General features: G+C 45.2%; 3 protein-coding genes and 2 pseudogenes across 5 annotated transcripts; 2 read left to right on the forward strand and 3 right to left on the reverse strand.

Annotated features, from left to right (window-relative positions):
• Positions 1-12259: 12259 nt before the first annotated feature.
• LOC136639700 (aquaporin-2-like) lies at positions 12260-24873 on the reverse strand. Its single transcript, XM_066614127.1, has 4 exons — positions 24511-24873; positions 16809-16973; positions 15884-15964; positions 12260-12475 (listed from the first exon to the last, which is right to left on the reverse strand). The coding sequence occupies exons 1-4, from the start codon at positions 24871-24873 to the stop codon at positions 12260-12262; spliced, it is 825 nt and encodes a 274-aa protein (XP_066470224.1).
• A 19504-nt stretch (positions 24874-44377) lies between these two features.
• FAIM2 (Fas apoptotic inhibitory molecule 2) lies at positions 44378-95583 on the forward strand. Its single transcript, XM_066617227.1, has 12 exons — positions 44378-44392; positions 50902-51091; positions 66264-66355; positions 66989-67053; positions 70213-70266; positions 76472-76522; positions 78267-78306; positions 81145-81182; positions 85309-85396; positions 86064-86159; positions 90433-90486; positions 95434-95583. Exons 1-12 carry the CDS (start codon positions 44378-44380, stop codon positions 95581-95583), a joined length of 933 nt encoding a protein of 310 aa, XP_066473324.1.
• LOC136642656 (5S ribosomal RNA) lies at positions 74228-74347 on the reverse strand (annotated as a pseudogene).
• A 2576-nt stretch (positions 95584-98159) lies between the features above and the next one.
• Positions 98160-98276, reverse strand: LOC136642980 (5S ribosomal RNA; annotated as a pseudogene).
• Positions 98277-116462: 18186 nt separating this feature from the next.
• On the forward strand, positions 116463-131531 carry BCDIN3D (BCDIN3 domain containing RNA methyltransferase). Of its 3 annotated transcripts, none has more exons than XR_010793903.1 (3): positions 116463-116712; positions 118407-119379; positions 131119-131531. XR_010793903.1 is itself a non-coding variant. In XM_066617645.1 (2 exons), the coding sequence occupies exons 1-2, from the start codon at positions 116494-116496 to the stop codon at positions 118998-119000; spliced, it is 813 nt and encodes a 270-aa protein (XP_066473742.1). In that variant the 5' UTR covers positions 116463-116493; the 3' UTR covers positions 119001-120567. The 3 variants fall into 3 exon arrangements, 1 of the variants encoding a protein (XP_066473742.1); XR_010793902.1 differs by lacking the exon at positions 131119-131531 and adding an exon at positions 125193-125250; XM_066617645.1 differs by lacking the exon at positions 131119-131531 and having other exon boundaries at positions 118407-120567.
• Positions 131532-144179: the final 12648 nt, after the last annotated feature.

The following is a 144179-nucleotide window of genomic DNA, read 5'->3' on the forward strand; positions in this document are numbered from 1 at the left end:
AATGGCTGCACTTTGTTCCAAGGGAGAGAGAGCCAACTGATGTTGTCTAGTTCAGATGTTCCAGACCTTCAGATCAACATCAGAGGCCCTCATCTGTATACAGCCCTTCCTAGAAAAAATGAACCAGGCAATGGTCATTTTTGCCTTAGTAATATGTGGATTAGATTACTGTATTACTCAATTGGTTAAAACTGCAAGCAACCAGATTGTCAGATGTGATCTCTGTTCATACCTGATATGACAGGAAAACCCCCACAGCAGGACCTCAGATGTCCACCTGAGAGTACAGCCAAGTTTATTGGGGAGGTCTTTCAGACATCCTGTTCCCTGACAATTTAGGGTTTTAAAAGTTAGCATTGATTGTTTGAATTGGGTCAAATAGGAAATCAGTATAGATGGAACAATATCAGACTGATATACTGTACTCCATACTGCACACACCTTTAAAGCATTAAATGGTTGCAACCAGGATATTTACAATAGCGTTCAGGGGGGTAGAGCGCTAAATTTTGCAGGGCATCTGAACGCGTGTAAGCTGCCCCGCCTTCTCACCATCAGAGCCATTCTGGGCAGTGAGAGCAACACAGAGGTGGCTCCTCTGCATTGCTCTCATCACCCAGAATGGCTCTGACGGCAAGGGGGAGGGGCAGCTTAGGCACACTGCAAAATGTAGTGCTGTGCCCCCCCCCCCCGGAACGTATCATCTCTCCCCACATGAATCTACCCACCACCTTCGGTTGGGGCCCTGCTCGGTTCTTCCTTCTTTGGAAGTGATTGGTGGGAAGACAAGGCCTTTTTGGTTATGGCCCCCATTTTGCAGTATTCCCTCCCCTGAAGGCTTGGTTGACCCTATCAGTGGTATCTTTCTGCCACTTGTTGAGGGGTTTTTTTTTTTTTTAGTTTATGTACATTTTTGGATGAGCTCTTTCTCTCTCTCTTTTGTTGATATAATTTGCCTTTCTATTATGTATTATTTCTTTTTTTTAATATATGCTTTTGTAATGTGATTATATTTTGGTTTAACAGAATGTGAGCTATCTTGAAGGCCTCTTGGGAGGTGGAAAGGCTGGATAGAAATCTCCAGATAAGTAAATGTTGTCTGTGGCAAAGCTGGAGGGCCCGGGGACAAAGTCCTTCAGTGAGCCTCCCCTGCCCTCTTCCCAATGGCACGTTGGCTGCTACCACTGCCACCTGTATTGGGGGTTTGAGGTTGACCCAGTCATGGGGGGGGGCCCTGATGGAACTTTGGCCAATGTGTGACCTGGCTGACCCCCAACGTTACCCTTGGACTAAGGATTGAGACAGGTTGGTGTTCAGCATACCCACCCTCACAGATTTTTAACCCTTGATTCATAATTATGAGAAGAGATTTCCTCCACGTGATGTATGTATTATGTAAAAATAGAATTTGGGAGGGCAAAGAATTATAGTTCCATGCAATGGGCAGGTCCTTGTTCTCAAAAGACCCAGCTAATTTTACATAAATCCCCACTCTGTTTTTGAATAACTGTGTGTGTGTTATGCTTTTTTGTTTTTGTTTTAATTAATTCCAGTCAGTTAAGTCTGGAAACATCTTACCTGCCCAGTTCAGTTGGCATGGAGGGGATTGTGCTACAAGCTGGTTCTCCAAGCTGCCCTGGCTAGCTTCCAAAACTTGATTATAGCTTTTCTCCTCCCTTACAGAAAATCTCTCATTGGCTTCACTCAATCATCATGGTAGCACTTTGTTCTCCCTTCAGAAAACTGTAGAATTGGAAGGAATCAGAAGGGCATCAGATCTGACCTCTCGATCATCCAGTGCAACTGAGTTTTACCAAAAGGGAAGTGTTCAGGCAGAGTTGGAAACTGCTGTTCAGGTGAAATGTTTTGAGACTTTTTCAAGGGAAACAAAGGTAAATTTCCGGATAGCTACATTATATGTGGGCAGAGGGGAAGGGCTCCATTCTGTCCACCTAGCCCCAGCACATTGACCTATGTAGCCTCAACTGCATCACACATGGAGAATGGCTGAACCCCTTCCCAAAGGACATGCAAAAAAAGCTCATCAAATAGCTGCAGATGACTGAAACAACTGAGTCAAGATGCATGCTGTCAAACACAATACAATACAGAGCACTAAATAAACTCCCATATCCAGTGTTTAAGACCAACACCAATTACTTGAGGAGTAGTGAACAATCTTTTTTGATTGCGTCAATCTATTACATTTCCCCTTCCCCAAATATCTTGGTTTCATCCTTTTATCTATTCAAGACTGCCTCTCATATCTCTACTGTGAATTGATGATGATGATAGATATTTACATACTGTTTTTCAAGAGGAGTAATTCACTAAGCCTCCCCTTCCCTATTCTCTTCCTTTCCTTTAGAGCAGCCATTTTCAACCATTGTGCCGTGGCACACTGGTGTGCCATGAGTGGTCTTCAGGTTTGCCGTGGGAGTTTGGGGGAAGATCATTTATTAGTAGGGTCATTAGGGATGTGAGTCCCCACCAGCAGCATGATGTGCCTTGCCAGTTGTCAAAAAACTGATGGTGTGCCTTGACAATTTTAGTACCTTGTTAGTGTGCCTTGAGACGAGAAAGGTTGAAAATCACTGCTTTAGAGAGTCTCAAAAAGCTCTCTACATTGGGATTCTTTGTGCTGCGTGTACTAAATCCACTCTGCATAGGGGCATGTTGCACATGCTTTAGTAGTCCAGACTAACCAACACTCCCACTCTTTCTCCCAGATTCTACTCTCCATTTACTAAACTAAAGTCTGCACTTCTGTGCAGAAGAAAAGACCTGTGATTTTCAAGAGTGAACGTGTGCTTTATTTTTCAGCCTCAACAAGTTTCCCCAGCTGTAAAATGGGACTAATAGTATGTACCGTACAAAAGCTTGTTGCTTATTCTGCTTAAGAATTCTCCGGTGTGGACTGACTAAGCAGCTGATCTTTGAGCTTCTGTGTTCTTTAATTATAGAATGATATACAATGGCTTCTAGAATGTCTATATGATACATGTGCTCAATTCCTTAAAAATATATTGTATTTCTGTGTTTGGCTTGCCCTAGTTGATGGCTTCTGTCACCCACGTTCCGTCTCCGGTGCTATAGGCTGTAGACTGCATTTGTTTCTGCTTTTGGCTAGGACATTCAGAGCCTCAACTGTGGTGACTCCGCTTTCAGTCACATGGAGTTTCTTTCCCAGGTCATTCCCTGTCTATTTTGGCTGGTTCTCCAACTGCACAATGTCTGAAACATGCCCACCTACTGGGATTGGCATGTTGGGCATTCAAGTCCACCTGACCAGATCAGAGGGTAGGCAGCAATCCCCAAGTGGCTTGAATTACCTGATCAGATGGACCAGTGATAGTAGCAACCCTGGGTTTCTAAAGGCCAAGCTCAAGCATGCTTGGGTGTGTTCTGGCCTGGCTCTCTCGGAGAAAGCATCTGTGTGTGTCAATGGCTCACCTGCTCCCCTGGCGAAAAGTATCAGGTTGATACTGGAGAAAGTATAGTTGGCGCTTGAGATTTAGAACAGTGAGATTTAGAGCCAAATTCTATGCATGTCTACTCTGAAATAAGTCTCATTTAGTTCAATGGGACTTACTCTCAGGAAAGTTCATACAGGATTATAACCTTAGGCATGTTAGGAAATTATTTGGCTTTTAAGTTTACCTTTAACCACCTGCCTATGGTTTTGCTAAGATCTGCACACGGCCACTGCCAACACCCAAGCTCTCTTCCAAGCTTGCTAGTTTCATTCCTTCCTTCTTATATTACCCACTCACCCCTCCTATTTTTAAGAAACTCTTCTTTATGTTGTAACTCTTTATCTTCCTGTAGTTGGTTGAAGCCTTAGTCGGAACCTTGCCCCAGTCCACCTTGACACTGGGGTACGTGCTGCTGGTTAGGCTTGTGGGAATTTTCCACAAAGTTGGGAGTGAGACTTCTAAGGACTCTCTCTCTCTCTCTCTCTCTCTCTCTCTCTGACTTTGTCCTCATGGTGGCAGCAGAATTTACCAAGGTTAGCTCAACATAGGGGCAGATCAGGGGAAAGGAGGGAGACACTTCAGGGCTCTCCCCATCACCTCCCCCCCACCCCACTGAATCACCACAGAATATGAATGTTCACAAAAAACTGCAGCTTGTATCCTAAGAAAGTCAGGGTGGATTCCTACGTACCAATGAACTGTTGAGACTTAGGCTGAAATCCTTTTCAAACATACCAGGGAGTAAGCCCAACTGAATTAAAGCGGAGTTGTTTCTGAGTAGACATGCATAGGCTTGAGCTGTCAGTTTGTTTCATAAGAACATAAGAACAGCCCCACTGGATCAGGCCATAGGCCCGTCTAGTCCAGCTTCCTGTATCTCACAGCAGCCCACCAATTTTGTTGATTTCATTAGTACTTAATCATGACTAACTCAGGACACAACTGTAAGCAACTTCAGCTCAGCCCTGCACAGGAGTGATCCTGATTCAGTGGGGACATTATTCTCATTGCCTTTTCTTGCACTTGTAAAATTCTTGTATGAAGAGGAATTGTTTGTTTGTTTGTTTGTTTATACAGTTATTTATATACCGCCTTTCTTTGGTCGTCAGATTTCTCCTCAGACTTTAATCCAAGGCGGTTTACATAGGCAGGCTGTTCTAAACCCCTGTAGGGATTTTTGCAATTGAATAGTTCAAGTCTTTCATAGAACTCCTCGTTTCAGCTGGACTCCTTCCTGGTCTGGCCTCTCTCTGGCCCTTCGCCTCCCATGCTCCACTTGATGGCAGCTCCTCTCTGCCACCGAGGGTCAGCTCATCAGTATATCAGCGTGTCGTCAGTTCTCGGGTACTTCCGGTTGTTTCGAACTGGCAGCCTCAGATCTTCAGGCATACAAGGTGGCAGCTCTACCAACTGAGCCAGATATCCTGCAGAATACACATGCAGGTCAATCCAGCCAGCTGATCTCCATGCGTTCTCCTCCTCCATGGCAACAGGAGGAATGTGCAACTGCCTTGCGTTAACATACTCTTGTGTGAACTCTTCATAATCTCAGCATATTAACAGCATGGTAGGCATGCAAGGTGGCTTATGAAGTCACACAATAAAATGTACGATGTATAACAACAACAACAAGTAAAATCATTAAAAACAAAAAACAAAACCCAGTCATACACACACAGCAGAGCCATGGTGGGGTGGGTAACTATTAATTTCAGTTTACAGTTTTCAGCATTTTTCCACTTTCTGTCTTCAAGGAATGCTTTCTGCTGTGATTGGCCTGCTGAGGATTCTGGGGTACATGCAGTAGATTCTGGGATGTGATTAAGGGTGCATGCTCACTTTGAGTGGGAAGTGGGACAAGGTTTTGGGGTCTCACTTTCATTATGTTGACCTATGTCCTAGACATGGCTCTCCAAACCCCAGCCCATGGGCTGGCTCCAGGGTTTGGAAAAAGTCCTCCCCTCCATGAGTGGCGCTTACCGCTGCACCCCTGTGCCCAGATCAGCTTGAAAAAAATGCAGTGCAGCAGCAGAACAGTAAGCGCCCCTTGGGACAGGGAGGCCTTTTCCAGAACGCAGTGGTTTCCAGTTTGGAGACCGCCATCCTAGAACATGCCCACGCTCCCCTGCAACTCTAGATTGATATTTGGAGGCATGTTGCCTTTTAGGGAAGCTGGTCTGACACTTGATAAGCTTTGGAGTAAACCCAAATTCTTTGGAACACAATTTGAAAATCCAGTGTAAAATGATAGCAAGGTGTGCTCTCAAAGACTTGTAAGCAATTAACATATCAAAAATAATTCAGGGTCAGGGTATGGGTACTGTATGTCCAAATGGGGTCAAAACTTGACACAGCACATTCCTGAGGACGACTCGTGATGTTAGGTATGGCATTGCACAAAGTGTGAAGCTGGCTGCGAACCAAGTCTGGGCTTGCTCACTGGTATTTGAGTTTCTTATCTTTTTTATAAGGCTGAGATTTGGATGAGCACATGGCGTTCAGCGACTATTGAATGATCGCATGGGGATCGCTCTCTGTGTGGCATGCCCAGCTTTTGAGACAACAATCTCAGGAGGGTCCCCACTGTTTTTGTGACCAGGCACTGTGTGTGCGTAACAGACACAAAATCAATAGATTAACCTTATCCTGCCTGGCGCTGTACTGCTAGAGGATCTGTGTCTTTCATTTCTTTCTGCTCTAGTAGAAGCACAGAACCAATGGTTGAAATCCCAATCTCAGTTCAGCTGCTTAAATTCCACTGACTTCTGTAGCTGAACTGCTTGTGATAGATCAGTATCCACCCCTGGAACAAACTTCCATTCTGGGCATGGATAAACGGTTGTTTTAATTCCGTCGGGACATCTTCTTTCCTTGGACGCAAGATTCTCTTCCTGAACTCTCATGGGGTTAGAACAGCCCTGTTTCACGCAGTGTCAAAATAAAATGATACAACAATGATGCTAGGATGGCTTCTGCCAGGAGTCCTACTCAGAAGACCGAAGAAGACATGAGAAAGGATGCCAATTCATGGGCAACTACTGAGGCTGTGTATTGCTACCCAACCATATCGCAACTCACCTGTAGCCAATTCATTAGGATCCAGGGGAATGCCACAAGAGGATGTGGCACTTGCCCAATTGTGGGGGAAAAGACGTATGCATCCACTTGCCCGTTTGCCCATTTTTTGGCTGCCTCAGGCAGCTTGGGAAACTGGCCAGGCCTGCCTCTGCAGCTGCACCTTCCACAGAAGCTGGACATACAGGCATTTGCAGGCCAAAGGTGCTTCCCCCCACCCCGGTGTTGAAGAGTCACCTGCTGATCAAGCTGCAGTGAAGGAAAGGCACAGTGATAGGAGCCAACTGAAAATCTGTTCACTGCAGTTCCAACAGAATATATTTCCCCCTGCAGACTATCTGAGTTTCTGGAAAATCTGGTTTGGCCTGCGTCCCCTCTTGCTTCAGTCGAATGGTGCCCCTACTGGGTGAGAAATTCAGTGACCTGCTCTCTTGTTTCAGTTTGCATGCAAATGGGCCCTTTACCCATGGAACAGAATGAAATGACTTGCATGTGAGATGCCTCTGGCTTTCCTGCAGTGTTGCTTAGATGGTTGACTCTGTCGCTGCTTGTCCAGGCTCTAGAGCTCGCAAATGCCACCAACCTCATTTTGCTTTGTGGTGTAGGATGGCAATGGGTGGGGTGGGAAAGGCTCATAAGAAAAGGGGTTTAAGTATTACAGACATAATAGCCATGAAATCCTATTGATTTCTATGGCACTACCTTGCAAGTAAATATTTCCCTATGATCTAAAGCAGGGGTGCTCACACTTTTTTGGCTCGAGAGCTACTTTGAAACCCAGCAAGGCCCGGAGATCTACCAGAGTTTTTTTTACAATGTTCGCGCCATCATAACATATAACATTTATGTGTACAATGTATGTTGGTGCACCTTGAGCCCCACTGAGTATCACAGGACTTACTCCTGAGTAGACATGCCTAGGATTAGGCTGTGAGGCTGCAATCCTAGCCACACTTACCTGGGAGTAAGCCCCATTGAGTACAATGGGCCTTACTCTCGCCGTTTCCTCCCAGAGGCACCTGAAGGCACTCTGCGATCTACTCATTTTGCCTCGCGATCTACCGGTAGATCGCGATCCACCTATTGAGCACCCCTGATCTAAAGCAGTGATTTTCAGCCCCTTTCATCTCATGGCACACTGACAAGGCACTAAAATTGTTAAGAGACACCATAATTTTTGGACAATTGACAAGGCACATCGTACTGACGGTGGAGGGCTCACATCTCCCAGTGGCCCTACTAATTAGTGACCCTCCCCTAAACTGCCATGGCATGGCTGCGGACCATTCGTGGCATAGTGGTTGAAAGTCACATGATCCATCTTCAGAATAGATTTAAGGGCCAAATAACATAGAGCTGATGCAGCAGATCTGTGAAAAGTGTCTCCTGTGTGATGACGGTTCAACTCATGATCTCCTTGATACCTTTCAAATGGGCAGTGAAGACCCTTTTACTCCACCTGGCACTTAAGGTACAATTTATTGCTGGCTGTTTTGTTTTTAATCTGTCACTGCTATTGCATTACTGTAACTGATGTGGTGTGCGTTCTATTATTGTTGTACACTCCCCTTTTGGGGTTTGTTTGTTTTTACTGGAATGGCAGTATAGAAATAATTTAAATTAACAAAGGGCACAATCCTATGCAGGTCTACTCAGAAGTAAGTCCTATTGTGTTCAATGGGACTTACTCCCAGGAAAGTGAGGATAGGATTGCGGCCAATATCAAATTGTGTGTGTGTGTGTGTGTGTGTGTGTGTGTGTGTGTGTGTGTACAGTTTACTGTTGATGTGGCTGTACAGTGCAGTTACATTATCCCAACACTATGTTCTTCTGTAGATCCATTTCTGGATCTCACAACAATCTTTGCATGAAAGCATCATATGACATCTAGAGGGAGTGGCCATTGTTAACGGAAGCAGAACTACCCTCCTCCCTTTGCAATTGTACCAGAGAGAGAGATGCTGAGCTATACTACCATCCTGGCATCCCCATCCTAACCTCTGGTTTGACACTACAACAGTTCCCCAGCCATTAGTGTGTTGGCCAAGGTCACATAGCAAAAACTGGGGAAACAAGAATTTTATCGCTCCATCGTATGACTGCGCCAAGGTCACAAAGAGCTTCTGTTTGTGCTAGAGCTACAGTTTCACAACTGCCTGTAGGATTGTTGGCACTCCAGACCAGAAGCTGGCACTTGGGCTGCTTATATGCTGCCCATTAGGAGCGCTCACTGCATTGTGCTTTTAAATCCAAGGCTGGGCTGGGCTTTCAGTATAAATCCTTGGGGGAAAGAGGTGAAGCCTTTCTCACGCATGGCTCATTGTCACCACTCTGTTGAGTGACTCGTTCTAAGTTACCTGCTTCCCCTCGAAAGGGCTTGTTCCTGAGAACCAAAAGCAGGATCGACTCTGTTTCTTTTAGCTGCTTTTGAAACTGAGCATGTGTTAGAATCCATCAATCAGGTCTTTGTTCTTCACAGCACCTTAAGGTCTGCCTTTTCAACTGAGAAATTGCCCAAGGTGATGTACAGAATTATATGCAACACTGACAACATATAACACACAACACTTGAAGTCTGCAATCCTATACACACTTTCCCGGGTGTAAGCCTTATTGAACATAATGGGTATTAATACTGAGTAAACATGCCTAAGATTGCACTTCAGCTTTAAAACACTGAGAGGGTAGCAACAGCAAGTAAGCAATTACAGCCAGTTCTCTTTATGTGCAAATTTGCTTATCTCAAGGGGCAGAATTGCTACCTTCTCTCATTATCAGCGCCTCTTTTCTCATTATCTACTGTGCAGAGACCTTCCAGAAACTGCAGGGACCTTCAGAATAGTACCTGTGACCAGCGCATAAGCCTTTAAAATGGCATGCAGAAGCTTCCGCCAGTCTTTTTAAAGGGCTTTGTGCTGGTTGCAGGCACCACTTTGAAGGTCCTTGCAGCCTCTGGAAGATCTCTACAGTATTCCGAGAAATCTTCACATTTCCTGCTGCACTCTACGGGCTTCCTCAGGGTATCTGCTGAGTTCTTCTGATGGCCGGGAAGGTACCCCTTCATGCCCAAGGTAGCCCTTGTACCTAACCCCATTGTTCCCTTTAGGATCAATGGTTTGTTATCTGCAAATTCGCTATCCACTAGGGTTTTCAGGAACCAAACTCTAGTGGATAATGAGAAATAACTGTAGTTTTCTGGTGGGGTGCATTCCTTTTGCAACAACCCCACCTGGGGGTGGAAGATTGAAGAACTTAAAGGAAGTAATACGCACTTTCTCTCTGCAGCCTATCTATCCAATGATTGTCCTTGAAAATTCTTTTAAATGTGACTGTCATCTTCCTGATCCCTTTCTGATGAAAGCCCCAAGGTTTGCAGAAACGGAATGTCACAAGTAGTCAGCTGATAGCGTGGAACTGAAGAAACAGGCTGGGGTGGAGAACAGCTCCAGGGTTAGTGTAATCCAGGGCTCTTCTGAGAGCTACACCAAGCTCACTTGAAGTATGGCACTAGGTGTGAATTCCAGGTGTCTGGCTTCCTGTTTCAAGCGGGCCTTCCTTTGAGCATTCCATTGATGCATGTCAGCATCGCACCTGCTCAGGACACTGATTGCTGACGTGCTACTGTTGCACATGCATGTGTTATGATCTGGTTTAAATAAGACTCCAGGCTCATGGAATGCTTATCAAGCATCAGTAGTATAAATTCGATGTGATTTTTTTTTGTGCACATCAAGTATCACACTGAAGTTGAACAGGAAGAAAGACTGCAGAAGGTTGGCTATAATGAGAATGTGAATCTCACCAAGCAGCTAATAATGTTTGACTGTATTCCAATGTGATCCTGCTTGCCCTAAAAGCTTTTCTGCATTTATAATGCAAAAACTAAACTATTCCAGGTGTATCCACCTCTTTTCACGCACCCCATCTGTCCAACCCCGCCCCATTCTTCCCACTCATGACCCCCGTGTCAACTTACCAGTGCCAGGGCTCCCATGGAGGAAACTATTGCCTGATAAGAGCCACACACTGTTTGTGGCAACAGCCATGCTGCATTCTACAGCACATTGTATTTTGCGACTTGTATTTTGCTGTGCCACCGGAATGTGAGTTCCAGCAATGCAATAGGCCCATAGGATTGGGCCATTCATTTAGTACTTTATAAAGGCAGGTTTATCTGGCAGTTATTGAATCACCCAAAGGTGGTGGTTGGCAACCTTCAGTCTCAAAAGACTATGGTATAAGCCTACAGTACCTGGTATTCCCAGGCGGTCTCCCATCCAAATACTAACCAGGCCTGACCCTGCTTAGCTTCCGAGATCAGACGAGATTGGGCATGTGCAGGATAACAGTTGGGACTGAATCACCCAAACCTCTTCACCATTGTCTTATGGTGACCCTGCATGCGGCTAGTCTGTATATGTCCCAGCAGAGTTGAAGGCATTAGTATGACAAAACATTGGATAAAGTAAAAAATTGGGCAATCACAAGAAAAACACCTCAAACTATTAAAATAAAGAGCACCGTTGTTTAAAAGATGATGTATGAAAGACACAAGAGACTGACATTTATCAATGCATTTCAAGGTTAAAAAAAACCCACACAGACACGTACATGCATGACACCCTCTCATCATTTAGAAATGCATCAAAATCACAAGTTTTGCAAAACCAAGTGGCAGTAATAATGATAAAGAAAACAAAAGGAACACAAACTTTTCTTGACAATTTAGCCATTTGATAACTACACATAGATGGCTTTGAAAAGAGAATGCGAGGTAAACAATATAAGGAACCTGACGCATAATCTAGCTAGACCAACTTCTTCTTTTTCTTCTCTCTCTTTTTTTTGTCTTTGAAAAATGTGACATCCCATGTCCTCAGTGTATGCAAAAGAATGAAAAAAGCACAAAGGAAAAGTACAAGGTACAAAACAAAGCTTTATCTGAAAACACATCTTGAAAACACTGAGTATGGCTTTCAAAAGGAATCCTAATTCTAATTATGGTTTGGCCATCAACTTCCTTTGTGCATTTAAATATACAACCTCCTTTTAATGCATTTTACTAAGGGTTATAACTGTTAATATGAAACAGTTAAGTTCATGACAGCTGGAAACGCTTTTTCCGATGATGTAACGCGCCTCAGGATTGGGTCAAAAAATACTTAAGACTGAAACTCTAAGCACTTACTTGAGTGTCCCACTGAACTCAACTGGGCTTACTTTTGAGTAAATATGCTTAGGATTGTGCAGCAAGTCTGCAATATTAAAACACACATTCCAGCGTTTCTGACACCAATTTTGGACCTGCAAAGTTGTGTTCTTAGTTGCTCAAGGGACATGCTCTGTTCTTGTTCATAAATCTATTGTTATTACCCTATGCCTTTCACCTCATGATCAGAATGCTAGACTTCCTAATGGAAGTTAGGTCACTGTATAAAAACAGAGAAGAAAAAACCAGGCTTATCTAGAAATAGAGCTCAAAAAACTTTGGGACAATATTTCAGAGCTAAAGGCACATCTCTTACAGTTTGGTGTGAAGAGGTAGGCTCCGTGAATGTCCCGTGACAAACTTGTTCCCCCTAGGGAGAAGCTTAATGTGCACTGTATATTTGCAACTTGTACCAGAGCACGTTTGAACTCAGAAGTAGATGCTGGAGAACACAGCTACATGCGGCCTGCTCCTTTCAGAGGTGTTTGGATTTCATTTCCTAGACTTTCTCCATCACTCCTCGAGGCAGGGTCTGTGGGGAATGCAGCTCCATCGACTGCCTCCGGCGAACATCACGCTCCTCCCAGTCTTCCTCTGGCTCATAGCCTTTGAAGATGGCTAGCCTCTCTGAGAGGGTCTTTGCATGAGGGAAGAGAGCATAGTTGTAGAGCAGGGAAGCTATCACTGCTCCAGCCATCGGACCCAGCCAAAAAACCTGAGGGCGAAAATGAAGGTGAGCTGGGCTAAGCTAAAGCTATTGAAGTCCCAAAAACTCTTAGGTAAAAAATCTGATGACATATATATTTTTTTTCAGCTTCCAAATTCCAAATTCTTCCCCCCCCAATAGATTGCGCCTATTGCATTGGGAAGAGAAGCATTGGTACAATTGCAAGGTGACATCTGCCCAATGACCTGACGGGTTTTCCATTCAATATGGGATCTTCTGACCTGCAGCTCCTGGCTGCAGGTATTTCTCTCCTCCATCAGTTCTCATAGTTTTCCTTCTTCTCTCCTATACCTTCATCTAACTTTTTTTCATTTCCCTGGATCCATCTGGACCACATTCACTCCAAAGTGTAGCCCTTCTCCCCAATGCCAGAGTCTTCCTTGCACACACTTACCCTGGTGAGGAGGATGATAGACTGGCACCAGTCCTCAGACTTAGGGCATCGATTGGCATGAGGAAGCATGGGAAATGTAGATTATGACGCTCGTCCATTGACAGCAGAAAAATCTGGAGATTATATTTCTCATGCATCCTGGCATCAATGGATACTTTACACCTGAGCCCATCTCTGCCCAGAGGCTGACCCAACACCACCATCCCCAGTGTAGGTTTGAGAAAGGGCTTGACAGTGGGGGTGGGTGGGTCCCCAGGTCTTATTTTAATGGACCCAAAATTAGATGAGTTAATCGAGGGCTTGAGTCCAAAAAAGTCCTAATAAACACATTGGAGTACAGGTGTTTTTTAGGTCACACTGGTATTTTTTAGATCGCTGGTAAAAATTATTGTGACAGTGTGAAAATGATTATTATTATTAAGAACAGTAATCCAACCTTGGTTGAATGGCCCAGACCTTAAAAGCAACTAATGTATTTGTGGTGTACCTGACCCAGATTCCAAATCGGATTGTTGGTACTACAAATCTCACATGGGCTAAAGAAGGTGCAAAAGAGAGCAACTAAGATGATTGCTGGGCTGGGGCACCTTCCTTATGAGGAAAGGCTACGGCGTTTGGGCCTCTTCAGCCTAGAAAAGAGATACCTGAGGGGGGACATGATTGAGACATACAAAATTATGCATGGGAAGGATAAAGTGGATAGAGAGATGCTCTTTACACTCTCACATAACACCAGAACCAGGGGACATCCACTAAAATTGAGTGTTGGGAGAGTTAGGACAGACAAAAGAAAATATTTCTTTACTCAGCGTGTGGTTGGTCTGTGGAAATCCTTGCCACAGGATGTGGTGATGGCATCTGACCTAGATACCTTTAAAAGGGGACTGGACAAGTTTCTGGAGGAAAAATCCATTATGGGTTACAAGCCATGTTGTGTGTGTGCAACCTCCTCATTTTAGAAATGGGCTATGTCAGATGCAACGGAGGGCACCAGGATGCAGGTCTCTTGTTATCTGGTGTGCTCCCTGGGGCATTTAGTGGGCTGTTGTGAGATACAGGAAGCTGGACTAGATGGGCCTATGGCCTGATCCAGTGGGGCTGTTCTTATGTTCTTATGAAGCACATCTCAGATGCCTGCAATATGACTGCCCCAGTCCCTAAGTGAAATAGTGCGAAGAATCCATGAATGTCTGCCAAAGTTGCAAGGAGTGTTTGCTTCCTCCATTCTTTCACTTCATTGAACACAAATGTTAAGTCGTGTCCTCGCATACAGAAGCCAGATCCAGTGAAAAACCACCCTGAAACTGGCTCAGACCAGAATCCAAAGAATTCACACAGCCGATAACTAAAACCCGGGTGTGTTTTTTCCATCTATTGCCAAGTCACGAAGAGCAAATCACTTAAGCCCTTTCCTGTTGCAACACAGCCTGATCAAGCAGGCAATAGTTTGGCAGTAGTTTGGCAATACTTTGTTGCCAGGCACTACATCCAACTAGCTACTCTTCCAACTAGCTACTCTCGGTCCCATGTCATTGGATTATCTATTTAACATTGTGCTGCCAAAGGCATTCTATTTCTAGGAAAGTTGGCTGGGCCACTGTGTCTCACGGGGCCAGGCAGACCCAGTTTTCTGGGACCTCTCCCTGAGAAAGAACTCTCCATAAGGCCATTGTGCATTGTAGGAATGGTTTAAAACAAGTGGCAATGTGTGTTGCTGGTCCAAGTTTCAGCTGCATCTATAAAAGTTATCATTCTATGCAGAGGGATATATTTTATTTGCTTATACCAGTGATTTTCAACCTTTTTCATCTCATGGCACAATGAGAAGGCACTAAAATTGTCAAGGCACACCATCAGTTTTTCGACAATTGACAAGGAACACCCATTGACAGCAGGGGCTCACATCCCCCAGCGGCCTACTAAAAAATGACCCTCCCCCAAACTCCCATGGCACATCAGCAGACCGTCCGCGGCACACTAGTGTGCCACAGCACAGTGGTTGAAAATGGCTGGCTTATACTATATATTCTGCTGTGGAATTCAAGGCAGAATGGAAGGGATTTCTAGGGGTAGCCCTAACCAGCACTGATGCAGTGGGGCCAGAGTGGCTGTGCTGCATCCAATTCTGGTAGTGAGCAGTCTGGAGGTCTCCTCAAAATAAGGAGACATTTGTTCCCTTGCCTTCGGGAAAGCCCCAGCCTGCACAGTGGGTCTACTTGGACCTGAGCCAGCTACATCACCGGTTCAAGTTCAAGTGCAGCTGTGTTAAGATTTCAGGCCCAGGGAGGGAGATAGGAAGCAGTGTGCATGGCTGCCACTAATCCTGCCGCCTCCCAGGACCTGATCTACCTATCCCAACCCTCCCCCAGCCTTACACCCTCTTCTACCCTCTCCTCTTCCCCCAACCCTGCGCTGCTTGGAGCAGCTCTTACCCACTCCAGCATGCGTTCCTCCTTATACTGGCATTGGAGGGTCAGTGCAGGCCTTTCCACTGGTTCCACTAACTCCTATGCTGTCACAACGTGCTTTATGGCACATTTACAACTGCCTAGGCTGGTGCAGCAGTTGCTAGCAAAGATTAGGTTTGTGCCAGCAGTCTCCCATCCATGTACTGGCCAGACCCATATGTGCAGAAAAGGGACTGCATTATGTTTCCTCAGACCAAGTCCTCACATATACAGAAGCAGTGGATCTGTGGTGGACAAGCATTTAAATGCAAATATGCCATGCACTGATGCAAATTCATGATGTAAAACACAGCCTGCTATTAGGCTTATTGCAGTACGCAAGGCTCATTAATACGTTATAGGGCAATTATGTTCCTTTAGCATTGTTAACCAGGACACTCAGTGTAAAATCAGGACTGGCTATTGCTGTGTGAAGAGCCTCCAGCAATGTGAGGAGTTGGATAATGATCCTTGGTGCTACACATAAGAAGACCTCTCATCTATGAAACACCGTCCACCTGTTACAAGCTGTGTACAAACTGCTTGATGTCTTACCCAGTGGTTGTCAAAGTTGCCCATAATCACAGCAGGAGCAAAAGATCTAGCAGGGTTCATGGAGCAGCCCGTGTAGTAGATCTAGGAAAATGAGAAAGGTGTTGATTTATATGGACAAAACGCTGTATGCAAGTGGTTGACAACTTGCTGAGTTAAAGAGGGGAAAGGATCTCAACAACCACTTCAAGTCACGGAGACTCTTCTTGCAAAGAAGTGCAAGAAGTGCACAAAAGAGGATGGGCGTGAAAGAGCACCCTCTCCTCCCATTGCTCCACTGCTTCTGTGATCATCTCCCAAGCACTCTCATTTGAGTACTTGGCGAAAGAACCTGAGTCGCCTTTTCTCCCCAGTTGCTTCTTGTAAAGCGACCAAGTGGAGAGAATGCTGGGAATGGGGAGATTTTGCTTCCAGGTTCCTCCACAGTGGACAAAAAATAGCAGCTGAGAGGGATGAGGACAGTGAAGTGAGCAACGGTGGGGCGGGGGGTTGAGATACGTGCTGGTAGCAATAGCAATAGATCAACATAAACGTTATGCCCTAACAGAAGCAGCAAACAAGTACTGAGGTTTGAGCAACTGGTAAAGTGAAACTTTATTTTTTGTTACTCTCGTAAAGCTAAGAGGGTCCCAATGAATGAACCATTTTAAAAAGTGGATCCCAGTGCTAAAAAGTTTGGAAACCACTGCACTAAGTGGAGCCTATTCAAACATTTCAGGATATTTTCTGGACAAATTTCTGCGCCCCACCCCTCCAATAGCTATTTTTGACACAAAAATTGAAGCTGGCAAATATTCAGTGCAGTCCAAACATTAACTTTCCCAGCTATCTGCCAGCCATGGGAAGCCAGTATCCCACTTTCTCAAAAGTAAGACTTGTCTTTCACACACATGCAGTTGCTGCCAAGAGACATTGTTGAGATACACACCCCAAGCAGGTGACCCAGGGCAACAGAGAGACCAATGGACAAAGCTGGGGATCCCATGTTGTCAGTTCTGCAGTCATCAGTGGAGGCAAAAATGCACAGGACCAACTGGAAAGTGAGGAAGATCTCCATGGTAACCGCCTGCCCAGATGTTGTGTCATTATGCACCTTAAAGAAAGAACAAGAAAATCAAGTATCTTCTATGAAGTTCTTACCATGGGCTAACACTTCCAGAGGAGTAGCCATGTTAATCTATAGCAGAAACAATCAAGACTCTTGTGGTGCCTTAAAGACTCACACATTTATCGAGGCAGAAGTTGTCATGGACTAGATGGTGCCTCTGATGAAGTGGGTTTTGGTTCACCACAGCTTCTGCTTCAATAAATGTATGAGTCTTTAAGGTGCCACAGGATGCTAGGTTGTTCCTACCATGGCATGAAGCAACACTTGGAAGCATTAAAAATTTGAAATGTGTGCACATTGAACATTTTAACAGACCGTGTTAGGGTACATCTAAAGCTGTTCACTGAGAATTGTGAGTAGCTTCTGTTCAGTTCTATTATAAGCAACATTTTGAAACATCTGAACCATCTGGAGACTAGGTGGCTTTGAACTAGGGCTGTTTCACATGGGCGTTAATTCCCTGCCACAGTGATTTGTCAGTTATTTGACTTACACTGGAGGAAAAACCCGGAATGTACCCACAGATAGAATTGCTATTACTTGCCTCTTTTGTGACTACAATTGCATTTTGATTTACCTTGCCCTTACATAAGTTGTTGCAGGGTGGATAGATGATCTTGGCTTAGAAAGCCATTAGGAAGGCCACTGGCATTCTTGTAATGGCCAAGATTTTTTAACTGTGATGTACTCACGCTGGTAGATATAATTAAAAACTATGTCTGAATCCTGACATTTGAACACTTAATGCTCAGATACTTCTTTGACATGCTTGGCTCACAAGCAGACTTGATATTAACTTTGGGCTGCATAACACGACCCACCAAGCCAAAGGGTGCAATCCTAACCAACTTTGCGGCACTGATTTAGCAGCAATGCAACCTCAAGGTAAGATAACAAAGATGCCCTTTCCTTGAGGAGGCCCCCTTGACTGCCCCCCCACTACAGGATGCAGTACACACCACATTAGCATAGCTATGTCAGTGCTGGAAAGTCGGTTAGGATTAAGAACATAAGAACAGCCCCACTGGATCAGGCCACAGGCCCATCTAGTCCAGCTTCCTGTATCTCACAGCGGCCCACCAAAAAAATGAGCCCGTTTCCATTTGCCCTGCAAGGAATGGGTCTGTCCTCCCGAACTCATTGCACCCAAAGTCAAGTAACCAGCCATGTATTGTGACCTGCCAGGTATTGACATGCTCTCTGCATCTGCAGTTTTCAGCTGGCAGCAAAATCCTTAGGTTTGCTGGGCATGCTGGGCCACCCTATCTGGCTTCTTTGGCTATGTTAGGTCTCCAAGTTTTGTAAGTACAGTATAAGTTATTTCATGTGATCATTAGGAGAATAATGATGATCATAATCAAAGACTATTATTGCTATTCTGCGACTCTCAGAAGCACTATTGTAAACAACTACTCTAGACAACTATTCTAGTGGTATGGCGTTTGTCCTCTGCAGTACCCCTTCACATGGTCCACCCATTGGAAGTAGCACTGGAAGTAACTGGTGATGACATCATTGCTAGTTTGCTAGTTTCTTCTAGGTTTGGAGGCCAGATACAACGCAACAGAGACTCAGTAGGAGATTCAGAGTGGACAGGAGGGCTTATTTGAGTGCAGAAAAGCATGTTTTGGAGCCTCCTGCTACTGTTTGTTGTGTTGTGTTCCTGGTCTCCCTGCTGGGTGGCAAGTGTCCAGGGGTCCTGCAAGTACCACCAGACACCACCTCAAGTACCACCTGGTGGTACCCGTACCACTGGTTGAGAAACACTGTTCTAGACCAAAGTAGCTGAAAGTCTGCACCAACAACAGCTGAACTCTGTGTCCTGAATATGGCATGCAAAACTGTACTGGACATGGTACTGAATACGGTATGAAAATTGTTGTATGATTTGTTGTTCTGCTATTCCTGGGGAACTGTGCAAAGGAGACATGCAAAGCTCAGAAGCTTTCAAGTGTTGTCTACTGAAATTTCAGCCCACATTAATATTTGGCTTTCAAGATTCCACCTGGTGTTGTCCAAGCATCTCTCTGCAGCCTTAATGGCTAGACTGAGCTTTATGTAAAAAAGAAGAATGATCCTTCAGATTTTCAGGTTGCGGAATTCTGCTCTTGGTAGCCAGATTTGCGTTGCTGCTGTGTACTCTCAGCAGTAAGGAATACACACATTAAGGGCACAATCCTAACCAGGTCTGCGCAGAAGTAAGTCCTATTTTGTTCAAAGGAAAGTGTGGTTAGGATTGCAACCTTAATGTATGCAGAGTAATAGTGCCCTCAAGTATGGATTGCCTTCCCTGCCAGCTGTGAAGTCAGAAGCCTATTAGGCAAGTGAAGAGAGTAACACAAATTACTCAAATTACACAAATTACTAATCACAAATAGCTGAGTCCATTGTAGCATTGAATTGTGTTGAATTGTAGCATTATCACAATCATTGCTATAGTGGACTGCAGTATTGCGATCAGTATTGCCAGTGTCTTGATGGCAGCCCACTATCAGAAGAGTTTCCACCATTTTATGCCATCCAACCCTATTTAATTTGCATGGTTCCAGTTTTTCTCACTGGATGTAGATTTATCCACGGTCCCTATTTTGGCTAGAACAATCACCCCCTATTCACGCATCACAGCCTTCCCTTATTTGTTCCCTGGAGGATTCTTGATTCCACGCAGGGTAGTTTGACTCACAAAGGATGTCAAGGACAAAATGTGCTATTTGTTTTAGCAGAGCAGGCAGAATAAATGTTATGTACTCTTCTTTTAATGAGTTTTCAGTCACAGTAGCATCCTGATCTGAAATCCTGATTAATGTCAGTGAATTATATAAGCCTTTTCATTGCCAAAATGGGAGTCAAAGCATATCCACCATGACACCTGATGTATATATAGACCCCATGGTCATGGCTAAAACTTAACTGAACATAAGTATTTGTACTATTACATTTTTGTTCTGCTCTTTCCCCAAGGAGCTCAGGGTAGTATATAAAAATAGTATAATATTAGAATTGTAAAGAATCTTGGAGGTCATCTCGTCCATCCCCTGTCCAGTTCAGTCAACTGCAACAGCATTCTCTTTATTCCATTTTATCCTTGTCACAATCCTGTGGAGTTGAACTAACACGACTGGCCCAAAAGCACTCAGTGAGCTTCATAGCCAAAGAGGGTTCTGGGTCTCACACACCTAGGGTAACACACAAATGAGCACACAATATTAATATATAAGTGGAAAAAGGTACTTAGAATCATTGTAGTGGCCTGAAATTTTTACTGTGAATCCTAGAAGGATGAAGCTTGTTTCCTGATTTTATTTTTTCAGACTTTTAAGATCATTCCATTTTGAGCACCAGAAGTGCTCAACTATTTTTGATGTCTAACTATTTTTGATTAGTCTGCACCTCTACTGCTTTGAGCATTCAGTGTTCCTCCCTCCTCCTGAAGTCAGAAATCCAATTTTGGTATGTTTTGAAGGGTCAGGAACTAGACTTTGTTATTCACTTTGATTGGAACCTCTCAGCAACAGGTGAAACCTGTAATTAGCTGTGGACCAGAATGTTGCATTTCGCAACGATGGGACGTAGGGTTGTCAGAGACTATTGATTCCTATTCAGGCCTATATGTCTCATCTCCACTAGTTTGGTTTCTGCTGGTTATTACTCTGTCAGTTGTTCATGGGAGAGACTCAGTGAAGGACTAAGGGCACAATCCTAACCAGGTCTACTCAGAAGTGTTATTTTATTCAGTGGGGCTTACTCTCAGGAAAGTGTGGTTAGGATTGCAGCCTAAGTATAGAAAAAAAACCCATAAAATCTTCCTTGTGTGTGTGTATGTGTGACCTCAGCTAAGAGATTTATGCTACCAGAAAAAAATTCCAGGTTTCTCCAGTGGAGAATTTAAATAGGATTGGGCTGTTAGTTTTATTTAGTTTAAGAGGGTAAACTGTGTTCATGTGAATTAATTAGTACTCTTCTGCACACAAACACACATGAAACTCATTACATATTGTAGCGGTTTCCTTTAAAAAGTAAGAATATTTAAAAGAATGTTTAATCTCAAAATGGATCCAGTTGTCCTGTGAGTAGATAGCTGTGGGGATGCTTTGGAAGGGTAACAACACAATGCAATGCAACTCAACACAACATCTCCTCCAAAGGCAAAATAGGGACAGTGTTTTGCAGGGAGCAGAAAGCAGTGTCTGCCTATAGCAAATAGGGATTTATTTGCTCTGTTTGATATACCTGAGAGCAGGATTTTGCCATTTCTGAAAGTGGCAAAGGGAGTGGGTCCATTTTCCATTTATACTTAGCCCCATAGAAGCCATGTAGAAGGAGAGGCCACATGGTGGCCAGTCATGCTAACATTGTTTGGTCTTCCTGAAAGAGGATGCTGAAGGGCTGTCCTTTCCCCACATAACTTTGATCTCCAATGCCATAAACCAGTGGTTCTCACATATTTAGCTCCGGGACCCACTTTTTAGAATGAGAATCTGTCAATACCTACCGGAAGTGATGTCATGACCGGAAGTGACATCATCAAGCAGGAAAATTTTTAACAATCCTAGGCTGCAACCCTACCCATGCTTACCAGGAATAACTTCCATTTACTGTCATTGTTAAAAGAACATACATAGTAGCTTGTTCAAAGTACAGGTCTGTAACATGTCCCCAAATACAGTCACACACCATGGTAGCTTCAAGTCTAATATATTAAAAATAAAATATTGAAATGAATGGGTCCCACCTGAAATTGGCTTGCAACCCGCATAGTGGTTCCTGACCCACAGTTTGTGAAACACTGCCATACACAGTATGGGAGGGAACCAGGTTGCACGCAGTTTTTATCACCTCCCTCAGGTTCCAATGGGTTTGATTCAGAATAAGCTGAGTTATTCCATCCCCACCAGTGGGAAACAACTTGGATTTATTTGAGTCAATCCAAATTAGTTTATCCTGGTCACATCCTTGTTTGGGCATGCAGTGATCTCTAGTCCCTGCCTCATCTGCATGAGCTTCCAGTCCACTCTTTGTTTCTATTCATCCAACCCCCATCCAGTAGTGTTAGGTAAAGGGGAAGGGAAACAGGAAGGGATACTTCCCATGTCACCCCACCACCCATTGTCTGGCATACTGCTATACAGTGCACCAGGCACAAGGAGACTTAGGAAATGTAATTTTCCAAAGAGGTACTGCAGATATCTGTACCCCTTGGAAAAACTACATTCCTTGGGTCTGCTTGCACCTACAAAGCTGGCGCTGGAGGGGGAAGAGAACTCCCTCCCACTTGCTACTGTCACCACAGCAGTAAACTGACGTCCATTCAGTTGTGATTTTAAGCAAATTTGGAGAAGAATTATGGTAGCCTAATGCTCACCTCACACTTGAAACGAATATAATGAGCTCCCAAAATTCATATCTTTGAACCGGAAAATATATATGTCTTGGAGACACATCTAGTTTCCATGCCACTTTAAGGTAACAGAAAAGGACTCAAACTTATTGAACAGTATTGTACAAGCCCAGGGCTGTGTGATAGAGATCAGGCTGGGCCAGACCTCCTCATAGATTATTTTCAGGCTTGTAAACAGCATTATTTCCTGAAAATTAATTACTGTGGTTTATTGTTTCACCTAAGCTTCCTACTCTACAGGATCTGGGCAGTGGAAACTGGTGAAACTGATAAATGAGCAGCTACAACTGCCAAGGGAGCTGTTGTAATAGCCAGGCTCACCAGGAAACATCCTCTGAAACCTGTACGTGGGACCTAGGCAGCCTCATTTACGTGGCTAAATAGGCAGCAGTTGTAAAAACACAGATTTGTCATGCCAGCTTGGATACTTAGCTTGGATACTGGGATGGGCACCAGTTGACACCAGTCACAGGGAGTTGGGACATGGTGCGGTGACAAGTTCTGCGATCCCTAATTACTCCAACAATTACTCCAAAACAGGTTGCAGCACAATGAAACTCATAAAGGTCAAGGCAGAGTTTTCTTGTGCACAATGTCAATATAGTCAATTTTATTCTGCAAGCAGCCTTAATCATCTGAAAGGGGTAAAAAAGTCTAACAGCTAGGGTTCCTATCTTTTTTTTTCCTGGCACCACTTCTGTGTCTCTAACACAGTGGTTCTCACACATTCAGCACTGGGACCCACTTTTTAGAATGAGAATTGGTCAGGACCCACCGGAAGTGATGTCATGACCAGAAGTGACATCATCAAGCAGGAAAATTTTTAGCAATCCTAGGCTGCAATCCTACCCACACTTACCCAGGAGTAAGTCCCATTGACTATCATTGTTAAAAGAACATACATAGCAGCTTGTTCAAAGTACAAGTCTGTAACATTTCCCCAAATGCAGTCACATACCATGGTAGCATCAAGTCTAATATATTAAAAATAACATACTGAAATGAATGGGGACCCACCTGAAATTGGCTTGCGACCCACCTAGTGGGTCCCAACCCACAGTTTGAGAAACACTGCTCTAACAAATGCGTGGCAGACATAAATCCAATAGGTATAGCTTTTTCCCACCACAGAGAAGCAAGAAAGGAAAGCTACGCATGCTGAATTTCTGCTTGTTAACTGTACCAGTGGTCAGTAGGAAATGCCTGAGATCTTAGAAGGTTGCTGCTAATTAGAGTACAATAATACTGAGCCAGACAGACTCAGGTTTGACTCAATACATGTGTATTGATCTATATGTTCAATGAGCTGCTATGCAGTTTTGAACTTTGATCGAGAAAACTTGGAATCAAACCTCAGACCAGCCATGGGTAAGTCATTATCTGTCATCCTCAGTTCCTCATCTGTAAAATGAGAACAACTGTGCCCTTACATTTAAAACATGAGAATGGTTGTTAGATTCCCACATGCTGTATTCCCAGATTTGAACATCATCAAATTGTCTTTCCTGTCCAGGGCCTGATAATACTCTATAAATTTGCTGCTCTCTCCCAAGCTCCAATTAACCCATAAGCAGTAAATAACCAAATAGTTTGTGGTGACTAAAACAAGTGAGCTCAGCCACACGTTGCAAGGGGAAAAGCATTTTTTTCACCTGTTTTAAGATCCCAGAGCCCAATGCCTTCTAATGGCATGGCTTTATCCCAGATGGCACTCATTTTTCACATGTTCAGAGAATTAGGCCCTTCAATACCACAAGGAACCCTGAAGCACACCGCTCAGAACATGCGCTACGACATGAGGATGGTGAAACACCTTGGATCTGCCAAGCCCCACCCCTTCTTGCCATGGATGTGAATCCCAAAGTCCCTTATGGACTACCATATGAGGTACATATCCTTTAGCTCAGTATCACAGTTCTGAATTGTTTTCTCAGCATTTATGGAGGAGCATGTTAGTTAATTGCCAGAAACGTGGTATAGAAGTCAGCCTATGAACAGTGAGGCCCAGGTTCAAATCCTCCCACAACCGTGAAGCTCAGTGACCTGGAAGACTCTGGTACTGATGCACACACCCTGTAACAGCCCTTCAACCCTTCCCAGTTTGACTAGTGGTTGTGTTCTTACCCTGTTGCTGGCCAAGCTCCCCCGGATATGAGGTGGTGTGAGTTGATGCAGGAGGGCAGCCCCCGTCACAGCTCCCAGGAGCTGGGCCACTATATAGAAGATGGCTCTCAGTAAGGAGACGTGAGAGCCCACCAGGCATGCCACCGTCACGGCAGGGTTGATATGGGCCCCGCTGACGTGCCCCACAGCCTGAACCAAGGTGGCGATGGCCAGCCCAAATGCCAGTGAGATCTGGAGGACATTGGGTGGAAAAGCAGGCCAGCTGAGAGCGGAACCCAGTCCAAAGAAGATGAAGAGCAGCGTGGCCAAGAATTCAGCAAGGACGGCTCGGGTGAAGGCCACGGAGCGGAGTTCCCACATCATGGGTGCAGAGTGATCAGGAGAACGCCCAAGGCAGAGACTGGTAGCTTCGACTCTTCTGCTTAGGGATTGATACTGGAAGAATACTGGGGTACAGTGACTCTGTGTATATATATTATGTCTATCTGCAGAACAGCCAAAGATCATCAAGTGGAGGTGGGGTTTGGTAATGTAATGCTCTTCACTCCTGTTCCAGGTGAGGAGTTTTCAGGCCCAGCCTTCCCTTCTGATAACCAGAGAAGTTAACATTTGACAGCCTGATACATTTTTTTTTCTGTCAAGAGCCCAGCCCTTTCAGCCTCAGGCTGACTTGCAATGCCTCCTTCTATACAGTGCATTCGGTAGGTCTCTCCTCCTCTATCCTCTAGTGCAGGGGTGCCCAAACCCCAGCTCTGGGGCCACTTGCGGCCCTTGACGCCTTTCAATGCAGCCCTCAGGGAGCCCCCAGTCTCCAATGAGCCTCTGGCCCTCCGGAGATTTGTTGGAGCCCACACTGGCCCGCCGCAACTGCTCTCAGCGTGAGGGCGACTGCTTGACCTCTCACGTGAGCTGTGGGATAAGGGCTACCTCCACTGCTTGCTGTTCCACGTCTGTGATGCAGTAGTGGCAGCAAAAGAAAGGCCAGCCTTGCTTTGTGCAAGGCCTTTTATAGGCCTTGAGCTATTGCAAGACCTTCAATCATTCATATAAGTTCATCTTTAATGTATTCATTTATGTAAACTTATGCAAATTTATTCAAATTTTAAATGTAAATTAATTCTTTTTCCACCCGGCCCCCAACACCGAGTCAGAGAGACGATGTGGCCCTCCTGCCAAAAACTTTGGACACACCTGCTCTAGTGCAGTGTGTGTGTGTGTGTTTAACCTTTATTGGCATTATAAATATTACAGCAAACAACTGACAACAAAGTGGAACAATACAACCGTTATCCACTAGACTAGTTCAGGAAAACTAAAAAGAGAAAAAAGAAATAGGATCTAGAAAGAAAAGGAGCCAGAAGGGACAACCTTATCCTTTCAATAAAACAGGTGTTAAATGGAAAAAGGTGACTACAAAAATTTTAAAGAAGATTTTATAGAACTAAAGTCCGGCGTTTTTTGTAATGTATAGGCCAGGAAACTAGCCACTGAATACGTCAAGGGAGCAATAGAGTCTTCCAACAACTGGGGAAGGGGTGATACCTGAGGGGGAAAATTAGAAATCCAGGATTCTAGATAAATCCTACGATGAGAATCATGAGAGGGACAAAAAAGCAAAATGTGTAAAAGAGTATCCGGGGTCTCCCCACAGAATAAACATAATCGTTTCTCGCGAGGAACTCGCATGAAACGACCATAATGAACAGCTGAGGGAAATATGTTGAGTCTAGCGAGCATGAAGGCTCTCTTCAGTCTAGGATTAGTGAGGTGAAAAAAATAGTTTGAAGTGGCAACAACATGTTGCGGAAAAAGACCTAGGGAAAGGGGGGAACAGGTCAAATTAAGAGAATTTTTTAAAGTATTGAATTCAGCTAGAAAAAGGTGGTCTTTGATAATTTTATAAGCTTGAGATAAGTTGATAGTGCAGTGATTTTCAACCTTTTTTGTCTAACGGCACACTGACAAAGGTACTGAAATTGTCAAGGCACACCAGCAGTTTTTTGATTACTGACCAGGCACACCATGCTGTTGGGGGGGGGGGCTCGCATCCCCCAATGGCCCTACTAATAAATGACCCTCCCCCAAACTCCCAATGCACACACGTAGACGATGTATGGCATACCACAACACACTGGTGGAAAATGGCTGCTCTACTGGCTGTTTGCTGGTGTTCTTCTGCACCTTTTTAGATTGTGAACCCTTTTGGGTCAGGGAGCCATTAAGTTATTTGATTTCTTTTCTGTAAACCACTTTGTGAACTTTTTGTTGTTGTTGAAAAGCAGTATTAAATACTGATGATGATGACGACGACGATATCTGAGCCCTGACTTTCTTGCTATCCTTCCCCACTCAGAACAGACAGGAAGAGGAGAAATATTGAAGCACGATTTTTAGCAGTTATATAGCACTTTAGAGTGTTCCAGAGGCTTCACATAAATTGAGGAATCCTTATACTAGGCCTGTAAGGTAAATCTGTAATGTAAGGATTCCTCATATCATACGATGTGATATGGATTGGACAAGTTTTTGGCGGAAAAATCCATTACAGGGTACAAGCCATGATGTGTATGTGCAACCTCCTGATTTTAGAAATGGGCTATGTCAGAATGCCAGATGCAAGGGAGGGCACCAGAATGAGGTCTCTTGTTATCTAGTGTGCTCCCTGGGGCATTTGGTGGGCCACTGTGAGATACAGGAAGCTGGACTAGATGGGCCTATGGCCTGATCCAGTGGGGCTGTTCTTATGTTCTTATGTTCTTATGATGTACAGTATGTGATTCAGAAATCGTCCATTGTCAGCTCCCAGCCTATAACATTCACCAGCCCTCATAATATGTTTGAGAGCTGAGGTTGACAGCTAGGAGGTAGTTTGCATGGAAAGCATCAAGTACAGGTCAGGCTGGGTACTGGCCAAGGATTATGATGCAACCCTGATAGTTTGTCTAAAGTAATCTACCCATTTCGTATATAAAGCACTGAAGGGAGGTGTTGACTCAACACTTCCAATGGCCATCTTACTGCTGCACCACTGGTCCACATTTCTGTCTCACATCTTGCAGGATAGGGGCAGCATCTCTAGGTGGCAATACAAGCTGCACCACCTGACTTTGCACTGACTCCAAGGATCGGTCTGCCACTACCATACCTTGAAACATCAGCCACAGAGCTTGCTGTTCAACATGAGCAAAGTGTCTCAAAGGAAGTGTCTGCCAAATCATGTCGTCTCAAGCCATTTAACAACAACAACAACTAAACAACAACAGTAATCATCCTTTCCTCATACTTTTGTCTTCAGAATGTGACTTTCTGCTTGCTTTGGATTGCTCTACTTTCTTGTGGCTCGTCAGTTTGTCAGTTCCCATTTTTGGGACTGATTTCTGCCTCAGAACATGACCATGCTTCTCACTTCCAGTCAGCCTGACTGACCTTCAGGCCCTTCCAGATCTGGAATTCTGCCTTCTTAGGCTTCAACTCCTGACATCATGACAGAAATTAGTGCAAGAGTCTTTCTGATTCAAATGTCACCTCTTAGCTGCTATGATAGAGAAGCACTCAGCTGATAACACAAAAGTAGCTCTCTGTTGGAACAGAAACAACGCAATCCTAACCACACTTTCCTGAGAGTAAGTCCCATTGAACAAAGTAGGACTTACTTCTGTGTAGACCTGGTTAGGCTTGTGCCCTAAGGAGCATTGTTTTAAGCCAGTGTTTCTCAAGGTTTGTCCTCCGCCGTACCACTTTGCACGGTCTACCTATTTGAAGTACCACTGGAAGGAACTGGTGAGGACATTATTGCCAGTTACTTCTGATTTGGGAGGCCGGATGCAACATAGCAAACACCAGTAAGAGGCTCAGGGTGGACAGGAGGGCTTTTTTGAGTGCAAAAGAGCATGTTTTGGAGCTCTGCCCACCAAGCTGAGCCTACTACCGCTGCTTGTTGCATCACGTTCCTAGTCTGGCTGCTGGGAAACAGGGGTCCTGCAAGTACCACCAGACACCACCTCAAGTACCACTGGTGGTATCTGTACCACTGGTTGAGAAACACTGCTTTAAGCAAGCATTTTTTTTTTGCCTGAGAGGGTTTTTAATTAGGCTTATAGCATAATGCTATGCAGGACGGTGGTGGATTGTGCAATCTGCCACCATAGAGACCAGGGCACTGGCACTAAAGCCACACCACCATCATGCACTTCGGGGGCCGCTGTGCAAACGGCTTTCACACAAAGGTGTGACAGTGGCTTCCACGCACCCCACCAGAGCAGGTAGGTCACCAACATGGGTGGTGTGGGGAGTGGCACTGACATTCCTGAAGGGGGGGGCAAAATGCTACGTTTTCAGTTGCCTGAACGCCAATGTAAAGCTGCCCCTCCGCTTTGCTTTTGCAGCCACAATTGGCTCTGAATGCAGGGTATTTCTCAATGCAGGGCATGTCTCTTCCAGGACCTCAGTGGAAAGTGGGCTGGGCAGGGCCAGTTTGGGGGAAGGAGGGGGAGGATCTCAGCAGTGGTAAAATCTGAGATCTTACCCCCCCTTTCCCTGCCCCAAAGAGCCCCTGAATCCTCTCAGACAGATGCCAGCAAAATAGCTGGCATAGGTCCAAGGAGACCCATTGGAGGCCATGCAGCCTACAGGAAGGTAAGTAAAAGTTTTTCTTACCTCTCCAGGATTGTTTGGTCATCGTCCCCCCTCCCGTGGCATGCAGTCCTGCAGCAGCACTGTGCACTATAAGCTGGTGGACAGGACTTTATATCTACCCAGGCTGCCCCTTTAACACACTAATTTAACTTCCAGCTAAACTGAAATTGGGTTTAATTCCAAATTACAAGAGGATGTGTGGAGCCTCCAATGGAGGGGGCTATCTCAGGCATAATTCCACAAGTATGGCAGTCATACCACGCTAGCATGAGCACAAACTCATGAGGGGAAAGCAGCAGGTGTTGTGTTCCTGTCTCTGGTTCCCATCCATCATGTTCCAAAGCAAGCTGACAGAACGAGTGCATCCTCCGTCACATTTTCCAAAGATGTGGTTCACAAATGTCAACATGAAGCACTTTCCAGCTGCAATAAGCTTTTGCTTCACTTTCCCAACAAGAAAATAATTGCTCACCATGTAATGACAGAGAGTTAATTGAGTCAGCCAAAACAACATGCAAACCAGAAAGAAGCATACAGTCAATCGCCCATTTAGCAGTAGGGACTCCAGCATGGCACAGGGACCCACTTGGTGCCCCTCCCCCACCTAGGGCCAGCTATATGGAAATGATAGACTACATTGCTCCTGCTGCCACTAAATTAGTAAGCAAAGAACAAGGGGGAAGTGTGTTTGGAGAGCTTGGCAAGGCAGGATAATGTACTCAGATGCTTGGTATACTTGGATAATTTCTGAAGCGAGTGAGGGAGAGTTTGCCCATCTCTCAGAAGCAGGACTTTCCAAATATTCTGACTTCCCACACTCCTCCTGCCTCTCTGGCATATTGGACAGTCCTATGAATCAAGCATTCGTTTGACGGGAGCATATTATTGATGCATACATTCAGGCCCAGAACTAAATTGTGTTAAGATTGCAGAGGGTGATAAACACCACACAAAGAAGTTAAGCATGAGCTCACTTGGCAAATGATGAGTCAAGAAATTCACGGTGATTAATCTGGAGTAGATAATGCTGGCAAGTCGAAATCCTTGCATAGATTTCCTGTACATCTTATCACTTCTCCAACATCCATTGGCCTGCCAAATCTGTGATGTTAATAATTATCCAAGCTCATTTGGGACCACATGCAGAAACCTCCTGAATATACCTCACTGCTGATTGACAAGAGCTCGGAGCTTCATCTTTATTCCTCATCTCCTTCACTTGGTTTGTACACCAGCAGACCTTTATCAACCAACTTCTCCATTCAAGAGAAGGCTAGCAAATTTGCTTTCGGCTCTTTCCTGAGAATGTAATTCTCTCTCTCTCTGTGTGTGTGTGTGTGTGTGTGTGTGTGTGTGATTTGTCTCTGATCTTTGAAGTGCTTCAAAGCACCCTCCCATTTAGAATGAGGAGTCATTTCAAAGTACAGTACATCTCAGTATTCTCAACCTCTAGGAAACTGATCTAGGAATTTGTGTCTCATCCTTGTTTTGCCTGGGGTAGGAAATGCAAAACAAGATGACTTCATTTCATGCTATTTCAATCTCCTACATTACAGAGAGAGGTGAGGAGGAGAAGCCATGCTCCTATTTTTGGTATATAAGTGTTCAGCTGTACAGTATATAAGTTCATCCTCCTTGGAAAGCCAATTAAAATTTGATTGTTCAGATCTTACCTTACCAAATGAATGATTGTGGGAGCAGCAGCAAGCCCTGCACCAATGTGATTGTAAGCTCAACCCTCCATCAACCATGCACCAGCATTTTTTTTGCAGGAAAAACAACTGCAATGATATATGCATGTATGGCCAGGCTTTAGGAGCACATCAGCACAGGGGGTTTGCTTGCACGTTCTTGCTCTCCTCCCATATGGGCTTTAAACATGAGAAGGTAAGGTCTGAGCAGGGCTGGTACTATCTTGTACCATGGAGAGAATTATATGAATACTGTGTTTCCCCAGATTTCTGAGTGGGTACTTATTGTTGCAAAAAGTCTCAGTCTGCTCCATTTGTTAAGATGTCTGACAACCAACTTACCATGTATACCGCTTGATAAATCACTTGATCACTTGATAAATGGTGGTCTTTATAGACCCATTGATTCTGTCATGGTTCTTTTCCCAACCTCTTTCCAAAAGAGTTATGTTTATGATGTTGCATTTTTTCTAAAATCACATGATACATTGAGCAACTGACAACACTCACAGAGAACTCCTGCAAAGAAATGTGCAATGGAGCAAAACAGCTGAACTGTAAAAGAACTGAAAAATAAGACCCCACTGTGTGAACTGCATGGTTTTGTTTCAGGAAAATGGACAGAGGATACCTGTGGAAACATACAGAAAGGTGCAAGAGCAAGCGGGTTTGGTCAACACTGCAACCAGATTTGTGGAGTATGGGAAAATGTGCACATGCCGGATCTTGTCTGATCTTGGAAGCTAAGCAGGGTCAGGCCTGGTTAGTACTTGGATGGGAGACCGCCTGGGAATACAGGGTGCTGTAGGCTTATACCATAGTCTTTCGAGACTGAAGGTTGCCAACCTACCTACCTACCCTGCTCCCTACCTTGGCTGCAAAGAAAGGGGGCAGGGGTGGAAAGACATCTTTCCCTCAAAAACACTGAGGAGAGGGGGGGCCTTTAGTCCCTTTCCCCCTTCTCAACTATCCACTCACCCAAGACAATGCCAGAGAAACTTTCTCAGCTGGGTATATTGCTTGCCACTGTTTCACATAAAGTTGTGGTGAACCACCACTCCTGAACCACATAAAGTTTCAGGAGTCATCCAGATGGGCCTTCAGGGCTCATGGGACTTTGACCAGCTTGGTTCAAGCTGGCCAACCTCTGATGCAACTCCTGCCTTTTGCTGTGGGGCTTCTGTAGCCACACACAATATAACCACACTTCCTATTTTCAAGTGACCTCTGGTGTGTCAGGATCGAGAGAGGGGTTAGGAGTCTTCAAAGCTCCTCAGGAGTGTCATGGTCTGTCTCTCAACTTTATGGCCAATGCCAGGGCTGGCATCAGGGCCCCTGCTGATTCTCAAAACCACCTCTAGCTGTTGTGTGGTGATGACAGAGTGACTTTCTTGAAGCCCAGCAAGGTAGGGTGGGCATCATGGAGGCAGTTTGCTAAAGACCTCCCGACATCAGCCCTGTCCAATATGTGAACATCTGGTGGGTCCAGAAGTGAGCCATACCTGCAGTGCTGCAGCCTGAACATTGTGCACCAGTATTTTGTATTATTATTTGTTGCAAGCATATGAATAGTTCTGTCCCAGACCTTCTTTGGTGGAAACCTGGTGGAATGCGGAGAATCAGTGGGATACCGCAATCCCGGGCTATAAACTCTACAGGAGGGACAGGCAGGGGCGTGTTGGAGGTGGGGTGGCCCTTTATGTTAAGGAAGGGATAGAATCCAGCAAAGTAGAGATTGAAGGTGGGTCCGACTCCACCGTAGAATCTCTGTGGGTTAAATTACCAGGCTTGTGCAGCGATGTAATACTGGGGGTGTGCTATCGTCCTCCAGACCAGAAATCTGATGGGGACCTTGAAATGAGGAAACAGATCAGGGAGGTGACAAGGAAGGACAGGGTTGTAATCATGGGGGACTTCAATTATCCTCATATTGACTGGGTCAATTTGTGTTCTGGTCACGATAAGGAAACCGGATTTCTTGACGTGCTAAATGACTGTGGCTTAGATCAGCTAGTCAAGGAGCCCACCAGAGGACAGGTGACTCTGGATTTAATTTTGTGCGGTACGCAGGACCTGGTTAGAGATGTAAACGTTACTGAGCCATTGGGGAACAGTGATCATGCTGCGATCCGTTTTGACGTGCACGTTGGGGGAAGAATACCAGGCAAATCTCTAACAAAAACCCTTGACTTCCGACGGGCGGACTTCCCTCAAATGAGGAGGCTGGTTAGAAGGAGGTTGAAAGGGAGGGTAAAAAGAGTCCAGTCTCTCCAGAGTGCATGGAGGCTGCTTAAAACAACAGTAATAGAGGCCCAGCAGAGGTGTATACCGCAAAGAAAGAAGGGTTCCACTAAATCCAGGAGAGTGCCCGCATGGCTAACCAGCCAAGTTAGAGAGGCTGTGAAGGGCAAGGAAGCTTCCTTCCGTAAATGGAAGTCTTGCCCTAATGAAGAGAATAAAAAGGAACATAAACTGTGGCAAAAGAAATGTAAGAAGGTGATAGGGGAGGCCAAGCGAGACTATGAGGAACGCATGGCCAGCAACATTAAGGGGAATAATAAAAGCTTCTTCAAATATGTTAGAAGCAGGAAACCCGCCAGAGAAGCGGTTGGCCCTCTGGATGGTGAGGGAGGGAAAGGGGAGATAAAAGGAGACTTAGAGATGGCAGAGAAATTAAACGAGTTCTTTGCATCTGTCTTCACGGCAGAAGACCTCGGGCAGATACCGCTGCCCGAACGGCCCCTCCTAACCGAGGAGTTAAGTCAGATAGAGGTTAAAAGAGAAGATGTTTCAGACCTCATTGATAAATTAAAGATCAATAAGTCACCGGGCCCTGATGGCATACACCCAAGGGTTATTAAGGAATTGAAGAATGAAGTTGCAGATCTCTTGACTAAGGTATGCAACTTGTCCCTCAAAACAGCCACAGTACCAGAAGATTGGAGGATAGCAAATGTCACGCCTATTTTTAAAAAGGGAAAGAGGGGGGACCCGGGAAACTATAGGCCGGTCAGCCTAACATCCATACCGGGTAAGATGGTGGAATGCCTCATCAAAGATAGGATCTCAAAACACATAGATGAACAGGCCTTGCTGAGGGAGAGTCAGCATGGCTTCTGTAAGGGTAAGTCTTGCCTCACGAACCTTATAGAATTCTTTGAAAAGGTCAACAGGCATGTGGATGCGGGAGAACCCGTGGACATTATATATCTGGACTTTCAGAAGGCATTTGACACGGTCCCTCACCAAAGGCTACTGAAAAAACTCCACAGTCAGGGAATTAGAGGACAGGTCCTCTCGTGGATTGAGAACTGGTTGGAGGCCAGGAAGCAGAGAGTGGGTGTCAATGGGCAATTTTCACAATGGAGAGAGGTGAAAAGCGGTGTGCCCCAAGGATCTGTCCTGGGACCGGTGCTTTTCAACCTCTTCATAAATGACCTGGAGACAGGGTTGAGCAGTGAAGTGGCTAAGTTTGCAGACGACACCAAACTTTTCCGAGTGGTAAAGACCAGAAGTGATTGTGAGGAGCTCCAGAAGGATCTCTCCAGACTGGCAGAATGGGCAGCAAAATGGCAGATGCGCTTCAATGTCAGTAAGTGTAAAGTCATGCACATTGGGGCAAAAAATCAAAACTTTAGATATAGGCTGATGGGTTCTGAGCTGTCTGTGACAGATCAGGAGAGAGATCTTGGGGTGGTGGTGGACAGGTCGATGAAAGTGTCGACCCAATGTGCGGCGGCAGTGAAGAAGGCCAATTCTATGCTTGGGATCATTAGGAAGGGTATTGAGAACAAAACGGCTAATATTATAATGCCGTTGTACAAATCGATGGTAAGGCCACACCTGGAGTATTGTGTCCAGTTCTGGTCGCCGCATCTCAAAAAAGACATAGTGGAAATGGAAAAGGTGCAAAAGAGAGCGACTAAGCTGATTACGGGGCTGGGGCACCTTCCTTATGAGGAAAGGCTACGGCGTTTGGGCCTCTTCAGCCTAGAAAAGAGACGCTTGAGGGGGGACATGATTGAGACATACAAAATTATGCAGGGGATGGACAGAGTGGATAGGGAGATGCTCTTTACACTCTCACATAATACCAGAACCAGGGGACATCCACTAAAATTGAGTGTTGGGCGGGTTAGGACAGACAAAAGAAAATATTTCTTTACTCAGCGCGTGGTCAGTCTGTGGAACTCCTTGCCACAGGATGTGGTGCTGGCGTCTAGCCTAGACGCCTTTAAAAGGGGATTGGACGAGTTTCTGGAGGAAAAATCCATTATGGGGTACAAGCCATGATGTGTATGCGCAACCTCCTGATTTTAGGAATGGGTTAAGTCAGAATGCCAGATGTAGGGGAGAGCACCAGGATGAGGTCTCTTGTTATCTGGTGTGCTCCCTGGGGCATTTGGTGGGCCGCTGTGAGATACAGGAAGCTGGACTAGATGGGCCTATGGCCTGATCCAGTGGGGCTGTTCTTATGTTCTTATGTTCTTATGTTCTTTTCCCATTGAGGACTCAATGCCCTTAACTATGTCAGGTGAAGAATTACAGCCAGGCATTTCAACCATTTAATCAGTGGAATTCCAGACCCATGGGTTCCTGTAGCATGACGCCATTATCAGCACTCAGCCGCAATCAAACATTAATGGTGGTTTCTCTCGGACATTTAAGAGGCTACATGGAAGGTTTTTTGCTTCCTCTGACTCCAGCAAATAAAGAAAGTGGGCCAATAATGGGCTTTCGATAGCCATTTTGCAATACTGTGTCTTAGATCATGGTGATATCTTTGCCTCTCTGGCTCTGAGGAAAATATAAACACCTTCCCCTATCTGCATTCATGCAAAGAAACCATGTTTTGCTATTGCGAACATTTGTGCTCCATTTCCTTGCTTGCACTCAGTCAGTCAGGTGTGCGCACTCCTTGCCTAGTAGAAACTCCTGATGTTGGGTTTATCAGCAAGACAGGATGTCAGATCCATTCCCAAATGTGTGAGGGGAAAAAGTTCTCAGTAGTGCTGGGAGTGGTGCTCTGTTCTGCCAGTTATTGGAAAACACAGCCTAAAACACAAAACACACCTCCTGGCCCTGAAAGTTCAATGCAACAGGATAGGAGTTACATAAGCCATACAGCTTAAAAGAGGCTCAAGGGGGAAGACGACTTTATCACTTTCTTTTCTAGCAACGCAAGAAAACTAGGCCAGGCTGGTTTCCCCACGGTTGGTTCTCAGTCTTGGCTTTGCTCAGTAGTAGGTGCTGGAGAAGGAGGTGGGCTGCCGCTGACCCAAGACCTCCTGGTGTCTGAGGTTGCAGGTCAAATGCTGCCCCCCTTTGGTGGTGATATGTCAGCCTCTGTTCCTCCAACATTCTCTAGCCCATCACTCTCCTCTCCTCCATACTTCTGCTGTATTCCTCTCTTTCTTCTCCAATCCAGGGAGTAGGAGAATGAGGGTCAGTGGAGGTGAGCAGGTGGATGGAAGTGGGAACCCCTGCCAGTTGGCTGCCTGAGGTAACTAGTAGTCCTCATAGAGGGGCTGCCTCTGCAATCCTTTTCCCACTTGCTCTTAGCTGGCAGGATGAGGATCAGAGAGAGCCAATTGAAGAAACCCAGCACTGTTGGTGGCAGGCTGGAGGGAGTGACAGGCACCCACAGTTTGCCACTCCTCAGTGCAAACCCTGCATATGCCTGATCTTGTCTGATCTTGGAAGCTAAGCAGGGTCAGGCCTGGTTAGTACTTGGGTGGGAGACCGCCGGGGAATACCGGGTGCTGTAGGCTTATACCATAGTCTTTTGAGACTGAAGGTTGCCAACCAATGCAAACCTTTGATGGGGAGAGTGTAGCCATTTTCATAGCTGTGGTGGCTTTAAAAAAGCCAGCTGAAGTCAGGACAATGGCTGCAGGCTGCCAATAAATAGGAAAAATGATTCCCAGCATTTGCAGGACAGATTCTCATGCATGTCTTAAAGACAGGCTGGCATTTGCCCTTTTTTCTGTTTATTCGGCTTATCTTCTTCCTCACCTGACTTCATTCACTTATGTTCTCTTTCCCAAAGAGTAAGTGAGTACAATGTGTTCTGTCAAGGATGTGTTGCTCCAGATAGGCTTGCGGCATGCTGCAATGATGTGGCTTCCTGCCAAGGCGAGTGACTGCATCTTCTTGGAAAATAATAATTGTATTCTACGTATATCTATGTATGCACGAATGAATGAAATAAATATGAATGAAGATCCTCATGGTTCTTACTTCCTGTCGAACTGCACTACACCAGCCAGCTCCTGCTCTAAAAGCATTTATGTGCCTGCTTCTCCCCAGCCTCACTCAGTTCTAGGTTTCAGGAACTCCCATTGTGAATGCCAACATTCCTAGAAAGAACAACTTATCAGCCTTGGGATTATAGCAACTCACCGGGCTCTATAATGCAATCCAGGGAATATGCTTATTGCCACAAGTCTAACAAAGGCTTCTGAGTACTTTGTCCTTTTGGTTTCCTGGTAGGTAGGCAAAACACTGGATCTTAGGGCCCAATCCAACTTTCCAGTGCTGATGCAATGCACCCCTGAGGTAAGGGACCAAAACTCCCTTACCTTGAGGAGTCCTCCATGACTGCCTTTTCATTGCAGGATGCAGTCCTTTCATAAGGACTCAGAGTGACTCATAATGGCCTCTACATTTTTAAAAAAAATTTTTAAATTCATGTTCAAAATAAGGAAAACAGGCCGAGCTTTTATGATACCTTTTAATAAGATGAATTCATACATAATTTTTTAAAATATTTATTTCCTGCCTTTGTCAGAAGGCACCCAAAGTGGTTGTCAAGAAAAAAAATGTAAATAAAAGAGCCAGTTCCAAGCTGTCTTTCTTTTTGGCCTAATTCTCACAAGCAGGGCCAGCCCAAGACCACCTGATGCCTGGGATGGCATGCCAAATGCTGCACCCCTGACCAGATGGTGTGCCAGCCTCTGCTCATCCCACTCTCCAATGCTCTAGCTCAGCACTCCTCTCCCCTCCACATTTCTCTGTCTCTCTGTCACCCTCTTCCTTTTCCATGCCAAGGACTGGAACGAACTAAAGGAGCAATAGAGGCAAGAAGGACAGAGATAGGCTTCCCCCCTTCCACCAATCTGCTGCTTGAGGCAACTACTTCAGTAGGCCTCAAGGATGGGCCAGCTCTGCTCACAAAGCGGTAAATACACCTCTGCTCGGTACAAATGACAACTGGGGGCGAATCTGTATGTTCATCCATGCAAAAAGTTTCCCTACGCATTGTCCTCTTCCTATCTTATAGCCCCATGGAAAGTCAATGCATGGGTGGGGGGGGGGTGAATGGGTGAACAGATGCACGATGGCGCCCCACTGCCAAGTGCAAGGGAGCCAGCAATGGATGCAGCCAGTGGCTACCAGCATGTGCCAATGGCTCGCCGGGGACACACTGGAGGAGGTAAGACAATGGAAGGTTGTGGCCAGGAAGGAGGTTTCTGGGTGGGGAGGAGGGTGGCAGGGGTTGGGGTGGGCTGGAGGGAGTAGCTCTCAGCAGCAATGGCACACACCAGATCCTAGCTCTGATTTTTCAACCCAGTCCCCTTTCCTCTCTTTGGACTGACAGCAGCAAAATAACTGGCGTGAGTCTGAAACCCATAGGTAATGAGGCAGCTTGCTGGGAGATATGTAAAAAATACTAGACTTACCTCTAGCTGACCATTTGATCACCCCACCCCCACCACAGCATGCAGCACATGCTTTAGCAGTGGGGATAGATGGGCTATGATGGGCTAAGATGGGGATAGATGGGGATAGATGGGCTAAGATGGTGGGGATAGGATTGGGCTTTTAATCAGTTGCTGCTAGTAACCAAAGGAGAATACAATTTTTCCTTACACTTGCATTTTAAGACCGGCTCCTGACCACTTCATGAGGCAGGCATAATGTCCAGGTTCACATTGGCCAACCCCCGCTTCTGTAGAGGGATAGGAATGTATGACTTTAAAATTTTTTTTTTTTTTACTATTTACCAAGCTTATGGAGAAAGTTCCCCAGGAGAGGCAGGGCCAGATCAAACAACAACGTGGCACAAAGCAATTAAAATGACATTGAATAACAGCATCCTATTCATCATCACATCACAAGGGATGTCAAGAAGAAGAGCATTTCCTTAGCAAAACAAAAGCATTCAGAGGTAGAATATGTTGACACAAGAGTCTCTGTGCCACAGACTGTGGACTGTACTTGAGAGCATCGATTGTTCTGTTGGGCCTGTGACTATGGGGAAGGAGGAAACCAAACTGCACAGGTGGCAGATTTACAGAGGTGATAGGCTGCTTTCCTTTCTGTTGGCCTTAGGGGTGAACCAACTGCTTTGGGACTCAGCCATTGCCTTAACTGAGTCAGGCATGAATGCTATTTTGGTGAACTCTCATCAATTTGCAACAATGGGCTCAGGTGACGGATGAGAGGAAGCTATCCTAGGTTCACCTGCTGAAAAAGAACAAACATAAGTATTTGTATTTCAAGAAGGAAGAAGCAAAATGAAAATATTGTTGTTGTAGCCCCTGGAAGTTACTGGTTCATGCCCGCTCAGGTATCAATTGAGTTGTATCAATTTATGTAGCCATTGGCACTTGTTGAATACCTGCTGTTTTGCTTAATGTTGCAGAGTTCTGTCAGATTTCTCTTAATTAGGAGTAACCAAAACACCATCTAGTCCACCAGGTAGGACTGAGATGGTATGGCCTTTCAACTGGAAGTGAGGCCTTGCATGGCCTGCTTCAGGAAGCTCAAATGACACCATCCTAGAATAGGGAAGTGATGGTGGGTCAGGTATAGAGGTTGCTACCAAAGTCACCCCTACCACTCTCTGAAAGCCCTTGCTTTGTTTTGAAAATATTGGTCCCCAAATATTTGGTGTAATCCAGTGGTTCTCACATATTTAGCATCAGGACCCACTTTTTAGAATGAGAATCTGTCAGGACCCACCAGAAGTGATGTCATGACTGGAAGTGATATCACCAAGCAGGAAAATTTTTAACAATTCTAGGCTGCAATCCTACCCACACTCACCCAGGATTAAGTCCCATTTACTATTATTTTTTTCCATTAGAAATGCAGCATTTATTCATATATTAGGAAGGAGGTCTGGTCTAGAGGGGCAGGAGGTCTGGTCTAGTGGGTAGAGCCTCTGTTAGTCTGAAGATAACATCAGAAGGTCGCCAGTTTGAGGATACCGGCAGCTCCCTGAAAAACTGAGAATGGTGAGACCTTGAAGCAGCTGACAAGTTGAGCTGAGTGATTCCACCTGCTCTTGGTGTGAGCAAGAAGCGTCTTGGCTGCCCTCCATGTGAGAGATGGAGCTGCTTGTCGCCTGCGTGGGAGAACTGGAGGCCAGAAGTAAGACCAAACCAGGAAGATCCATTCTGAAATGTTGTTGGTACTTGAAGGAGAGAACCTCTATGATTGTAAAAATCCCCGTGAAGGATTTAGAAATGCCTGCCTATGTAAACCACCTTGAATAAAGTCAGAGGAGTAATCCAATGACCAGAAAGGCGATATATAAATACCTAGTTGTTGTTGTTATTATTAACATGATGGAGATTCAGTGAATTACTTGATTGACTGAAGCTCTGACAATGAATCCACTAAAAATTTCTTTCATTGAGTGGCAGCCCTAATAGCCAATGGCGTCACTTTTGCTGGGTGTCCTGACTAGTACAAGCAATGAAAAGCCAAACTGTGACAGGGTACAGGGCACAGAAGGAATTTATTCTGATTCCTACATTAAAAAACACACACACATTTCTGTGCTGAAATGCTGCAACCTCATGTTTTAGCTCTTTACATCAAGGATGCAATTTTGCTTGGAGGAACCAAACAAAGTCACAGACATTTCAGGGCTATCTTGCCTTTTCAATTTTCTGTTTTTGATTCTGGGGCTCATGTTAGAGACATCATGATTATTCAGCCTGTAGGTGATAAATAATCTCTAAAACACTGATTGGTAATAAGAAATGTGAAATCCATACAGGTGTCCTTGTCCCATGTTGGGCAGCAGGTGCAGGTATTATTCTGAACCTCCTCCCCACTGACTATCAGCATAGATGTAGGCCTGTTTACAAAGTTTTCATAATCTGAAAAAGGAGCTATGCTGTAAACCTTCCCAGGACTGCAGATTCCAAATCCAAAATGTGAATAAATAAATAAAACAAAAGTAAGGGAGCAGTCAAAATTATGTTGGTAGGGAGAGTTTTCCTGTCCCTTGAATGAGCTAATCACTGTGTTTCATTAAAGGTCCATTGTTTGAGCTTCCAGGCTATAATCGGAAACCTCCAGCTACTCTGAAATCTACACCTACTCTAATAGTCTCCTCTGCTTCAGAGGGCCACCTGAGAAAATGGTGCAGTCAGGCCAGACCCAGCCCACCTGTGAGGCCAGGTGACGCAACTGCTTCAAACAGTGGGCTGGTGGTAGTGTCCAACTGGCCAGGATTACCTAATCAGGCATAAGCTCCCTTGCGTTCAATAGGACTGACTTCCAGGTAGGTGTGCATAGGATTTTGTTTGTCAAGCAGACTTATGGCCCAATTCTACCTAACTCCCCCCTGCATTGATGCAGCTATGCCAATAGGGCACATGCTGCATCCTGCAGGGGATTTTCAGGTTCCAGAAGGCAAGGAAATATTTGTTCCCTAGTTCCTGGGGTAAGCCTCCACTGCGATCAAAGCCACCAAGGTGGCAAAACCACTGTCACCAGTACCCCCTCTTTCCTGGCCTCAATCTGCCCCCTTCTCAGTCTCCTCCCTGTTGCTCCCCCTCCCTATCCTGTTCCAACCACCCCTATCTCCCACCCCCCTGAGCTGACTGACAGACGCCAGGGCTTGGGCTTGAATTGGGCTCACAACATACTAGCTATCCTCTTTTGTTCCATCATAAAGTCTAAATTTTGTACAGCGCACTACACATTCATATTTTTGGCAGCTTCCATTAATTCATTTCTTTTCCCTCCCTCAGTGTTTCCAATCTGTTTATGTACATAGATAAAACATGCCGGCCAACAGAATGGGGTCATGTGGAAAATGAGCAAAATGCATGAAGGAAGATCTTGCTCAAATGACATTTGTCAGGTGACTTAAGGCCCAATTCTATCCAACTTTCCAGAGCCAATGCAGCCCTGAGGCAACAGAAAAAATGTTCCCATACCTTGAGGGGACTTCCACTACTGCTTCCCCACAGTAGGGTGCAGTACACTTTGTTAGCATAGCTGCATCAGTGCTGGAAAGTTGGACAGGATTGGGCCCTTCGACAAAAGATATTGCTCTGATATTGAGGGTGGTGATTTCAAGAAGCTGCTACAAATCCCAGATGTTATCACCATCAATATCTTTGTCCAAATTACCTGACAAATGTCAACTGAGCAAGATCTTCCATCAAGCAAGTGGCTCATTTTCAACATGACCCTAAATTAGGAGCTCTTCAGCCTGCATTAGCCTCATCTTTTGCCCAAGGAAAGGTTGACAACCATAAAAGTCTAAATAAACCAAAGGTTTTGAGAGCAGAGGCAAATTGGCCACTGTACATTATAAAGACAGGCCAGAGTTTCTCTCCTGTTAAAATACATTGAGACATAGGTTTCCACATTCATCAACACCTTGAGACATACAAAATTATGCAGGGGATGGACAGAGTCAATAGAGAGATGCTCTTTACACTCTCACAACACCAGAACCAGGGGACATCCACTAAAATGGAGTGTTGGGAGAGTTAGAACAGACAAAAGAAAATATTCGTTTACTCAATGTGTGGTTGGTCTGTGGAACTCCTTGCCACAGGGTGTGGTGATGGCATCTGGCCTGGACACCTTTAAAAGGGGATTGGACAAGTTTCTGGAGGAAAAATCCATTACAGGTTACAGGCCATGATGTGTATGTGCAACCTCCTGATTTTAGAAATGGGCTATGTCAGAATGACAGATGCAAGGGAGGGCACCAGGATGCAGGTCTCTTGTTATGCACTGGGGCATTTGGTGGGCCGCTGTGAGATACAGGAAGATGGACTAGATGGACCAACAGCCTGATCCAGTGGGGCTGTTCTTATGTTCTTATGTTCTAGTAGTCTGCAGGTCCAATCACGTCATGTTCCTGCCAACGTGTAGCAAAAACATGATCACCAAGGCCGCTAGACCCAGAGCAAGCCAAAGATTGCCAAAAATTGCAGAACAGAGGCTCCAGTGGTGTGGTGTCACCCGTTCCTGGGGTTGACACCCAGTGCAGCCAGCAACAACTGCACCCTCCTTGTGATGCTACTGGGGTACCTACTGCCTGCCTCTTTCTGCCTCTTCCCAATACCTGGGTTCAAAAAGGAAGAGAGGAAGGTCTCACCTATATTGTATAGGTTTGCTCAGAAGCCGCATTATATTCAATAGGGCTTACTCCCATTGAAAGTGTGTGTATACTGTATTAGGATTGCACTGACAGAGAAATCCAACATGTTGGAGTGTATAAACCAGAGGTCTCCAAACCCTGGTGCGGGGGCCAGATGCGGCCCGCAGCAAGCCTCTATCTAGGCTGTGGCCAGCCTCTGATCCCCTGAGGGCCTCTGGCCCAGTTGACCAAATACAGGCAGAGTTGTGCTTGTGGGGTGGGGGAATGGGGGTCCATCTAAGTGTGTACTTTATTTCTTGGGCTGTGTTCGTGCTTGGAGAAGTCCTGGACATTTGAGCCCATTCATTCATCTAAGTTCTATCTCTAACGTATTTAATTTTTTTTCCCGGCCCTCGACATTGTGCCAGATATCTGATGCGGCCCTTTGGCCAAAAAGTTTAGAGAACCCTGGTATAAACCATCGGAACTTAAATGCGGCCTTGCTGCAGTGACTATATGAAAAAAGAGAAGGCTATTGTGATCAACCTCAAAAGAGTCAAAGGGCCCATTGGTGGAGGGGAGTGTTGGATGAACCCTGTGGAAGCTGGTCTCAAAGCAAGATAAAGTTACCTCTTCCTCTGCTGCTGGGAAACCGTGTTAGGGCTGTGCGAAGAAGTCGTGGGCTGCTCACAGTCAGCCAGCAAAATGGTTAGGCTAAGAAGAGCATCCTTGCTGGTGCTTTCTCTCTCTCTCTCTCTCTCTCTTTCACTGCCTTTTCCCCCCCTCTGCAATCCCGCTCCTCAGCATTAAGCTGCATTCTGGCATTTGCTGGCTTTTTCCCTTGCCGTGTGACTCTGCATCACACTGTGAACAAGCCTATGTAAAAGCTGGCCCTGTCACCCCCCCCTCCCACTTTCCTTCACTGGATCTGCTTTCCTCAGCATCCCCCTGTCCAACAGCTTGGAAATGGTACAGTCCCACCTCCACCAGATGAGAGATGAGCTCTAGATGTTGCTAGAATGTCAGAGCATCAGTACGGGCTGCTGATGCTGAAGCAAAAATAAAGCCGGACAGTTGCTAAGAGACAAGCCAGGAGGAAGGGGGTGGGATAAAGGCTTCCTTGCTCACTCATTCCCCTCTCAGCCTTCCTGCGAAGTGCCATTCTCACAAGCGGAGGAGCATCATTCAACAGGAAAAGATGACCCAGGGCAAGGTAGGTTGGGACTAGGATGTGATGCAGTGGTTGCTGTCAAGGCGGTTTGTCGTGGCTAGGCAGAATGAAGCCAGCTGCATGGATCAATAACATCGGCGTGTCGAAACTGACATCATTTACCTGCTTGCTCCTGTATTTCTGAGCCTTGTTGCAAAGAGAGGTGTGGGTTTATTATATATGTCACTGGAGGGCTGATGATTTGATTGCTGTCAGTCACCCCCTCTTATCATTCCCACATGCTGCACCCTCTCCCTTCCAGCCATCCCACAGACATTCCCATATGCTCCCCCCAGTCATCAAAGGCGCTACCGTTAGGGATCTTGGATAATTTGAAACTGTTGTGGATTAAATTGTGGGAGATGTAATTATATCTCCTCTCTGTTCTCCAAATCTTAAGAAAGCAGTTGCCATGGTTCCTCAGTGTCCAATGAATGCCTTGGAGTTTTGAGTGTGTGTTTTGGTCTTTTAACTCTCTGTTGGCTTTAAGATGCTGTGCTTTAGATGATAACATGACTGATGAGATGACGGAAATTTGAGTGGCAAGAGCTTATATTTTCTGTCCCATAATTTGGACCTAGCCCGTGTGCAAAAGACGTTACGTAACCCAGGGATTGGTTTTCTTAAAATACTCATTTTTGCTCATGGAACGAAACGTGACCAGGTGATACTTTTGCTCTGGAATCAGCTTACACATCTCTATTTTACACATACCAGGAATGGTGCAAAACGCTGAATTTCTTGAACAACATAACAGCTGGACCTGATAGCTAGAAAGATGGTTTGTGATGATCCATTACCTCCCTCGCTCTCTCTCTCCCCATCCTCACCTTCCAGGTTCTCACTTCCTTTCAATGAAGTCATCTCAATCCTGATGGCACCACACTGACGCAATTCCAGGCTAAAGCCAGGCATAGCTCATTTGCTCTATTGTTTTTTGTTTTTTTTAAAGTTGTCGCTGATTGGCTCAGGTTGTTCAATTGTCAAGTGTTAAATTATTATAAGATAGAGAGCAATTGTGTGGTCGTTTTAGTTGGTGACAAATCAGCTCCAGCTAAATGAGAACTGCCAGGGGATTGTCTGTGTTGGTTAATGTAGCTGTTGATGGTTGAATAATCATAATTTAATCCAAGCCGGGTGTCAGGCTGCAACCCCATGAATGTTCCCTAGGGCACGGAGTGACCAGATGCCCTTTTTTTCAAAGACATGTCTTCTTTTTTAGCCTCATGTCCTGGAAAAGAACTTAATGTCCTCCTATTCCCTGTGAGTGGGCCCGGCCCCTGCAGATAGTGCATAGCCCTCTTGTAATTAACAAATATGTAATATAGTTTTAAAATTAATAATAAGTAATATAGCATTTAAATTAACCACATGAAATCAATATACGAGTGTTTTAACTTTTATTTTGTCACATCCTACATTTTCCTTGGATGTCCTACATTTTGAGGTGCCTTTGTTCTCTTTTGAGGTTATGACATCTGGTTACCTTGCTAGAACATAAATTCAATGGAAATCAATTAGGCTTTATTTGTTTAGGAATGAGGTGTCAAATGAGATGGGATCGTATTGTAAGGCTTTTTTTTTCCTACCATGGCTGAAAGACAGTGAAGAAAAGGATCTGTTTCCAGAGGGAGCCACATTTGGACAAACAAAACTCTTTTCTTAATGTAGTCTGGTGTATTGACCCTCTTGGCTAGTGTTTGTAGAAGGAGACATCTCAAAAAAGACATAGTGGAAATGGAAAAGATGCAAAAGAGAGCGACTAAGATGATTATGGGGCTGGGGCACCTTCCTTATGAGGGAAGGCTACGGCGTTTGGGCCTCTTCAGCCTAGAAAAGAGACGCCTGAGGGGGGACATGATTGAGACATACAAAATTATGCAGGGGATGGACAGAGTGGATAGGGAGATGCTCTTTACACTCTCATATAACACCAGAACCAGGGGACATCCACTAAAATTGAGTGTTGGGAGAGTTAGAACAGACAAGAGAAAATATTTCTTTACTCAGCTTGTGGTTGGTCTGTGGAACTCTTTGCCACAGGATGTGGTGATGGCGACTGGCCTGGATGCCTTTAAAAGGAGATTGGACAAGTTTCTGGAGGAAAAATCCATTACGGGGTACAAGCCATGATGTGTATGCGCAACCTCCTGATTTTAGAAATGGTTTATGTCCGAATGCCAGATGCAAGGGAGGGCACCAGGATGAGGGCTCTTGTTATCTGGTGTGCTCCCTGGGGCATTTGGTGGGCCGCTGTGAGATACAGGAAGCTGGACTAGATGGGCCTATGGCCTGATCCAGTGGGGCTGTTCTTATGTTCTTATGAATAGAAGGAAAGGCACTTGCAATATTATGGTCAAGGGCTGGCATAGTCAAGCAGCTGCTGGGGCCCACACTCAGAAAGGGGCCCACTATTGAGACAGAGGTGTCTGGATCCTCACCTTCTCCTTCGCACTATCACCTGCCTGCTTGCAAACTTGTAGTTGAACCCTCTGGCCTGCTCGATCCCTCTGGCCTGCTGTCTGTTGGTGATTCTTTGGTGGGTCACTGAGCAGATTGTGGCACTAGAGAAGAGAAGGTGGTGACAGCGATGGGTAGGACGACCTGGGAATACTGAGTGTGTCTTGCTCAAGCCCTTCCACCCAAAAACTGGAGCCAGGCTGATTGTGGCAACAGAAGGTTGCATTTTCTCCAACGGCTATTGATCGAGCCTGTTTGATCTGTTAGTTGGGGTAAACTTCCAGAAATGCTGGAAGCCAGCTAGTAGATAAGTCTAGGAAATGAAATATATTTTAAACGGCTATGCATTTACAAAACAACATAGCATATGTAAATAAACAAAAACCTTTTAAAATTAGGGGGGGAGAAGGGGGCAATTTTGCTTATGCTTAATTCCCCACCAGCCCCTCTCATCCTCCCTTACTTTAGGTCAGGGGTGTCCAAAGTTTTTGGCAGGAGGGCCACATCATCTCTCTGACACTGTGTCGGGGGCTGGGGAAAAAATAATTAATTTACATTTAAAATTTGAATAAATTTACATAAGTTTACATAAATGAATATATTAAAGATGAACTTTTATGAATGAATGAAGGTCTTGCAATAGCTCAAGACCTATAAAAGGCCTTGTACAAAGCAAGGTTGGCCTTTCCTTTGGTGCCACTACTGCATCACAGATGTGAAACAGCAAGCAGTGTAGGAAGCCCTCATTCCACAGCTCATGCAAGAGTCACCCTCACGCTGAAAGCAGTTGCGTCGGGCCAGTGAGGGCTCCAACAAATCTCTGGAGGGCCAGAGGCTCATTGGAGACTGGGGACTCCCTGAGGGCCGCATTGAGAGACCTCGAGGGCCGCATGTGGCCCCAGGGCCGGGGTTTGGGCACCCCTGCTTTAGGTAATAGCAGCACCAAGAGCCCAGGCTTGAGGTTTCATGTGCCTTCTTTCAGGCAGTATCAGCTAGTGGTGGTCCAATCAGACCGCTGCCTGAATTGGCATGCACTATGGCTCTCCATGTGGTATAGGTGATTTTCACCATGCTGGAGCAGACCCTCATTTTTGGAAGGGGGGAGCTGGGGACAGTCTATGATGACAGATTGCACAGTTAGCCTTTGCAAACTGGGAAAGAAGCATCCTTTAAATGGGTGGTTCTCTTCTACTTATCAGGGTGAGACGCCTGAGGGGGGACATGATTGAGACATACAAAATTATGCAGGGGATGGACAGAGTGGATAGGGAGATGCTCTTTACACTCTCACATAATACCAGAACCAGGGGACATCCACTAAAATTGAGTGTTGGGCAGGTTAGGACAGACAAGAGAAAATATTTCTTTACTCAGCATGTGGTTGGTCTGTGGAACTCCTTGCCACAGGATGTGGTGATGGCGTCTGGCCTGGACTTCTTTAAAAGGGGATTGGACAAGTTTCTGGAGGAAAAATCCATTATGGGGTACAAGCCATGATGTGTATGCGCAACCTCCTGATTTTAGAAATGGGTTATGTCAGAATGCCAGATGCAGGGGAGGGCACCAGGATGAGGTCTCTTGTTGTCTGATGTGCTCGCTGGGGCATTTGGTGGGCCGCTGTGAGATACAGGAAGCTGGACTAGATGGGCCTATGGCCTGATTCAGTGGGGCTGTTCTTATGTTCTTATGGTGAGAACAACTGTCCCTATTGCCCCAAGCATCCCTGCTGGTGTCTCCCTTGTGTCTTGTTCTCCTTCTGATTCCCTTTGGTTCAGGGAACCATCTTCTAATTTCTTTTATCGTGTGAACCATGTTGTGAATTTTTTGTTGTTGTTGAAAAGCACTGTATAAATACTCATTGTCATCACCACCACCTGATGAAAATCAACGGAGCAGCAATTTGAAAATTGCCAAGTGGAACAGGCTTAACACGACTGCACTCTAAGAGATCACCCATGTAGTGCTTGCAGCTATAAACAGGGCTGACAGATTGCCTTTAAAATAATTCCAATTGGCTTACCTGTGGCAGCTGAAAAGCCTTGTTTCAACATTTCCCCCAATCAGCACCCTCCAAACTAGTAAGATGATGTAGCTTGTTCCGGCTCACACTGCTGACCTGTTCAGGCTGTGCAGTCAGTAAGCCTGGCTCCACTCAGTGCAGCCAAGGTCTGGACACATATCCCTCTTTTCAGTTGGTGTATGGGAATATTTGTCAGGAAGATACTGCTTTGTGCACGACCACTTGCGATTGACAGTCTGTGGCTGAGCCGGGGGTTTAATGCCTCGTAGTTTCTTGATCCAAGCTCTACACTCTATCCCAGTGGTTCCCAAACTTTTTAGCACTGGGACCCACTTTTTAAATGACACTCTATTGGGACCCACCTAGCTTTACGAGACTAACAAAAATTTTTTTCACCTTACAAGCTGCCCAAGCCTCTGTTTTTATCTTTTTCACTATGGTGCAGGGACTGCCTTCTGGAGCACTTGTTACTCTGTGTTCATAGAATTGGGACCATTCTGGTGGCCTTGCATTCCCCTGCTTCTGTCCTTGGATAGAACCTGAGGTACAGTTGCCTACATGCAAGTAAACATGCACATGTGGCTTAGTTTTGCTTACCATACAGCTCAATACCTTGTCAACTTGGGGGGGGGATACTTCCTTCTGCAGAGTTTTGGGGGCCTGTATTCATTGGATTGGGACCATTCTGGTGGTCTTGCATTCCTCTCAGCCTGCCCTTCAAGGTGGCCTGAGGCGCAGTTGCCTACTTGCGAGTAAACATGCGTGTGTGGTTCAGTTTCACTTTCCATGGGGCTTAATACATTTTCCTTGAAAGCTATCAGCTTGTCTGTTTCAGAACCCACCAACCTTCAGTCTGGGACAGTGCTCTATCCCATGTGTGACAGTAGCATTCAGGTCTTGGCATGTTCAATGCACTATTGCACTGTCATATTTTATTGCACTCACCCAACCAACAAATTGTTTCAGGGCACAGCAACTATGGAGCCAGGCCCAAAACAAAATATTAATTTTGTACCCAGAAGATTGAAAAAAGAAGAGTTGCCACAGAATTTGACTTGCCTAAGATTATAAGAAGAGACCTGCTGGATCAGGCCAAGGGCCCAGCTAGTCTCACTTCTCTTATCATCAGATGTCTTTGGGAGCACACAAGACAACAAGATACCTGTATCCTGTTGCCACTCCCTTGCATTAGGCATTCAGAGATAGGCTACCTCTAAAATCCAGAGGTTGCATATAATCATCACAGCTTATAACTTGCGGTGGATGCTTCCTCCATCAATCTGTCCAATCCCCTTTTAAAGGCATCTAGGCCAGGGGACATCACAACATTCTGTAGCAAGGAGATTAACAGCTCAATCCTATTAAACCACCCCCACTAATGCAACCACACCATCAGAGTGCGTGCTGCATCCTGCAGGGGGTCAGTCTCAGAAGTTTTCTCCAGGTATGGGGAACACTTATTCCCAGTTTTCCCCTTGCCCCGGACCAAGCTTCCACTGCCTGAATCGGTCTACTCAGGTCTGTGCTATTGATTTTTGCTGGAGCACGTCATATCCTATCCCCCTTCCCAGGTCAGATATGCCAACATAGATCCAGTTGAACTTACACCAGCAAATTAGCAGGCACAGATCCAAGTAGATGCTGTGGCTGTAGCTTTCCCTAGGGCAAGGGGACATTTCTCCTTACCTCAAGGAGACATCCAGACTACTAAATTCCCCTGCAGGAACTAGCACAAGTAGTGCTGGCCCCACTGCATTGACGCAGGGGAATTTCAATAGGATTGGACTACCTGTGTACTTCAGGTCGTATTTGTATTTTCTTTTGAACGCTAGTAAATGTGTAGCCCTCTATAGAAGACATTGTGAGAAGATTCTCTATTTGTGTACCCCTTTTCTTCCAGGTTTAAAGGGGTCTACGGAAGGTTTCTTTCTTGTGGATCTTCAAAATCTTGGACCCCTCCCCATCCCACCCTGTGTAGAAGAGCATAAAGAAGATAGGTTTTTTTTAATGCCTTTTTCTCTTTGGTCTGCAGCTGTCTGTCAATAACAAGCCTTCAGACTCTGAAGGGCAACAGGGAAATGCAGAAAAGAAGGACAACACCACTGCCCCATCAGCTCCCCCAACCTATGAAGAGGCAACTTCAGGGGAAGGGATGAAGGCAGGGGCATTCCCTCCTCCTCAAAATGTTCCTCTCCACCCTACCTGGGCATATGTGGATCCTAGTGAGTGCTCCATTAATTCTTTGTTTCCTGAAATATAATAACTGCATGTACTGTATTCATTTATTTAAAATAATTTTAGGATACTTTGCTGTCCCATCAAAGGGACCATGAAGTTGGCTCGTGCAATATAATCATACTTAGCACATTTTAAAAGCAACCATGGTACAATAGACCAGCACTTCTCAAAGGATCCACTGCAGCGCATCAGCTGACCTGAGCTTTCCCGCTTCCTTCTTCCAGTTTCTCAGCTGCACAGTAAGCCTTGAGAGACCCTGAGAAGCCAGAAGAAGGAAGCCCCAGTACCGTGGAACAGCAGCTGCTTGCTCACATACCAGCAACAAGTCTGTGTACCACACTTTTGAGTAACAGTGCAATAGACTACAAAAATGTAAAATAAAGCAACAGAGAGCAGACAGCAGAACAACACTCATGAACTAAACACTTTGGGAAAAGGTGATCAAAACAGAAATGACTTCAACACCCATTTAAAGATGGGTGGTGATGGGACTAATTGGGCCTCTCAGAGAGGGACTTCCTCAAAAGCAGAGAGCTACTACTGAAAAGGCCTCCATCCCCAGCAACTGCACCCCCAGACAGTGGTGGGATGCAGAGCAAGGCCTCAGCTGAAGAGTCCAGAGTTCAGCCTGATGAAGCAGTATGGTGGGATTATAGGTGCCCTGAAGATCACGTTTTTTGTTTCAGGAGAAACATCTCTTTCCCCCTTGGTTCTGCTTCCATTGTGAGAAACCCAGCAGTCAAACTAGGGATAAACAGAAACAGCAGGTTTCAATATGCAGTTAATTTGGTAACTGAATTATGAGTTCCAGCTAATTGGGAAACCCACACAGAATACAAGTCAATTACAACTAAGGTGCTTACTCTTCATGTTTTGAAGAGGTACACATAACCTGTGTATGCACACACCAGACTGAATTTTTAGATAATTTGCACTGATGTTATATCTGTGGAAACTGCATCTTCTTGTTTTAAAGTAATGTGATGTTGACGAAGCCAATGTAGAAATACATTAGTTGAGTATCTGTATCTGTTTCCTTCTGGAGATATCACATTTTGCAATTCTCTTAACAACCAGTGTATAATTCATAATGTTTCCACAGTGGTAGAAGCAAAGGATCATCTAACCAGTCCTCAAAGCTATGAATTCCGAACAGTATTCTGGCATAGATATAACATTCCTACAGTGCAATCCTACCCCCCCCCCCGGAGGCAACACAAGTCCTGGCTCCCAGACATCACAAATGTGTCGTAAAGCACATTTGCGATGACTCAAGAGTAAGATAGGCCAGAGTGCCGATGTACACTGGCCTTGTGGAGCAGACCCAGTGACCTCAGAGCAGGTAGGGTTGTGCTGGTCCGGGTGGACCGGCACAGGAAGTGGGAGAGGGTGGAGGGAAGGAGGAACACAGGCAGGGAGGGGGCATTTCAGGGTGGGGGAGGTGACCAGGGGGTGGGGTGGGCCAGCCGTGGTGGCACAGGCCAGATACCAGCCCCTGTTCCCGGCCTGAGCGGAATTACTTGACCTTCCTGTTCCAGTCGGCCTGCCTGTTACATAGCAGGTTAGGCACCCCCCAATCTCCTAACTGTGGGTAGGAGGATAAGTTGTATCATATACTTGTACGCTCCTTTTCCCTCTCTGGTGGAGGAATTCCCCACTCCCTTTCCTCTTAGGGCATACTATGGTACAGCATGACATTGGCACCAATGTTAACATGAGTCAGTGCAGACATAATGTTGGACCATATTAAGCTCTGAAAAATGAAGGAAGGGTGAAATTGACATATCTGAATTCAGGAGTCAAGTGGAAGGGAGGAGCATGCCAGCCCATGGGCCAATTGCCTACCCACAATATAGCATTATGTCTGCACTGATGTTAAAATTAAACATGTTTCATGTTTATATTGGTGCAGATACAATACAGCCTGCTCTGAGAGGCAAGGGATAAGGCTTCACTTGTGTCAAACTAGGGATTCCAACAGCAGGACAGGCAGCCCAATCCAGCGCAACTCTCCTGGTGCTGATGCAACCACCAGTGTGGCATGTGCTGCATCCCATGGGGAGAGTTTTAAGCTGCAGAGGCCTCCTTGAGGAAAGAGGTATGCCTTTGCTGCCTGTCCCGTCCAAAAAATACGTCCAATGCCCGCTTTTTGGATAAACACCTCCTTTTCCAAGAACAGCAGCTGAGGTGTGCAAAGGAATGACTACAGAACTCTTTATCAGTTTGTGCAATGAACAGAATTTATTTATACAAACACACTCCCTGCAGTTCCTCTTGTGCAGAGGCTTTCCCTTCCCCAAAACACTTAACTTAGTGGGTAAAGGTCTGAAGCCTCCAGTCCAAATCCACAATCCATTCTCCCCAGTAGCAGTCTTCCCAGTCCAGTCTTCCCAGTAGCAGTCCACTGCAGCAGAGTCCCTCCTCTGTGTGTCCAGCAGAGTCTCAGCAGTCCCTTCCTCTGTCTCCTCCAGCAGAGTCCTGGCAGTCCCCTTCTCCCTGTGCATGTGTAGCTCCATCCATGTCCTGTAGGTCTGGTCCATGTCCTTTAGGTCTGGGTCCTTGCTCCTTCTGAAGCTGCCTTTTATCCTTGTATGTCCCTTTATCCAAAAAGGGGCTCGGCTGTGAGCTACCTCATTATTTCATGTCCATACAAAGTCCCATCAAGGTCAAATGAAGCTCAGGTGTCCATCCAGGTCGCCATTGGCCTTGATTGATTACAGCTGTGGAGCCGGCCCTTCCCTTCCCACAGCTGTCAACCAGCTGTCAAAACATGGGAATCGCTGTCAACACCACATCATCCACCTGATGACCTTCTGATCTTCCATTACACTGCCCCAGAGTCTACTCAGACCGGCCCCAGCAATTTTGCTTGGTGCAAGCCTGAGTGGACCTGGGTCAGTGGATTAAAACCAGGAAGCTGGATAGGATAGGTGACCCTGCTGCCTCCAATACCACCTCTTTCCTGGCCTTGACGCACACCACTCCTTGCCCTAGTCTCCTTCCGTTCCTCCTACCCCTTGTGTTCCTTCCGTTCCTACTCACCCCCGTGTCAACTTACCAGCAACAGGGCTTCACCAAAGGCCGCTTGGTGGCAACCCGCCTGCGCAGAATGGAGGGTGGCATTTTGTGACTGCCATAAAGCACTCTGCATCCTAGGAACATGCATTCCAGCAGTGCAGTGGCTCAGAAGGTTTGGGCTCTTAGACCCTTTACTCTCTGTACCATTGAGACAGCTCACAGCCAGTCCATCAAGGAAGAGTAGGTGATTTGGAGAGCAAATAGAGTTCCTGCTAGCCCTATATAAGAACAGCCCTGGGCTTGGTTCCCCACTTTGAGCTTCTTATCTATACAGGAAAAGGTGCCGCCTGGTCTGGTTTCTAACCACCAGCCTGTCTTGGACCACATCTTTGGCTTCGGATCCTTTGATCCCTGGTTGAGAGTTCCAGACCCTGTCCACCCACCCACCTTGGCCTATGGCCTTTTGAAACACCATCTGCCTGCTCTAAACCATGGCCACTGAGAAGTTTTGACCATGCCATTTACCTCAGATCTTGCTGGGCCCTGACATGAGGAAGTGGGGTCTATAAGAACATAAGAAGAGCCCCGCTGGATCAGGCAATAGGCCCATCTAATCCAGCTTCCTGTATCTCACAGTGGCCCATCAAATGCCTCAGGGAGCACACAAGACAAAAGAGATCTGCATCCTGGTGCCCTTGCTTGCATCTGGCATTCTGAGGTAGCCCACTTGTAAAGTCAGGAGGTTGCACATTACACATCATGGCTTGTAACCCATGATGGACTTTTCCTCCATAAGTTTGTCTAATCCCCTTTTAGGCCAGATGCCATAACCACATCCTGTGGCAAGGAGTTCCACAGACTAACACGCTGAGTAAAGAAATATTTTCTTTTGTCTATCCTAATTCTCCCAATACTCAATTTTATGACATGATAGAACTTTCCCAAGTAAGAATTATGGTCCAAGCCATTTCTGTATTGGAGCAGAGGCCCTGGAATGTACTTTGCTTTCTGAAAGTTCCAGGCCTGTGCCATCACAATGATGTGACCAAGGAGCTCCAGGCCTCTCCTTTCAGAAGGATTGCTCCCTTATCGCTCTTCACTTCCTCTTGCCAGATCCTTCAGAAGACAGATGCCTTCTTCTTCTGTAAACAGAAAGAAGATTCCCTCTCCAGAGAAATACAGTAAATGCAACTTATCAACACATAAATATTAGCTTACATTGGAGTGTAAAAAATGCAAAAAATGGACTCAAGATAAAGTAAGATTGAAAGGTAGTCCGTAGTAAATCAGTGAAGAAATAACTGGACGGTGTTATAGTGGCAAGTCCAGGTGCTTAACTATCCTCATTCTTAATGCACCGTGACTAAATAATGATGAGTTTACACAAGGCTGTATAGTCCTTGCTATGCCATACCAGAAGCCTAACTGCTGGCAAAATCCAGGGCTGTTTTGAAAATGTAGTGGTAATATAGACATGGCAAAGAGTTGTCTACCTCTAGAATGTCAATAATGAAAATAACAATAATGAACATGTGTTCTAATCAGTTCCTAAACAACCCCCCTTCTCCCCCCCCCTTTCCATGGTATCAAATATCAACATTAGTAGTCATTGATTTTCTGAACACGCTGCAGCCTGTACTTCAGGGGTTGGGCCCTCTCCTGCTGTCCTTGTGCAGGCGTGCAAGAATGGAGGGGGGGGGGTGTTCTGTCACTGATGTGGCAGTCATAGCCTGTTCAGAGATCCTGTCTGCCTATGAAAGCTACATTTCCTATAATGCTGAGAAGCCCATTAGTCTATCATTGCATCCAGTGAGTAGCCTGGGCTTCCATGGCTGGAAGGCAGACTTCCTTGCCACCCATCCTTCCCGTCCTGGATGATGATTCCTGCGGAGTGGCAGTGGCAGTGGCAGTGAATCCAGTTCAAAGTGAACTGAATCCAATTTAAAATTAATTTGGACTCCACATCATGATGGCATCATCAGGCCATGCCCATACCCGGAGACCAGACTCACAGTCCAATCCTATGCGGGTCTACTCAGAAGTAAGTCTCACTGTGTTCAATGGAGCCTACTCCCAGGAAAGTGTGCATAGGATTGCAGCCTCAATCTGTATCTGACCCAAATGAGTAGTGGTGGTGGTGTTTGTGAACTCACAAATCTGTTTTTGAAATCTGAATCGTTGCAGATGCTGGTATTTCTAACTCACACCACTGGATACTGCTGTTGAAGTGTGATTCTTCCACAGACGGTGGCCTCTACTGCCACAGAGGGCCAAGCTAGACAGGACTTGAGAGCTCCATGTCTTTTCCTTTCTCACAGAGCAGTCACAGGGCAGGGCCTAGGAGAGGGGGGTAAAGGGGGTAATTTGTATCCAGGCCCAGTGTCAGAAAGGGGGCCCAGGAGTCAAAGGAGGGGGCCCAGAAAGTTCCTGGGATCTGATATTTTCCTATCTCACCTGAATTTGCTGACTGCACATGATGCTGGCAGCACAACTGTGGGCATGCAGTGGCAACTGCTGCTGCAAGCCATACACACGGGGACCAGGAAAGCATCCGTGACCCTCTTTAACCTCCTCTTGCACCATGACCTGAGACGGCGTTTAGAGTAGCAAAAAGGCATGGGACTTGGTAGCTTCAAACGTGGAGCTCCCACATCCCATATAGCTCGGCCCAGGAATTGCTGTAATGTGGTTGTGCAAAATGTTACTTCGATATTTTGGATATTTAGATGTCAGTTTGGATGCTGCCTTTGGTGTCATTGATGATTGATAAATGAGTCTTCTTTCCTCTAGGCTTACACAGTTTGGGGCATTTAAAACTGCAGTTGTACTTTGAATAAGGTTTTTAATAAATTAGTGCAATCCAGGCAGTTTTATTTTGTCACATGAGTTAACACACACATATACATCTTAGAACCCAATCCTATGCATATGTCTACTCAGAAGTAAGTCCCTTGATAGTCAATGGGGCTTACTCCTAGGAAAGTATGTAGTCTTAGAAGCTTGAGCAAGGCTGCCTTGTGCTTTACCAACACACAAAGGAGTGCTTGGTCATTTTCAGAATTACTTCTTTTTATATAGCTTGATTACTTTTTACAAGGATCTCCCTCAGTACCCCTGTAACACCTGGAAAGCATTTTTTTCCATGTGTCTGTAGGGATTGAAATCCCTCTGAAGGGAATGAATGAAGGAATGAATATGAATGAATGAAGGTTTTTTTTTTTTTTTTTAAAGCAGGTTTCTTTCCTATTGCATTTCAACAACTGTCATGCTGTCTGTGCAGATCTAGCTTTGGAGAGGAATAGAACTCAAAGGGACTCTGTTGCTATTTATGCTGAGCTCTTTGCCTGGGTCTTATTTCGTGCTGGAGTTTGTCAATGGGCAGGAGCCAGTGCTGCTGGCCCTTGAATCCTTGCTCAGTTCACAGTTGCTCAAAATTACTTTTCTTCTTCTGCTGCCAAATGCACAACAAATGCAACTGTCAAGGGCACATGAGAGACTTTCAGTGGTGGAGAGAGGGGGTGGAGCTGTGCCCAACTGTGGAACATTCTTCCTCTGTAGGCCCTTCAAAGTGCACAGGAAACCATTTTTGAGAAGCCTTGTGGAATCTCATCTGAGATGGCAATTACTCTGAGGCAATAATTTCAATTCACACAGAGGCAGCCTAAAACATTTTGGTGCATGAGGCAGAAAATAAAAATCTCTCCCCTCCAACCCTAAAGTAAAAATATAACAATATGCTAAATCATTCACATTTTGGGTCCCTTTGGGGAGGTAGGCAGGATACAAATACAGTAAATGAATGAATGAATGAAATTCATTGGAATTCCAAAATCTATTGCTTGAGAAATCTGCCTTGCCCTGCCTCATGGTAGGCCTATAAAGTAGATAGTATTTTATAGATTGTTCTATTCATTTTTTTAGACGTTGTCAATGTTGCCTTGGGATGGGTTATGATCCCACTCTCTCCTTGTGTATTTTACCTGACAGATGCACGATGAGACTCCCCTAAACTAAGAAAAGAGACCAAGAGTCCTGGTTTCAAGCCTTTCTCAGTTTGCTCTGACCACTGAACCCCAGTTTAGGGCTGGATTAACCATTGCCCAAAGTATGCTCTTGTTTTGGGACAAACTGTTTAAATTGAAAGGATGCCCTTTACAGTTAGGGTTAATGGCAATACTAGATAGGGAAAGTGATGTTTCCTGTGAAATAGCAGCTCTTGGGCCTCAGTGACGTTGGTAGAGAATCCCTAGAGACCGCCTTCCAGATGGAAAGGCAGGGTTAAGAATTAATAATCCCCTGAGCTCCATATCTGCAACTCCCTTCAGACTCTTAAACCTTGATAATCTTTTGTTTCAGCCTGCCCTTCATGCTAGTTATGTATCTGGAAATAAAGGGAGGCTAAGCCTCCAATCCTACCCCCCACCATTATATGCAGCACATTATTATCAAGAGCGTGGGCTGCATCCTATGGTGGTGGTGGTGGTGGGGTGATCAGAGGGCCCAGGAGAGGCAAGTAAAAATATTTTTAACTTACCTCCCGGTAGGCTACCAAGCTGCCAATGGGCCTTCTTGTACCTACATCAGCTATTAGGTGGCCTAAGTCCAAGGGGCCTCAGAGGACAGATCTAGGTGAGGAGAGGGGGATAGGATCCTGGGGTGTGCAACTGTAGCCAAGAATCCACCCCTTCCTGCCCCTAATTCTCCCCTGCCCACCCTAATTCCCACTTCAATACTTTCCCAATCTGCCCACAACCTGCCTCCGCCACCACCTTACCTGCTTGGTGAGGTCTGGGTGGTCCTTTTGCAGGGTGGTCCCACAGCACGTGGCGGCAGCAGCACACCTTTTTCAACACTGCATATTTTCAGTCATATTTGGCAACACTACTAGAAGGCAGTAGGACACTTCTGGCTTGGCCTGGCCTAGAACTATATAAATACAAGGAACTTGGGCTTTTGCCTGTGCCTAGTCAATGTTCCGTGCCTTCTCCTTGCTGCATTTCAGGCTAAAGTTTCCAGATTTCTGGTTGTAGTCATTCCAAATGTGCTAGAGAGCAGGAAGTAGTGGTGGTGGTGCAAGATCAGATTTGGAAGAAAGCAAGTCTTGATGCTCCATCACCACCCTGATGCCCTGTGGCATATGGGACCTGCATAGGTGCCAAGAGATCAGAGTTTAATCCAGACAAGGAGCTGGTCCAGACAGTTCTTTAAAATTCTGAAACTGGCTCTGCGCAATAAAAGATGTTCACTCACAGTGCATGAAGGTCCTGGCCCCACCATGAGGTTTATCAGGACATGTGGGGGGTGGTGGTTCAAATGAACTTTCCAATTAAGGGAAATGGCTCAAATCCCCCCCCCACATACAAGGGGAGGGGCCAGAACACAAGCACACATATACTTGGTTGCGTGGGGTCAGGTTGCCACACAAACTATCGTCCATACCAGCTTAAGACAGAGGTGCTATTTGTAAGGTGGATTTCCATGCTAGATTTCTGTTTAAACAAAATCAAATTATACAATTATATACAGTACTAGGTCAATAATTAATTTATGAAACAGTGATATATAGTACTTAGTTTACTGATTTTTAAATGTTTTGTAAATTATCTGCCTTGCATTGGGTTCTTGCTGAAATCTGCATTGTTAAATATAATTTGGGAAGCCTGGAAATAAATTACTGGTATCAGTCATCCGATCCCCCTCACACTGAAACAAAATCCTGGTAATAATGTATGCCAGTTTCTATGTAGACCGCAGCATCAAGCTTTCTTCTTTGGTCGCTACTTTCGGAGGAGAGAATTGTCTGTGTCAGTGCAGGCTGTTAGCCAATGTACATGCTTGAATGTAATGTTTTCAGTTACTGCTTAAGGCTGCATGTCCTAACCACACTTTCCTGAGAGTAAGGCCCATTGAACAAAATAGGACTTACTTCTGAGTAGACCTGGTTAGGATTGTGCCCTAAGGCAAGGTATCATGTCAGAAGCAGATGAATGTATCTGAGACAAGCTGTTGTCTCTGGGGGAAATAGAGCTGTCATAATAAATGATGCCAAGATGCAGGTTAATCTAAGACAATTAAACTGAGCTTGGGATTCCTTCTGCAGAAGGGCTAAGGGAGAAATATTCCCTGGGTGATACATTCTGACTGCTCACAGGAACCTCCTTTATATTCATGAAAGCCTCTGACCATGGCTAACAGATAAGAGGGATTACCTCAGCTCTCTCATCATGATCTTTAAATATTCCAGCATGGCATGTTCAGCAAGAATATGGGCAGCCACATTCCATTTTACTTTATTACTAGCAAAGTGTATGTCCTTATGATTGACAGGGGTGGAGAGGGGACATGGGTATTGCAGGGCATCCTGGGAGTGGTACAATGTACCTCGGAGTCTTCTGCACACAAATTTGCATTGATCTCATGGTGTTGTGAGAGGGAGGGAGGGACAAGGATTCCACTTGTTAATTTCCTTACATAAGAACATAAGAACAGCCCCACTGGATCAGGCCATAGGCCCATCTAGTCCAGCTTCCTGTATCTCACAGCAGCCCACCAAATGCCCCAGGGAGCACACCAGATAACAGGAGACCTCATCCTGGTGCCCTCCCTTGCATCTGGCATTCTGACATAACCCATTTCTAAAATCAGGAGGTTGCGCATACACATCATGGCTTGTACCCCATAATGGATTTTTCCTCCAGAAACTTGTCCAATCCCCTTTTAAAGGCGTCTAGGCTAGACGCCAGCACCACATCCTGTAGCAAAGAGTTCCACAGACCAACCACACGCTGAGTAAAGAAATATTTTCTTTTGTCTGTCCTAACCCTCCCAACACTCAATTTTAGTGGATGTCCCCTGGTTCTGGTATTATGTGAGAGTGTAAAGAGCATCTCCCTATCCACTCTGTCCATCCCCTGCATAATTTTGTATGTCTCAATCATGTCCCCCCTCAGGCGTCTCTTTTCTAGGCTGAAGAGGCCCAAACACCGCAGCCTTTCCTCGTAAGGAAGGTGCCCCAGCCCTGTAATCATCTTAGTCACTCTCTTTTGCACCTTTTCCATTTCCACTATGTCTTTTTTGAGATGCGGCGACCAGAACTGGACACAATACTCCAGGTGTGGCCTTACCATAGATTTGTACAACGGCATTATAATACTAGCCGTTTTGTTCTCAATACCCTTCCTAATGATCCCAAGCATAGAATTGGCCTCCTTTTGCTAAGTAAACCACTTTATGACCTTCTTCTGTTGCTAAGCAATCTATAAATATGATGATAACAGCTATGTGCTTTTTAATTGAGAAACAAGACTGCGAAAGAGGGAAATGAGAGCAGTGTGTTCTTTTTTCTCATTAAAGGTGTGAAGGCTGTGAAAAGAGAACTTTTTAATTCTTTCGTATAATACAGAGAATTCTGGGACACACTGTAAAAGTGATTTTTGTAGCAGATCACAACCAATCAAATTCAATATTTCTTTGCAGAACACACAATTCATTTATGCAGTGGTGTCGCTAGGGGAGTCTGGGGGGTGCGGGCGCATTGGGGGGGTGACACGCACTAGGAGGGTGATGCACTAAACTCACAGTGGTTAGGAGTAATACCATCATGATATATACCATTGAATGTGGAATTTCCAGCTGAATGCAATGCAAAAATCCAGAGTGAAATATCTCATTTCTATCAAAAGTTATTGGCAAAAAACTGGAAAACAAAAATGCATGGAGCTCAATAGAAAGTGAAACCGTGCCATATCGCCCGTTTACTCATGAGTAGGTGAATGTGCCTTAGTCCTTCTGAAAGGGCAGGCTGAGAGGAATCCAACCAGGACCAGAATGGTCCTGATCCAATGAATGTAGCCCCCCCAAAAACACCCGAGAAGGAGGTCCCTCCTTCCAAGCTGGCGAATGTATTGAGCCCTATGGAAAGCAAAACTAAGCCACATGGTCGTGTTTACACGCAAGTAAGCAAGCATGCCTTTGCTACTGGGCAGGTCAGGCAAAAGGAAATGTGAGGCCACTAGAATGGTCCTGATTTGATGCAACTGGAGCTCAACAAATGCTCCAGAAGGCAGCACCCCCCCATAAAAAGAATGAAACAGGATTGACAGGTAAGGTGAAATTTTTTTTCTGTTTTAGGCTGCAATCCTATCCACACTTTCCTGGGAGTGAGCCCCACTGACTATAATGGGACTTGCTTCTGAGTAGATAGGCATAGGATTGGGCTCTCAGACGTGTGAAGCCAGGTGGGTTCTGATAGTGATATGCTTGAAATATAAGAACTTAAATTGAACTGGGTACTGGGTTGGGGTGAAAATCATACTGATTCTTTTGTGTGTGTGTGTGTGTGGGGGGGGGGTGCTATTGCAGGCAGGCTACAGAGAAAATTCACTTGGTGGAACAGGGCTGACTTTCCCTTATTTATTTATTTATTTTACTTTAATTTATTTATAATTATTTATTTCAATTTGCTTTATGATGGGTCCTAGACAGATTGTCATTCTAAAAAGTGGGTCCCAGTGCTAAAAGTTTGAGAACTGCTCCAATAAAGTGTTAGTAAGTTGACACCCTGGGGGGAGGTGACACCACTGGTGACCAAAATCACTAATATCACAGTTTGTAAAAATAATACCATCATGTTATTTATCAATCAATGTGTCATTTCATGCAGAATGTGATTAAACAAACTGCGTTGAAATATCTTTATTTTAACAAAAGGTACAGCCAAAAAACCAATGGGGGCGGGGCGATGGTAGATCACCACGCCCACCACCTGGAGTGTTGCCCTGCCCACTGCATGGGGGTGACACACTGGCCTCCCGCACCGGGTGACGCGAACCCTAGTGACGCCACTGCATTTATGGAATCTGCTGCCGTAAATGGTTGTATTCCTAGTCACGTCCCAGGAGATGGCTTTAGTGGGAGACTGGACAAATTCGTGGAGGAGAAGTCTATCAGAGGCTCTTGGCCATGATAACCCTCCATATTCAGAGACAGTACTAGTTACTGAGGCAGGTGGGTCTCGAGGGCTACTTCATGCCTAGGTTGTGGACTTTCTGTACTGGGACTAGGAGAGGGGGGTAAAGGGGATAATTTGTTCCCAGGTCCAGGGTCAGAAAGGGGGCCCAGGAGCCAAAGGAGGGGCCCCAGAAAGTTCCTGGGATCTGACATTTTCCTATCTTACCTGAACTAACTGCCAGCGCATAATGCTGGGGCACAACCATGTGCATGCAGTGTTAACTGCTGCTGCAAGCCATACACACCAGGCCCAGGGAAGCATCCATGACCCTCCTTAACACAATGTCAAATCTGGGAGGAAACTGGCCTGCTACAGTAACTCTTTGGCTTGTGGATCCCATAATCATGAAGGAGTGTATAGAAGCTCAGGGACCCAGCCGTGGGGTTACAGCTGCTGCAGAAGTTCATTTTGATCCATTCTAGAGTGAGCCTAAATACGATAATGCTAATATTCTGCAATCCATTTTCTATATTTCAAAAATTTTAGAGTGACTTAGGAGTGTGGTTTTCCATATTACTTTTATCTAGCTGCTAATGCCGCATGGTCGGGTAGACCTGGACTCTGCATCAAGTACCCTAGTAGACCTGAGCTCCAAAGACTATTGTGGCTGTCAGCACCCTCCCCAGCCCTATTTTGCTCCCCCCATTCTACCTGCCCCCATTGCCCCCCTTCCTCTTTGGGAAGGGGCCCAGAAATAACTTTGTACCCCCTGCTAAAATTCCTCTCGTAGGCCCTGTTCCTGTAAGCATCTAATGGACCACTGTGGGAAACAGGCTACTGGAGGCTCTGCACATGTGACAGTGTGCAGAAGCCCTGGTGGAGCAAGTAGAGGCAGTTTGTGTGTGATTCGAGGGAAGACCAGGGCAGGGACTAGGGTGGACAGGAGGGGAAGGATCTTGGTAGCAACAACACATACCAAGATGCTACCCCCCTTGTCCTGGCCCACCAAGCTCCCTGAGACTCCTCAGACTTATGCCAGCTAAATAGCTGGCATAGGTCTGAAAGGACCCATTGGCAACAAGGCAGCCTATGGTGCTGCAACCAGGCAGCCTATGGTGAGGTAACTAAAAAATATTTTACTTACCTCTTCAGGGCCATCTGGCCTCCCCTCTCCCATAAGATGCAGAATGTGTTTCAGCAGCACAGCTGTATCCCATAAACTGGTAGGGGATAGGTTTGGAGCCAAGAGACTTGCGAACAAAGCCCCAAAGAACATTGCAATACTGCCGTAAAGATTTCTGGGAGTGGCGGTGATGGTGGTTTGTGACATTTCACTTGGCTGGAATCCTGGGTCCAATTCTCTGGAAGTCCGCATCCTGAACACCACAGGACCTGTTTCTGTGTAAGTATGCCTAGAATGGTCTTATAAAGCTGTCAACCTGATGTTGGAACTGCAGTGACCTTGGCGTGCAGCCATCTCACACTTCTGTTTCAAACTGTCATGGAATAGCCCTTCTGGGGGCATCCGCATGATCCTGTTAGTATAGAATTTGCCTGGGCTCCACAGGCCTTTGATCCTCCCCCTAATTGCAGTTCTTTGGTTGCGTCTATTTCACCAGAACCGGACTGTGCAGTTTTCAAAATTATGCTGGGTTTGGCTTTGGAATTGTTTTTCATTACATCTTAGGCAGTGACCTCTGAAACGGTCACCTGTGACATCTGTTAAAACCTCTCATCAGAGAAATGGAAACTTTCCATGCGCTTCACTCTCAAAAGGAATCAAAGTTTTTTGTTTTTTTTTTGCCCTCTTTGTCCACTTGATGAAATTCTGTCTGTTCTCCAGTTACCAAGACCTCAGTCTTAAGAGCTTCATGCATTACCTGCTCCTCCATGTGGTCAGGGGACATTGTGTATCTGTTCACACTAATCAGAAGTTGTAAATCTGCTGATGGAGAAGCAGAAAAATGTGTCTGATGTGCTGAAAACATTTGGGAAATTAGAGATGGTGTGTTGGAAGGAAGATTTTATGCTGGATTAAAGGCAGGGATTGCATAAGGATTGTTAATATTTGTTTTTTTATTACTTACTTACTTGCTGAGAGCCCAATCCTGAGCTCTTTAGCGCCAGCAGTACGAGTGTACCACCAGTACTGGATGTCACAAATGTGCTGTAAGGCATGCCTGTGGCACCGAGAGAGGAGGGGCCACTGGTACTGAGTCGGTGCCAATCGGTGCTGAGCCTCAGAGCCTCTCGGAGAGCCAGCTGGCGCTTCAGCCAGTAGTAAGTAGTATTGAGATGGGGGAAGCAGGGCGTGGGTAGAACAGGACAGGGGAGGGTGGGGTGGGGGGAGGAACCAAGTTGGGGGGGGGTTGGGATCCCCCTGTGCTGGGCTGGAAGGCCTGACACATAGTCTCTCAACACTGAGCTCCTTAGGTGGCTGTAGGAAAACTCCTGTTCTCTCAGCCTCAGTGCCATCATCTATAAAATGGGGATAGGAAAACTGACCTACCAGGGTTTCCGGAGGGGTTACAAGAGAAGCTATTTGAAGTGGTTTGAACTCTTGCAAGTATTGCATAAATAATAATAATAATAATAATAATAATAATAATAATAATAATAATAATTATTATTATTATTATTATTATTATTGTTATTGTTGCTGTTGCTGTTGCTGTTGCTGTTAGTAGCAGCAGTAGTAGTAGTAGTAGTAGTAGTAGTAGTAGTGTTATTACTGAGTTGTAAGGTTTACTGTCATGAAATACAGTGTTCTACAGCAATCATCAGTTTTTGCATTTGTGTGATGTGGCTTTAGAATTACATAATTAACATTAGCCTATTTATGTGCTGTCTTGGGGCCAAATCCTATCCACTTTCCCAGTGCTGATGCAGCTGTGCCCTTGAGGCATACACTACATCCTGTGGTGGGGAGGCAGTCACAGAGGCCTCCTCAAGGTATGGGAACATGTGTTTCCTTACCTGAGGGTTGCATTGTGGCTGCACCGGTGCTGGAAAGTTGGATAAGATTGGGCCCTCAGAGCACAAGTCTATGCATGACTACTCAGATGTCAGTCCCATTGTGCTCATTGGGGCTTACCCCCAGGAAAGTGTGCATAGGATCACAGCCTTAAAGATATATACCCCACTTATCTGGGAAAAAACTTGATTTTTCTTGTTTCCCAACAATTCAGGTACCAGCCCTAACTATGGCAGCGGAGACACTGAGATGCTCACAACTTTCAGCTGGGATGACCAGAATGTACGCAGAGTCTTCATCAGGAAGGTAACGTCTGAAAATAGGGGTGGGGAAAGTTCTTCCTCTTTGCTGTATTTAACAATGTATCAGGCATGTCAAAATATAGTATGTCTCCATTGGAGAAACTGGGAATGATGTTTGGATTAAGCTGTTGAAGCCCAGCACTATTCCAGCACTACTCTATTTTTCTTAGGCTAAATCCCATCCCGGTCCCAAAAGGGGTAGGCAAACCAGTTGCAGTTTTGCTCTGGTTACAATCCTTACATTCAATGGGACCTACTTCTGAGTAAACATACACAGGCTCACACTGCATCCAGCAGTTGTGGTGGGCAACCCAAGGGTGAACAGCATGTGAGTAAAAAAATACTTACCATGGGGTGACCAACCACCCCAAACATGAATCCTGGCCAGGTGCACTGTACTCCCAGGGGGAGGGGGTGATTGCAAGTACAAAACTTCCATTCACACCCACACACATGTCGTATTGAGAGGCATGTTCCTCATGAAATGAATAACAGACGGATCACGTTGCATGCAGGGAGGGGTGATATGTGGGTGCTGCCGGAGCAGGCAAGAGTTGTGCCCCGCAAGGAGGACATTTGTCCAACACTGGTTTGGAGCCTTGGCATTCTGATTTGTATTCTGCTTTCCTGTTTCCAGGTTTATGCCATCATCCTGCTCCAGCTCCTTGTTACAATTGGCATTGTGGCTCTCTTCACCTTCTGGTCAGTCTCTGGAACAGTAACCAGTCTTGTATTCTGGGCTCTTAATGCTTTTTTCCTGATTTGGTTAACTTTGCTCCTAGTGACGTTGCTATTCCATCACTGTTCTATGCTTCCCCCCCCCCCCCGTCCATGCAAAATGCATATATGATACATGTTTACGTCCATGGGCACACGTTTAGTTGACCAGCTTCACTGTTTTCTCTATGTGTACAGCTGGGGTGTTAAAACGGAGGTGTTAAAATGATGGCAAACCATGCTAGGGAAGGTTGAAGACATGGGAAACGGTCTTTCGAAATGCCTTAGGCATTTTGTCCAAAGAGGAAAATGCAAACAGACCTCATATTTTGCTGTTGGTGAAATTCAGAGCAACTCTGCTTAACAGGCACATTTTTCTGAGTCACTACCAGGGTTTTCATATAGCTCCTTCCTGTATTAGATGCAGAAGAAAGTGTTTGAGACAAAAAGTGCCCTTAAAGGGACACCCTCAGCTAGCAGTATGGGAGCTGAACATGAGTCTTTTCCAGTGCAGCTGCACACCCCTTAGTTTGTATGGTTGTTTCCAGCACTTGTTGGCCTGAAGCAGGGAGGCTTGTTGCAAAGGAGCACCTGGATCAAATTGCATTTGGCATCAATAATGAATTGACACCACTTGAGACTTTTCAGGCCATTTAATCAACGGCCTCTGACGCCAACAGCCATTTCCCTGGAGTAGAATACAGAGAAGAAATCAATAGCATTAGGCTGATGATGAAGCACTCTCGGCCTGTTTTGAAGGCTTGAGAGACTGAATAGTGTTCCTCCTCGTTCCACCAGCAACCCTTGGTGTCTGGAAGCTTCTTTTCTATAGACACATGAAGCAATCATTTTCCACATATGAATTCTGATCTCTGAACCACTTTGCAGGTGATGCCTCCGAGGGTCATGTGGCACAGTGTCCTTCACAGCACTAAATGTTTGATTTCGTAATTTCATTGTTTCACACATGAGTTAAATTCAGAGTGGCTTCCAACAGAAACAGGCACCCAGGACTGGGTTAGTGTTGAGGTGAAGTGAGATGGGCTGCCTCAGTCCTATCCAATTTTCCAGCACTGATGCAGCCGCAGTGCAACCCCGAGGTAAGGGAACAAACATCCCCTTATCTTGAGGAGGCCTCAGTGACAGTCTCCCCTCTGCAGGATGCAGCGCATGCCCCACTGGCAGGGCTGCACCAGCACTGGAAAATTGGATAGGATTGGGCCCTCAGGCAGCAGAGGGAAACAAGTAGCACCCTAGCACTTCAGCCACTTCTACTTTCCCCTCACCTGGCCCCCTGGCTCTGCTCCTTTATTTCAAATCATGAAGTGACAAAGCAGGGTGGAACAAGGAAACCAGAAGAAGCATCTCCCCACTTCCGTTTCTCTTATGTTCCACTCCATTCTGCCACACTCTTTCAAAATAACACAACAGGGCTGGGAGGAAGAAGCATGTGAGTGGGGAAGGAGGGAGGGAGGTGGCAGCAGTGGACCAGGAAGGAGGTCCACACAGCCTCTGCTACTGTTGTTGTCACTGCTATCACTGTTGTCATCTTCTACTCCTCTGCCAGTGAAGAGGAGTAGAGAGAAGATGGTGTCAAAGGTCTTCTTAGCCTGTCCACTGCCATCGTTGCTCTTTTTTCCTTGGCAGAGAAAGAAGTGGTAGCTGGCCTGAGGCTGTGGCAGCTGCGAGCACCGTTGTCCCCTCTCCTCTGCTTCAGCAGAGGGGGCAAAGGATGCATAAAGGAGGATATGGGGATGCATGCCCTTCCATACAGGGTGGGGAGCACTGATGGTGGTGATGACTTCAACTGCTATTTCTTCTTGGGTCAGGCCTCCAAGCATCCAGCCCATATCCTTAATGTGTCCTCATTCAGTACCAATAACTATCCCTGTGGTTTTTAGATTGCATTATTATTCAGATTGCTTCTGGAGCTTCTCAGGACCTATCAGTGGCCCCTCAATGAGCAGAAAATGTATAACATGTAGGCCCAAGAAGGCTGGCCAGCAACCAGCACTCATCTTTAGTACATTCTAGAGCAGGGGTGTCCAAAGTTTTTGGCAGGAGGGCCACATCATCTCTCTGACACTGTGTCGGGGGCCGGGGGGAAAAAAGAATTAATTTACATTTAAAATTTGAATAAATTTACATAAATGAATATATTAAAGATAAACTTATATGAATGAATGAAGGTCTTACAATAGCTCAATGCCTATAAAAGGCCTTGCACAAAGTAAGGCTGGCCTTTCCTTTGCTGCCGCTGCTGCATCACAGATGTGAAAGAGCAAGCAGTGGAGGGAGCTCTCATCCCACAGCTCACAAGAGAAGTCAAACAGTCGCCCTCACACTGAGAGAAGTTGCGTTGGGCCAGTGCGGACTTCAACAAATCTCTGGAGGGCCAGAGGCTCATTGGAGACTGGGGACTCCCTGAGGGCCGCATTGAGAGGCCTTGAGGGCTGCAAGTGGCCCCCGGGCCGGGGTTTGGACACCCCTGTTCTAGAGTGCAATGCAGTGACCTCTGAAACATGCAGATTTCTAAAGCCTACAAGTCAACATCTTCTTGGGGCCTTCTCAGTGGCAGCTCCACAACTATGGGAAGCCTCCTTTCCTGAAAGCCTGGTTGGCCCCCATATTGCCCATTTTTGTGTGGCTAATTAAGGCTTTTTTGTTCTCTTAAGTTTGCTGAGTTGTGTCTCTCATCTGCTTTTTTTTATGCACTGTTCTGATCTTTTGTTGGTTTTGTCACTGTTTCAATTGTTTTAAGATTGTTTTCAGTTATCGTAAGCTGCCCCAGTGCCTCCTTTAGTGGGAACAAACAAGTGGTTTGGACATTTTAAAAAAAACAAAACATAAATGTGGAAAGAACTGTCCAAAGGTAGGCACTTTGAAGACACTGGCTCACACACTATCTTGTTGCTTGCCGGTAGACACAGTGGTGCTGGATGCAGGCAGCTGTGGTGAGCAACATAGAATAGAAAGGTATGACCGAAGTGGTGGTGGGAAGTAGAGAGACAATTGGCTTGGTGTGCCTTATGGGCCACCTATTGAGAAACCGGGTCAGTGGCTCAGCTAGGTTTCCTTCACGTTGTGTAACGTTTGCCCTCTCGGAATTACTGACCTATCGCTTTTCTTTCTCCTTTCCGGCAGTGAACCAGTCAAAGGATATATCCAGGCAAATCCAGCCTGGTACTGGGCTTCCTAGTAAGTATTGACTTTACATCAGGAATGATCCAGGATGTGATTTTCTTTTGTCAGTGTTATGGCTTCCAAAATCCTGCATGAAACGTTCGGCTTCAGTGCTATTTGTATTTACCCTGAAATATGCAGGCCCAGTGAAATAACTGGGTCTTCCTTCTGAAAAGGGTTCTCAGGATTTCATAATTGAAGATGGATCTGATGTATTTTTCTTATAAATCAATCAAGTTCTGGGAAATGAAGGCCAGTGGGGTGCTTAAATTCTGTTCAAGTCATACTGGGCTTTTTTATTATACAATCTCAGCAATACTGCTGGTTTTTGATATTTTCACATCTGAGAGTCAAAATAACATTTTTCTGTTCTGGAAAGGGGTGTTAGGATTGTGCTGATTGTTTGCCGGTAATGAAAAGAGTGCTTTGGGAAATATTTTCCTCATCCTTTCCCCTCAAGTACATGGCTGTTTACCTTAATCACTATCTTTTCACTGTACTGTCCCTGATATGCTACTGCTTCATTGCCTCTTAGGGGGAGGGATTTACTGGGAATAGTCACAGGGGAGGTCTCATCCAGTGGGGGGATCACATAGGAATGGCACCAGAACACAGTATAACCAATCAAATTTGACTGTGTGACATTGTCACAAAGCCAGCTGAGAGTGAGGGTGATGTCTTCTGGATCATCATAGCCCTTACTCAGAATAATTTCTCTCCTTTTGGAGCAAATCCTCAACAGGGAGAACTTTAGCCGCTGCTGAAAATTTTCATGAAATTCTTCCCTCTTTTTCAGCACTGTGGTTCGCAGTGGTTCTTTTGGTGATCCAAAGCAATGACATTAACAAGGCTGAGTGCATATCATAGTCACATGGAAGTGCTGAAAAAACTGGTTCCCCAGAATCTCAGGCTTTATTGTAAGAAACCTTACAAATGTCATGACATAGTGTTGTTCTGGAGTATTCTAGGAAAAAGAAAAATGGCAGCCCCCAGACAACAGGGATTGGGAGGAGCTCTGATGAGAATTACCTCCCTTTATTTATGAGAATTGTGCTCACCACAAAAAACCACCAAAATCGCCCCCACAATTCTGTACCCTGTGAATGGGACCACAGAATTAGCGTGGTCATTTGGTTAACTCTTAGAAAACAGAAACTTTTCAAATCATTTACTCTACGTAAAGGAATAAAATGCACAAATGCTGTTCCTTTATTAACCATGGGCCAGCATTTAACCAATATATTCAGCAACTCCCTCTCTGAGAGTTATCATTTCCACAGATTAAAAGAACTGGCTGCTAGCATTGCCCCTCTAGTATAGTTTGCCATGGGAAAAAATAATCCACTCCTGGCCATGGTGTGAAAACTTCATATACTAAATGTGTCAGTTTTCTGTTGAAGGAGCCAGCCAGGGTGGAAAAGGTGGCAATCCAAGCTAGAAATGAGCCTTTGTAATCTGTTTTGGCAATGAATGTCAACCCGTCATTCACCCTGAATGATTATGGGGAATGTGAAATTTTCTGCAGGCACTTCCCATAGTGTTCAAGTATTCGCTGATGTGGCTTATCCTGTCGTGTCAAAAATAACCCTGGCAGACAGTTGCAGAGACAACAGAAGCAGGCAGAATAGGAGCAGTGCCGAATGTTGAAATGGGGGGTGTGGCAGCAGTCTTCAAAACCTGCAGCTTATTTAGATTTACCCAAGTGGAATATTTTGAAGGGACTGAATTAACAGGATGTACATAAGACTTTGTTATTGCTGTCGTGTACCACAGCTGTTCTCTACACATGGATGAGTTTCATCCTGATGCACAAAAATGTTGCTGCATGACAAATGGGGCCAGTTTAGGCACACATGCTTGTCACACATTGGCTGTAGCATCTCAGGAATGAGTCACCTGTACAAAGGAGCACATCACAAATTAACAGCACCACCCATGTCGACTCGGAAGTACACCAGTTGTGTTCAATAGGCTTTCTGCCAAGTAAATGTATTTAGGATTGCAGCCAAAGGACCCAATCCTATCCAATTTTCCAGCCCCAGTGCAACCGCAATGCAGCCCCAAGGTAAGGGAACTAATGTTCCCATAATGATGCCTCTGTGACTGCCTCCCCACCACAGGATGCAGCACATGCCCCATTGACACAGCTACACCGACACTGGAAAACTGGATAGTATTGGGCCCAAAATCACTACAGATAGAATGTTCACACCATCCACCCAAATGCACCGGAATCAGCTCTAAGGCTGGCTCCAGATTTGGGGGGATGCCTAATAAGGTATATTCTGTTGGTTCTCTTTACCAAGTAATGCAAACTAGGAATGTTTTTACACTGCCTCGGAGGCCCAAACTAGATGTGATGTGGGTGCTCCTTGATGGGAACTCACAGCATCTCTTTCTTTTTTTCAGCAACAGGGAGGAGCGATTTGGAGTGCAGGGCGGATGGGGGGATTAATACTTTCCCCCATGCTGTGTCCTTGATGCAAATTCAGCCACCCCCTTTTGGAAACAGAAAAACAAGAAAGATACTGGGAGTTCCAATCACAGAGTCCCCGTGACATGTCTAGCTTGGCCCTGACCTTTTTGAGCACTCCATGCAAAATGAGATTGGCAATACTGTTGGGATGGTGGAAACTTGGAACCTTTTGTCCTCTGGTCAGTTCCATTGCCAGCTGTCAAAGCATAGAGTGATCAAGTGATGGTTATGCTTAAAAGAACGAACCCCCAGACTTCTACAATGCTGGAGAAAGATGTGAAAAACTGATATCAGCCAAGTGGAACTCAAGTGCCTTTAGTTGTTGTGGAAAAGTGAGCACTGATGAAGACTGGTTCTGTGTCTCTCTGCTCCTCCAGACTGCATGGTGTTTTGGCAGCTTTCCAAAAAGGTCAACCAAGAACCTCACTCTAGAGCACTGGTTCCCATACTGTGGACCACAGGTGGTCCGCAAAACCCTGAGAAGTGGTCTGTGAGTTCTCAGAAAAAAATAGCCTTCGATCACTTCCAGCATCTCACAGAGCAAGCACTCCCCCATAGATTACCAGAGAGGGTAGAGAACGGACTGCCTGCAACTTCAGCTGGCAGTGAAGTGTCTGTTCTCTGCCTTTTCTAATAGTCCATGGGGGAGTGCTCACTCAAGAGATGCTTTCCAGTGGACCACCAGAGAGGGCAGAGATTGCCCACAGTCGGCAATAAAAGTAGCAACCCACACATCATCTCTATAATGAAGAAATCCAATAAATCTCTAATAAATCTTCTCTTATTGTTACAAATTTAATTGTATTTTTTGTGTGCTGGGGAGGTTGCATGTGGTCCACGACCATTCTGGTTTTTACCTCAGTGGTCCACGGGGCCCTAAAGGTTGGGAACCACTGCTCTAGAGGCAGTCAAGAGCCGTGATTATGATATGGAATTAGTCACAGGACCTACAGGTGATATTTCCAGGGTTGTGACCCCCAGCCTGACAATGTACAGCAGCTTAACTGCTGCATACATAATTGGAACCTGACTTTCCACTGGCAGAAGGTGACAAGAGGGTGAGCAGTATATAGTTACAGCAGAAGAGATGGTGGAAAAAATACTTGTGGAAGTTTTCAGAAACTCCGAGGACTGTTGTCTCCTTGAATCAGATCTCTGGAGTCACTACGTCATTCTCCCCTTCATTTAACAATTGGTTTTGTGGAACATTCGCTGGACAACCCTATACTTTTTTGTACTTACTAGTTTTATGTGCTGTGAATCTTATGGCAGTGCCTGAGGGCTGGGTCCACCCTAGGTGGAACTGCACCTGACAAGGCCTCACCTTGTGCTTATCAGTGCTTGCTTGGATACCTGATCTTGCCCTCACTGTAATGGGTAGTGACTGAAACCGCTTCAGTTTGCTTCATTGAACGATCCTCAGGCCTTGAAAAACAGCCTGCTCATTCTGGTGCTAAAAAAAATGGTTGGCAACCTTCAGTCCCAAAAGACTATGGTATAAGCCTACAGCACCCGGTATTCCCAGGCGGTCTCCCATCCAAGTACTAAACAGGCCTGACCCTGCTTAGCTTCCAAGATCAGACAAGATTGGGCATGTGCAGGGTAACAGTTGCTGCTAATCTGTTGATATTTCAACTGGAATCAAAAGACCGCAGATTACCAACGGCTTTGCGTTCTGTCTTTCATTCACGTAGTGACACTACCTTTATTTACAGCACTCATACCCTACCCACCCTTCCTCCAAGGAGCTCGGGGTGGCACACATTATTCTTCCTTTCCTTCTCAGGGAAGACTTCCTCAGGGTGACTATCAAACTGAACCAGAGCAGGGATTCGGTGTTTTGACAGGCAGGGTGAGCAGCCTTGTTGGATCTACTCGGTTTCTGCCCAAAAGATCACAGTTGCTCTCTGCAGCTACTTCTGCAGTGAGAGGCTGGATTAATCTGTGGCTCAGATAAAGAGATGGAACAAGCATGGGTTTATTTTTAAAAGTTTACTGCCAGGTTCCTGTTAATGAACATTCCAAAATAAATCTGAACAGTTGGATCATCACATGCTAATTTGGACCACTCTGTCCTGGGCAACTTTGTCCCAGTTAAATGCGTATGTCCAAAACTATATTGGGACATTATATTGGGACACAGTTTTGGACATTAGCTTCCGATGTTTTTGCATCCCAGTATATAAGTCCCAATTTGTGTCCCAATATATGTACATTTATATTAGGGTGCAATCCTAACTCACTTTCCAGCACCGACATAAGGGCAATGTAGCTCCAAGGTAAGGGAATAAACATTCCCTTACTTTGAGGAGGCCTCCGTGAGTGCCACCCAACTACAGGATGCAGCACATGCCCCATTGGCACTGCTATGCCAGTGTTGGAAAGTTGGTTAGGATTTGGGCCTTAGATATACTTTGTAATTTTTAAAACACAGAAGTAGGGTCAGGGTTAGGGCTGGGATAAGAGGCTTAGGCTATATAAGATAGGGTTTCTTGCCCATAGTGGAATGCAAATGACTGCTCCCCCCAAAAAGATGTGAATATCCAGGGATACCAATAATTGGGGTGCATTTGATGAGGACACAATTGTCCAGGATGCAAATACCCTCATACTGTTATTACGAGTGCACACAAAACAAATGCTGTGTTCCAATGCAACAACAGCACACAGCAAGTGCTGGCAAAATGGTTTCACAGAAGGAAGGTCACACAGCCCCTCAGTGACGTGGCCTCCTAGGTCTTCTTGTTCATGCCTTGACAGGTAAGCCTCTATCACAGTAGTCTGCCTTACCACGGAAGCTCTCATGCTCTGAATACCCTCAACTGTCTTAACTGTCTCCTAATATCCTGGGACATGCTGCATCAATACCTCAAGCCTGATGACCATATTGTCCAAGGCTCACTCCTGACCGGCTGACGCCCTTGCCGTGCACATATCCCACAATGCAATTTCTTGAAAGTTGTGCTATGAGGTCAAAGCACTACTATGTGGCTGACAGCAAGGATGGAAATTGCTGTCCACGTGCAGCTTTGGGGCTGACAGGTAGAATTGCAGTTTCCTGAGTCAGAAGGGATGACAGATGAAATATCAAAACTTGGTCTAAGGCAGGTGGATCTGGTGGATTTTTCTACAAAGGTTTTGTTGACATCATAACTTCAGAATTCTTTTAGATTTTCTCCAGCTCAAACGTTTGGTGCCACCCCTTATTACAATGCTTGACACCAAAGTGCTGCTAGGTAATCATTTACTTATTCATATGGGCAAAATTAAAGGGATGCTGTTAGGAATAGCACTGAGATAGGGACGAAATCTGCTCCCTGAATCTGGCAACCCCAGCCACTTTAGGATCAAGCCCACTTCCATACTCGAATTATGGAAGAAAAGGTTGGAAGTGCATTTAATGAAATCCACAAGCCTTACTCCCGGTTTTAGTCAAATCTTCTTTCTGAAGCCGTCTATGGCTATGAGAGCTTTTGTGATAGCCATGAGGGCTGTCACAAAAGATACGAGTGCCTGGTGCCCCTTATAATTGAAGCACCAATCTGTGTAGCCCCACCCCCTTTTCTTCACGTAGCTCCATCCTGGGTTCTTATTCTTGGTCATTATTATGTTGTGATGGGAAGTTTAGAACTGGCTTTTAGAACTCTGTGAAGAGAGGACACAGTTTTCCTTGGCTGACATTCTCTCTCTCTCTCTCTCTCTCTCTCTCTCTCTCTCTCTCTCTCTCATTTTGTTTCCTCACAGTGCGGTTTTCTTTATTACCTACTTGATCTTGGCCTGCTGCTCTGGACCTAGGTAAGATACTACTATCAGAGCACTTGATGTACATGTGATCTCTGCTGCCCTACAGGTAGATACTTATCCATTCAGTTTGATGAGGAGATCTCTACTACCTTGAAAACTTGACTGCTCTCAAATCAAGTTAGTCCTCTAGCTAGTCTGCCATTCATAACCAATTCAGACGCCAGAAAAAATTCCTACCTAACTCTCATGATGAGCAACCAGCTAGTCTCAGACTGTGAATATCCATCATTGTAACCTTGATGCATGCTTAAATTCCATTAATATAAGGAGGCTTCATCATGCGAATAGTACCTTGGTTTGTGGTCATTGGTTTGTGGTGCTTCATGTTTGATGGCATCTGCACACAGGCATGATGCTAGTGAACATGAATACAATTAATAATTATATTCCACAAAGAGCCTGGTTGAAAGTACAGATATACTGTGCAGTATTTCAGTAGTTCTATTCCTAGGTAATATTAGAGTCAGATTGGCTTATTTCTGCTGGCCTTGGTGCCTTGAATAGCTGCTTGATCCACTGCAGATAGGGGGCAATGACATTCACCTCTCTGCTGTAACAGACTTCTTTTGCCAAATCCCGCATATCAAGCCACTCTTAAAGGTATATTGACAGACAGCTGGAAAGCGTGAGCAGTGGTGTCGCTAGTGGGGTGTGGGCTGCACCAGTTGACATGCACCGGAGGGGGGAGGTGACACCACTACTGGCCAAAAATTTTTAAATTTTTTTTTCTAATAATACCATCATGTTATACAGTATATCATTTGATGTGGAATTGCATGCAGAATGCAATGAAACAAACTGCGTTGAAATACCTCTATTCCAGGGATCTCCAAATCCCAACCCAGTGACCAGATGCGACCCACAGCCAGCCTCTGTCTGGCCTGCGGCCAACCTCTTCTCCCCTGAAAGCCTCTGGCCCATTTGACCAAACACGACCAGAGCTGTGCTCTGGTTGTATCTAGAGGATGTTCCGAGGGCCAGAGAGGTTGAATGAATGAGCTCATTCTTTCAATTATTCACTCATCTAAGTTCCATCTCTAACTTATTTATTTAAATTTTATATATAAATTTTTTTCCAGCTCTCAGCGCCGCACCAGATATTTGGTGTGGCCCCCTGGCCAAAACATTTGCTCTATTCTATCAAAAGTAATAGCCAAACAACCAGTGGGGTGGGGCGGTTCTATGTCAGCATGTCCACTGCCCACTGTATGGGAGGAGGTCCGTCATGGGGGTGACGTGCTGGCCTCCCGCACCGGGTGACGCAAACCTAGTGATGCCACTAAGTGGGAGTGACTATACCCTAATTCACGTTGGATCAATGAGAGAAGCATCTGCTGCAATAACCAGAGCATCTTGTGAGCCGTAGAAAGTCTTGTGACACCTGAAAGGCGACACACATTCATTGCAGCATACCTTTTGGGGACCACGGTTTGCTTGGTGAAAGTCCACCCCCCACAAACCCAAAAGGTTTGTGCTTCTGCTATAATAAATCTGTTAGTCTGTATGAATGTGCCGCTATACTCTGTTCTCACAGCAACAGACTATTGCAGCTGCCCCTCTGGAAGCCGTGAACTGTAGTTACCCAGCAGAATTAACATGCTGTTGCCCGACTGCGCTGAGTGCTGTGCTGCTCTTTAATTATGCTATTATGCAACTGTGTTATGCAATTTTCCTCCCACTGATTATGCTCTTTGGGCAACAATGCTTACTTGGCTGCCTTTCACTTAATTCACAGGAGGTACTTCCCATGGAACCTGATCCTCCTGAGCATCTTTGTGAGTAATACACCTGCCGCTCTGCTTCTGCCAACCAGGGGGAATTTTACAGTAATCATAGACTGACGTTCAGCAAGCCAGGGAATGCCATCCAGCTCTTCCCAGTGACTGAAAGGGAAAAAAAAAAAGCTGTACTTGGCCAAAAGGGTTTGCTGAGAGAATTGACTCTAGCATTTGGGATATAGGAGTGCACTGACTAAGGGGACCAGATGATCAGAAGGCGAAAACTGCTGTACTTTTAACAGTCCTTTAGAAGAGGGATGTTGGCAGCCACAACTTGTCATGCAAAGGAGAGAAAAACTGCACCTGTTAAAATTCCCTCTCCCACCCAACTGTTAAAAGAACAGGAGTCCTCTTGGTCTCCTTTGCATCTGGTTCTTCTCGGACACTTCAAAGGAAAGTAACATACTTTTAGTTCAAAATATGAGGGCCTGATCAACAAGCCTCTGGCACCGTGCATGACTACGGGATGCTGCGCTGATCCCCTTTTTGGCAATGGCAAACCCTGGCTATATTTGCAGTTGTGAAACAGTTGTCTTGCTCCTTCTCGTGACTTGGGTCGTGGGAGCTATTTCAGCAGCTCCTGACTAAGAGCAGTAGAGGACTATCCAAAATACAGCAACCAGTTGCAACTGGTTGGACTACACAACAGCTTCAAGAAATTGAATAGGTAAACCCTGACCTGTTGTTGAAATGGCTCCCTCTCACTCTTCCCCCCCCCCCCCACACACACCTTATCGGTAGCTACAGCAGCATTGCTGGAAGAAGCAAGGTGGCTTTGCAGTCACCCAGCTCCAGGCAGAGGCTCTCATTGCCCGTGGGGGCTACCCTGTCCCCCCAGTCTGCAAGATGCAGGGGAAACATGCACAGGGATATGAAAAACACAGGGCCCAATCCTGTCCAAATTTCCAGGGCTGATGCAGCTGCAATGTAATGTTCCCTTTCCTTGAGGAGTCCTCTGTGACTGCCCTCCCACTGCTATACCAGTGCTGGCAAATTGGTTCGGATTGGACCCCCAGTCTGGATTGGAAGATCAAATTTGTCAACAGACCCAGATGAACTGAGCTTGATCATTTGAAGCTGGCTCTTCAGAACACCTGAGTTGCTACTTGCAGGCCATGATGCGCCAAGCGCAGCTTTCTAAAATTAATTTCAAATTAAACAAGCATGAGAGAGGGAACCTGGCAATGAACTTTAACAAAATGATGACTGGTCAGCAGTTAAAAGACATAACTCTACTGTAGTGAGCTGCATACCAGCATCAGTCACTCAGCTCTTCTGAACCTCCCTTTGCAGTTGGGAAGCATGTGTGATGGGCAGAAATGCAGTTTTGCTGGTGGCAGGCTCCCATTTTTCCCCCGGATGCCCCTTGGCTGAAGACTACGTGATGACACAGCAGTGCTCAGAAGCTTTCTCTGTGCCTGCTACACTCCCACAAACCCCATCTATGCAGACTCCCTGAAAGGTAGCAAAAATGAGAAGTTTTGCAAACCTTTGATAGGCTGCCATATATAGTCAGTGGGGTGCTTGTGGCTTGGTGGATCACACTGGTGAACCCGTGTAGTGTTGTGACTAGAGTGCTAGACTAGGACTAGGCAGATGTGGGTTCAAATCCCCTCCTAGCCATGAAGCTTATTAGACTAGTTATCAACTCTCAGCTTAAGGCTGCTTCACAGGGTTGTTGTGAAGATGGGTTAGAAGAACCATTGAGGCTCCCTGGGGGATGTGCAGGATATGGGCAGCCCAGTGTGCCGAATGCCAATGTAGCCGCATTGGAGTTTCAAGCCGTGAGGTAAAGGTAGATTTGTTCCCATACCCCAGGGTAAGCCCTTGCAATCCTTCTGGATCTACTTGGACCTGCACCAGCTACTTTGCTGACACATGTCTCAGTGGACCCAGAAAGGCAGAGCAAGGCAGGGAAGGGGATAGGATACTGGCAGCATCACTAATGCTGAAACTGCCCCCTTTCCTGTCCACTACTTGCCTCTTCCCCTGCTCCAATCTCCTCCCCGTTTCAGCTCCTCCCCATTCCACCCACCCCCGCCTCTAACCCTCCCTGCACTGTGCTAGGGCACATGGACTAACAGCTGGCGCACTGCCACACTGCCAGGCTTCCATGGCTGTTCACCACTTGTGATGGCAGCCTGGCTGTGCAAAGCAATATGTCAGCAGTGGACCTCCCCAGCCCCGCCCCCGGGGCAAAGGTCCATGATGGCACCACCCCGTGGGCAACTGCCACCCCCCACGCAGAAATCTGCCCCCCCCCCACTCACCTGAGGCTCATCGAGCCTTGCGCGGTCTCCGCCTGCGTTGGAGAAACCTCTGTGAGATTCCCTGATGCTTTAAACTGTGCTTCTGGAAAACCGGAAGCACAGTTTCCGCCCTGTAGGGAGCCTCAGAGAGGCTTCTGTGGAGTCCTGGTGCCTCACACCTGGGGCTTTTGCCCCATCGCACCTTATGGTAGGTCCGCAACTGTGGCATGTTGCCTTTTGCAACAGTTGTAAAGGACATTACGCTGCCAGAACTAGTGTTCCAGCAGTGTAAGGTCCTATTAGGATTGCAATCCTACGAGCACTTGCCAGGGAGTAAGTTCCATTGGCTGTAGTGAGACTTACCTGAGAATAAACATGCAGGGGAATTGGTAAGAAAAAAGTAGGGTGGTAGTATCAATAAAGTTGTGCAGGCCTGCTAGAACGTGCCCTTAAAGTGGTAGTAAAACTTATGCTGGAGTTTATTTGTAAGTCTTGTTAGGTGCCAAGACATTTGTTTTTTAAGCGATTGTGTCTTATTCCTCCTGGCTCCAGTCTGAAATAACAATGAGTGTATTTATCTCCACAGACTCTGTCCATGGCTTATCTTACTGGGATGCTCTCCAGGTAGGTCATTCACTGAACAGCTTCAGCAGTGGCTGTGTTTCTTCTTTGCCCGAGATTTTCATCCCTGAATTAATCTCTCTGAGACTCTTCCCTAACCTTTCCTCTGAACGTCAAAATCTGTTTGCTCTTCCACGAAGGCCAAATAAATAAATGGAAAACAAACCCAACATGTATCCCTTCATTTCTAGGTTCATTGAGAGTTGTGCCTCCTAATTCTCTGTGACCCAGATAAAGACTGTTCTGATAACAGAGGAAGTCTGTAGTTGATAACAAGGAAATTATCAGCCACCTTTTCTCCAATGGAGTCTAATTTTAACACTGTGCCATTAGATGTGGAAACACTAATACTGTTTGTATTGCACCTCCAATAAATATTAGGAGAATGATAACTTTTATTTAATCTAGCAGGTAAGAGGTTCCATTGACGCAGAAGCTTTTTAACCTCTTAAATTAACACATACTGAAGAGTAATATCCCATTTTGCATAATTAAGTCCATTCTCTCAGATAAATATTCTTTATGGAAGTCTCTTTTCAAATTTCAAAGACAAGGTTACAATCAGAACTCAATGAGTTATCACAATTTGGGATCTGTTGAAAGCTTCCCTGTATGATCAGGGAATTCCATACTTTGGTCTAGAGCAGTGGTGCTCAAAGTCCCGACCACATCTGAGCGTTCCACTTGGGTGCTGCATGAAGTCCTCCTCCTTAGGTGCTGAAAAATTTGGGAACCCACTGGGCTAGATAATACAACTGTTAGGTGGATTTGCAACTGGTTGGACAACTGTAGACAAAGGATGCTCATGAATGGCTTCGCATCAACCTGGTGGACAGCTGATAGTGTAGTGTCCCGGGGCACTCAAGTGGAATGCCCCAGGGCTCTGTCTTGGGCCTGGTTCTCTTTAACATGTTCATCAATGACTTGGATGGAGGGATAAAACCTGCAGTGTAAAAATAAGCAAACAAACAAATAAATAAGAAATGTTAAGAATGCCGAATTCTATGACTGATGCTGCATGCTGAAAGGGTACAGTTGCAAATGAACACAATCTGCCCCATCATGGTTTCCCTGATCTTAACAGCTGACAAGGGGAAAGGAGGGAGCTGTAGTGAGGAGGGGTAGCAGACGGGTTCTGCTTCTTGATGTGACTTTTGAGCGGAATGCAATTCCATGCGCTGCCTGCAGGGGAGCTCCCAGCTTCTATGGCTTCTTGCCCTGAAGAGACTGGCCTCGGCCAGTGGGATCAGCTTCCTTCACAAGCTCTCTGTGCTGCAGGCCTTGCACAACCCTCCCTTTGTTTCTGCTGTAACAATCCCATGCGCAGAAGCATCACGGATTTCCATTGCTTTATGTTGATTAGATGGCCGGCCTGCCTTCCAGTGGCAGCAGAGGGACAAAGAATGCAGTGAGGAAAGCAGTAAACAAAGCCTTTACTTGGCCACAGAATCCAAGGGAACAGAGCAGAGCAGTTAACATCAGGGCAATTGCAGCAGGTTTATCTGGTGCTGCAAAATAAAAATTATTGTTGTTATTATTAAGGATATTTATATTCTCTTTCATTTTCAAAATGGAAGCAAAATGTAATTGGGGCTGCAGTCCTGAGTGTCGTTTTGGTATTTGTGGAACAAGTCCCATTGGAATAAGTGGGATTTACCTTGGCAGGAGCCTGTTAAGGACTGGGGTGTCCGCAGTAACACAAGCACCGTAGTCCCGCCTGGTATGTTTTGATCACTGCATTTTAAGAAAGGAAGCATAAGGATATAATAATTGATGTGCTGGATCAGACCAACAGCCCAATCCTATGCTGGCTCCCCATGCCACAGTACAGCAGCACCAAAACTGCTGCTGCTGTATCCTGCAGGGCCAAGGAGGCAGCCGGAGGTCTCCTCGGGGTAAGGAAACATTGGTTCCCTTACCCTGTGTCGGGCTCCAGCAGCCTCTGTGGGTCTGCTGTGGATCTGTGCCAGCTGTTTAGTTGATGTAGGACTAAGGAGACCCACGTAGGGCTCTGAGGCCTGAGGGAGACATAGGACTTAGCAGCAGCCTCTCCTGCCATCCCTGCCCCACTTCCAAGCCTGAATTATCTCTGGGCCACCCTCCCCTGTGCAGTTTTACCCTCTCCCAACCTTCCCCCATCTCCCCCCCCCCGCCCTGACACTTGGTGGGATATTCACCTCTGGGTGGCTCCCACTGGAGCAGAGGCCCAGCACAACTGGCTCTGGGCTCCCTGCCGATGCCATTCCTCTCCCAGCCACCACAACATGGCGCATTACAGCACAGGCGTTGCCAGGGCAGCGCATGGGAGACCCTGCACGGCCTGGCAATAATTTTATTATTGGGCACAAAGGTCCTTTCAGCTCAGCTCTCCATCCTTAGCGGTTGTCAACGAGGTGCTTTTGGAAAGCCGCTACCCAGATTGCGATGGTGATACCATTCTCTTGTGTGGTCTCATCATCTGGTAGTCTGAGGTGCTGTCCCCGTCTGCCATTGAGGAGGGAGATGGTTGCTCAGTGGTACTTTGGCTGTAGACGGTGTCAGATTCAGTCCTTGGCATCTCCACCTAAGAAGTCTCAGGTAGAACAGGTATAAAATCTGGGAGAACTGCTGCCAATCAAAGGCAGGCAAAACAGGGCATGATGGACCAATAGTCTGAGTCAGATGAAGACAGCTTCATAGGTAAAAGTTTCATCATCATATTCATGAGCCCCTCTCCCCTTACTATATGGTATGATAAGTTCAGGTCTCCTTATACACCTTGGATAGTGCAGGGATATATTCCCTGAAAGTCAAGTCCAGCATGAGAGAAGCACTATTGGAGACACCATTTCCTTAATACAGGGGTTCTCAATCTTTTTACGATTACAGACCTCCAGTAGATTGTCCAATATGTCCCCATACCCTCTTCGCCAGACTGTCGAAATCATCATCATCATCACCAGTTCTATTAGGTATCATAATGACTTGAAAAGATGTCAATAGCTTGGTTTTACTTGTGGGTAGCTTGGTTTTACTTGTCAATAGTTTGGTTTTACTTGTCAATAGTAGCTATGGGTAGCTATGGGTAGCTTGGTTTTACTTGTCAGTAGCTTGGTTTTACTTGTGGGTAGCTAAGATCAGAATGCCTCAATCCATAATGGTGGTAGTGGTAGGAAACAGGAACTGATTGGTCGAGAATGCATCATTGCCGGTGGTTAGAATGGCTATCAATCATAGCAAGATACAAAGCACTATACCAAATCTGCACAAATGGAAGCCACATTATGAAAGGTATGCTTGACATCTGTCCCACTTGATCTTACAGCTAAACCCCCCTCTGCCAGCTATAAAAGCAATGGTATAACTTCTCTGTGCAATTTTTATTATTTCTTTAATTAAAATATTAACAGGCCACTTTTCTACTCCATTTTAAAGGTCATCAAAGCAGCTCACAGTCCAAGTGAAATAAAAATTCAACTGAAACAGCAACAACAATAAACACAGCAAAGAAACAGCCAAAAAAAAAGATTACAAGAATAGGCCAAACTGAACAGAAGGGTTTTAACTGCCCATTTAAAGACAGGCAGTGCAGTGTAGCAACCGGGAGCTCTCTGGCTAACTGCTTTGGTTATCACCTGAACGGAGATATCCAGATTTCTGATGCCTGAATCACTCCCTCTGAATTAAATCAGAAACATCCTTTGCTCATACACTTGAAAAAGTTGACTTTGGAGTATGTATGAGTAATAATTAGTCATCTGCAGAGGAATCCACCCCTAGTGTTTCTGCTTGAGACACAGATCCAGGGGTATCTTCCAACAGAAAAGAAGCAAGGTCATACAGAGAGGCAGCAGGTGGCCTTCTCCATAAGAAGTCTTTAATTAATGTTATATCTGACCAAACTCTCGTAGCTAATGAACTTACCTAAACAGATTTGCCCATATTCTCATTTTCTGAGGGTGTTAAGGAAGTTCCTGAGAAATTTCAATTATCTTGTAGCGATTCATTTGACTTTCTGGGGGAAAAAGCCTCCTTTGCCTTGGATGGAACCCTGAAATGTATTTTGATTCACTTTTTTTGAAATGTCCGTGCCAATCCTACCTTGGATCTAATCACATATGCAATGTTCATTTTATTATTCCATATCCAGTTACTATGACACCAAGTCAGTCCTTCTGTGTCTGGGGATCACAGCGCTGGTATGCCTCTCTGTCACCATATTCAGCTTTCAGACAAGGGTGAGTAAATTTCTTTCAAAGGTTTGCTTCTAACAGTGATCTGTGAAGAGTAGGCCTGCTTGCTCTACAAATAGCAAGTGATGTGGGGGAAAAATTGTCCTTATACTGTACCACTTCAGACTGCAGGAGGTAACAGCGTTTCTCCAACTATGGGTTGGGACCCACTTGGTGGGTTGTGACCTGATTTCTGGTGGGTCCCACAGAGCCTCCAATGAAAACACGGGTGATGGAAAGATCAGATAACTAATTGCCTCAAGCCCTGAGGCTATTCCACAATCAGATAGCTGCAAACTGCCCTGCAAAGAACTGAGCTCCTGCAGTTTGCAAGATAGCAGCGAACTGACCTGCAAACAGCTGAGCCCCTGCAATTTGCAGGCTTGTGTAAATATAGGGAGATAAATGTTTGAGCATCTTTTCTCTGGCGTGTTTTGACAGGCAGTGGGGGCAGGTGAAGGGTGGGTCACATTACTAAGCCCCTCAAGCCTTGAGGCTATTCGTTAGGGCTGCCTCATTATAAGAATTGGATTGAGTTTTTTTGCAAATGAAATATTACTTGTAAGTAAGTAAGTGAGTAAGCATGCTATTTCTTTCTCGATCACCTTTTAAAAAAAGTCTTTTATAGCTAATGTATACTGGTACAACTATAATGGTCTCTTTTCCCTTGCAGTTTGACTTCACCTCTTGCCAAGGTGTGCTCTTTGTGATGCTGATGGTGCTGTTCTTCAGCGGGATCATCCTTGTCATCCTGCTTCCATTCAGATACGTAAGTCCTGCCTTGTCGTCCTTCTTGTGGGGCCCCTGCATAGCCAGTGGGGCGCTGAAATGCGGGGCCAGAGCACCCAAGACTAGACTGTGGGTTCAATCATCAAGTCAAAACAGAGGCCAAAAGATCACCTCAAGCTACCCAGCTGTTCTCCCCAAACCAGACCACAAAACAGAATATAGTTGCAGGATCCTGACAGAGTACATGTGCACATGGGTTGGGCCAGGACCGCAGCCAATGGAATTGTGTCTACTGGCTACTAATGATGATGTATCTCAACTGGCTTATTAAACATCATCCTGCTTCTTGCTGTTCTTTTCTGAGCTTGCTCATTCCAGAGCCCCAGCTCCTTCTAACCACGGTCTCCATTGCTTTTGCTGTACTTTTGCCTCTGCTTCCACATCTCTTCCTCTAACAACTGAAGGGTTTGGTGCCAGGTTGTGTTTGTTGTTCCTGACGTTGCTCATGAGGCAAGAACAGATTGCGATAGAGAGAGGGGAGCTGAAAAGGCCGGCAAAGAAGTTGGGATCTCTTGGCTGGAGCTTTCATTCTGCCATTTGTCATTGCTGAGAGCCTGCAAGATAATGGAAGATGTTGACAGAGCAGGGAGTGCTGGCCTGTGTTGTGAAAACCACATTAATTACTGTGGACTTGGCTTATTTGCTTGATTTTCAGTTTGGGATGGGCTTTCCAATGGCTGGAAGCATTTTGAGTGACTTAGGGTGCAATCCTAACCCCTTATGTCAGTGCTTTCCAGCACTGACATAAGGGCAGTGCAGCTCTGAGGTAAGGGAACAAACATTCCCTTACTTTGAGGAGGCCTCCGTGAGTGACACCCAACTGCAGGATGCAGCACCTGTCCCATTGACACCGCTATGCCAGTGCTGGAAAGCACTGACATAAGGGGTTAGGATTGCACCCTAAGGGCCCAATCCTATCCAACTTTCCAGTGCTAATGCAGCTGCAATGCAGCCCCAAGGTAATGAAACAAATGTTTGCTTACCTTGAGGATGCCTCTGTGACTGCCCCCCCACCAGATACCATACATACCCCTTAGATTGTGCCCTAATTATCTCACCTCCTAACAAAAGAAGACATAAGACTTTGATTTGCCCCCTTCCATTATTCAAGACAAAATGAACAATATTTTAAAGATTAATTGAAGTGGTAGTTTACAGGGGAGTTAATGAATGGCATCTTTAGAAGTTATCTAAAAGGAACAGAAATGTGGAAGATATGTTTGTCTTTGTGTTTGGAGAGAGTGATACTCCAGTGCAGATATTTTAGAAGAGCTGGGGTGCCAGAGTTCTCAGTGATAAACAGTGCAGCCTCCAGAGTCGAGAGATGTGTGCCCCTGTGCACTTCAAACTATAGATAATAATAGACACTAAGGCCTGATATTCAGAAAGTCTTATATGCATTGAAAAGATGAATGTCTCTTGTTCCACACATACGTGTATGCAGCTAACCATTCATTAGTCCTTCTCAGGGTGCATCCTGTCTTTTTATTCCACCATAAACTTGGGGTGGACTGGTGTGTAGTTATTCAGTCTACTGTGGAATGCTGCCTAGGTTCAGGGAATGAAACCGTCCTAAGCATGACCTGAAGCAAATGCCTCCACATTGTAAGGGTAGTTTTGGTACCACACACAACACTGCTTTCTTAGCACTGTTTCACTCCAACGCTTTTCGTCCTGGGTATGACTGACAGCTACATTAGCCAATGAGAGCAGTCCATTCTGGGTAATGTCGAGCTAAATCAACTCCAGTTTCCTAACTCTTCATTGTTTTGTGCAGTGCTTGACTTTTGGGGAATGTATCCCCAACATGATTGGTATTTCTCTCTCTCTCTCTCTCTCTCTCTCTCTCTCTCTCTCTCTCTCTCTCTTTCTCTCTCTGAGTGTGTGTGTGTGTGTGTGTGTGTGTTTGTATGTATTTTCATCCAGTTCAGAACCATTACACAGATCTAGCCTACACAAATATCAGATCATGTGGCAAAACGGTTTTTGGCCTGTATCACTAGACTGCACACTTTCCTGGCAGTAAGCCCTATCAAACACTGATTTTTACTTTTGAGTAACCTGCATAGAAGTTTGCTGCCAGAGACCTTTGCTGGTAGTACTTCTAGTTACAGGCCAGAAACAGGTTTTACGACATGGTCCATGTAGGTCCTCTGTGATATTTTGTACATCCAGACTATTAGCGTCAAAGAGGCCCATCACACACCTTGTGGATTTCTTTTTAATGTATTTGGCATAGTCACTAATAGACAAGGGGATGTTGATTCAAACTCTGACCTCGGTGACCATGTGATCCCATCATCTTCACCAGGCCCAATAATGTACAAACAAGATGTTATCGGCTGGGTAGGAAATGTACAACACATTCCTGTCATACATTCACCTTAAATATTAACTGAGGCAAAGCGGTCCAAATTTATCATATCGAGGCCCAAGGTGAATAAAAATCTAAACCAAGTTTGCCACCAATTTTCCCCACTCTTGCTAAAGGAAAAAAAAAAAGGAACCTGAACTGGAGTGGACACTAATGGTTCAATCCTAAAGGAGAGAAGCGGCAGTGGAATGCGTGTTCTGCTGGCGTGCACTGTAGCAAAAGCAACGTAACGTGCTTTGCAACAGCACGAAGGCCAGGCGTGCCAGCACAAAGGTCGGAGCCTTCCTGCTGGTGCAAGCAGCCACAGAGACCCCCACCAGATCAGATAAATCTGGCACTGGGTGGGTGGAAAGCAGGAAGGGAGAGAAAGAGGGCAGTGGAGAATGATGATGGAGGTGGGGTGGGCAGATTAGGCTCAGGAGAGGGGTGGAATTGGCAGCACGGGTGTGTGCTGTATCCTAATCCCTTCCCAGGCCTAATCCCCTGACACGGATCAACATGGACTTCTGCCAGCAATGTCACTGGTGCGGGTCCGAGTTGACCCCTTGCTACTTCATCAGGGGCAAGAGGACAAATGTCTGCTTACTCTAAAGAGACCTCCAGCAGCCAGAATTCCCCCTTGGGATGCAGTGTATCCCACGCTGATACTGGTGCATCACCATATGGGAAGTTAATCATGATTGGGCTGTCAGGGTTTATCCTTCACTCCTCCATTTCTTTGGCAGAAACAGGGAAGCCTGTTTCTCAGCTGTCCTGGAGACACAGGCATTCCATCCTCTGTTTTCCATAAGGCTGCACAAAAGGAACCTCTCTGTAGCTTCTGCCTGCTAGATAGTGTACTGGGTCTTGGAGAAAGATATACATAGATGTGAAAGCACATCATGCAGGCACCTTGCTGAAGGTAGGTTGATTCTTATCAGCTCCTGAGTGGAAAATCACCTGGCAACACCCTAGGTTCACTGCACTAAGCCCCACTGCAGAAAAGCAGCATATCAATAAAAATCAGATCTAGCAGTGACTGTGCAATGCAGGGAGTGTGTTATATGTTCATTTTGATGAGGAGTTGTGGCCCATCAGACCACTAAGTTTCCAACTGTTGAGGACAGTGAAAACCAGCACAAGTTCCAAGCAAAAAATTGTGTTCTGGCTGACGGCATTCTTATAATTGTGACAACAGGAATGTGTTGCCGGAATAGCAAGAAGATTAAGGAACTGCTTGTGAAAATGGAGGGGTTGTGACTTGGAAAAATCTTACTGAAGGCTGATTCACACATGCAAATTAAGCAGCTGATGTATTTGCATGTGTGAATCTGCCTGGGAACAAGACTGAGCCCTGCTTAAAGCAGAAGTTCTGCCAAAACCCCAATTCAGTTTAACAGTAACACAGGATGACACAATCCCTTATTGTTAATCCCCTTGTCCTTTAGGAATTCATTTATACTCATTTATGAGCAAAGCAGATACAGAAATTGCCTTACTTGGTTTCCTATCAGTTCTTAGTTACTTCCTTTGAAGTCAAGTCTCTTACTGATGCCACACACACACAGATGTCAGGAATGCCTGCCCAAGAAAAGGTTATATTTAAATTCTGGTTATTACCCACTGTGTTCAGCATCACCTTCCAGTTCATTATCCGCTTGTTGCTTGGAGCTGGTCTAATGAGACAAAAGTCAGAATTTCTTCTTTACACTCCCCTGGATTCTTTTCCAACTTCTTTCTTCCATGGAAGCAGATATTTGTACTTTGGACCAATTTAGCCTCGCTATGCCTTAAAACTCTATGGACAAGTAGATATTCATGGATCTAAATGGGTTGCTTTGTCTCCATCCCTCCTGCTCAATACACTGACCAATCTCTCCATTCTCCTCCTTTCCTGTAGGTGCCCTGGCTCCAGGCCATTTATGCTGTGCTTGGTGCAATTGTATTTACTATGGTAAGTAAGCTGAACTCATGCTTACAGCATAGCTCTCTTTCTTTCATTCACTGTCAGGATTTGCAGAAGTTAACATGTTAGCTGTGGCTCTACACTCATGGGTAGGCATGATGGCTGACAGCCTCTTTCATGTAGTCATGTCTTGCACAATCCAATCTGATGGGTTTCCATTCAGGTTCTTGCTGTTCAGGATTCAATTTCAGTAACAGTGGGCAAACTCTTCTTGACTGGATTTAGAACTGGACTCAACAATTCAACCTTCCCAAGCCTTCATGGTTCCCTGCTGGAACTCCTAAACCTTGCCTCATCCTTCTTCTCTTTCCTCAGCTCACCTAGTGGCTTGGGCAGCAATAAGTTCTTGCTATCACTATTCAAGTGTCCCAGGACCAAGGGAGCCTGGGAAACAATTTTCACAGGAGTTTGAGTCCGTACTGTGGACTTTGGTGTTCTGAAGCACTGTTTCCCTACGTTCTTTGCACCTGGGAAGCTGCTCTGCTCTGAGGAGGAAGACCTCCTCAGGGGCCTTGTTGCCACTTCTCCACTATCAGATATACGTATTTGGGGGAAGAGACGGAAGTGGCAGGGCATAGAAGGTGGGCTTGCTAGCAACCGAGGCATAACCCAATGCAGACAAAGCCTGAGTGCAGAATGGTCTGGGTTTAGCTTGCAAGCCTTCCAGACAACAGGAGTTTGAATTCCAATTTTGCTCCATCTCAAGTCATCACCTTAAGCCTTCAACAAATGGCCCTCACCTTGTTACCATGTTTTAAGAGTCTGGCTGTAGATTACATTGATCATTTCAAAAAGATGCATTTGTAATTAAGCAAGACTGACTACTGAGAATTTAGTGCAATCCTGTGCATGTCTATTCAAAAGTAAGCTCCACTGAGCTCATTGGAACCTACTTCCAGGTAAGTGTGTATAGGATTGTAGCCTAAGGGCCAAGTCCTATCCAATTTTGCAGTGCTGGTGCAGCTGTACCAATGGGGTGTGCATATGAAGTGGGGAGGCAGTCACAAAGTCCTGCTCAAGGTATGGGAACTTTTGCTCCCTTACCTCAGGCTGCATTGCAGCTGCACCAGTGCTGGAAATTGGATAGGATTGGGCCCTAATGGCCCAATCCTGAGCTGTCTGGCACACGAGGCTTTTGTGGTGCCAAAATGGCTACCGCAGCATCCAACACGAGCCAGGTAGCCCATGGTGGCTCCTCAGGGGAAGGGGATAATTCCTGAAATCTGCGAAAAAATAAAACCGTTTTATTTGGTTTTTATTTATTATTTAACGGGGGAGTGCATGGGGAATGACTGTGGCTTCATCTGCTGATACTATACCACCTATGCAACCTATATCTTTTAAAGTGATTTTAATTTATAGTTATAATGTACATTTTGAATAAATAACACCAAATAAACAAATAAATAACATAACACCATTTTCTGCCCATCTCCCTTTGGAAAACACCGAAATCCACTAAAAAAAAAAAAAAAAGCAAAGAAAAAAAAGGATTCACCCACCTCTACTTATCCCTCATTTTTCTGCCCACCTCACCCTCTGGCTGTCCTTCGACTTGTGCCAGTTCAGTTCTAAATTCAGTCAAGAAGAGTTTGAATCCTGAACTCAGTCCCACCCGTTTCCATTTTGCTATCTATGCTACCTGCTACCAGGCCCTTTGAAGCCTATTAATGTGCATTTACTCAGTGACAGTGAAGATGTGGTAATGTAGGCCAGACTCTCTTAGGCTCAGTGCCTTTGGGCAGTTAGGTTACCATGCCTGCCTTTCTGTAATCAAGTTAACAGTGGAATAAACTGCCTTTTGACTTCTGCTCTTGAACAAAAAAGACCCTGATTGTTCTCCTGGGAACTTTCTGATAACTACACTTTGCACTCTTGATAACCTACAATTTATCACATACACTAAACCACTAACCTGAATTTCAGTTCTTGCCAAGCCAAATATAGGTTGAGCATTTTAGCCAGGCTTTAGGACGCAACAGAGAAGCAATTACGTTGTAAAAACAAGCTGAAAAGGTAAATACTTCTGAAAGTCTGTCTGGCAAGCAATGGACCTTTTGTAGCTCACTTCCCATAATTGCTCCTTTATGGAACAATGCTCCAAGATTAAGTGGATCTGGATTTTCATCAGCCACATGCACCTGTAGGTCATGGTGTGCCAAATCTAAACTCTCATGGTTGTCATATAGGCATATGGAAAGCATCACACGTGATTAAATTAAATATCCCATCAGAACAAAAGATGAGGCCTGCTGGCTCAGACCAAAAACCCATCTAATCCAACATCCTGTTTCCCACGGCAACTAACCGGATGCTTCTAGAGAGTCCAGAAGCAGAACCAGAAGGTGGCGGCTGGGATTGGCCCAGCTGTGAGGCTGACTGAAATTGTTGTTTTGAACCTTGGGCTGGAGGCCAAGCAGTGAACCAATGATAATCCTCTTCTTGCTCACTGAGAATCAGCAAGAAGAGCAGGGCTGGCCTATGTCCTCCTGGCACTTGAAGCGGCATGTCAAAAGCTGCCTCTTGCTCACCTGGCAATCTGTAAGCTTCCACTCCTTGGATTGGAAAAGAAAAAGGGCCCAGAGCAGAAGAGGAAGTGTGGAGGAGAGGAGTGTGGTGGGCTTCCACTCTGCCTTCTCTTTCTTTTTCAATTCAGAGAGTTGGAGCAGCAGCAGTGGAGGCGGGTGTGTGTATCGGGTTGGGTGCCTCCTGGCTATCTCCTCAGAGTCCAGATATGGCGGAGCCCCTCCTGTTACCAAAAGGGCTGTTTTGTTTAGGGGAATTATTACACTGCCCTTATTGGAAACTTAGGATCGTAGGCTGGATAACAAGACGGCGTAATGCAGAGAAATTCCCTTTTGCTTAAAGAGGAGACTGAGAGAAAGATAACTTTCAACAAAAGATTATGGTTTAGTACAAAAGAACAAAGGTAAAAATAATGCACACGGAGAAATGATATTTCTTGGTCCTAATGCTTGAATCCAATGTAGCTAGTTTTCATGGTGGTTGCGTGTGAAGAGTATTTGGTGCATCCGAGGAAATCAGAAAAAGGAAGGCTTGTAGGGAAGGATTTTGGGGATCCCTGCTCTGCCAACCCCAGCTGCTAACTAAAGATGGGGAGAGAAGGGGAGAAAAAAAGGGGGAAGAAGGGAAAAGAAGGAAGAAGGGGGAAGAAGTTCCAGGCGCAAGAAAGAGTTCCAAGACACAAGACTTCTTCCCATAATGTGTGACTATGGGGAGGGGGGGTGGTTGTGTAACCATGAGCTTGTGGCTTGACCAGAGTCCTGGAAATGTGGTCTGTAAGCTGGGAGAACAGTTTAGCTTGCATGGTACTATAGTCCATAATGACATAACCAGATATAGAGAGAGAAAATCACAGCTGAAAAGCAAGAAGGGGGATTTTAACATAACACTCCAATAGGCCGGTAGCCACCACCATACCTTGTGGAAGTGAATTTGATGGATGAATGATGCATTGTGTGATACCCATTTCCTTGTTTGTCTTGAATCCACTACCATTCAATGTATTGGGGTGTTTTTCCCACCCCCAGGCCAACACAAAATCTTACGCTTCTTGAAACGTACTGGAGAATTCAAACCTCAAAATGATTAATGCTTTTCAAAAAGCAACAATTTGTTGTCCACACCTGTGCACAGTGAACTAATTGATTTTACCATGGTATGGACTCAGAACACAAGACTGCTGGATCTGGCCAAAGGGGGCCAATCTAGTCTGGCTTCCCTTTCCTCACTGTGGTCAACCAAACACCTCTGGGAAGCCTGCAAGCTGGAGATGAAGGGCATACCCCTCTTCTGCTGTTGCTGCCCTTTAACAAGATTTCAGAGGAACTGATATTCAGGCAACTAATAATTCCTATTAATGGGCAATCACAAAACACTTTAAAAGGCAGGGGGGTTATTGCTGGAGCCTCACACACTTAGTTCAGTTCAGTTTTATTACAGTCACCCACCAGCATAAAAATAACAATACATTCATAGTATACAACTGAACATACATACGACCCATCACAGCATCCTAACATAGGCTCTTGACAACATAAAATACTAACAATTAATAGATCTAAGTCTAGATAAGAGTAGGCTTGGTCTAGTTATTGTGGATTGAACGGAGTACAGTAACTGAGGAAGGTACTTCTGAAAGTCTTCTAGTCCATATTGCATTAAAAACTTATTCAAAATATAAATACTCTTCTATGAGCAACCTGGAAGGCCACAATCCACTCTCTTCCTCCTGATGCTAACTGCAGCGGCTAAAAATTTAGCCACCTTCTGCGTTACCTCTGGATTTGCATCTGATAGAAGAGAATGACTATAATCTTGATCTGGGCATTTGGTGAGCACTTCTAACAATGGGGAGATAAGGGATAACCGTATTTCCTTATAAAAAACGCAATCCAGCAAAACATGAGTGGTGGTTTCTGGTTGGTTTGCCCCACAAGGACACAGTCGCTCCAAAAATGGGACCTTCTGAAAGTGTCCTTCCACTACAGCTGAGGGCAAACTATCACACCACCCTGGGGTAAACGCCCTTCTGAGGCTTGGGATTTCCAACTGGGAGCTGGGGCAGCTATATATCTGAGCTCCTCCTTGATACAAACTTTCTGACATTATTAAGGTCTTGCTGGCGCTCTATGTCAAAGATCCGCTGCTTAATCCTAACTCCCGCCTGAGCCAGTCCCATGTCAAACAAAAATGGCATGGAAAATCCCAGAGAGGACTGTTTTCGTTCCAGCCCTTTAATCCACCTGGATTTATACTCATCTTGGAGGATTAGGGGAGCATTCCCTAATGGGTATAGATGCAGTCTTAACCAGTAAGAGCAAATGGCTATCCAGACACAGGCCTGATTCCAGACGTAAAAAAGTGTTCGAGACACACACTTAACCTCTGCCTGTGTTTGCTTCTCTTCCTCAGTTCCTGGCCTTCGACACACAGCTCCTGATGGGTAATCGCCGCTACGCTATGAGCCCAGAGGAATACATTTTTGGAGCCCTCAATATTTATCTGGATATCATCTACATCTTCTCCTTTTTCCTGCAGATCTTTGGGTCCAGCCGAGATTGAGTTTAGCATGGCCACTAGGCCCTGTGTTTGATGAAACAGCAAATATATTTACATATGTGTTAACACAACAACAAAGAAAGGAGAGAGAGGGGAAATTAACAAGCCCCTCTGGCCCTTTAGCAAGCTCCATTCCATCAGAGGAGCACCTGACCACACACTGGCCGAGTTCCTTCCTCAGCCTGTACATATATATATATGCACACACACACATATATGCTGTTAAATCTTTTGTGACTCAAAAAGCAAACTGGGGCAAAAGTGCTAGGAACTTCCTCTTCTTCCCACGACTGTCTTCAAGCTGTGATTTGAACCTCTTGCTGCAGTCCTAAAAAGATCACCGGAAGAGGAATCTTTTTTGTGGAATCCCACAGTTATGTTTGTGGTATAGCTGAAGCAAAAGTGGAGGGGGAAAAAATTAATCAGAATTCAAAAATCGTTGTGTCCAGATTGTCACAAAGCGAGCAATTTGTGACAATCTGCACCATGAACCTTGAGGCTTCTTGCATTTCTAAGCTGAATTGCAAACCTCTGGCACAAACGTGAGACTGGCCTGTTAATTTTTTTCCAGCAGATACATCCACTTTTCCCTCAAGAAGTTCAGAGTGGCTCATGTATGGTTCCCAGGCAGTCTCCCATTCAGGCAGCTTCCAAGTCCCATCCCTGCTTAGCTTCAATGCTAAAACCATAACTTTGTCACACACTGTGGGTCCATACTGCCTTTGCATTTTAATTTATCAGTTGAGAGCTGCTGTTGAATATAAATCATTTTGCTCTTTTTCTTTGATTCAGCTCTAACCATAAGCAGCAGTGATGGAAGGAAAACATATGCCATAAATTATCCATGTTCTCTCATTCAGCCAGGGATAGTGTTGAAGCAGTGGTTTGATCCTAACCACTGAGCCCAGGGGGAACATTTACCTTTCTACAGCCAGGTTCTGGGACAGCTCCTCTTGCCATCATTTTACCATTGCACTCCCCTTCCCCATGTCCATTCTTTCACTTGCCCTGCAGTTCCTCTCTGGTGAGTACTGATGGCATTACACATGAGGCAGCTAATCAGGGCTCAGAAGAAGGAGAAATAGAGAATTCTTCCTGCTTTTGAAACTAGTTATATAAGACTGGAGAACCGGTGCTGCTCTGGAGAGGATAGCTCAGGTTTTTCTATTGCCCTATAATTCCTTTAAACATTGGGAAGGGGTTATATTGCCCATAAAGAAACAGATCCACTGAATTATGGCACCCTTTACTCATAAGAAATTCCAAAACCTCTGGGAGACTCCATTGCTTTCATTGGTTTTTAGGTGATTGCCTTGATACCATCAACTTTGTAGATCAATAAACTGCAGAGCAAGAAGTCCAACTGTAAATGAATGTGCTCTAAGAGACACTCTTATGTACCTGATCGCCACAACCCATTACCAAGGTGTTGCAACGTTCCTGTGCAAAGACTCTTCTGCCATTTTGACCACCACTCTCTAGTTTCTCTGTCATCCTGGTCAGAATAGCAATCTTAACCAGATTGCTAACTAAAATATGAGGTCACCCTGCCATCTTTCTGTTGCCAGGTGTTAATGGACTTATAGGAAGAGTGGTGAGGTGGCTACATGGGGAGGGGGGAGGTCCAGACTGGATAATCTGAAACCATTTTTTCCAGCATTGCATATGTGCAAGAGGGATCAAATGTGTACCCCTGTGGGCTGGGCAGAAATGGGTTAAGCACCACTGGACATAGGTGATGTACAAGAAAAGTGAATAATTACTGAAATCCCAATTTGGCCGAGAGTTGTGTTTTTAAGGCAGTGAGGCTGGTTCTACACCAGTGCAATGGACCATGTTTGTGTACCAGGTGATGCCAACCTGCAGTCATCCTGTGCAGTCCCCAGCATGCAACACACTTTCCACTTTGCAGGAGAATATCCCTGCTAGTGGAGTCATAATGTTGGTGTTTATGCTGTATCATCTCTCACATTCTCATAGTATTCCCTTTTTCATAACCTTCCCTTCCTGCACTGAACTCGCCGGGGCAGGGGGGTGGGGGGGAAGAGGAGGATTAATCTGAACTGATCGTGGGTGAACCCATTTTACAAAGCTATGTGAGAAGTTAGACTGAATGAATTGCCAGAGCCACTGGGGGGGGGGGGGGCAGGCAGACCTCACAGCTGAATGAGGTTTTGAACCCAGGTCTCCAAGGTCACGTCAAATAGTTGTACTGCAGCAGCACACTGGTTCTCTGGCTCAAGATAATATATGATGCTTTGTGTATTTATTTATTCATTGGTTTGTTGCACTGATATCCTGCTTCTCCTTCTGTAAGTTCAGAACAACTTCCATGGGGCAGTCTTCCACCGGGGCACTGACCAGACTGAGGGCTGCCCAGCTTTAACAATGTACCAGCCTCCCATGTTCTTCAGATGATTCTGTTATTAAAGAAGTACATTCTGTGGCAGGGTGGTTTATTGTCCCAACAGCTGTGGCAGACCTACTGAGGAAGAAGCAACCTTACTATTCCCAGTGTTTCAGGGCAACATGATCCTCGTACTGGTTGGCAACCTTCAGTCTCAAAAGACTATGGTATAAGCCTACACCACCCGGTATTTCCAGGCAGTCTCCCATCCAAGTACTAACCAGGCCTGACCCTGCTTAGCTTCCGAGATCAGACAAGATCAGGCACATGCAGGGTAACAGTTGTACACAGACACTTAAGGAAGCTTTGGCCTACACTGGCCTGCCCAGCTTAAGGGCTGCTTGTGAGCTTTGCAAAATCTTTGCAAAATCTCTATGGAAGGCTTCTCACTCTGGCAATGAACTCATCCTAATGGTACCTGCTGTTTCCAGGAAATCCTAGGCTTCTGTTCTGTGTGCTATGCTAAAATGCTGAATTGGAAGCATAGAGAACAGCCAAGTGGAGATACCAGGGGTCAGCAACTGGTAGTCCATGGGATAAATCTGCCCACCATAGGTCTCTACTCCCCAAGTCTGGCAATCAGCAGAGGCATATATATATATATATATATTGGACAAGACCCAGAGCGCCACCTTGGAGGGAACAATAGCTGTGACCAGCAGACCATTTGGGGAGGTGCCGCTCTGGGTCTTGTCCAATAACCCTCCTCCTCAAAATGGCCATTTGGCAAAAGGAGTGGTGCTAACTGGGGTTCTTCAAAGGCTTTCCTTTGTGAATGTGTTTCAGTGCTCAGTGTAGAAGGGCAGACGGATCATGAACATTATGTGCCGCCACCCCCATATGTTCCCAGGCTGTAGCCTGAAAGAACTCGAGGAGCGCACTCGAGTATCTTTCCATCTCTATATGGTATAAATGTTCCTCCATTTGGAAATCAACCAGCTATTTTCTAACTGTGGGCCCCGGGCTGAGATAAGCGGCCTCTACCTCTTATTTAAAAGGCGATCCTTCTACCTGATAGGGTCAGCTTATCTGCAATCTGCCTGGGAATGGTGAGAAATATGCGTCACTGGGTTGCCCATGGCAATCCTGAGCACTGAAGAAAGGTGCTAGTGCCAAGCACTTCATACTGCGCATTCCTTTATCCTGCGGCTGTCTTTCCCTTTGGAGCCCTCACATGTTTGCACACTCAGCATACACGTGTTTAGTTTTACCAGCATCTGAGCGAATGAGAGGAAAATAGCACTGTGCAAAAAACTGGGCTTGTCCTCTCCTGGCTTCTCTAGCGAGTGACTTCTGCTTTCCCACTCACTTGGCTGATATCTGATGCATTCTCTTGGTTCATATCCAAGATATGACACAGGAGATTATAGGTGCGAGTGGGTGGGGGAGATGATGGAGAGAGAATTCTCTGTGTGTGCAGACACCAGGGGTGGGCGTGGGTGGGTAGAGTCAGTGATGGAAAAGGACTGCCTTTGGGTTTCTTGGTAGCAAGGGATGCAGGCTACACATGCAGGCCAATGAGATGGCTGAAAGCTGAAGCAGTATGATAGACTGCACCACTTCAGACTGCAGGTAGGAGATTTTAGTTGTGAACGTTCCTCAACGTACCAAAATTCCTGCTAGAAATAGAAAACTAAACTCCCAGCAGGGAGAAAGCTTCTATCACAACCCTTTGCCAGATGTACAGGTATAACCTACTTATCCACGGATTTTTCGCCTGCAGTTTTATCTCAACACGATGAGAAAGGCCCTTTAAATTAAAGGGAAAAAGTCGTTTAACGATAGCCTCATTAATGTGAGAGAGGGCAACCAGTTGGCAATCCATCAATCATTCTCTCTCCAAGCTCTTAGAACAGCTTCACTCCAAGACAAGCTACACCTCCCTTCCCCTGAGCACATGAATGGTAATCACTTTGCATTCTTTCACCATGCTGTGCTTTGGGTGAAGGGAGGGATCGATGGTTTGGAGTGAAGCCTTTCTAAGTGCCTGGAGAGAGACTGATTGATGGATTGTCTGCCTAATGCCTCTATCTTACATCACAAAGGTCAGCAAGGCTATTTATAAATTGCCTAGCAAAGGGACATTGTTTTTTAAATGGATTTGCTTTAATGTGATTTTTGCCATTCAGGTGAGTTCTGGGCATGGAACTCTCTCAAATAGTGAGACTCAACCTGTACTGATTTCCTATTAGCAAATATCATTTGACATTGGGAATCATTCAAAAACATGACCATCCGCAATCTGGAGTGGTACAAGTCCATTCTACTGCTTCAGAACATGGTTGCCTCGTTCTGCTGTGTGGGTAGACCCAAACTATGTCAGGGTCTGCGTGAGGACTGTAGTGTTGGCCATTGAAATGGGTTTTGCTCCTTCTAAATTTGTGGAATGAGGCTACTGGGTGGTGAGGCAAGGAAGAAGCTCTGTCTGCATTAGCCTGAGTATATATTTGTCTTCATTACCCATAAAAGGCCAAATATGTTGGGTATGTGACCAGGAAATGTAAAGGCAATTGTGATGGTCAGAGCAAGGGAAGAGTCCAGGCAATGTACCCAATGTATTTAGAAACTGGCCTCACACTGTATCAAGAACACACACACAAACACAGCACCACCACCACCACACCCAGGAGCTGCATTCTGATTGCTTTGGTAGCTTCAAGCTAGCCAATCATTCCAAGAATTTGAATCCCACCTTTAAAAGCTAGTGAGCCTTGTCTGTTAAACACATCTGAGACCACCACGTGAGATCACCACTTAAGAACAGGGGGCTATCTCCAACACATCATAGTCACTGGGAAAAACCAAGCTCTGAAGGAGATGCCTGGAACTGGGAAGTGTCATCCTAAACAGCTTCATGATTCAGTGTCCCTCCAGACAAATGCACACCTCTTTCACACCTCTGTTGCAGATGAGGCAATTGAAGCCATTTCTCTTCACCAAGGGAAGTTGAAGCTTTCGGAATTGCTTTGTGTAACTTCTTTCCCACAAAATCGTATCTTGACAATACACGCCAAAAACCTGCCCAGCATCATTAGACTGGAATGGTGATCTTCCAGGTCTTTTGACATTGTGTTCTCTTATCTTCAAAGGTCTCAAATGTGTTAAGTTGGCCTAATTTTCCCAGGTATCAGTGGTTCCTCACTATTTCTCAGTCAAGGCCAGATAGCTACACATTTTCAGCATCCAATAGCCCCACTGATGAAGATTCACCAAAGGCTGCAACGTAGATTGCTTAGCCAAGGGGATGCTATTCCAGGAATCATCCAGTCAGGTGACTGTGATGGATGTCAGTCTATTTAGTTTGGAGGGAGGTCATCTACAAGCTACGGGGATTCAGTGAACTTGGTCCAAATACAAATCCAGAATGAGCAGGAACTAGCTAGATCTTCAGCTTGTATGGCTGGCATCCCTAGGCTATCATGACCACTTTCTGGGCAGAAACATGTTGAGTTCTAGAGATGCTCCCCAACACACCATGTAAGTGCCCCCGACATCGGAGCCATTCAGGGCAGCAATGGTATTGTGCCCTCACTGCCCTGAATGGCTCCAATGCCGAGGGGGAGGGGCGCTTTCATGATGCATTGTGGAGCAAACCATACATACCACTCCGTCCCTCCTCTAGCTCCACTTCTGGATGCACCCCCTCCCTTCCATCAAGATGATTCCCAAAGCCATACAGAAGATAAAGGAACTGGTGGCAAAGATTATTTTGGTTATCTCATGCTGTCCCAGGGGACCATGTTTGGAGTCCTCTTTACAACTTTTTCAGTATCTCTTGTAGACATTTGGGGGCATTTCCAGAGTCCAGGAATGCTTTAGATAGAAGTTAGAAGAAGCTGCTCCCCTTGATTCCATTTGCAAGTAACCCTGTCTGAAAACCGAGTGGAGCCATCCCATTAGCCTGGATTGGTTCACTCTAATGCTGGGAGTGGGAATTTGCAGGTACTGTAAAATCCACATATTTCATGATCAGTCTTTCTAGTTCACTGAACTATTGCCCTGCCTATCTGTATCCAAATCTGGCCTTCTAGGTTTATTTATTTGTCCTTTATTGGCCATGGCAAAGCTACTCAGAACATTATAAACAAAGTACAATCCATAAAATGCAATCATACTAATGAAATCTAAACCAGTTCCACAGCCAAGAGCCTGTCAGCAGCAGAAGCAGTCGTCAGTACCTCTTAGTACATAATCACAGGTCTCTTTTAAAGGCCTGGGCAGAACACTGATATAACATGTGTTAAAGCTGAACAAACCTCCTGCAGAAGAACATTCCACAATAGGGGGCAATAACTGGGGGTTCTGGTGTGCATCCCCCAAGATGGAACCCTGTATATATGCTTACTAGTTGATTTTAAAGCATGGTAAGGGGCAGGTTCATAAGGGAGAAGACACTTCCTGAGATAGTGCCCTATATAGTCTCAGGAAGTAAAAGTGAAAACCAGCACCTTGAATTTGCCCAGAAAAGTCCTGGCAGTCAATAAAGTTATTGTAAGATGGGTGTAATACACTCCCACCACGGTGTGCTATTGTAAAGGCAGGCAGCAGTGTTTTGCACTAATTTAACTTCCTGGACAATCTTCAAGGGCAACCCCACATTACAGCAGTCCAGCCGATTTGTGTGTACTCGTGCGGCAGCTTAATTGTTTCTAATTGGGCACTGAAAGCACTTGAATGGACCTGCGTCCACCTCCTTATACTGTACATACAAACTTGTGAACTGAAGAGTAGTTTTTGTACTTTAACATCTCCTTCTTTGGGGTTAGTGGGAACAGAGAAGTTGCACTTCCTGGACATTTACCCCCTCCATAGATTCTTATTACTGTCATTGTGAACTTGAAAGCTCTACGTGCATTTGCACAATAACCAGGCTAGTAATTTGAAAATGAGTCCAGTGTGGGCAGCTCTTCAAGATATCACACCTCACCTACTTCTTAAGAACATTTTTATTTAAAAATAGAGAAGTTATCATCCACTGTCCTGAGCAGAACTGGGAAAATGAAGAGTGCAGTCATTTCAGCAGGACTGAAAAAGATGGGCAAGACAGTTGCACTTCAACCATAATCTTCCTATTGATCTGTAGTTTATATGTCTCTCAAAGTCAGACTTTGCTTTCCTTATGGTTAAGGGATAGAATGGAATTATATGCTTAACAAAGGTCAAGGGCAGTTGAGCAGCTGTTGCTGTAAGCCAGGTAGACTGACAACAAGTTTCATTATCTAAATACCCAGTAGTGTAGCAATCCTGGGGTGGCTGAAGTGGGCCGCCCCAGGGTACCATCCAGAAGGTGGCGTTGTGGAGCCTCATTGCTTACCATTCAGTGATTTTCGAACCCAGCTGCCTTCCACTCCAACCAGCAATCGTGTTTTCACTGACTCGGAGGCAGACTATTGCATTTAATGCAATGTGATAGTCCTGAAGGTTGGGGGTGACGTGATGATGTCATTGTGTCACCTTTGGGCTTCTGGGTTGTTGAGCTGCAGAAGGTAAGCCAAGTACCGAGGGACCCCTCTGAAAATACCTGATCACACACTCCAAACCACAACAACACATGTTTGCTATGTGGTGGAGGTAGATCCCCATATCAGAAATGGAGCACATTCCCTGTTATTTACAGTGTGATATAAAGGCTATTTTTGTTATAACCTTTTATTTTAAAAAATGAAGTCAATCACTAACAAAGGGAAATAAATGACAAAGCACAAAATGTGTATGAATGATCAAGGTCACATTACAAGTGAAACTGAAAAACACAATGAGATTAAAATCTCTCATTTACACCCATGATACTGTTCACAAAGAATACTATTATCAAAGAATACTGGTAAACAAAGCATGCTGAAAGAGCAAAGAATGTGATGGGTATTTTTAAAAAGCTCTAGAAAGGCTGAGAGAAAAAAGACTGCAATCCTATAGGAGTTCATTCCATTGTAATAATGCGTTACTTATTTCAGAGTAAACATCTATAGAATTGCTCTGCATGGCAAGTAAAAAAATATTTTTGAAAAATGTTTAAGAGAGGTGCCCATAAAATATTTGATAGATAACTTGATAGAATATGGAGAAATGGCAGGACTGAAGATAAATTATGATAAAACGAAACTATTAGTGAAAAATATTAGAAAACAAGAGAAACAGCAAATACAAGAATTTGGTATTAATATTACAAATAAAGTTAAATATCTGGGTATTATCTTAACAGATGAACCCAGTGCATTGATGGAAAATAACTATTTAAAGTTAATGATGGAGATTAAGAATGATTTAAAAAGATGGAATAGATTGAATTTATCGCTGTTGGGGAGAATAGCAACAATAAAAACAAACATGTTACCGAAAATACTATTTTTATTCCAGACAATTCCAGTGATATTAAAAGAAATCATTTTTCCAAGAATTGAATAAAGTTATGGCCCGATCTTGTCTGATCTCAGAAGCTAAGCAGGGTCAGGCCTGGTTAAGACCGCTTAGGAATACCAGGTGCTGTAGGCTAATACCATAGTCTTTCGAGACTGAAGGTTGCCAACCATGGCCAACTTTATTTGGCAAGGAAAAAAAGCAAGAGTGAAGATGAAACTATTGCAAGATGCTAAAGAGCGAGCTGGCCTTGGAATGCTTAACTGGGAAATTTATTATTATGCAGCAGCAATGAAATAGATAAAAGACTGGGCAGAATTGGAAAAATCTAGAGAGTTGAAACAAGAATTACATGATCTGCAGATTGGTCCCCATGCCTTTATGATTTATGATAAAGCTAAATACCACAGTTACTTTAAACAACATTTGACGAGAAGGGCACTGTTATTTGCTTGGGAACAAATAAGATATAAAGTTTATGGGAAAATCCCGAGATGGGTCAAACCACTAGAAATTAATACAAAGCCAATGTGGATATGGGAATCACAAAATAAGAGATATGACGACTTATTAGACGATAAAGCAGAGCTTTATTCAAAAGAAGAGTTATTGGAGAAAGGGATTAAATTGGATTGGCTGACAGAATTACAAGTCAAAACAAGAAGGATGGAAGATAAAAAAGAAGGAATTTGCCCAGTGGAGACAGAATTTGATAAAATATTCTTATCAAATGAGGAACACTATATTAAGAAGATGTACCAATATTTGTTAAACGTGAAAATGGAAGATGAGTTGGTAAAAGAGGTGATGATCCTGTGGGCAAAGAATATTGGACATAATATAACAATGAACAATTGGGAACAGATCTGGAAAAGAAATATGAAGATAATCAAAGCAACAACGATGAAAGAGAATATCTATAAAATCTTTTATAGATGGTACCTACCTCCAGACAAGCTGGCAAAAATGTATCCTAGTACATGCAATAAATGCTGGAAATGTAAGGAGGCGAAAAGATCTTTTTACCACATGTGGTGGCTCTGTTCTAAGGCAAAAGAATTCTGGAGAAAAGTACATATGAATATGCAAATTATTTTTAAATGTGTTATACCCTTTGAACCAGAGATATTCCTATTGAATATTTTTCCTGAAAGCTGTAATAATGACACAAGACATATTCTGTTGTATACAATTATTGCAGCGATTAATCTATGCTCAGATGTGGAAGAGCTCAGAAATTCTCATTATAATGTGGATTAAGAAATTATATGAAATTATTGAAATGGATGTCTTAACTGAAAGATTGAAGGATGGTAAGATAGAAATTATGGAATTTAAGATGGCAATTATGGAATCCATTTTACAGATGGATAGAAAAATGATTATGAGTCATTTAAGAAAAATCAAAATAGACGAAAGTAAATATATTAATGTTCATGATAATTATAGACTAGACTATATTGAAATATTTGTTAAATTGGTATTGACATTATAGAATGGAGGAAAGAAGTAATTAATGGTGTTTTTTTATGGTGATATAAAATGGTAATAACTACAGTTCTGCAAATTAATTCCCAATGTTTTTTTCCCTTTGTACTACCTTCAACCCATGTATATTTGGTTCCTGTACCCATATCTTTATTCAATTAAAAGAGAGAGAGAGAGAGAGAGAGAGAGAGAGAGAGAGAGAGAGAGAGAGAGAGAGAGAGAGAGAGAGAGGTGCCCATAGGATCACAAGAAAAGGTTGCAAATTCTCATTAAAGCTATTCATGGAGATTCCCACAATATGACATAATGCAATTAAAACCCCTTTTTGCCCTGTCCACAGGTGTATACCTTTGGTCCCTGTTGCGTATATGCAATGTTGGGCAGAAATGGCTTAAGCCAAGGCTGCCGTTACTATAACATCCCAGAATTGCTCTTGGCAGTTACCTGGAGATTGATGCCAATTTTGGAGACTGTTGGCCAATCCTGGTTGAAGATCAATTCGAGCCCAATCCTGAGCTTGCACCGCTGGTGCTCCGCCGGTGATTAGTTATATATAGCACAAATGTGCTATAAAGCATGTTCATGGCCCTTAGCACTGGTCCAGTGCCGGCGGTAGCTCAGTACCAGCCGGCACTAGGCTTGCGCTGATGGTTCACAGGTGCTCCGCGGCTTGATGGTCACATGGACCACCGGGCGGCGGAGAGAATGTAAGAACATAAGAACAGCCCCACTGGGTCAGGCCATAGGCCCATCTAGTCCAGTTTCCTGTATCTCACAGCGGCCCACCAAATGCCCCAGGGAGCACACCAGGTAACAAGAGACCTCATCCTGGTGCCCTCCCTTGCATCTGGCATAGCCCAGTTCTAAAATCAGGAGGTTGCACATACGCATCATGGCTTGTAACCCGTAATGGATTTGGTGAGTGGAGGTGTGGGGGGAGGCAGGGAGGAGGTGTTTCGGGGGTGGGGGGAGTGGGACAGGAGGGAGGCAGGAAGGAGGCTCTGCTCCACTGGATCCTGAGCCTCTGTGTTGGGTCTGCCGCCTGACATAGGGGCTTTTGATTCTACGGCAACTCAAAGGTTGCCACAGACTTGAGTAGCCCCATTGCGGGGCTACTTCCCTTACTCCAGGCAGCTCAGGACTGGGCTATTAGGCTATAAATATGTACTACTGTATTTTTGCTAGGGACAAGTATACACAGTACAATATAAACAACATCACCTTTAAGGAAACTCCATTTACCATTGTAAAGGGCTTCAACCAGGGAAACCATACCGTCTTTTCAATTAAAGCAAATTATTTCCAGTTAGGGTGTAAAAGCACTTCATACAACCCATCCCTAATGTGACACTAATTGGCTCCTTCCCAATCACTGTCCAAAAAGCAGCCTCAAGGAACCTGCCAGTTTGCTTACTGTGCCCTATGAACACAGCATTTGTTTCAAATTTGGTCACTATGGATGACCGCCTGTTTTATGCTAGAGTTCTTGAGGTAGGCCATCACTACAAGAAATGAAGCACACACACAACTATCTGTATACATGATCAATGAGATCAATGCAAAAAGCAAGATGCACATTTAGTGTAAGGTATCAGAAGGAGACCTTAAAAGAAAGCCTCTGGTGGAAGTCTGAGTAAAGAACAGCAAGTTGCACATAGGTCTCAGGTTCCATCTCCAAGTAGGGCAGAAAGAAATTCCTGGAGAGTCCCTGCCAGTCAGTGTTGACAATACTCAGTTGGATGGACCAATGTTCTGCTCAGTATAAACTCAGGTTCCTGTGAAACATATACACAGATGGCAAGTAGGCAGAATTCTATTTAGAACATTGTAATTAGATATTTTTTTAACCAAACGTGATTCCTCTAATCTGATTCATGCTTGCTGACCATTTCGGGGTGGCAGTGAGCTGGCATGCCTCACCCTTTTGATGGCCGCAATATTTCAGCCTTTGATCATGCTTTAAACGGCTTCTAACTGACTTTCCCCATTGAGGCTTGGTACCAGCATAAATCTGAGCCCTGTCAGATGGCTGCTGTGAGCTGAGGTTACCCAAGCCGGCATTTCATAGCGGTTACTTGGAAAGCTTTTGCGTAACGGAATTCCTAGAAAAACACATCCTGCAGCGCTAGCAAGCGAGATGATATTAATATTTATATGATAATTAATGATAATTATAGCAACTCCCTCTGGATTATCCGGTTTTCTGCATGCAGCATCATCACAATAAAAAGTAGTTTATTCTGCTGGATTTCAACACCCATCAGCATGAACAACAAAGCGGAATCAGCCTAGGCTTGTAAAGGAAAGGGAACGCCTCACAGACAATCATTCTTGCATATGATGCTTTGGCTCATGGGAATACAGAGAAAAACATGATTAGTCAAGTAGTTGGTCAATGTTCTCAGAAGTCATGCTTGCTCCATATGATGCAGGCATTTATTTTACGATATGAAAACTGCACTTCTAACACACAGGAAGTATATCAATGATGTTTTCATGTTTCTGCTGTAAACAAAAAATGTCCTTTCTCCAGCCTTCCAAGAAATCCAGTGATCCCTGTTAACTGGAGACAGCTCTGATTTTCCGGCACATGTTGCTGTTTTGCCCTGTGAGGATCAGTTTTCATTCATAAGTGTTGTAAGAGTTTTCATTTTCCTGGTTTCAGTCTTCTCAGCTCTCAAGACTTCCAGTGGGGAGCCATCTTTCGTGGAGGGCAGAAACTTCATGTCACCAGTGCACATGCTTGCAAATTCATGCACACAAAACATTAAGGCAGTGTGTCTCACACTGTGGGTCAGGACCCACTAGGTGGGTCGTGAGCCAATTTCACGTGGCTTCTTCTTCATTTCAATATTTTATTTTTAATATATTGGTGCTACCATGGTATGTGACTGCATTTGGAGAAATGTTACAGATCTATACTTTCAGGCTACTAAATATGTGCTTTTAACAGTCAATGGGGCTTACTTCTGGGTAAGCGTGAATAGGATTGCAGCCTAGGATTGCTCAAAATTTTCCAGATTGATGATGTCACTTCTGGCCATGACATCACTTCCAGGGTAATTACATCACTTCTGATGGGTCCCAACAGATTGCATTCTAAAATGGTCCTGGGTCCTGGGGCTAAAATGTTTGAGAACCACTGCACTAAGGCATCACAAACAGTAGCTTTGTTTCCAATTATGCCACATTATAGGCCAGAGGAATTTTTCCGGGATATCATTAAAAGAACACCCTCTTTGCTGCTTCATGTCAGAGCAGGATCGACTACTGCAGGGAAAATGGATGAGAGCACTTATAAACAACATGGAACCACAAACCTTTGCGACGTTTTGTAGGTGCATGCATGCTTGTGTGGGGGTGATTGAACAAAATTCTTCTTTGAGAATGAAGCAAGAGAATGGTCAAGATTTGACATTTCAATTTTACCTTCCACCCACCTCCTTACCAATCTGCAATTTGTATGAGATGCTGGGTTGACCATCCCTTTAAGAGAGCGGGTTTACTTGAATTGCAGTTGCTAGGAACTAGTGAAACTCAAGGCTACCTGGATTTAATGAAGGGGCATAGCTAAGCCTCATTAAATGAACCCGGGGAATGGGAGCCGTATATATAAGAGAAGACACTTCCAAAGGCAAGCAGGGCTCAGAACTTCTGACATATTTGTTCCCAGCTAGAGTTCAGTTGTTAAATGTTACAACTGCAGGTAATTCCGGATTTCCTATTCTAAGAAATCAATTCTATGTCCTCTCATCTCCCATTATTTTAATAATGGTAATTATTACTAATGATCTTAACAAAGGGCCTAGTGTACAATCACACTGTACAGCAATTGTGCTAAGAACTGACCTTTCCTACAGACTTGCAATTTACTAGCAAATGATACATGAGAAGTTATTCTGACTAAGTCTCTGCTGTTGTTAACCCCTTGGAATGTATTTTCAGGTGTTCACTGCCTGAACAAACAGAACCTGCACTACACAGAGTTATTTTGGTTCAGGATCTAAGTATTCTAAAGTGTGTCGTCATTCCAGAGTGCTGGCGAGGAGGAACTAGACTTTGCTTGCTATCATCAAGGCTAGTTTGTCTGCAGCTGTGCTCCAGAAACCCGAGCTGTTGGGAAATCAGGCCTGGAAAGGGGGATAGGATTTGGCGGTTGCCCCCTGCCGTCAGTCTCCCCAGACAAAATCTGCCGCTCCCCATTCTCCCCAGCCTGTTCCCTTCCTACCACCATTTGCCATCCCCATCGCTTGGTGGGAGCTTACCTGCTCCATTGGGTGCTCCACTCGGATCTGGCTCCAGCAGGCCAGCACAGGTTTTAACGCTGGTGCCAACACCATCTGAGCTGTTGCAAAGGCTTTTCAGCTTGTTCCAACATTAACAGGATTGTGCTGTTAATGTTCTTATATGTCGCAAGATTGGACCATGGAGGCTGAAAAGACAAGAGATTGGCACAAGGCAGTCACAGCAAAGATGTTCTAAAATCTTCCAATGTTACTTGCAGTTGTTACATTTCTAGAAGTCAGCCCTCTGCTGATCTCATGAAAATGAACCAGGGATGTACCAGGAGATCCTGATCTCCACTATATGAACACTCACGTGCCACCATCACATATTTTAGACTAGAGTTGTGGCATATTTGCCCAAAAAGCTGGCCACTATGTGTTTTTAAAAAGCTATTATTGTTACAAAAAAACAAAAAAAACCAAAAAAAAAAAAACCAGGCAGAACAGTATTTCACTAATTCCATGCAAGGTAAGACAAGATCAGTGCAGTTTTAAATTACAGAAAGGCATGTGTTTTTTTTTTTTTTTTTAAATAAACATGAAGGAAAGTTTATCAGATCTATATGTGATGCTCAGTTATAGGACAAACTGTCCAAGGAGCTTGTTAAATTTTCTTGCGTGAAGGTATTCAGGAAAAATTGGATAGGCATCTATATTCTGGTTATCATAGGGGAGAGGCAGAGCTATATGATGCATGCAATTCCTCCAAGATCTAAAGGGTTTCCCAGAGAATTATGCAATTGTTTCTGGATTTCAAAAAAAAAGGAGGCAGAAAAGACAATCCTCCTGGCAGGAGCACCATTTCAGCTTTCAGGGAGGCTACAGGAAAAGATTCTCAACAAAGTATAAAGGTTCATTGTCAGATATCCACAAAAAAAAGCAATGCATTAAGAGCTTCTGTTGTTATTATTCCATATCCCACTACAGCCAGTGTAATCAACAAAAGTTGATTTGTGAAATTAGAAGCTGTCAGAGCATGTGGTCCATCTAACTAGGTATTGGCTGCAATGCTCTTCAACAATCAGTATTGGTGGTTGTTCTTCAGGGTTTCTACCAAGGATCTTTCCTTTGTTCTACTTGCCAATGCCCAAGATTGAACCTGGGACCCCCTAACAAAGCATCTGCTCTAAAATTCTACAGACCTACAGACCCCACCTAGGAGTCAGCCACGCTTTGTAAAACCAGCCAAAAAGGTTTGTGTCTTGGGCACACAGATCCAGTATGCACATCCATTTCATTATGTATAGCAATAGTGACTCAGTGCATGGAACCAACAATCTCATCAGACAGACAAGGGTTTTGAGGAGGAACCACCATGTGGTCTGAAAGATAGGATATGTATGTTTGCACGCAAGCAAGTACATGCACCCCAAGTTAAATGACACCCTGTCACCCAAAATCAATGGCAGCCACTTTCAGTAGTCACATTCTGAAGGAGCATCAGTAGCTTCAGTAGATAGCAGATACTCTTAGACTAAGGGTGCAATCCTAACTATATGTTAGACTGGTGCAAATCCCTTGTGCCGGCCCAGGAGGGTCACAAACCTGCCATAAATAATGTTTGCGCCTCCTTGGGAGTTGGCTGCACTGGCACAGGACACGCGCCAGCCTGCGGAGGCTGCATTCAGCTTCTGCACCAACTTGGGGAGGGAGGGTTGCATCGGCCAAGCTTGGTCTGAGGGGTGGGTGGGTGGGGAGCGGGAGGCAGGGCTGAGACCCAGCAGTTATGCCAGATCCCAACCCAGTTTCCTAAGCAGCACAGAGCGGCTTGAAGCCGCTCTGTTCTCCTTGGACTTGCATCACCTCTTGAGGTGGTGCAAGCCTGAGGAGACCCATTGGGGCTGTGGTGGCTTATCTGGGCATAAGGGAAAGAGTTTTCTCTTGCCTCTGGCTGAGCCACTTCTGGCCCCAATCTTGTGCCTCCTGGCCTGCCTGTTCCAGCGCAAGATAGGATTGTGCTGTACAAAAATCACTCCTTTGCTTCATTCAGGGTGCAATCCAAACCTGCATTGGGGCAGGCAAGCCAGGAGTCTTGCGCTGCATCCAACGCAGGTTCATTGGCTGCAGCGGCTCAGCCAGGGGCAAGGGGAAGCTCTTCCCCTTAACCCCGGGTAAGGGCTTCTCGCCCCAGTGGGTCTCCTTGGACCTGTGTCGCCTCTGGAGGTGGCGCAAGTCCAAGGAGAGCGGAGCAGTTTGAAGCCGCTCCGTTCTCCCCGGGGATGGGAGTTGGGATCTGGCATAACAGCAGGGTTCCAGCCCCGCCCCGGCTCCCCATGTGCCCACCCTCTCCCTGCCCGGAAACGCCCTCCTCCCGCCTCCTCCCCACCCCTCCATGCCTACCATTGCTGCTTGTGTCGGTGCAGGTGCGCTGACACAAGCAGCAGTGAGGAAGCCGCCGCGGAGGCTTCTGTCAGCCTCCATGCATCAGCGCATCTACATGCGCCGAAGTGGTTTCCTCCCACGGAGGCGCAAACGTGCTATACGGCACATTTGCAACCCTCCTGGGGGACTTATGCCGGCCTATGTGCTTTCCAGCACTGACATAAGGGCAATGCAGCTCTGAGGTAAGGGAATAAACATTCCCTTACTTTGAGGAGGCTTCCGTGAGTGACACCCAACTGCAGGATGCAGCACATGTCCCATTGGCACCGCTATGCCAGTGCTGGAAAGCGCTGATGTAAGGGGTTAGGATTGTGCCCTTAGTTACATATTTAAGGCCTTCATGTGGTCCAGTGTGCCATATTGTGATGGCAGCCACAGCACCGAAACTTAGGGCCCAATTCTATGGTCACCCTGCTCTGCTGGAACTTTTGGCAGTGCAGGGCACTCTCCAAAGGCACAAAAGCCCAGCTGCTGATGCGTGCTTCCACAAATGGGCAGAGGTGTGCTGTGCACAGTGGTGGCTCCAGAGGCCTCTGCTGGCATGATAAGTGGGCAGCGGAGGGGGAGGGCTGGGAAGATCTCAGATTTCTGGCCTTTGTGCACCAGATCCAATTCCCTTTTTCTTAAGCCAATCTGCCCCATTTCTCTCCTCAGATATCTGCTAGGAAAATGTCTGGTGTATGTCTGAGAAGATCCATAGGTGATTGGGCAGCCCATGGGTAGAGGGGTAAAAAATTTCTTTAAATTTAAAAAATATATATTTTTACATTCCTCTTGCTGGCTGTTCAATTGCCCCTCTCCCCAGGACCATTGGATGCAGTGCGTCTGTCAGTGTGGCTGCATTGGCATAAATGGTAAGGGAAAGGATTGGACAGTTGAATGAGGAACTCCTTCAGACATGCAGTCATATCTCCTGAAGCTTTTCCCCCCCATTCCTTTGCTTTCTTCAATGAGTCATTAAACTGACTCAAGTATACTTCTGTTGTGTCACCGCTGATGTGAAATGAACTGACAACAAGAATACTGGGAGGCTCAAAATAACCGACAGGTGAAACAACAGGTGAGGAAGAGGGTGATCTACAAAGTACATCAGTGAAATCATTCACAACTCATATCCACTCATTATACTTGACCTTTAGCCGTTTGTCTGGCAGCCAACACTAGGGTATTAATTAGAACACAATCTGCAGAGATGCCCATGACAACTGGAATTCTGGTTCTTGAAAGTATGGCACCATCTGCTGGCTAGAGAAAATGATGATGGTGTAACTTACAGCAGTGTTTCTCAAACTGTGGGTCGGGACCCACTAGGTGGGTCATGAGCCAATTTCAGATGGGTCCCCATTCATTTCAATATTTTATTTTTAATATATTAGTCTTGATGCTACCATGGTATGTGACTGCATTTGGGGAAATGTTACAGACCTGCACTTTTAATAAGCTACTATGTATATTCTTTTTACAATGATAGTCAATGGGACTTACTCCTGGGTAAGTGTGGGTAGGATTACAGCCCAGGATTGTTAAAATTTTTCCTGCCTCATGATGTCACTTCCGGTCATGATATCACTTCCGGTGGGTCCTGACAGATTCTCGGTCTAAAAAGTGGGTCCTGATGCTAAATGTGTGAGAACCACTAACACAGAATTAGTTGTCATTTTTTTTGTTCAGGGACCTGGAAAATGCCAGAGAAGTATTTAAGGCAAAATTATGATTTTTAATGAATGTGAATCACAAACAAATATTTAAATCAAGGTCTGCCAGAGTCTTTCATTGCTGCCAGACCAGGATCTTGAGTCCTGCATAACGTCTGGGTTGGAACTGTTGTATTCTAGATTCTGGCATGTTAGAGCTACTAGGAATGCAAGGAGCATAACCCTCAACAGTTCCAGTTTTCCCACAATACTGTTTACAACCCTGTTGACCCCTCCTAAAAATCATTAGAAATACAGAGTACAAATTCCAATCCAGGATTTATCAGGACTGCGGGTTAATTGATACAAGTCATCGACACACACGCTTCATGACAGCACGACAGGAGGGTGTGGGGCCTTTGCTGGGCTTGCAGTCAGGTCACATTACGTGGAGGTGTTGTTTGTGTGCAACCTACGCCACCATTTCAGGGCTGTCTCTACAGTCAAAACGATTTGCAGTTGTGTTTGCACGGTTGTGTTTGACCACTAAGCTCCGGTTGTTGCGACCAGGGACCGGGGGATCTCAAGAATGGCTCCCTCTCTCATTAACTACTGGTCCAAGCATTAAGGCCAACTTCTGAATCCTTCCACTGTTGGCCGTATGGCAGGTGGTCACAGGGCTTTTTCTGTTGCAGCATCCGACAATCAGAATTTTCCCCCTCTGAGGAGTTCTGACTGACCTTGAACTACTCATGTTTTGACGGACAGTCAAGAATACATAAATTTTAACTGACTTTTTAAAATGCTGCCTGTTAAATGAATTAACAAGCTTGAAATCTGACTTTTGTTATTTATTAAAATCAGGATTACTCGCTGTCCTCAGATGAATTTTAATGATGAATGTAGTGTTTTTATTGCATTTTTAAATTGGATAACTGCTTTAGGGCCCAAACCAGAGCAGTGCTGGCTCAGTGCAGGCGCACACTGTTGCAAATGTGCCGCACATCTGCGGGCATTAGCACTGGCTCAGCACTAATAGCCGACGCTTATAGCTGACGCAGTCAAGTAGCCCCATTGCAGGGCTGCTTCCCTTTCTCAGAGGAAGGGGACAAATGTCCCCTTCTCCCGAGGAGCCACTGCCGGCTGCCCGGTGCTCTCAGGATGTCATGGAAGCTATTTTGGCGCTGCGGCAGCCCCACATACCGGGCAGCTCAGGATTGGGCTGCCCAGTATCTACAACAGAGCGTATAAATGCAAGTTCCTGTTGGCAACCTTCAGTCTCGAAAGACTATGGTATCGCACTCTGAAAGGTGGTTCTGGCACAGTGTGTAGTGTGGCTGAAAAGGCCAATTCGGGAATGACAATCCCTTCCACACCGGGAGCAAGTGCAGTCTGTCCCTGGTCTGTCTCCCTGGCTATGGGCCTTCCTTCTTTGCCTCTTTGTCTCAGACTTTTGGCCAAGTGTTTCTTCAAACTGGGAAAGGCCATGTTGCACAGCCTGCCTCCAAGCGGGCCGCTCAGAGGCCAGGGTTTCCCACTTGTTGAGGTCCACTCCTAAGGCCTTCAGATCCCTCTTGCAGATGTTCTTGTATCGCAGCTGTGGTCTACCTGAGGGCGCTTTCCTTGCACGAGTTCTCCATAGAGGATATCCTTTGGGATCCGACCATCATCCATTCTCACGACATGACCGAGCCAACGCAGGCGTCTCTGTTTCAGCAGTGCATACATGCTAGGGATTCCAGCACGTTCCAGGACTGTGTGGTTTGGAACTTTGTCCTGCCAGGTGATGCAAGTAAAGTAAAGGTGATGCAAATAAAGATACAAGTAAAATGCTAGTAAGAAATGCATAAGACAGGCTGGAAAGACAAGAGCTCCAGTCTTTGGGGCTACCTTTTTGGGGGAAGGAGCATGGACACTGAGTTCATCACCAGAAACACAAAGTGTGACTCTAGCCTTTTCTTATCTCTATGGGTCAATTGCTTCCCAGTCACAGCTGGACTCCTGGATTCCTCTCACTTCCATCCCAGCGAAGCAAAAGAGCAGCTGCACAAGGAGCCACAGAGTTCATGGCCAGAAACACAAATTGTGACTCTAGCCTTTTCTTATCTCTATGGGTCGCAGAGAAAAAGAACACGCCCTCACTGCTTTACCTATCAATCTTAGTTCTGCCATCTCTCATTGGCTAAGAAGCTGGAAGGCGGGCGCAGGCGAGTGCCCCCGGGAATCGGGCTGAAGAGCGCATGCGCGTTTTGCGCAGCCAGGACTTTTCCATTAGCCCCGCCCCTGCCGGAACCTTTCCCTCCGCGGAACTCTTGCTAGGCAGCGTCCTGTTTCCAGGCGGACCGTGCCCTTTTCCAAGATGGCGGCGCCCACAGGAGGACTCTGCAAGGTCCCCGAAGGAGCGGAGCCCTCCGTACGCCCTGGCGGGACAGCTCCGTACGGCAACTTCCCCGACTACTCTCGCTTCCACCCGCCGGAGGAGCGCGTGCGTCTCCTGCCTGCGGCGCTGCTGAGCCGGCTGTTCCCCAAACCGCATGCGGTGCCGCTGCTGGGGCTGGACGTCGGGTGCAATTCTGGGGTGAGAGACGGGGGGTTTTCCACAAGCACTTCCTCCTGCTGTCCCTTCTTTGCAACAGGTGGATCAGTGCTTCCCAAACTGTGGGTCGCAGCCTGATTTTTGGTGGGTCCCCAAAGGGCGATGAAAAGATCAGATGAGTAACTGTTTCAAGCCCTGAGGCTATTTAAAAATCAGATACTGTAGCTGCAGATCACCCTGCAAAGAGCTCAGCTCCTGCAGTCTGCATGGCGGCTGGTGACTGCCCTGCAAAGAGCTCAGCTCCTGCAGTCTGCAAGATAACTGCTAATTACCTTGCAAAGAGCCCCTCAGTTTGTAAGATAGCTGCTAATTGCCCTGCATGGAGTTGAGCTCTTGCAGTTTGCAAGATAACTGCTAACTGCCCTAAAAGGAGCTGAGATCCTGCAGTTTTCAAGCATGTGTAAATACAGGAAGATAAATGTTTGAGAGTCTTTTTCTGGTTATTCATTATTACTGATAAATAATTATTTCTTTCTAGATCAACTTTTTTATACCTAGGTGGGTCCCAATAGTATGTCGTTTAAAAAATTGGAAAAATTAGATGCGACTGGTTTTAGAGTTAGAGCAGGGATGTTAAACATATGGCCGGGGAACTCAAGCTCTTTATCTGCCCTTGGGCTCCTACAGCTGCTGAGCTATGCTGAGGTGTCACTGCTGAAACCTGCATAATTGTAATTGACTTGAAACCTGCATGTTAATTGGATTCTCCCATATCTTGGAAATATGATCAAGATTTGCTTATTTTCTGTTCTGTCATTTGCAGCTAATGAGTTTCTGAGAAAATAGTACTTATTTGTGGTCATCAGCTGTTTAATGATGTCATTTCTTGCTTAATGATATCGCTTCTGGCCCTCAGCAGGCATCATGCATACTATTCAGCCCTCTACAAATGTATTTGACACACACACCCCTTAGTTAGAGCTTCTCACTCTCACACATGCATAATGAAAGAAATTGTGTGTGCGTCCATACGTGTGTGTTTCAGACTGCTTCTGGCTTCTTGGTCTGTTACAGATCATGAGTAAAAACAGTGGAGAAAGACAAGGTGTATGGGGGCAGAGGAGTGTTGCTGAAAACTTAACTATGAAAAGGATTAGCCCAGTGGTTTTCAAACTCTCCTGGAGAGTTTGAGCCACTGTAAGTGCTTGCAGGGGCGGGGGGAGGCAGCGGGGCGGGGAGGAGGCAGCAGCACTCTTACTTGTTTTACAAAAATGAGAAGCCCAGAAAACAGTTATGTTTTTATTTTCTTGTCACGAAAAAATAACACTTCTACTAATAGCCTGCCAGAGCAGTTGTAATCCACTCCTCTTTCTGCTTATTTCCCCAAGGTACCAGAGAAAATTCTGGGTGCCCCCGCTTCCCATCTCCATCACAAAGCATTATAAGTGGGGAGAGCAGCTAGCTGAGAGTTGGCCATGGCCAAGTGGAACAATTGTGTCTACAGTTTTGAATGTGTCCGGGAGGGTGTGTGTTCCTGCATGTATCAAAAATTTTGTGCCAGGATGGTAGGCCTCCTGTAGGTTCATTGTATGCTGCCTTGTGTTGTGTTTACTTTCCAAGGGACAAGAATAATTGCTTCATGAATAGGGTCCAGCCCATGTCTACAATCTTGGTCCTTGTTCTTGACTATGTGTGTGAGAGCAGGACATGCAATACTGTTTCTCTTCTCTCTTCAGGAGCTCAACATCGCCCTCTACAGACACCTCTTGGGGCATAAGGAGAACAAAGCCAGCTGTGAGCATTCTGTGACAGGAAAGGACCTGAAGTTCCTCTGCTTTGACATTGATGCCGTGTTGATTGAGAGAGCCAAGCAACACAACCCCTTCCCTGATTCCATTTCCTATGCTGTCCTTGATATCATGGATGCCAAAGCAAGAGAGCCTCTGCTGAGTTCCTATTTGAATGAGTTTGGCCGCTCCACTTTTGATATTTGCTTCTGTATGTCTGTGACGATGTGGATTCACCTGAATAATGGAGACAGTGGTTTGGTGAAGTTCTTGTCTTACCTTGCCTCCAAGTCTGCATACTTGCTTGTGGAGCCTCAACCCTGGAAGTGCTACCGAGCAGCTGCCCGGCGCCTGCGGAAGTTGGGCAGGAATGACTTTGACCACTTCCGATCTCTTGCCATCAGTGGAAATATGGCAGAGAAAATAACCCAGATCTTGACCAAAGACTGTGCCATGGAACTTGTGTGTTGCTTTGGAAACACCAGCTGGGACAGAAGTCTCTTACTTTTTAAATCAAATAGATTGAGCATTTGCAGTGCTTAAGGACTTGTACATTCTCACAAACTTTGGTTGGAGAGAAGGTGACTGTGGTGGTTGTGTGGACAGGGCTCTCTGTGTTCCCTGTGATTATGCTGAAGGGAATGGAAACTAGTACAGAGTTCAGGATTTTGAAATCAAGCATTAAAAGATGAACTTAACGCTGCAGAAAAAGGCTTGAAAACACATGGGTGACCTAATCAACCCAAGGAAGGGTTGTTGAACAGAGTTTCTGCTGGTCTGGGAGTAGAATTCTAGAACCTTGTATCTATAAATATACTACTTTTTGCATGAACAAGATACGTTCCAGGATTCTTACTTTACTGCAGAATGTTAGCATTCATTCTACATAATTCGAAGCACCAGTATTGCTCATGTCTCAGAGGTAGAGTAGTTTTTTTTTTAAACCATCTGAAACTAATCTGGACTCTGTAAAATAAAAGAAAGCCACACGGAGAAGGGTTTATTCTGCCAACAGCTATCTTCCTTAGTGATGCCATTGCAGGGCTCTCCCACCAGCATTGCAGCCTCCCATTTTCATCTGTGCCTCAGTTTACTTATTTGTAAAATGTGAATGCTAGCACTTGTCTGCCACACAATGAAATTCTAAGTAGCAAAAGCATTAGGTACTGAAAGATGAATCTGTGCTGGCAAGGCTTTTCAATGCTTTGCTGGGGGGGGGGGTACCATTTTTTTAGTACAACTGCCGCCATTGATGGCTGCTTTGCACAGAAGTGGGTGGCTTGCCCCATAGTTGTGCCTGCAGTGAACAAATTATTCCAGGTGCTGTTGTTCCTGAATCTCTTCTCTGCACCCTCTTTCCCCAACCTATACTTCCTCTAAAAGGCTGGGCCATACACAGCCATACATTACTGCAATGCCAATGTACCACAACCCAACCATTGCCACATCTGATGGTGTCAGGCCAAATAAAGCCTTGTCATGTTGCAGTGGGGCCAAGTACCACCAGTGGCACTAACTTGAGAACCAAGGGTCTAGGAATAGTCCGTAGTACGTGATAGAAGAAACTTCCTGAAGGATAAAAAACAAATTATCTTCTTTGACATAATGGTCACAGTTTGGAACCAGGCTATCTGAAGGACTGTCTTTTCCCATACATTCTGACCTGCCCTCTTAGGTCCTCTGAGGGGGTTCTCCTGCACATGCCTCCTCGAACTCGGATAATGGCAGTGCAGGGGCAAGTCTTCTTCATAGAGGCACCACAATTATGGAACTCACTTTCAACAGAGTTAAGAACTGCCCCTTCCCTCATGGCTTTTCAGCAAGGCCTAAAACATTTTTGTTTCATCAAGCGTTTGGGTGATGTGTTAGAGTTTGCCTCTTGTGCCTTTATATATAATGTTTTGCTTGCCACTTTCCCTTATAGGTGGTGCTTTTTCCCACTTTTTATAGTAGGTCTGACCTGCTGCCACTCAACTGCTTTTATTTATTGTGACCTTTATTGTTTTTTGTAGAAACTTACAAGTCACCTTGGGCATTTGCCTTGGCAAGGGAAAGATGGGATAGAAATTTGTTAAACAAATAAATGTGACCAATCTCTAATTCTTTGGCATATTTATCCATTTTCAATGTCTGTTTTTTAAATAATTAAAAGACTGATTTTCTCAGTAAACCACTTTGTGAACTTTTTAGTTTAAAAGCAATATACAAATACAGTAGAACCTCCAAAGTTGACCACCTTTCTATAATGACCACCTCCTTAAGTTGACCTAATTTTCACAGTATGCAGACACTGCATATACACTATGGGAGACCAACCTCTCTGTATTAACCACTTCCGTAAGTTGTATCTTGACCACTTCACCCATTGCAGAGTATTAATTTACCCTCTGTAAGCTGCCCACTGAACACAATACTGTGGGCCTGTGTTTTGTCTGGTTTGTCCCATCTTGGAAAAGCAAGAAGCCACACGACAATCCTTCCCCTACGCCTGCTAGCACGTGTGAAAGGGTTTTTATAGGTGGGCACACTGCATGTAGCTGACAGACCTGCGTTGGCTGCTGATTGTACCTGGACATGTACCAAGTTGTGAGGGACATGAGGTTGCTTGTGCATAGTGAAGCCACTGTCCTTTCACTTTGGTTCCTATCACCAGTACATTACTTTACACTTATATTGAAACACAACTGCTATTTTGCTGTGTATTCTCCTGGTTTGGAGAGATCCTTCTGGAGCACTTCACAATTCCTTCTGGTCTTCACCACTCAGAAAAGCTTAGTGTCATCCACAAACTTGTACACTTCCCTGCTTATCCCTGTTTCCAGGTCATTTATGAAGATGTTGAAAAGCACCAGTCCCAGGACAGATCCTTGAGGCACTCCACTTTCCACCTCTCTCCACCTTTATTGTCAATTGCCCATTGACACCCACTCTCTGTTTCCTGGTCCTCCATCAGTTCCCAATCCATGAGAGGACCTGTCCTCTTATTCCCTGACTGTGGAGTTTTCTCAACAGCTTTTAGTGAGGGACCGTATCAAACACCTTCTGGCATTTAGTGAATCTGAGGAGACCCAGTGGAGGCCAGGCAGCCTAAGTAAAAAAGTGTTTTTATTTTTGTTTTAGCTGTTGGGGCTATATAACATGCTACATGTATGGGCTGGCAAGGGATAGCACTGGTTTTCCTGTCTGCTATGAAGCCAAGTATTTTTTTTTAACTTATAATTTTTTTTAAGGTTATGAATTTTCAGGGTTTTTTTTTAAACACTGATTGTGGGCTGTTTATTCTCTGTCCCTTGATATAGATATAGATGATATAACTAATAAGCATCACAAGAGGATCAATTCTCATTGATATTTGCCAAAAAACTTTTAAAAAAATCCAATCTAAATAATAACTTGGCCTTGCATTTGTTGTCCTGGGTGCTAAACACGATAATATTTAAATGCCTTTTTTTCCGTATGTTGACCACCTTCCTATGTTTACCAATTTCCTCCAGTCCCTTGGGTGGTCAACTTAAAGAGGTTCTACTGTACTATTAATAATTTCATTCAGTGTAGCATAATCATCTCTAATAATTTTTAACCTAAGAATACATAATTGAGATAGTTGTTCATACTACTCGAAGACCAGAAAACTAAGGAAGGTTGGTATTGCCATCCAGTATCTGTTTCACAAGATTATATGCATTTTGGGGTGCAATCCTAACCAACTTCCCAGCACTGGGGAAAGGGGAATGCAACTTCAAGGTAAGGGAACAAACATTGCCTTACCTTGAGGAGGCCTTTGTGACTGTCCCCCAACTGCAGGATGCAGTACATGCCCCACTGGCACAGCTATGCCAGTGCTGGAAAGTTGGTTAGGATTGCACCCTTAATCATTATAAATATTTGATTTTAAATATTAATGCTGTATGACATACAGGTCTTCGTTAATCTACTGTGGGAAGGAAATTGTAATGTTTTGTTACTAGTATATAGGCTATCATTGGCATACTACCTTTCGTTCTTCAAGAGATCAGGTTAATTTCCTTTCCAGTTTCACCAACAATACCTTTAATTGATCTGTAGGTAAATTGTATCTTTTTTTAAAAAAGTAATGTGAAAAGTTATGCCAGGAGGGCTTGATCTTCAGGGAGAACTACTAGTTAAGTTTAAACCTGGCTGCTGCTCTTACATTTTATACAATCTCTGTGGAGTGAGATAGCATGGATTTGACAATTTGTGAAAGAGGTTTTTTGTTGTTGCTGTATCCAAAAACCACCACTGGCCTTTTTTAGCAAATGGTATTAAACATTTGTGAGAATCTTCCATAATAACATATAACTTTTTTCCTCATTGTATACATTGAGTGATGGGTAATCAAGCTGATGTTAATGGATTTTTGATTCATATTTAACATCCAATATAGTTTGTACATGTCCCTTAGGCCAGTGTCAGAAAGCTGCTTGGCCATTTCGAATGGAAGTGAATGTCAAAATGCCCTAGAACAGAACTGTGTGTTTTGAGTAAGGGTTTCCTAAATAAACATTTCTAAGTGTTTCTAAGAAATGTTTCTAAACATTTCTAAGTTCAGTAAGTCACACCTCAAGGGCTATTGATTGAAAGGTGATGTGTCAGTCATGCGCTTGTTTCCCCCCCAGCAAAAGTGGTATGTTGTTGCGTTGTATTGAGCATCTCTGCTTTTTCTTGATTTGGCCTCTTCTGCGTGACTTTGCCTGGTCTGCATTTTCACAGTCCTCCCCCCTATGGCTTTAGAAAGTGTAATAAACTTCCGATCACTAACTTTCAGTGAAATTAAGTTTAAAACATTTTTAACACTTGTGATAATAAGAAAATCTGACCTTTTTCTTTCTTTTTAAAAAGAAACGCACACCTGCTGGGACCCCTCTCATTATAGTGGCCAGGCTGGAGATGGGGCAGAAAAGATGCAAAGTTGCTCCGTCTACAGTGTGTATCTGTGTGCTGTACATCATATAAGTGAGAAACACTCTCAGTGAAGAACACCTTCCTAGTGTCATGGTGTAGGTTTTGGCCCCTCTATGCCATTGTTCCCATGCATAGCCCTCTTTTCTGTAGGAGGGAATGGCAGCCATTCAGTTAAATGAGAAAAAAAGCTAAGCACTTGGGGGATACCATCACGGGAAAAGCAAGAATTGGTTAACAGCAAAAGTACAGGCCTCTGCCTGAAGCCATGTTAAATATTGAGACCATGCTAGTTAGATGCAGCTGTGAGAAAGTTGTTAATTAAGAGCATTCCACAGAAACTAGTTTCTCAGAAGGATGTGTGAGTGGCCAGTCCTCATCTCTGAGAGATAGCTGTTCCCAGAGTGGCTTGATTAGCCAAGGACACCTAGATTGGGAATTTGTTCCAGCTGCAGGTTTCAGGATGGGTGGAGTGATCCACCATGAGTGAGTAGCTTGAGTGCACATCTACCTTTAGAAAGTTCAGCTGGTTCAGATTTCTTATTGGCTGCTGAGTTCAAGCCAGTATAAGACTCACCTGTTAGGAACATCTCTTGTCTTAGTTCTCCTCTGGCCTGTGAGGCCTGAGCTTTGACCATTCTGTTCCAAGACGGAAGGACCCTGAGCACAGCAGAGCTGACTGATGGACTGAGATTTCTTGATGTAAGACTTTTTGATGAGTGATAGTTTGAGTGTTAGGAGTTAGCTTTTATTATTTTAATAAAACACATTGGTGTGTTCTTGATGCTCTCTTTCTAAATTCCTAAACTTAGATCTGCGCAAAGTGCCTGTCTGTTGTTATTCCTATCCTTTAATAAATTCTATCTATTTACAGCTATGTGGATTATTGGAAGCACAGAAGGGGGACACTGGTAGTAAATGGGACTGGCTTCCAGTGACTTGGCCTTATGCTACCCTGATGTCCAGTAACTGTGCCTGGCACCCTGTTGAACAGCCGAGTGGGGACTTTGGCTGGGAAGCCAAGGCTTAGAAGTACAAAGAGACCTGTTGTATGGTCTGTGGGCACCTCAAGTTGAGAGAGCAAAGTATTCAGGGGGCAGAAGCTGGTGGGCCAATTAGAAAGTGATTGAATTATTGCCCTGCTAATTGCATGATCTGTGAAAAGCCTCTGGCCCACCTGATTTCACAGATACCACTGGGGTGAATGTCTAAACCTCTTCTTGATTAGCATGCACCCCATCTCTTGAGGAGCTTCCCTATAGTATTGATCACTATAATCTGCTTATTTTGTCCTATTAGCTTGAGTGGCAGCCATTTACAACATGAGCTTATTTGCATGGCCCTGACTCTTCATTTGCATAGCTTCTGCTGCTTTTCAGAATAAGAAAAAGGAGATCTGAGCAGGCATGGTTAACTAGATAGCAAATAAGCCTGGAGAAAAAGGTTGAGGGTACAAAGCAGTGAAGGAAAAACAATGCCTTCTGCAATATAATAAAGATACAAGGCTTTTGTGAGTCTTCCATAGCATGAGGCTTCCACAACCAGAGTGGAAAACATAAAAATCACAGATCGCCATGCTGATCCTTACAAAAATGTTGAAAAGCTACAGTCTGGTACTGCTTAAATGACAAGGCTGTGAGTACCAACTTCAGGTCAGATGTTAAGTTAAAAGATGGGTGAGAGGGAGGAGCCTTCAATGTCGACAGTGTTTGTATTCAGACAAGCATTTGCCTGCTGAGATAGGCTGCTGTTTTTATACTATTAATATATTGTTTTAACTTTAACAGATTTATTGTTCTCTTTTATTTTATGAAGGCTATAAAGAGTGGCTGTCGTTGTTCCCTGCATTTCTCCTGCAGTTGTCTAAGGGAGAATACCATATCAGTGGTGGACCTGTTGGCTCGGAATCCACACTGCGATTCTGGATAGACGCTCTCTGCAAGTACCTGGAGCCTCTTTAGTGCAACTCGGGCAAACAGCTTTCCTACAACGCAAAGGAGAGAGATGCCGCGGTAGTTGTTGCAGTCACCCCTGTCGCCTTTGTTCTTGTACAGCATGATGATGTTTGCATCCCTCATGTCTTGAGGTACTCCACCTTCTCTTCAGCAGAGTATTTAATGCAGCTCAGTAACGATGATCTCTTTGCAGCACTTTAGGACTTCAGCAGGGATGCTGTCTTGTCCAGGGCCACGTGAAGTTCTTCTAGGGTTGGTTCACTGTCAAGCTCCTCCAGCACAGGCAGGCACTCAATGTTGTTCAGCTTCTTCAGTGACTACATTTTCTCTGGAATATAGCTCAGAGTAGTGCTGCACCCAGCGTTCCATCAGCTGCACCCAATCCTGGATGACCTCACCTGCGGCAGACTTTAGAGGGGCAATTTTCTTCTGTGTTGGACCTAGGGCCTGCTTGATACCATCATACATCCCCTTGATGTTGCCTGTGTCAGCTGCTATCTGCATCTGGGAACAGAGCTGGAGCCAGCAGTTGTTAGCACATCTCCTGGCAGTCTGCTGGACTTTGCTGTGAGCAGCTTGGAGGACCTGCAGGTTGACCTGGTCAGCAGGGACAGCCTCTTCAAGACTCTCCCCAAGATCGGATGTCCACCCAGGCTCCTCAGATCATCAGATCTTTCCACAAGGACATGAAGGGCACTGTTGTCTTCGATGGCTCCACATCAGACCCCTTTGACATCCGAAGCGGAGTGAAGCAGGGCTGTGTTCTTGCACCAAACTTGTTTGGGATTTTCTTCGCTGTCCTGCTGAAGGAGGCCTTTGGAACTGCAACAGAAGGCATCTATCTCCGGACCAGATCAGATGAAAAGCTCTTCAACCTCTCCAGACTGAGAGCAAAGTCCAAAGTTCAGCTGAAATGTCTGCGTGACTTCCTCTTTGCCGACGATGCAGCTGTCACTACCCACTCTGCCAAAGATCTCCAGCAGCTCATGGATCGTTTTAGCAAGGCCTGCCAAGATTTTGGACTGATGATCAGCCTGAAGAAGACACAGGTCATGGTTCAGGATGTGGACTCACCTCCCTGCATTACAATCTCTGCGCATGAACTGGAGGTTGTCCATGACTTTGTGTACCTTGGCTCAATGATCTCTCTCTCGATACCGAGCTAAACAAACACATCGGTAAAGCAGCTACCACGTTTTCCAGACTCACAAGGAGAGTCTGGTTCAACAAGAAGCTGGCAGAACATACCAAGATCCAGGTCTACAGAGCTGAGTGCACTTCTGTACTGCAGCGAGTCATGGACTCTTTGCTCACAACAGGAGAGGAAACTGAACGCTTTCCACATGCGCTGCCTCCGACACATCCTCTGCATCACCTGGCAGGACAAAGTTCCAAACAACACAGTCCTGGAACGAGCTGGAATCTCTAGCATGTATGCACTGCTGAAACAGAGATGCCTGCGTTGGCTCGGTCATGTCGTGAGAATGGATGATGGCCGGATCCCAAAGGATCTCTTCTATGGAGAACTCGTGCAAGGAAAGCGCCCTACAGGTAGACCACAGCTGCGATACAAGGACATCTGCAAGAGGGATCTGAAGGCCTTAGGAGTGGACCTCAACAGGTGGGAAACCCTGGCCTCTGAGTGGCCCGCTTGGAGGCAGGCTGTGCAGCATGGCCTTTCCCAGTCTGAAGAGACACTTGGCCAGCAGACTGAGGCAAAGAGGCAAAGAAGGAAGGCCCATAGCCAGGGAGACAGACCAGGGACAGACTGCACTTGCTCCCGGTGTGGAAGGGATTGTCACTCCCGAATTGGCCTTTTCAGCCACACCAGATGCTGTTCCAGAACCACCATTCAGAGCACAATACCATAGTCTTTTGAGACTGAAGGTTGCCAACTAATTTATTTTATGTATCCCTGTTGGAAAAGTGGTATATAAATTTAATACTTTCAAGTGCCTTTGTTCCAAGAAAAACAGGTGAGACTGGAGTCATAGCAGGAGAGCAGATGGGGAGGGGAGGGGACCTGTTTTCCTTCCCCAGGATATTTCAGTCTCTTCCCCGGAATATTCAGAGTTCATTTTTTATTTCTAAAAAAGCAAACTAGTTTCGTTTGTTTGCTTACCTGTGTGGATGTAAGGCAGTTTTTAACAGTGCTCTACCAGTTGTACAGTAAAAAGTCTGCTCCTGGTTTCCAGTTTTCTGGCTAATTAGTGCAAAAGCACTAACCAGCAAGTGCACTGATAAAAATTAAAAATACACAATATGTGTTAATATTTTTATTACAACGAAATAACCTGCATTTATGTTGTGATTGTCTAGCATTAATGCCTTCCCCACTTTGTACCCTCAGGCGTTTCATCACAAAATGTGTGGTGACAGGACTGAGGACTAGCAACTTGTTTTTTTAACCTTCTTTCCCAAGCTCCTCAGGATGTTGACTATCAGCAACATGCATACAATCCTGAACACACTATTCTGAAAGAGTAACAGGGTAGACTCCTTAAAGATGATTTTATTTTTATTTCTACTTCCATCTGTTCAACTACTTTGTTGTATTCAACCAAATATCTTAAATTGGCTGTGACCGTTTAGTTTTTCATTTTCACTGTACTTATCTATGACACTAGGGCCACGAATCTGCCTCAGCACTATCAGCTACCTGTGTTTGTATGGTAATCTACTCGTCAGCCTGGGAAGGCAGCTCATCTGAGAGAAGGAAAACTCTGATCCCAAACCTCCACTGCCTTGTGGCTACATCCAGTTATGGAAGAGGCTTCAGGAGTCAACCTCGAGGCAAAATCCGGAGCCGGAGTCCCTGAAGCAGTTCATGGCTGAACACAGTCATGTTCTGGCAACTCCTGCGACGCCGCTGGAACCAATCGTATTGGCCTCTGCCTTTCCATTGGACCATTTCAGCGACGTGAAGAGGGGGAATTTGCTGCATGGGAAACAGCCTATCCTCCATACCTACTTTACCCAGGCTTCGCACACTGGAGAGGACACTCTGTTCCAGAACCACCATTCAGAGCGTGACACCATAGTCTTCTGAGACTGAAGGATGCCAACAACAAATGGTAATCTGCATTGGAGGTTTTATTCAGAAAAATGCAGCCATTCAGTTCTCCACTAGAAGGCTCTCTTGTATTATCTTTCACACACATCTTTCAGATGAGGTGTTCCTAACAGCAATTTAATTTTCCATCTTCAGGAAACTGGTTCCCCTTTGATCTGTCTGCCAAGGAACCGCCGAGTTTTGCAGAAGTAGGTATCCAGAGAATCCCACAGGGACCAAACGTGTACACAGCGTCGGGCAGAAATGGTTTAAAAAGCAAACTCGTGAGAATTGCCCTGTTGCCTATGCAATGCAGATCCCCAGAGACAGAGGTGCTAGGCCATGTACCAGATGCACAGAACATGCCAGGCCATTCCTAATAATGTGAGGCCCTTTTGCATTTCACTTACACTTATTCAGCATCTTGCTGTTCTCTAGGCCCAGACACAAAGAGTACAACTTTAGGTAGGTTGGGAGTCTAGAGGCCCCACATGGTTGTGAAGCAGGCTGTGTTTTGTCATTTGCATGACTGCTGAGCTGAAGTACCTCCCTGCTTTGCCTACCTGTTGGTAGGATGCAAAATTAGGGGGTGTGGCAGGGATATGGATGGGGACCAGGTGTGGGTCCAATGTACTAGCTGTGGCAATCCCATTCCAAGGGTCAGGGACAGGTGATCAAAGCAGCATCATGAGACATTTAGCATCAGTTATGCTGAAAATTCAAACGCTTCTGTACGATGAGAGGAAACAAACTTATTTTTTTGTCTGTCATCTATCTATGAATAAATACAGTTTGACAATCTATGCATGCAAATATATATCATACATCAACAAAGAGAAGGGATTAAACAAAGTTTTCAAAGGCTGAACAAATATAGGGGGTGTCGAAGATGCTCTTCGCCTGGGGCACATTCCCAGTTGCTGAAAAATGTCAGTTCTGATTACGTACTTTAAGATGACGCCATGTGATGATATAGCATTATAATAAGGCCAATTCAGAATGAGGGCAAGGCTTCCTATCCTCGCTCTAGCGCAGGGGTATCCAAACTTTTTGGCAGGAGGGCCGCATCATCTCTCTGACGCTGTGTCACTGGGGCTGGGAAAAAGAATTAATTTACGTTTCAAATTTGAATAAATGTACTTATATTTACATAAATGAAAATATTAGAGATGGAACTTGTATGAATGAATGAAGGTCTTGCAATAGCTCAAGGCCTATAAAAGGCCTTGCACAAAGCAAAGCTGGCCTTTCCTTCACTGCCGCTGCTGGATCACAGACTTGAAACTACAGAGCTACAGAGCTACTAAAAGCTGGTAGCTTCTAGCTACCAGGGCCCTTGAGAGTATTATTGCTGCTGTCACCGCTACTCCTGGCCGTGAAACGTGTGGCTGAAGGATGAAAAAGGTAAGGAGTGGTTTTGCAAAACCCTTCTCCCTCTCCCCCCAAACCCCCTATTTTTAGCAATAGAATTCTTTGATTCAGTGGTAGTCTGCATAGCTGTATCTTCTAGAAGTTCAATTACATCAACGAAAGACAAGATTTAATATTAATATCAATATTTAACCTTTTTAGAAAGATCTCAGGGAGCAGGACTGGAAAAGGACCCTACCTGACAGCCACTGTCAGAGTATTGAGCTAGAACAGGGATGTCAATCATAAGACCTTACATAAGAACGTAAGAAAAAGCCCAGCTGGATCAGGCCAAAAGTCCATCTAGACCAGCCTCCTGTATCTCACAGAGGCCCACCAGATGCCCCAAGGAGAACACAAGACAACAAGAGATCTGCATCCTGGTGTCCTCCCTTGCAGCTGGTATTCTGAGGCCCTAAAAAACATAAGAAACTCTTTATCAAGTTTGCATGATAATTGGGCTCTCCAAGCATTAGCAACAGTTGCTTTCAGCTGCTGAGCTGGGAAATGATGCCTTGGCAGAAGAATTGTTGCTGAAAGGGTGGTGCTGGGAGAAAACAGTTATCATGCGGGGCATCCTTTCAGCAGCAGTACTTCTGCTGAGGTGTCACTGCTGAAAGAATGGCCTGCATGATAACTGGGCTCTCCCAGCACTGCCTTTTTAGCAGCGCCACTGCTGCCAAAGTACTGCAAGGGAGAGACAGAAGGTGGTCTCAGAAGGTGAGGAACGGTACGGGGTAAAGAACAGACCAAGACAGATGAGAGAGGGAGAAGGGAAGCATGGCTGAGGCACTAGGAGAGCCCAGTTATCACATGGGATACCCTTTCATCAGCACCGCTTCTGCTGAGGCGTTATTTTGCACAGCACCTCTCAGCTGCTGAGCTGCAAACTGACACCTCAGCAGGCAGCACTGTTGGAAGGGTGGCCCATGTGATAATTGGGCTCTCCCATATCTTGAATACATGATCACAATTTGCATATTTTCTCTTATTTGCAGCTGATGAGATCCTAGTTGAGAAAAAAAATGCTTATTTCTGGTCATCACCTGCGCGTCACTTCCTGCGTAATGTCGTCACTTCCAGAGGTTTGACATCTCTGGGTTAGAATGATCAAACAGTTGTTTGGCTCAGTATGGGATAAGGCACAATTTATATAGTGCTCCTTTCTCATTGTCCTCTTCTACCAGAATTGTCCATTTGGTGGTGGTAGTGTACCACAGAACAAAGGCTTTTCTTGAGAAACTTATTCAAGATTTTAGTTGAAATACAGGTCACTACATGACTCCTGCATTTCTCTCTCTCTCTCTCTCTCTCTCTCTCTCAGGATTTTGTTTCCATATCAGCTAAGGATGGGTGGGAAGCCAGTCCCCTGCATTCACTTCCCTTTCTGGAGACCACCCCAGGAACCTTGCAATGTGGTGTCTTGTTTAGAGCCTTGCCCAAGAAGACATTTCTGAAGACAGAGCAAAGCAGTAAAATGTCACTCCCACCCCCCCACCCCGGCTGTAGCATCATATAACTTGGAAGAGTTTGGGTGCGCAAACCAGAGAGAGGATGAATGGAGTGGATCCAACAGCATACTCAAAGGGCCTTCTTCTTAGGAAAGGCCCGATGTGGTTTTTCATCTTGCGAAGTGTCACCGCTGGTTTCTGTCAGGTTTCGGTTTCTTGTTCCCAGCGCTGATTTTGCCGGGCTTTTCTTATTTATTTTATTGTGCCTATTCTGTTGTATTTTTATTAACTGTTGAGATGTCTTGGCAACAAAGGCAGGATAAAAGTGGTTTAAAATAAACAATAAATACATTTCCCCTGCAATATGCATGTGCAGCGTGTTTCTCTGTTGTATATTGAGAATCTCAGCGTAGAAGTTGGCCGCCTTCCCCCCCCCCATCTCTTCTGCGGAGTTACGGACAGTTTCCACACCCTAGCAGTAGGTGTTTAGTCTTTCTCAGGAATGCCCTTTTGCAAAAGCAGCAAGGTTTCCTGCAAGCCATCATCCTAAGTGTCTCTTACCATGAATAATGGTGATGCTGTGACTCAGCCCTCCTACCCCCAGGGCATGCAGTTATGGGGACTGACCCAAAGATGTTTGCCAAGTACTTGGGGGGGAGGGGGTGCTCTGATGAAAGGCAGATATGAGTGTCATTAACTGCTAAGCAGTCACCATTTTGGCTAAACACTGTTTGCACCTTTTGAGCATTTAGCGTAAGTAATTAAGCCTCACACCGCCCACTGTACAGTAAATAATTATTCTCAACATGATTTTTTCCCACTTAGAGATGGGGAAACAAAGACTGAGAGGTGAAGAAACCCACAGTTTTCATTCCTGGACAATGAATAATCACATTGTGTATATATATGAGTCATTTGGAGGGATTATTGACATGTCTTAGTCAAGCTGGAGATATGTGTTGCTGGGGTGACAAATGAAGGGCCTGATTGGGCTAAAAACAGGAAGCACACTTTGGAGTTGCAGCTGTCTCCTTAATCAGACTTGAACCAACAAGAGGTCTAGTGAACCTGGACTGATGAACGCCAATACCTGGAAGGAGAGTAGAAGGGGCACCCAAGAGCTGATCACACAATGCCCTTAGGGAGAGGTTAGTGGCAGACAGGTGTCCAGTGTGCAGAGTAGTATATGTAGCCATGCAGGTTCCTGGATTCCCATCTTTGCAACTGCTGTCATCCATCCGTTCTCACATCTCAGCATGCACAGTGGGTTTCCGGCTCTGGATAAGAAGTCCACTTGCTTATATACCAACAATGCAGTCACTCCTCCACACAGAGGCATAACACACAGCCCCAGCACCTGGGGCAGTGTGATTATGATGTCATATGACATCGTGGCATCACTTCCAGGTTTTCCCCATAGGAGGGAGTGCTCACTGCAGCAGCTTTGCACCCCCTTTCCTTCTCCTGTGGAGGTTCTCCTTTGAAGGAGAAGGAGCCAGAGGCATGAAGCCACCAGCACCTCCTCCATGACTAGAGCGAAGTCTGAGGGGGAGTCATGTAGCACCCAAGGCAGATGCCCCTCAGACTCCACCCTAGTTACACATGTGCCTCCACATAGCACAAGACACCATGCCAGCCTTTGCTTGGCTGGTCCATGATATCTTGGTGCCTGAGGCAGAAAATCCACATGGTTCTTCTTCCTGCTGGGATGCTTTCCAGCACAAGCCAGGAGCTCCACAAGAGCAGCCCTTTGCCCCCATTAATGGCACCCCAAATTCGCTTATTACAATGAGGTTGATGTCAAAAGAGAACTTGCTGATGGAATGGGCCCCATGAATGAGGTCTGACTGTTTCCCACTCCATCACCATTAATGGTATTTAGAACCTCTCACCTGAGACAGTTACTTCCCTGGCCTCATTGTAGAGCTGGCAGCCACCTTTGAACCTAAGCTCAGAGGCTCCTTCGAGGAGCACTTTATTCAGGGTTACACAGATGAAGAAGAGCTTTCGATTCAGACCTGCTATGGGCACATGGCAGGAACAAAGAAAAGCCAGGCAAGTGGCAGTGGGAGACACTCTACAGAGGTGCTGAAGAAACAAGACATTTGTGGAGGGGAAGTGGAGCAGAGGCCAGTCTGGAGAGTTGGGACCCATTTTGGTAATTCTTCTGAAATATCAAAATACCAAAACCAGGTCTGTTTTAGTGCTTCCCCCCCACCCCCGGCACCCAGGTCTGTTACGGTGCTCTCTCTCCCACCCCTTGCATCCACTCCCGTTGTAATTTGTGCACACTGAGCTTGGTAAACTTAAGGCTCAAAGTGAAGCTGGTTTGTATGGTGCAGACTGTGTTTTTATGCTTGATAGTATTAGTATGCTGCCTAGATAGATAGATTCGCCACAGCTAAGCTTAGGCAAATATTTGGCTTTCAGGGAGAGAGGGAGCCTTGACTGAAACACCAGCAGCAACTCTTGTGCTCTGAATCTCTGGTGCTCCAGCATGAAGCCTATAATGCAGTTGTCTGGCTTGTTTTTTCCACCTCACTGGGAAGCCTGCACTTGGCTGGGGTTGTGATCTGCCCTGGCCCCTGGCACTTTTGATGTCAGCATTATTCCCAGAAAGGGACCCGCCCGATGCTTTCCTTCTGTGCTTGCAGCATCCCCAGCACCATTAGGTGAGGACCCTTCATTACAAGGCAGCAGGTGACTCCAGCCTTTTTGTCTGCTCTAGCCCTCACCTCCCTGAAGCACACAGGCCAAACCCTTTCGAGCTGCCAAGAAGATACTAAGGGCAATGCAGAGGGGACAACTCAAAAGTTCTTTTTTTAATGTTAGAGGAACGCCCACCTCCTGCTGCCCCATTTTCATGGGGGCAACTGTTACCCTGCACATCTCTGATCCTGTCTGATCTTGGAAGCTAAGCAGGGTCAGGCCTGGTTAGTACTTGGATGGGAGACTGCTTGGGAATACCGGGTGCTGTAGGCTTATACCATAGTCTTTCGAGACTGAAGGTTGCCAACCAATTTGAGTATGCTGTTGGATCCACTTCATTCATCCTCTTCCTGGTTTGAGGATTTGGCTTTTGCATTCCAGCCTAACCCCATTGAAGTTAGGGCCAGTAATGTTATGAAAAAAACAAAGAATCCCCCATGCGCCCATCACACGCTCCCAACTACCTTGCTCTGGAAGTCAGTCGCAGGTGAAGGTTTCTCCACCAGTTATATTTCTGCCTGTTATACAGGTTGTAAAGATGTATTCTACGGGGAAGGAAAGGAACCAACTGCTTTCAGGGCTTGTCCACATGAGAGTGAATGGAGAACTTCAGGGTGTGAACTGGCCCCTTATGAAGCCCCAGAATAAAACCGCTAACATTTCCTTTGAAAAGGTATCTTGAAATGGAGGAGGTCTCTTGCTCCCACAGCCTTGTGTACACTGAGACAGCGACATATCCAAATAGTTCTGCACAAAATTGCTCTTCATTGTTACCCACCTGGCAGCTGGAGGGCCACAGAACGCTGGACCAGATTGGCCTGATCCAGCACAGCTTTTCTTATATTCCTGTGTTTACATGGTAATTGTTAAGTAGTTTTAGCAAACTACAGGCTGCAGTTCTGTCCACATCTTTGCTAAAACCACTTAGGCACAAATAGATATGAAGCCATGGATGCCTTTGCATGTACAGAAGGATATTTGCACAAACCCCACAAACACGTAAACTTCAGACACCACCAGACAATGGGAATATCCTTTAATAATATGCACAAATAAAAAAAATAACCCTGTAGATACAACATGTCATCTAATGCCATATGGAAACCCAAATGCATTGCCGCATACATTTAAATGCCAGGATGTCTACACACTCACACTTTATTTATTTTTATTTATTGCCCAAAACATTTTTTCCCCTCCAGATTGCTTTGTTTAAAGAAGAAAAAGTGAGACTGTAAGGAGGAGGGGGAGAAATAAAAATACCGCAAAGGGGGGGGGCTGAGAATATTGGACACAAAGTTAGCAGCAGATCTGAAAAGTCTGGAGACCACTGGCCTAATTAAAACAAGGAAGCCAAGGTGAGCTGCCCTCCTGGGACAAATTGTAGGGTCTCCCTTACTGACGATCTTCAAGCAGATTCCACAGGCACCTTTTGGGGATGCTCAAGGATATCTATTTGTGCCTTTTTGGGCTTCAAGCAGGGGGTTGGCCTTGATGGCCTTGAAGGTCCTTTCCATGATTCTAAATAGCAATGTTTTTTTAGCAACTACTGTTACCTTGCAGATGCCCAATCTCATCTGATCTCAGAAGCTAAGCAGGGTCAGGCCTGGTTAGTACTTGGATGGGAGACTGCCTGGGAATACCGGGTGCTGTAGGCTTATACCATAGTCTTTCGAGACTGAAGGTTGCCAATCAGTTTTAGCAACTGGGGCCTGATCCAGATCAGATCTCAACCCTCAACCACCTGGATTTTAAAAAATAAACCTGCAAATCCAAATTGCATGTTTTACATGTTGCCCAGTTTGGCTCTTAGAACATTTCACAATCACAGCAGCTACTCAGTCTGTCCTTTGGCCTGCCTTTTAAAAGCCATTTGTTCTTTGCTTGATTTTTTCATCTTTTCAACTAAACAAGAAAAGAAAGAAATATGCAAGCGTTTCCTTTGGTAGCACTTCTTTTTCTGCTCTTCAACATACTTCCTTGCAGCTCCCCACCCATATTCCTAGGACAGCTGAAGTCAGCACTTCTTAGAAACCAGCCAAAGCATGTCCTTGCTTTGTGGGAGAAAAAAAAATGCGAACATGCACACAAAGCAGAGCAGCTACCAGCCAGGGCCTGCAGCCTTGGCATAAAATGTATCACCTTTCCCAGTGACACCACTGCTGAGAAATTCCAAACAAGAGAGAACAGGGAATAGCAGTGATCCTCCCTTAGCCTCAAGGCAAAGCCCCCGTGTACCTGAGCTGCTAATTTCAGCCTGGCAGAAAACTTTGCTTCTTCTGGAAGCAGGCCAACCAGTAACAGGGCCAGCACACTTTAGAACCACATATCACTCTTGGGGTGCCCAAACCCCCGCCCTGGGACCACTGCTTGTTGTTTCACATCTGTGATGTAGCAGCAACAGCAAAGGAAAGGCTGACCTTGCTTTGTGCAAGGCTTTTTATAGGCCTTGAGCTATTGCAAGACTGTGGTTCAGTAATATAAATTCCATCTCTAATATATTCATTTATGTAAATTTATTCAAATTTGAAATATAAATTAATTCTTTTTTCCTGGCCCCCGACACAGTGTCAGAGAGATGATGTGGCCCTCCTGCCAAAAAGTTTGGACACCCCTGCTCCTGATCATTGGTTTCCAATCTTTTCTGTTTTGTTTCGAGGGTCACCAAATGATATTCTGAGCAACATTATTGGCTGGTGAGAATAGCAAGATGCACTTTGTTAGAACAGAACAGCCTGATCAAACTGAAGCTCCTTGCAAGATTTAAGCTTAAGAATATAAGAAGCGCCCTGCTGGATCAGACCCAGGGCCTATCTAGTCTAGCTTCCTGTATCTCATGGCAGCCCACCAGATGCCTCAGGGAGCACACACAAGACCACAACATACTTGCATCTCGCTGTCACCTCCATGCATCTAGCTTTCCATTTACACTCACACCCCCCCCCCCCCAAGAAGACACTAGATTGCAACTGGGCCTGCTTCTCTGCAAGATCAGCTCTGCAAAAGTTCATGTGTATGCTGGTTAACGTTAGTAGAGCTTCAGCAGAGCAGAATGCCAACAAAAACCAACAGCCCAATTCTAGGCATGTCCACTCAAAAGTAAATTCCACTGAGTTCAAGTACGTTTATATAGGATTGCAGCTATACACATTTTCCTGGAACTAAGCACCATTGAACACAATTGCTTACTTCTGAGTAGATATGTATAGGATTACACTATAAATTTAGTATCCGACTTTCAAATATTATCATAGAAAGTGCCCCCAAGTTTTCACTGTAATATTTGCATTGTGATCTAAATCCGAGATGTCCAACTTGTTTTCTTGAGTGGCAGGGTTTTGGGGCACACGCTAATGGTACCTTGGTACAATGCCCGTATTTTGCCTAATGTCTGCACAGGGTTCATAGACTGAAGAACTGTTTGACCTTCATTGTTTTGAAGACTTTGGATTTAGAAGACCAAACATGGCTTCTCTAACTTACCTTTAACGTATCTGAGGTGTGACATTAGCTCGGTAATTGAATTTCTTGGAAATAGTTTCTGAAGAAGATCCCAGAAGGCCACCAAGCCTATTACTGTACTATTGGACTATGGAGCCAAGGGGTCATAGCTCTTCTTATCTCCTTTCAGAATGAGGCCAGAAGAAATTGCCTCACGGACTAACCAGCCTGTGGGCTACCAGGCTAGGCTGAGGCTGCCCCTTCAGCTTCCCTCATAGAATCTTGAGGAGGGCGGGAAGAGCTGGTAAGCCTCCATCAGTAAGGTAAAACAAGAAACACAGTCATTTCCTTTCATCTCTGAGGAGAGGACCAAAGCTTTAGCTTGGTCTTTTGATGTGTCGCTTGGGAATCCTTTCCTCAGGGAGTGCAGGTCTGTCAGGACTTGATGGATTTTCATCATCTTCCCAGCAGGATTTTAATAGCTGTGTCATTACCTTGATTCCAACTTTGTGCACGGTAGTATGGTCACCACACTGTTCCCAACAAGCCAAGGCAGCAAAGGAGGGGAACTTCAACTCAGATTTATACACATGATTCTCTTCTTGTCACATCAACCCTACAGGGGAAAAAAAGTCAGAAACACACCCCTTCCCTGCCCCTCAAAGGAGCCAGAACATTTGAAGTCACAGGCATCTTACTCATCACCTCATCATCTCTTTTCCCTCTCTCTGCACTCCTGTTCTTCTATGGCTTAAGCACTTGCCATGTTTTCATAACCTCTGTTTGGCTGATGGAATCACACACTCCCTGATGCTATCAAGAGACAAAGTGCTTAGACGAGCATGAAAGGGCAAGTGCCACTGCAAGAGATAAAGGGGTCCAGGCCAATATATTGTCTGAGTTGCTCTGTCTCAAGTTTCCCCACCTGATTCCCTGCATGACTGGGACTGGGGACCTGAAGCACAAGCTGTAGAGTCATCAGTGCAACACGTCCACACTGCCTTGCCTGCTGAAACAAAGAGGAGGGTTTGCCCAAGGCAACAAGAACAAGGTTTCCATAGAGAACATACAAATAGCCTGAGCAGATCAGACTAAAGACCCACCTAGGTCAGTGATTTGTTTGCAACAATTGCCAGCCAGATACTCTTGGCAAGTTTATAAGGAGGGCATGAAGGCAACAGACCTCTCCTGACTTCAGCAGCTGGGACACAGAACTTTTGGTGTACTGTGTTTGAATGTGTTCTATTTAGCTATCTTTGCTAATAGCCACTGATGGACCTATCTTTTAAATGCAGGGATTGCTTGAATTTTCATTTACTTGATTTCTACCTTCCTCTTCTCTTGAAAGGGCACCTAAAGTTATAGATCCTTATTTCTTGATGCAGGAACCGAGATGAGGCCTTTTAAAAGCATAAAACACACCAGAAGAACATAACCCACCTATCCCCGTTGAACTGGGCACCCTACCCCCAACAGTGTGCCAGGCCTGCTGTGGAAGTCCCACTGCAAATCATCCCATGACAACAGGGTTCACTGAGCGGTCAAATTGCATGGGCAGCTTCCTTAGGACAAATAATTATATAATTACTGTTTGTTGGGAAGATTGGAGAAGATCACATTCAGCTTTCCCACAGCCCATCTGCACCGATTTCTGGGAAAGTTCTTGCTTATATGTCCCTTCTTGTTTGAAATATGTTAATGTGTTTTTTTTTTTTCCTAAATTTATTTTGGGAGCAGGACTATTTTAGTTAATTAGAATTTATTTAGATATAAGAAATTTGGTTCAATGTTCCTCTGTCTCTTGATCACACTCCATCATGACCAGGAGGCAGGCTGTGAAGATGCAGGTGAAAGGGTGGAGCTTATGGAGGCTAGATAGATTCTCCTCTCAACAGTTGGGGTCCCCGAGGACATGATTTCAACCCATTAGATGGGTTGACCAATGATGTCAACTCAGTGTTTAGATGGGTCAGATCAATGATGTCTCCAAGGGCACCCCTTCCTTTTCTCCTCTATAAGTGAATGGTTGCCATTCACTTCTGCTGGGGGATGGGGTGGGAGAAGCAAACTTCTTCATTTAGGGACACTGTTGCAGTGAAGGGAAAACCTGGTCTCCATTCCTAGCACTGAATAGCCCAGTTGTCACTGACAGGGGCTGGAGGCTTAAACATACGTACATACAATGTGCAGGTACTTTGCTGTTAAATATAACAGACATGATAGTCGTACATCTGTTGAAGTCTTGAGAGAAGGTGTTTTCATCTTTTGCCTTCTTTTCCATGGTAGAGAGTTTCCTTTGAGATTCTGAGTGCTAAGCTACACATTATCCTAAATGTAGCCTGCAACCCTTGAGGTTGTTTGTTCATTTTAGACACAGAGCTTAGGTGGAGGAGCAAAATGGGGCAAAACCACAGTGGGCACAGGGGGACTTTCATGATTTGCCCCACTGCCACTCAGAACTTTATTGTGCCCCTCTCCCACACACATGTACTATTTTTACTTGAACCAAAAGCTTCCACTGGGATCTGATGTCAATGGAAAAGGCAAAGGTAGATCCTTGCACAATGGAGTATCTCCCCTCTACCTGGCTATGAATGCCACTGTGTTGGTTGTTCTACCTAGCAAGCAATGCTGCATAACCTGGAGTGTAGCTCTGAGTGGGTAATGGCTCTGGGGCAATTGTGGAACTTTTTCTTCATGTTTGGACTTGTTCCTCGTTTGATGCCATTAAGGTGTGTGAGGCATGCATATGGAATATGCACACATGGAGCTTTCCAGCTTCACCTCTGTCTGCCAAGGAAACCCCATCCACTGGACGCCTGTCAAAATGTGTTTGAGTAGGGAGCAAGCAGACAGTTTAAGGAGCATGATCTTAGTGGATGGAGAAGATGGGCAACATGGGGGCAGGATTTCCTTTCACAATCCAGGTTTTGAAGAATGTGTGCTTTAAATATATTTGTATCAGGAGGTGTAATCTCATTGGTGGGGAGGGAGCAAAATAAAGCAGAACTCTTGGAGAGGAGTGGGAAGGAAATAACTCCAGCAACAGCAATTCCTTTGAGTCCCATCTCTTTGCAGAAACAAACTCACGACTTTCTCACGACAACCTTGTGAGGTAGATGACACTGAGAGATAGTGTTTGGCCCAAAGTCACCCCAAAAAGCATCATTGTTGAACAGGGATTTGAACCTGACTCTTCCAGGTCTAAGTTCAATTCCATCTTGGCTTACACATCTTGGTTAATGTAGACAATACTGAGCTAGGGCTGCAATCCTAACCACACTTTCCTGAGAGCAAGCCCCATTGAACAAAATAGGACTTACTTCTGAGTAGACCTGGTTAGGCTTGTGCCCTAGATGGGCCAACGACCTGCCTTTGCTTCATATGCAGCTTCATATGGAAGACTAAGATATACCGTATGTGTGGGGAGAGAGGGTATTGCCATTAAGGTTTTTCACCTTAGGCCAGGGGTTCCAAAAACTTTAATGACTGGTGGCTCATTGACCTACTGGTCCCTTGGCCACAGCTCTCCATTAGGACTACAATCGTATACATTGTATAGGGTGGCAGAATTTTTCATGAGGAATCCGTGGCTCCTTAAGAGAGCCACGGCTCACAATTTGAGAACCACTGCCTTAGGCAGTCAAACGTCTTAAACTAGTCAGCCTGGATCTGTTGGGGTTCTTTTTGGAACAACTTCTAAGATGGAGGCCAAATTCACTGAACAGTAGAAGAGGCTTATATTACTTCCCTTTCCATAAACGGGCTTTTCTTGTACCAGGTTTAGCAATCGACAGTGCTTTCTGCAATGAATGTGACAGATTTTTTTTCATTTCCTGTGGGATGATGTGGTGGATGGGGCTCCTTCTTGTTCACATTCTGGCTGGAAGGAACTCCAGACTCTGAAACTGATGATTGGTCCCTCTACAAAGCTGTAGCTAGGGTGGGTCTAGAGAGTGCACAGAACAGCATCGTCGTGCCTAGGATTTGCTAAAAAAACAAACAAACCAAAAAACAAACAAACCAGGATTTTAAATTTGTTGTATGAAAGCTTCCACTGGAAGAACCAGTGTACATTTTGAGAACAGGAAAATGTCTGGGGTTTTGTTTGTTTAAGCGGCAGTTCATTCCCCATAAAAGCGATACAGCTCAAAGTCCTCCCATTTCTGGCCTGCCCCATTTCTGCCAGCTCAATAATCCCTCTGATCAGAGAGGATTTTTCAGTACCCCTATCTATCTCCCAGATCACATTGAAATTATCCTGAAAAAATCCCTGTGAGCATGGCCCTTTGATGTGGGTGAGGAATTACTGCAAAGGTCCCATTTTCAAGATAACTTCATCTCAAAGCCCAATTACATGAAATATGCAATGTGCCCTAGGGGTGTGTGTGTTTTAACATAATTGCTGCTGCTTCCCCCAAATAGAGTAGAACTGTGGCAGGAAGGTTGGGGGCCTTTAGGACTTTGCCCCTGCCATGGTTCATCTCAATCTCTTCTCAACCTCTGGCTGTTATTAAAAAAACACATGCATGTGTCAGGACCACATTCTGCATTTAATGCAACATCTAGCTTGACCCTGAAAAGCGTCTCTTTCTTTCTTCAAGCTTACTCTAAGATAATTGCACTCTCAGCCTTTGTCACCAACACACTTTTCACATTAGAAAATCCCCTTTCTCAAAAAGAAATTGATCTACAACCCATCCCAAGTCAAAGAGAGGGAATTTGGTGTCCTGATTCTTGTTGCTTTTGCACGTTCCCTTTGCACCAGGCCGAGGAGGAAAAACATTTTTTATTTGCAGTACAAGTGGCCAGACCCTTTTTCCAGTGGCCTTCCTGCCCCAGAGCTCCTGCAGGCAGCTCCCCACCCTGGGATGCCTCAGCTCTGAGGTGGTTCCTTTCATTTTTTTTTCTTCAAAGGACTGAATCAGAGGGAGTGCCTGCCTGCCTCACAAACACTCACAGGCCCCTACACAAGCAACCCGTGTTTGGCCTCCTGCCACTTTGCTGGGCCTGCCAGATAAAGCAGCCAACTCTGAAGCACCAAGGCTTTGTTCCACCCAGTTTGATAACACCTTTTCTTTGAATCACCCCTCAGAGCTTCACAATGGCAGCTTTATTTCCCACAACTAGCTGCAGAAGGGATTGGGGAAGAGCTTTCTATGTGGTGGCATCTGTTTCTCCCCCATAATGACTCCTCATTTTACTTTGTCCTTCGGTTTTCAGTAGTCCTCTCTGCCTAGACATGAAATGCCCAATCCATACATATTTCTCACATCAGGTCCAATAGCTGATGGGAATGGGATTTTATGTTAAGTGGAACAAGGCTTCATGAGCTCAGCTTTGGACTGTGGTGCTCCAGAATTGACATATTCTCCAGAATTTCTCCATTTCTGACATAAATTTCTCCAGAATTGACATAATTAAAAATTCCAGAGGATCCAGTTGACCATCTTGTCCTTCTGGGATTGTAAAGCTCTGGTTTGTAGCTGTTTTTCCTGACTTCCCACACTATTGCAGCACCAGCCATTCCCATGCAGGCTGGCCAAGTGCTTGCTGATGTGATTGGTGGACCCTTCCTTTTCTACATCACTTGCCCTCCATTTCATGGTTGCAGTGCCAGCATTATGTGCCTTGAATTGAGCATCCCTTTCAAAAAGGTTAAAATTCCGCAGATTATCTGTTTGGAAAAGGAGAACAGGGGAAGAGGTCCAGTCACTCCCAACTCCCCCTGCAACTGACAAGTAGATGTTTCCCTTTGTTGGCAGCCTGCACTTCCTCTGAGATGTGTAATTAACACAAGGTGAGGAGATCTTATGCTTCCTCTTCCTCAGTTTGTTTTGAATGTCTAAAGCCACTCTAGGATGTCCACAAGGCAGCCACTTTAGTGGGAAGAGCTTTCAGGCTTGCCCTGGGGTAAGGGAGCAAATGTTTCCTTACCTTGAGGAGGCCTCTGGGACTGCAACCCCCCACTTGGTTGGCACAGTTGCATTGGTAGAGGGGGGTTGGACTGGACTGTTATTCTGTGCTTATGTTGCATACACATGCTGACAAAAACGCATTTACTTACAATTATATTACAACAATTTATATCCTGCCTTTCCATTACAATCAACACCCAAAGCAGCCCAATTCAAATACAGTATTCCAAAAAACCCAAGCCAGGTCAAATAGTTTCTCCACAGGTTAAAAACTTGCAGGAACAAATAAGACCTGACAATGCAATAGAAAGCTAACAGGCTGGGAGTAAAATGTGTCTTCCTGGGGAGTGAGTTCCAGGTTGCAGAAAGTCATGCTCTCCTTTTTCCTTAACCCTGGGCATTTGAATTTCTGCTTGCACAGGTTGGTTGTCTTTCCTCAAACATAGTGCAGCTCCCGGGGGAGAGGTGTATCTCATGTACATTAGAGGAAAATGAAAAGAGAGAACCACAGACACGTGCCCTCCCATCTGAATACTGGAGCTTTTTGCAGTCACTGTTCTGATGTTGCACAAGAATATGCACCCTTGTTATGGCCAGCCATTTTGAAAAATGAAAGGAAGAAAATGTACATCTTCAAGATTGGATGGTAGCAGGTCACAAATGGGTAGCTAAGAAGTTTGCATATCTGTGCTCGGTGCAGAGCGTCTCTATGCAGTTTCTATACCTTCACCTAAATTTGATGTTCCTTGCTGTCTTCCTGAAACTTCAAGTGGACATGTGGTGGTTCTGTTGTCCTAGTTCATCTCAAGTGTGGTGGTGGACAAACAGTTAAAAAGCTCGGCCCTTATGAGAATGGTGTATCCAAT

Source organism: Tiliqua scincoides, chromosome 2 (genome assembly GCF_035046505.1).
Source record: "Tiliqua scincoides isolate rTilSci1 chromosome 2, rTilSci1.hap2, whole genome shotgun sequence".
Lineage (NCBI taxonomy): Eukaryota > Metazoa > Chordata > Lepidosauria > Squamata > Scincidae > Tiliqua > Tiliqua scincoides.

Excerpts from the sequence above, each read along its gene's own strand:
- LOC136639700 (XM_066614127.1), bottom strand. The coding sequence starts at position 24,873 with ATGATGTGGGAACTCCGCTCCGTGGCCTTCACCCGAGCCGTCCTTGCT. Across the intron at positions 16,974-24,510 it reads GGAGCTTGGCCAGCAACAGG|GTGCATAATGACACAACATC; the intron begins GTAAGAACACAA and ends TCTTTCTTTAAG. Across the intron at positions 15,965-16,808 it reads CCCTGGGTCACCTGCTTGGG|ATCTACTACACGGGCTGCTC; the intron begins GTGTGTATCTCA and ends TCATTTTCCTAG.
- FAIM2 (XM_066617227.1), top strand. Across the intron at positions 78,307-81,144 it reads TGATCCTCCTGAGCATCTTT|ACTCTGTCCATGGCTTATCT; the intron begins GTGAGTAATACA and ends TTATCTCCACAG. Across the intron at positions 90,487-95,433 it reads GTGCAATTGTATTTACTATG|TTCCTGGCCTTCGACACACA; the intron begins GTAAGTAAGCTG and ends TCTCTTCCTCAG.
- BCDIN3D (XM_066617645.1), top strand. The coding sequence starts at position 116,494 with ATGGCGGCGCCCACAGGAGGACTCTGCAAGGTCCCCGAAGGAGCGGAG. Across the intron at positions 116,713-118,406 it reads ACGTCGGGTGCAATTCTGGG|GAGCTCAACATCGCCCTCTA; the intron begins GTGAGAGACGGG and ends TTCTCTCTTCAG.